We start from the raw sequence: 144,179 nt of genomic DNA on the forward strand, positions 1-144,179 counted from the left end.
TTAATGTTCCAAAAATATCCAAATACTAAATTACAAATTAAAAAGATCAGCAGCATAACGAAGTCCAATACTACTAGCATGATCATCATGCTTGTTGTGTGTCATGGGCTTCGTGAACGGGTCAGCCACATTATCATCTGTATGAACCTTAAGAATACTAATATCATTCCTCTCAACGACTTCTTGAATGTAGTCAAACTTTCGAAGAATGTGTCTGCTACCTTTACGTACACGTGATTCTTTCGCAAGTATAATAGCACTTGAATTATCACAGTACATTTCCATAGGGGATTCAATGCTGGGAACTACTCCGAGTTCAGCAATAAACTTCCTAATCCAGACAGCTTCTTGAGCAGCTTTTGAGGCAGCAATGTATTCTGCTTCCGTTGTAGACTGTGCAACTGTGGTCTGCTTTGAGCTTCTCCAATCAACTGCCCCGCCATTCATGACAAAGACATACCCTGACTGGGATCGGGAATCATCTCGATCAGTTTGGAAGCTAGCATCTGTATAACATCTAATACTCAACTCTTCTTCCAAACCACCGTAAACCAAGAACATATCTTTAGTTCTCCGCAAATACTTAAGAATGCTCTTAACAGCAATCCAATGTTCTTCACCTGGATTCTGTTGATAACGACTCGTCAAACTCAAAGCTAACGAGACATCAGGTCTAGTACATAACATAGCATACATAATGGATCCTATAGCCGAAGCATAAGGAACACATTTCATTCGTCTTATCTCATCAGGTGTGATAGGACTTTGAGACTTGCTCAAGGTTATGCCCTTTTGCATGGGCAATGCTCCGCGCTTGGAGTTTTGCATGTTAAATCTTCGTAAGATTTTGTCAATGTATGTACTTTGACTCAAACCAATAAGCCTTTTGGATCTATTTCTATAGATCCTGATTCCTAAAATATACTTAGCTTCTCCAAGATCTTTCATGGCAAAACATTTTCCAAGCCAAGATTTGACATCTTGCAAAGTTGGAATGCCATTTCCAATAAGTAGTATGTCATCAACATACAAGATCAAGAAGACAACTTTGCTCCCACTAGCTCTAATGTAAACACAGGGCTCATCTTGGTTTTGAGAAAAACCAAACTCTTTGATTTTCTAATCAAACTTAAGATTCCAGCTCCTGGATGCTTGCTTTAATCCATAAATGGATTTTAGAAGCTTGCATACTTTATTAGGATGCTTTGGATTTACAAACCCTTCCGGCTGAACCATATATACGTCCTCACTTAGGTCGCCATTTAGGAAAGCGGTTTTCACATCCATTTGCCATATTTCATAATTATGAAAAGCTGCTATGGCAATAAGTATCCTAATTGACTTAATGCTCGCGACTGGTGAATAAGTTTCCTCATAATCAATTCCTTGAGTTTGAGTATAACCTTTTGCCACCAATCGAGCCTTAAAAGTGTTTACATTACCATCCATGTCAGCTTTCTTCTTGTAGACCCATTTACACCCAACTGGTTTACAATTGGGTGGAAGATCAATCAAGTCCCATACTTGATTTTCTTTCATGGACTGCATCTCTGTATTCATAGCATCTCCCCATTTTTCAGATTCTAAACCTGATATGGCCTCACAGTAGCTAGAGGGTTCATCATAATCCCCTAGATGAGATTCATCTGAATTAATCAGAAGATTTAACTTCTCAGGTCGATGAGGAGTTCTACTAGATCTACGAATTATAGGTGCAACACGTTCTGGCTCATCAACAATGTGCTCAGCTTCAACATGTGGATAACTAGTGCCTTCAAAAGGTATGTTACCTTGTGATTCTTGAATTTCTTCAAGATCTACTTTACTCCCACTGACTTCTTGTAAGAGAAGATCTCTTTCAAAGAATTCAGCAAACCGAGCAGTAAACACTTTGTTTTCAGCTTGGTAGTAAAAGTAGTAATCCATTGTTTCCTTTGGGTATCCCACAAAGTGACATTTGATACCTCTGGGTTCTAACTTGTTTGAAGTGTCACGTTTCACATACGCTTCACAACCCCAGACTTTCAAATAAGACAACTTAGGACTCTTTCCATGCCATAACTCATATGGTGTCTTATCTACCTTCTTGGTTGGAACCATATTGAGTATGCGTGCAGCAGACTCTAATGCATAACCCCAAAAAGACATCGGTAGAGTAGTTAGACTCATCATAGATCGAACCATATCAAGTAAAGTTCGATTCCTCCGCTCCGACACACCATTGTGCTGTGGTGTATAAGGTGGAGTGAATTGTGAGACAATCTCACAATTCTTCAGGTGGTCCAAAAACTCTTGACTCATATATTCCCCTCCCCGATCAGAACGAAGGGCTTTAATGGTCTTTCCAAGTTGATTCTCTACTTCATTTTGGAAGATTTTGAACGTTTCAAAAACTTCATGTTTATGTTTCAGCAAGTAAACATAACCATATCTACTATAATCATCAGTAAATGTAACGAAGTATGTTTCACCATTTCTAGACATAGTTCTAAAAGGGCCACATACATCAGTATGTATTAGTCCTAAAAGATCTTTAGCTCTTTCACCTAAACCGGAGAAAGGAGCCTTTGTCATCTTTCCACATAAACATGACTCGCATACATCAAATGACTCAGAGCCAGTTGATTCCAAAATCCCATCAGATTGGAGTTTTGAAATGCGTTGTTTGTTTATATGACCAAGACGACAATGCCATAGATAGGTATTATTCAAGTCTTTCTTGACTCGTTTGGCAGTACATGTATATACAGAATTATTATTTAAAATTACACCATGCATATCAATTTCAAAAATACCATCACGTGGAATAGCATTAAAATAAAATACATTATTCTTAGAAACTGAAATACCAAAGTGCATAAATGTAAGTTCAAAACCAACATTTTTCAAAAGAGAAACTGAAATTACATTGCTCGTAATACTAGGAGCATAATGACATTGTTCCAACAAAACAATAAGACCACTAGGTAGAGTAAGCTCATAGGTGCCAATAGCTTCGACTGCAGCTCGAGCCCCATTGCCCACTCTTAAGTCTAGTGTGTTGTTCTTCAGTCTCTTACTTCTTCTCATTCCCTGCATATTGTTACAGATGTGAGTACCACAACCAGTATCAAAAATCCAGGAATCACTAGAAAAAGTATATAACTGTATATGAAATATACCTGATTTGCTAGTCTGGCCAGCTTTGCCTTTTCTCAACTCAGATAGGTAGGAAGGACAGTTCCTCCTCCAGTGGCCAACTTTTCCACAGTGGAAACATTCGGCGTCTTTCGCTGGGTTTTCTTTCTTGGGAGGTGGTGAAATCTTTTTCTTAGCAATTGACTTGCCTTTTCCTTTTCCCCAAGTTTTTGGCTTATTCTTTCTCACTCTACCTTCCCTAATCATAAGGACACCTGGATTGGAAACCTTATATGGAATATCCTGTTCAGCAGTTTTGAGCATCGAGTGCACCTCTGCCAGAGATTTCTCCCAACCTTGCATATTGTAATTCATCACAAATTGGTGATATGATTTTGGTAGTGAAACCAAAACCGTGTTCACGGCCAAGTTAGGCGGCAAGGTAGTTCCAAGTTTTTCCAATCGGTCAATGTAGCTTTTCATTTTTAAGACATGAGAACTCACTGATTGACCCTCCTCCATTTTGCATGTTTGAAGAAGCTTATAAGTTTCATATAACTCTTGACTAGCCTGTTTCTGAAACATATTTTTCAGCTCAGTCATCATATCATATGCTGTATGATCTTCCATTTCCTTTTGGAGGTCAGAAGTCATACTAGCAAGCATGATTAAAGCTATCTTCTCTTGCTCATCAAACAACTTCTGATAAGCATTCTTTTGAGCAGCAGTAGCTGTCTCAGGAGGAGCTTCGGGTAAGGGTTCTTCAATTTTGTTCAACTTCCCTTCAAATTTGAGAACAATTCTCAGGTTGCGGTGCCAATCGAGAAAGTTTGAACCATTAAGTTTCTCCTTCTCCAACAAAGAACGGAGGTTGATTTGGTTTACGTTTTGATTGTTTGACATCTACAAGAGAACAAGATTCAATTTTAGTATTTTCGATATTGTACTTTAATAAATTAATTACCCAAGTTTTAATATATTTAAAAACAATTAATTTACGAAAGCCTAAGATCCACATAGAGGTTCCATAACTACATCTGTTGATCAGCTAGCAGTTATAGAGTCTACTGGTAGGTAGCGAGTACCAATTGCATCACAGATGCAACTCTTAGATCTTTATGGGACCCTGAGATATGTGTAGTCTAACAAACCACTATTATCTAATGGCATGTTTGTCCCATCCTTGCCTCAATCTCAGGTCTCACCGTGAATACGATTAAGTCGTCCAATTTGGAAACAGTGGAAATTCAGCCTAGTCTCACTCGTAACTAAAAATTCACCTCGTGGCTATAATTCGATTAGGTCTCACCGTAATTAAAAAATAACGAGGAGTGTTTGCAAGCTCATTGGATGGCATGACTTAAATTTGACGGGTATTTTAAAAATGTTTGTGTTAACGAATAATGCATGCACACAAGATTCGCTACAATTTGTTAAAAAAACATTTTAACCAATTTTATATATGTCGATCGTGTTTATGCGTCAAGTTTGTTATTTTATTTTATATAAAAAAAAATAACAAATACACACTGTGTATCATTTTAAAACATTTTTAAAAGATGTTGCTCATATATATTATTTGAGTTTCAAAAAATATTTAACTTTAAACTCGTTAGAGTTTAACTTTTTAAAATCATCAATTTTAACCTTTGAAACTCGTTACTAGTTTTATTTGATGTTTTCATCAAAAAACATTTAGCATATATTATAATCAACAATTAAATATAAATGCGTAAAAATAAAACACAACCATACCATGCATCACACACACATAGCCTAGCCCAAAAATCCTATGCTTGATCCCATGAGCCGACATGGGATCAAGAGGTCAAACTAAGGGTAATATCGTAGCTCCCACTTGATTCAAGAATCAAGTGAAAACTTGACAAACGCCATTGTTGTCAACTTGACCTGTTCGCCATCTTCTAAGCCAAAAGCATGTTGTATTTTATCTTCAATCTTCATCTTGTTACATTTATTTAAATTTGAAAATACAACTAAACTAGTACTTTTACAAATTGAAATAAACTTAAATACAATACTATGAAAATGGAAAATAAATATAATACAATTTTGGCTTCAAAATGGCCTTATAATACAAATAATCAACATGACACAATATTGCTGTAATCAACAATCACAACAATCATACATAGGCCGGGGCATTATGGGCTATGTGTGCAATCACAATTCTAATAACTACATTATTAAAAACTACATATGGCTTGTCCATGGTTACAATGCATGTGTACAACCATGAAATGAAATAAACAACAATTATTCAAGCCATAATAAATAAATTCAAAATTTATAACAGTGATATTTTTCAGATCTTATTTGTGCGTCATGAGATTTAATTTAAAACAAACATGTTGAAATTGTAAAAAAAAAAAAAAAAAAAGTTTTTACTTTTTACCATCTCACAAAACTAGATCTGAGAAAATTACGTGACAATTAAAATGGTGTAAAAGCGGCTCGGATACCACAGATGGAAAACCGTGTGTACTTTCAAATCAAATTAACGCAGCGGAACGATAAAATAAACTTATTATTACAAAACATACACACGATTGACGGTTCCAACAAGATCCAATTACACCACTAATAATTGTCAAAATATATAAATTCACAAAGTGAGTAAACGATATACCTTTCCTGAAGAAACGGATTGTAGGAGAGAAACTTACGATCAAAAGTATGATCGTCACTTTGGATAGTCCACACTACACTTCAAACGACCGTCAATGGATGCTAGTCCAAACCCAAGTAACTTATTATAATAATCAAATTATTATAATAAAACAATAGACAATGATATGTATACGTTTCGTTTTGGTTTTCTTAGCTTGAGATTTCACCAAAATTTTCTGACTCTTATTCCTATCAACTGCTAAACTCTCAACCAAGTTTGGTTGTCTTATATAACTTAAAGAACCAAGTTAGCACTATGTAGTGGAAACAATATGTGGTGGAAATTTTATTTTATTTTTTAATCAAACTCACTTTTGTGTTCTGCTCTTTCGAGTTGTAAAACCACATACCAAAGATATAATAATATACTTGATAGGTGGGAATGATTTCCTCCACTAAACTAAATATAGTATACATATAACTTTTTAAAATCAGATTTCAAAATCCTCATTATTAATAATTAGTTAATTATTCAGTAAACTAATTAACTCAAACTAAGTGTATTAGTTTGTTCCATTACTTGATTAATATATATATATATATATATATATATATATATATATATATATATATATATATATATATATATTGCATTTGACGTCTAGGTGTATATGTGTGTGACCCCGAAGGCTCAAACGAATTTAGCCATATAATTATATGTTGTACCTTGCACATTAATCCTACAGTTTTCGTTTTGAAAACGACCTCGTTTTTTTTTTTAAAGGCAATTTATTTCATATAGACAAAAATACATTACAGTGGCCATGAAACTCAAAATAAAAAAGCCTAAAACATCAGACGCTACACATGGTCACCTAAACTCAATGAATTTGATCACATTAAATTCGATAACCTACTAGACAAATTATTGACAGTAGGAAACGCAACGTCTAATAACTAGCTTCAAACAATAAGGTTTTGAGGGTTATGTATCCAGTTGTGACAGTCGATAACTTTTCCTTTGCATCTTTTCGCGATCCAATCGAAGCTTGTAACTTGGATTTCATTTAAGGCGACCGGAGTGTTCCAACATTTATTAGAAAAAACCTTTTGGTTACGGTTTTTCCAAATTAAGTACGCACATGTCCACACCACCGCTTGCCAAATAACTTTCCCCACCATTGAAGCAGCTTGACCCGAGTCCATGAACAAGTCCCCCACATTGATAAAAGAAATCCCATCCCTTCCCCACCAATCGAAAATTTTGAACCAAACATCAAAAGCATGCTTACAATGGATTAGAGAGTGATTTACCGTTTCAATGTCGTCATCACATAAAGGGCAACGAACTGAATTAAGATCAATCCCTCTTTTATCGAGCTCCACAAGAACAGGAAGTCGTAGTTTCTTTGCTCTCTACACGAAAACCTCCACTTTTTTGGGGACAAGATTGTTGTGAAGCGTCTCACCATTCGTGTTGCTTGACGTGAGAAGTCGCGAGTTAATCAAAGTAGCAAGACCACTTGTTGTGAAGACCCCATTACTACTCGGTGTCCACCACACCACATCTTTGATCAATTCGGATAAACTTTGTAGCTCTCCCCCCGCACGTCCGAACGGCTCTCGAACCCAAGACCAATTACCCACCCAATTTGAACCGTTCCAAATGACACGATCTTTGACCAAAGCACTAGCATCCGTATCAAGTCTCCAAAGCCGTTTGAACTTGTCTTTTAAAACATCGTTCTCAATCCAAGGGTTATTCCAAAAGAAGTAGATCCACCATCACCTAGAACTTTAGCAAACAAATTTCAAAAAGGAATACTAATCTCACAAATGTTATTACCGTTTTTTAAAATATCAATCCATACCGACTTGTAAGAGTCGATATGGAAAGGGTCGTCAACAAGAAGCCCACCCGAAGGACCATAAATACTCGAAATGACCTGACCCACAAGGAGGTGGTTTCGGTTTTAAACCTCCACCACCACTTGCCAATCAAGGTCATGTTTTTACCTTTTAAAGTACCCAAGTTTAACCCACCCTCCCCATAAGGTAATTGGGTAACATCCCATTTTACCCATGGAATTTTTGGTTTATTTCCCCCCGACCCGCCCAAAAAAAAAAGAACGCCTTACATACTCAAAATTTTTAATCACACATGGCGGGGCACGGAAGAGCGAGAAGTAGTACAACGGAAGACTATTCAACACCGACTTAACAAGAGTCAAAAGCCCACCAAATGACACCTATCTAGCTCTCCAATCCGAAAGACGTTTCTCAAATTTATCGATAACCGGTTTCCAAGTTTCAATTCTTTTAATATTACCACCGACGGGGAGACCAAGGTAAATAAACGGAATTGAACCCACCTTACACCCAAATGAATTTGCCAAACCCTCAACAACACAATTCTCCACCTCAATACCGATAAGACTACTCTTGTGATAATTTACTTTAAGACCCGAAGTAAGCTCGAAACATTTAAGGAGTTTCAAAAGGTTTCGAAAATTTTCTACACTCCAAGACCCGAAGAAGATTGTGTCATCCGCATATTGTAGGTGTGAAATTGTGATTTTGTCAAACCCGACTTCCACCCCCAAGAAGGACTTATTTGCCACCGCATTCTTTGTAAGAACATTTAGACCTTCCGCCGCCAAGATGAAAAGAAAGGGGGAAAGCGGGTCACCTTGTCTAACCCCTCTTTCAAGCGAAAATTCACTAGTTGGGGAACCATTTACAAGAACCGAGATAGAAGCCGACTTGAGGCATGAAATAATCCACTTTCTCCATTTGATACCGAAGCCCATAATTTCCATTACTTCCGACAAAAAATCCCAATTCAAGCAATCAAATGCTTTCTCAAAATCTACTTTGAAGATAAGACTTTTAAGACGTTTTTGTTTTAAATACGAGAGAGTCTCATTTGCTACGAGTGCACCATCAATAATATTTCTTCCTTTAATAAACGCACTTTGTTCAAACCCGACCAAATTAGGGATTACCTTTTTAAGTCTATTGGCAAGAATTTTCGCAATAATCTTATAGTAGCTTCCAATCAAACTAATTGGGCGGAAGTCATATAAACCAATCGGGTCAACCTTTTTTGGAACAAGGGTGACGAATGACGCATTGCAACCCTTTGAAATTTCGCCATTTTTCCAAAATTTGTTGACAGCCTTCATAAGATCCAACTTAATAGTGCTCCAATATTTATTGTAGAAACCAAGGTTAAAACCATCCGGACCCGGAGTCTTTGAACTACCACAATTTTTAACCGCTTCCCATATTTCATTTTCACAAAAACTAACCTCAAGTTTACTTGCTTGGTATTCTAGTAACCTTGCCAACCCCCCTTGAGAAGAGGAGGACTGTTGCTGCCCAAAGTGTTCCTGGCCCAACGAAGGAGGCTGCTCAACAGTTGTTGGAGAAGCCCGGTGAACAGGCCCACTGTTACCAACAGACGTGTGGACTGTTGCTACTGAAGGCCCAATATCGGATCTGGGCTCAAGAGGATCGGACTGTTGAGGTATAACATATGCAGGCCCATTTGGATTGTTGGGCTGAAGTGACGACAGTGAAGGTCTAAAAGGGTTTGGTGGACCGAATCGAGCCCGGTAATGATCCAACACCTCCTTTTTTGTAACAATCGGGTCCTCGTTCCACGTCCCACTTATATATAAACTTCGAAGATTACTTTTGTTGTACCGCCTACGAATCGAGGAGTGGAAAAACTTGGAGTTCTCGTCTCCCTCAAGAATCCATCTAATACGCACCTTTTGCTTTAGCATATTCGATTTTGCTCTTTCTTTCTCCAACCAATTTTTGCGCACTATTAACCAACGCATACGATCCACCTCACTAATAGTTCCAGTTTCGGCAAGTAATTCGAGACTATTTGCTTCGCCTTTAAGTACCGTTATTTCTTCCTCGAGATTCCCGAATTCTTTTTTGCTCCAAAATTATAAGTCGTTCTTCACATTTTTAAGGCGATCTCTAAAACGACAATCCACACTAGAATTCACAACACTTTTTTCCCATGCACCTTGAACCACTTGATCCACCCCCTCTTTTTTGAGCCATTCATCGAAAATTTTAAAGGGCTTGGGACCAAAATAGATTTTTTTATCACGAAGCATTAAAGGGCTGTAACATCCCAACCCGTTAACCAACCAAAAACGCGGAATAAAAAAAAATTAAACTGGACAGAAGGGTGCGCGGCGCGCACCACTGCCTGTGCGCGGCGCGCACAAGGCCTGTGACAGTTCTGATCAAAATGTCCATTTTTCGCGAAAAGATCTTCGACTTCCCGACACTTTTAGACCAAACACTTTTCACAACAATTTATATTAGTTAAAACTAACACGTTCCAATAATAAAATGAGTTTTACGAGACCGGGCCCACATCGGCCGTTTTACGACTTTCGTACTAAATACAAGTTTCGACCACATGATTTTTAACACAAAATAAAGACCGAGCATGGCGATTGGGGATACGCTACCCAATCCTAATCAATCCAAAAGCAAGATCTTCTAAAGCAACTATGCGAGTCCACTAGTCCCCGTTTACCCGAGCCACCGCATCCATGCAATCTATAAAAATGTCAACAACGAGAGGGTAAGCTAATGCTTAGTGAATGATAATATACTACATACATATATATGCATAAAATGGACACGCCACGAAATAACAAATACCGCATACCGAAGCATCCATATATAAGGCACTACATTAAGCATACCATACGATCTCTAAGCAACGAGCTAAAGATACAACAACAATTATAAGTTCACCAACGACGATGTGAACCACGCCAAATAGCTACACCCGGAGGGTTAGCTACAACACAACAATACATTAATATATAACAATATAAACGAACAAGGTTAACACCTTAACCCAATACCGAGAACCAAATACCACAATGAAGATTGGCCGAACTACACGAGCCTTAGTAATCCGAAACCACACGAGATTACTATCTTCACAACATCGAGGTTGGCCGAACTACACGAGCCTTAGTAATCCGAAACCACACGAGATTACTACCTCAATAAGATGACCGAACTACACGAGTCACCATGAATCCGAACTACACGAGATTCATTTTGATAAGATGACCGAACTACACGCGTCATCGTGAATCCGAACTACACGCGATTCACTTCTCCAACTCAAACCCACGGTCACGGGATTATAAAATCCACCACATCGGGGTTATCCACAACCACATCACAATACATGTGATAACGTACACACAAGTGTACACCTCGCCAAAAGGAGGTCAACCAAAACGCACAACCGTGCCAATTGGATCTAAACGCAAGTCCATCAAATCCACCTATATGTGAAGTGAGCTCTATAACCGAGAACCACTTCACCCGACCCGCACCCATCCTACATATACATATGCACATAGGATATTAACACTCACCTTGTCGCCTTAATGAATGCTTCCAAGTAATCCGCACCTCGCCAATGGAAAGTACCTATTCCATTATCACAAATTCAACAACACACTTAGATTGGATTTACAAACCAACCCAATTTGACACTTAGTGCAAATTCGACCCAAATGCACTTCCAAGTACAAACCGGGCCCAAAATTAACCAATAATCACTAACACAAGTGAGAATGGTCCTAACACACCAATTAAACCCGAACACAAGTGTTAAACACTTACAAATCTCCAAATTGCCCATAAACTCTAATTTTGACCCAAAGTCAAAACTAGTCAACCAAATAACCCTAAATGGGTTTCAATACTTCCATAATCACTAACTTAAGTGATTAAACCCAATTTCAAGTCCTAATCATGGCCAATTAGTTCACCAACCCAAAATCCACCAACAATAACAACAAACCCGATTACTAGCATCACTAAACTCACTCCAAGAGTTTAAATGGGTTTCTCATCAATTTAAGTTCAAACCCTAACTTGATTATCAAAATCAAACAATGAAATTCGGAGTTAGAACTTACCACAACCACCAAAACGTAGCTAGGAACGAGGTGAACAACTTTAAAACCCGAGACTTTGATCAATTCAAGCTCCTTCTTCTCCAAAACCCCAAATCTCTCTCTAGAAATCTCCCTCTCTCTCTAGAATGATTTGAGAGTGTTAATGGATGTGAAATGTGATCCAAAATTGAATCTAACCAGCTGATATGGCTTCACATCCGGCCTCAAGTGAAAAGACCAAAAAGCCCCTCATTAAACCCAAAATAGAAAAAACAGAATTCTGTCGCTGGGCTCGTGCGCGGCGCGCACCCATGTCTGGGCAGAATCTGAGCTTTGTTTAATTACACAATGCTTCCTGCACTTTATGTAGCATAATTACCCTTCCGTATAATAAGTATTAGGGTCTTACAACTCTCCCCCACTTAGAATCGATCACGTCCTCGTGATCCTCGTCACTTAACCAAACGGACCACACTCCACGGTCCTCAAACATAAGTCCCAACCGACCTTCCTAGGCAATTCTTCCCAATGAATCGCCTAAAACTAAATCGTCACCCGCGATTTATCAAATCCACCAATCCGAGCACTAAAACCATGCTCATTCCCTAACATCGGGAAAAATCAACCAATCTCGTACCGAGATATCAATCCCTTAGCGTACCCTTACCGAGTACAACACTAAAAGCAACCAAGTCTCAACCTAAGGTCAACAAACCGAACGATGAAGACCGAACCAAACGAATCCTTACGGATAACACCAATCATTAGACATCCCTGGTGGTGCGCAATACGACCAAAACGCAACTACCGTAACATCATAAAGCAAACGGCTAAAACCGATAGCGCCCAAAACGACTATGGAAACGCAAATCCCAAGGTGTACCAAATCAACTATCGTCACACCCGTAGCAACATGTGAGCGAAACACGGCTATCGCCTCACTAATCTCACAACATGGTCCTCACGACCCCACCATCGGTGTATAAAACAACCGATAGTTCTCACAACACGGTCTTTACGACCCCACCATTGGTGCATAAAACACCAATATATCAAACCACACGGTCCTTACGACCCCACCATCGGTGTATAAACAACCGATGGATCACACCACACGAAGGCCGGCCGAAAACTACACGCGCCTTAGTGAATCCGAACTACACGCGACTCACTACCTTCACCACAACACAATCGGGAATGGCCGAACTACACGCGCCATAGTGAATCCGAACTACACGAGAGTCACTATCCCATAGGAATGACCGAACTACACGAGTCATTTGTGAATCCGAACTACACGAGACTCACTCCTCAATACAATGACCGAAACCACACGAGTCATTTGTGAATCCGAACTACACGAGATTCACTTCCACAACATCGAGGTTGGCCGAACTACACGAGCCTTAGTAATCCGAAACCACACGAGATTACTACCTCAATAAGATGACCGAACTACACGAGTCACCATGAATCCGAACTACACGAGATTCATTCCGATAAGATGACCGAACTACACGCATCATCGTGAATCCGAAAACACACGCGATCCACAACCATGATGAAGTCAGCGGACCCGAAGATCATGCTTCACCAATCTCAACACCGGATGAAGTCAGCGGACCCGAAGATCATGCTTCACCGATATAACACCACGCTCATGATGAAGTCAGCGGACCCCGAAAGTCATGCTCCACCAATCACGTACTCCCATGATGAAGTCAGCGGACCCTAAAGATCATGCTTCATCAATCAACCATACCATAATGAAGTCAGCGGACCCCGAAAGTCATGCTTCATTAATCACAATCCCATGATGAAGTCAGCGGACTCCGAAAGTCATGCTTCATCAATCAACAATCCCACGATGAAGTCAGCGGACCCCGAAGGTCATGCTTCATCTATCACATACGCACTTTCGAACTCAATCACCGAGTCGTGCAACATCGCGCTCTGCTACACTACAGTTAACCCTAGCGGACCACTAACCATCCATAAGCGAGCAAGAACCACCTATACCAAACATAGGTACCTAACAATAATTCTCCAAAAGAGAACCCGACACACACCTCCCTTAACCGAAGGATTTCACCTTGCTCGCCAAACACGTCCATTATCTCCCAACGAGATTCACCAACTTACCACCTCGGTGATAATTTACAAATCCAATATCATAAGTACAAGTTAACCGAAATTGCACTCTACTACAAATCGATCCAAACTAGGTCTCGACCAAATTTCCGGATCTACCAAAAACATCATCCGAAATCTCCCACCAAAGCCTCCTCGTGCCGGAGTGTAACTCCCCCACTTGGAATTACGTTCCAATGTCACAACTCGTACAACCGCACAATGCTACCAAAGGTAGACTTTACCAATAATTGGGCTCACACGACCCATCACTACATCTTGCTCCAACCTTGAGCACACGAAGGATTTTAACCAATCCTTAAACACTTTGAACGAAAAGTGTACCGCAACACAATCAGAGTCGAACACCACGCTAGTAGGTATAAAAGAGGCACCTAATGTCGCGTCATAAAGACTCCATTACCAACACACATCGAGATTTAAAACACTCGATCTCAAGGGTTCCAACCAACTGACGAACCTCATGATTCGTCACTTCAACATAAAAGCGAACACGCGCTTAACAACCAAACACCAAAACCATTTCCGTGGCTTGGTAGAAACGTTTCCCAAATACTAAGGAATGCTTGGTTGCACCAAGTCTTACGCCCTTCGCCCGTCAATTAAACATCAACATAGGGTACTTCCATTAGGAACGTCACCCATAGCATAACATGCACAACAAAGGCATACAACTCAAACTCAAATGGCATTTAATAAATAATCAAAAGACATATTTATTAAAATGAAACGTACCTTAACGTCTCCTTGCCGCACCCGTCCCCGCTAACTTGGGACATTCCGACTTGCGATGTCCTTCTTTTTGGCAATTGAAGCACACCATACCATCACCCTTTGGTACCGAACATTCCCAAGACTTGTGACCCTCACGCCACAATTGTAACATCTAGCCGCACTAGAATCCGACATACCCGTTCGCATACCACCCGTGCTCACACTCAGATCCTTAGCCCTCTTACTCAGAGCACCATAAGAAACGACCCTTCTCTCACTTGAAGGTTCACCCTTCTTCGATCGTGAATACGACTCGAAACCTCTAGCCAAGTCGAATAATTGCGAAAACGATTTCCCTTGACCCCGACTAATTTTACTCTTCAAGTCATCATTCAAGGTTCGATAGAAATCCCCCATCAACAAACGATCATTCCCCAAATACTCCGGACAAAAACGAGCCTTCGCCATAAAGGTCGTCTTGAGAGTACTCAAATCCATAGATCCTTGTCGCAAATTTCGCAACTCATTACGCAATTCCCACAAATCGACCGAAGTCCGGAACTCCTCGAAGAATTCCTCCTTAAAGTCGTCCCACGATAAAGCCATAAACGTCTCGCCACCGACAAGATCAATCTTACCATCCAACCAATCCCTTGCCCTACCCCGCAACAAACTCGTAGCGAGTCTCGTCTTTCTCTCGGGAGGGCAATCAATAGTACGGAAACACCCTTCGACGTCCGAAATCCAAGTTGTACTTACCAAAGGATCCGGCTTTCCATCGTACATCGGGGGTTTAGTCCTCATGAAGCTCTTAAGATAACGCTCCATTTCACTACTACCCCGAAATTCGGAATACTTCCTATCCATTCTTTCTTCCAACGCACCCATTTGCTCCGCAACGGCGGCCGCAACTCTGGTATTAAACTCCTCGTCATTCGTCTCGATCTCGTTTCACGTCGCCATTCTAAAGAATGCAAAACGATTAGTCCATGAACGTATAAAACCATACGCACCACACCGCCCCATCTTGCTAAACACTCGTCGTACATCACTTGTTAGACACGATTTGCACCCGTAATAAGGTTTGCAAGTCCTTATTACGCACACACGTCGTCTCAACTCGTTAGTACAATGACCGCCTCGCTCGATGATATAACCAACACAACCAAAATTCTACGCGGTACAAACACACGCGAGAATTATTACCACAACACAAATAATATATTAATAATATCCGCATTACCAATATAAACGTTAGTCAACCTATAAACAAGGTACTAACTAAACCCATTCTGACCCGTAATCCTATAAGTCCCGCAACAAAATAGCACACACAAAAGTCTAAGTCTAGGCACCTATCTCAAGTCACCTAAATCCCTTAGACCATGCTCTGATACCACTTGTAACATCCCAACCCGTTAACCAACCAAAAACGCGGAATAAAAAAAAAATTTAAACTGGACAGAAGGGTGCGCGGCGCGCACCACTGCTTGTGCGCGGCGCGCACAAGGCCTGTGACAGTTCTGATCAAAATGTCCATTTTTCGCGAAAAGATCTTCGACTTCCCGACACTTTTAGACCAAACGCTTTTCACAACAATTTATATTAGTTAAAACTAACACGTTCCAATAATAAAATGAGTTTTACGAGACCGGGCCCACATCGGCCGTTTTACGACTTTCGTACTAAATACAAGTTTCGACCACATGATTTTTAACACAAAATAAAGACCGAGCATGGCGATTGGGGATACGCTACCCAATCCTAATCAATCCAAAAGCAAGATCTTCTAAAGCAACTATGCGAGTCCACTAGTCCCCGTTTACCCGAGCCACCGCATCCATGCAATCTATAAAAATGTCAACAACGAGAGGGTAAGCTAATGCTTAGTGAATGATAATATACTACATACATATATATGCATAAAATGGACACGCCACGAAATAACAAATACTGCATACCGAAGCATCCATATATAAAGCACTACATTAAGCATACCGTACGATCTCTAAGCAACGAGCTAAAGATACAACAACAATTATAAGTTCACCAACGACGATGTGAACCACGCCAAATAGCTACACCCGGAGGGTTAGCTACAACACAACAATACATTAATATATAACAATATAAACGAACAAGGTTAACACCTTAACCCAATACCGAGAACCAAATACCACATTGAAGATTGGCCGAACTACACGAGCCTTAGTGATCCGAAACCACACGAGATTACTATCTTCACAACATCGAGGTTGGCTGAACTACACGAGCCTTAGTAATTCGAAACCACACGAGATTACTACCTCAATAAGATGACCGAGCTACACGAGTCACCATGAATCCGAACTACACGAGATTCATTTTGATAAAATGACCGAACTACACGCGTCATCGTGAATCCGAACTACACGCGATTCACTTCTCCAACTCAAACCCACGGTCACGGGATTATAAAATCCACCACATCGGGGTTATCCACAACCACATCACAATACATGTGATAACGTACACACAAGTGTACACCTCGCCAAAAGGAGGTCAACCAAAATGCACAACCGTGCCAATTGGATCTAAACGCAAGTCCATCAAATCCACCTATATGTGAAGTGAGCTCTATAACCGAGAACCACTTCACCCGACCCGCACCCATCCTACACATACATATGCACATAGGATATTAACACTCACCTTGTCGCCTTGATGAATGCTTCCAAGTAATCCGCACCTCGCCAATGGAAAGTACCTATTCCATTATCACAAATTCAACAACACACTTAGATTGGATTTACAAATCAACCCAATTTGACACTTAGTGCAAATTCGACCCAAATGCACTTCCAAGTACAAACCGGGCCCAAAATTAACCAATAATCACTAACACAAGTGAGAATGGTCCTAACACGCCAATTAAACCCGAACACAAGTGTTAAACACTTACAAATCTCCAAATTGCCCATAAACTCTAATTTTGACCCAAAGTCAAAACTAGTCAACCAAATAACCCTAAATGGGTTTCAATACTTCCATAATCACTAACTTAAGTGATTAAACCCAATTTCAAGTCCTAATCATGGCCAATTAGTTCACCAACCCAAAATCCACCAACAATAACAACAAACCCGATTACTAGCATCACTAAACTCACTCCAAGAGTTTAAATGGGTTTCTCATCAATTTAAGTTCAAACCCTAACTTGATTATCAAAATCAAACAATGAAATTCGGAGTTAGAACTTACCACAACCACCAAAACGTAGCTAGGAACGAGGTGAACAACTTTAAAACCCGAGACTTTGATCAATTCAAGCTCCTTCTTCTCCAAAACCCCAAATCTCTCTCTAGAAATCTCCCTCTCTCTCTAGAATGATTTGAGAGTGTTAATGGATGTGAAATGTGATCCAAAATTGAATCTAACCAGCTGATATTGCTTCACATCCGGCCTCAAGTGAAAAGACCAAAAAGCCCCTCATTAAACCCAAAATAGAAAAAACAGAATTCTGTCGCTGGGCTCGTGCGCGGCGCGCACCCATGGGTGTGCGCGGTGTGCACCCATGTCTGGGCAGAATCTGAGCTTTGTTTAATTACACAATGCTTCCTGCACTTTATGTAGCATAATTACCCTTCCGTATAATAAATATTAGGGTCTTACAAGGGCAATGCTCCGAATATCTCCTATCCGAGAGATCTTTCCAAAGGTTAAGGAATGTATTATTCACAAGGAACCTATCGAGCTTACTAAACTTAGTTCCATCATCACTAATCCGAGTGAACTTTTTCCCGTTTATAGGTATCTCAACCAAATTGTTTGAAGTAATAAAATCATTAAAACGTGTTGCACGCGATTGATGGAACACACAATTAAGCCTATCCGATTGATTTCTAACCCCATTAAAGTCTCCACATAATAACCAAGCCGTATCCACTCTCCTATTAATCTTATCTAAAGAATACCACATTTCCTTCTTTTTCGCATCGGTGTGCGGCCCATACACATTTACAATAATAGCATCTTGTCCGAAACCACACCATTTACCTCTAATTGCCAAAAAGTAATCGTTTTTAACCGCACTATCAACTACAAAACTATTACAATCCCAAATTAAGCACATGCCACCCGAGTTGCCAATGGCTTCTTTTTGGACAAACCCACAATTCCCGTTACCCCACAAACTTTGAAACCAACTATCACCAATAAACTACACGTAGTCTCTTGGATTGCAAGGATATCCGGTCTTTCTTTAACACACACACACACCTCTTTAACCCACCTGAATTTGCCTTTCACAACAAACCCACGCACATTTAAAGACACTATCTTCATAAAAAGGATAATGAGACGAAAGAAATTTTGAAACACTTACAAGGGGTGTGGCCGGACCACTTCAAACCAATATGCTCCCCAAACTCCTTTAAATCAACACTATTAAAAGAATGACCCATAGAACCGCTCAATGATTTCCCTTTCGTATTCACACTTTGTTTCGATTTTTTGCTACACCTCTTGCATTTGAGATGGTTATCCTTATTAAGATTAACACCACTCCTAGCCAAATTCTTAACCCGTAAAAGCCTCGTGGAAGCTTTCCAATTACCCATTGCATTCCAATAATAACCGTTAAGAAACACTACCCGATTTACCACTGCGACATGAAGATATATTATTTATGCTAATATTGTCACCCAAATTTTCGTGAACACCTTTTGCACCTCCTGTATTTCCAGCTACAGAATGTTTGAAATTATTAACATGCTCAAGCCCAGGAGACTTATTATGGTCCAGGTTAAAGGAGCAATTAGACCCATCCTTCTCAGGCCCATTCGAAACACCATCCTTCTCAGGCCCATTCGAAACACCATCCTTCTCAGGCCCATTCGAAACACCATAATTTAACATCAAGGGGCCCATTATTTACCATGCCCACGTTATCAATATTTTCCAGGCCCATCTTAGATTTAAATTGTTTAAACGCCTTTTTAGATCCATTAGTAAACACTCGGTCCCCTAGGGTTGACCTTAAACTGTCACATTCACCAAATTCAACAGAACACGCCTTGTCTTCTTTGTCCTCATTCTCAGAGTGCTCAGGTCCTACCGGTGTGCCCTTGTTTGTATTACCATCCGGATTAGGGATAAGGTTAGTGTTACTTTCTTGTACGATTTCTTCCTTTTCCCCAATTGGTTGCTCAGAACTCAGGCCGTTTGGATCGATTTTCGCATTACCGTTAACTGACTTCCGGCGATTAGTACCAATCGGACCTTCATCTTGATCATTAGAAGCATTTGTCGATGTTTCATCATGCTCATCTTTACTATCTAGATTTTGGAATTTGTAACAATTATTGCACCCAATTTCACCATCATCCGCCACTGAGTTGGCCCCATCTCCACCCTTTTCATCGGAAAGTTCATCGGAATCAACAAATTCCGAATGATAGTCAGAACTACAGTAACGACTTTCACTTTTATCATCACACCAATCTGGGCACTTTTCTATTTCTTCTTTAATGCTAATGAAGTTATACTTTGATTTATGTCTGAGTTTCAGGCAATCATTTACTGATTCAGGATTGTGAAGCTTAACCAATACCCTTGCACAAGTAAGTTTTTGGTTTCCAGCAATATTACAATTGTCTAACTCATAAGTTGTACCCCACCAATCCGCAGTAGAGATAAACGTATTCTCAGTCCAACAATGAACAACAACACCGATTACTTTCAACAAGGCCATTCGCCCTTCTAGCCAGTTTTCCTCGTCCCATCGAGCTACCTTATGAACCCATCTTCTGAGTATGTGGTCTTGTTGTTCAATTAGTGCAGTCGCAGCCTAAAGGTTGTTGAAAATTAGCAGCAACCCAAGTCCACCTAGCATTTTTACCACCATATCTTGGAAACATTCCTCTTTGACAATGAGCTCAAAGTTTTTTAGAACATTTAGATTGATATCATCACACACGATAGCGTTTTTCAGGACCTTGTCATTACACATTCTGTGATTTCTCACGACAATTTTTTCCTTCTTCAAGTCATCACCATTTCTTTTGTTTGAATTGAGTTTGTCTCTAAGGTCCTGTCTTGAGTTTCTAACCACTTCACTGAACCTTCTGCCATCATGAAACTGTTCCTTGTACGCTGAACCAGATGGATTTGGGTTACGAAAGACACCCCCTTGCTGCACATTTCCAGATGGTTTTCTTTCGGTTGCTTTGAAAACTTTGATCAAAAGGCCATCAAACCTGACTGTTTCCAGACTTTTTTGAAGGTTCGCCACATTCTTCACATCCGCAAATCGAACAAAAGCAAACCGAGCACCATTACGAAGCCTCCTACTAGCAATATACACGTCCCTTACTACACCATGAGGCTTAAAGGATTTTCATAGGTCGACCACCTTCCACTATTCCAGAATATTAAAGAACATAAACGATGTCAAGTGTTTTTGGTTTGACCATTCGTTGTCGCCGCGTTTGTAGTCACCGTTGTACCGTTCCCCGAACTCCGCCGTGCCTGCCCTCACTCTCTCTCTACTTTCTCTCTCACACATTTCTCTCTCTCAGTTTGAATATGTCTACGACCTCGTTTTTATATGAGTTTTTGTTATTTTTGCAATAAAAAAAATTTGGTTAAAGGTTCTTACTTTTTTGATTTTTTTGTCGAGTTATGATAAATTTAGGCTTGGTAAATGAGTATAGAATGAGTTGATAATGACAGATCTTGTTTCGTAATCTATATAGGTTTCTTGAAATGAATGGTAATGATTCAATTTATTTATATTTGGCCATTTATCAGGTTTTTTCTTGGTGTGTGTGATTGATTATACCTGTGGTGTCACGAAAAACTATTAGTTTGAAAATTTTTAGTAGAAAATATCCTTTAAAATATATAAGACACCACTAAATTTAATTGCAGGACCCCATATATTTTTTAAATTGTTTATGACACCAGTAAATTTAACTACTCGGACACCATATATTATTTGAGTTTGTGGTTTTTTGAAAGTAAACTATCACTAAAATATCATTCGAATATAATTAGTAGTGAAAATAATTTCGAATCACCATTACTTTTAATTCTGAAATCGTCACTGCGTACGTATATTACATGACATTACATATATAACCCTATCACATAGGATTATAAGATAGAGTTTTTTGTGGATGAAAATATTATATGAACATGCTATAAAAGTAGCAACAAGGCTTGTTTCTTAGTCTACATCAATTCAATTAGCTAATGGAAGAAAAAAGGTACTATCATTCTTCTTTTTCATTTATTAAAATATTACTTTTTTTAACCCTCTTAATTCATATTATTCAGTTGAAATATCAGATATGCAGTTGTTACAGGAGGAAACAAAGGGATTGGTTTCGAAATATGTCGTCAACTTGCTTTAAACGGAATTGAAGTCATATTAACAGCTAGAAACGAGACTCGAGGGCTTGAAGCTGTTCAAAAACTCAAAGTCGATGGTATCTTGAATGTTATTTTTCATCAGCTTGATATCCAAGATCCAACTAGTATAGCAACTTTGGCCACATATATTGAAACCAACTTCAAAAGACTTGATATCTTGGTAAGTAATATATCTCATATGTGTCTGATATTACCATTTACCTTTACCATTACCATTAAAATTAAACCATATAGGTCATATATACTCTGTTTCAAACAACAAATTAAACAAAAAAACAACCCCTATATATATATATATATATATATATATATATATATATATATATATATATTAACTTTCATACGATCAGCTTCTTATATTTACTAAAATTTGTTTTTAAAAAATTTACAAAAGCATTATGGACAAGCAACTATATGATTCAAAATCTTTATTCAGTTTATATATATATATATATATATATATATATATATATATATATATATATATATATATATATATATGTATATATATAGTCAAAGATCAAATGAGAACCATTTTAAGACTGAGAACGAACCACTAATTCGAGCAAAAATTTTTGACGGGCGAATATTTCTGGGCTAGGTCGAACAATTTTTCAGATACAAATGAAATCCCTTACAATAACCTAATTTCTTTTATCCCCAATTTCCTTTTCCCAATTCTCTCGGTTCTCTCGATTACACCTACAATTGCAATTAGAGGCACCTTTGAAATTAAAGCTTTTGTATTTGTTTATTTCACTTTGGCCCGCTGTTGGTCCCCATGAAAAAATGTATACGCCAATTCTCCCGATTACACCTACAATTGCAATTATTGAATTTGTTTATTTCTATTTGGCGAATTTGTTTATTTCAATTTGGCCCGCTGTTGGTCCCCCATGAAGATAATGTATACACATTTGAACAATTTGGCTCGCTGTTGCAATTATCGAATTTGTTTATTTTTGTTCAAAGTAGTCTGCATTTGAACAAAATTTCTAGGACAATGGATACTCTGTTTTTTGAAGATGAAGAACAGATGTATCTACTTGCATCTTTTTTTTGTAGAACTTGTTCTACATTTGTGTTCTACAATTATCTGTGTTCTACAATTACTTGCATCTCAATTTTTTTCTAATATCTTAAAATTGTTAGCCCTTGTTTTTTTTGTCATACTACATCCAATTTTGTTCTAATACATCCAATTTTGTTCTAATACCTCCAATTTTGTTCTAATACATCCAATGAATTTCACTAAAATTGTTCTAATTGGAGTTCTTAGGTTCTCACACATGCTGAGTTCTCACTGGATCCTCTATATATATATATATATATATATATATATATATATATATATATATATATATATATATATAGGGTCAAGATCAATGGGGAAGTAACCAATTGGGGGGAAGCGGGGGGAAGCAAATTTTTTTTTTTTCGTTTTTTTTGAATTTTTTTTTTCCGGCATCAAGATCACATGAAAATATGAATATTTAGAAGAGACACTTCGTGATGAATGTTATTATTTAGACGGGAAAACGATCGACAAAAATAACATTCAAGATAATATTGTTCGTGAAGAATATGAACGTTTTTTTTTTCTTCATGTTTTGTGAAGTAAAATTTAGCCCGATTTAGAGTTTAGGGTTTAGGGTTTAGGGTTTGGTGTTTTGGGTTTATTCCATAAACCCAAAACACCAAACCCTAAACCCTAAACACTAAACTCTAAACCGTTCGTGTTAAAAACTCAATCTAAATCCTAAATCTAAACCCTAAATCAAAACCCTAAACCCTAAATTTCTAAACCCTAATATCTAAACCCTAATATCTAAACCCCAATAGCTAAAACCTCAAAATACGCTCGAAAAATACGATAATTGTTATATATTACTTCTTTGAGCGTTTTCCCGTCAAAATAAAAACATTTATCACAAAGTGTCTCTACTAAATGTTCATATTTTCATCTCATCTATAATGTTCATGAACAAAATTTTTTCAAAAAACGAAAAAAAAAAGTTTTTGTTTCCCCCCGAATGGTTACTTTCCTCTTGATCCTACCACTATATATATATATATATATATATATATATATATATATATATATATATATATATATATATATATATATATATATATATATATATATATATATATATGTATATATACATATACATACATACATACATACTAGGTTTTTGAGCCCGTGCGTTGCATGGGTGTGTAAAAAATCGTGCAAAAATGTTATTTGCAGTTCATATTGGTATGTAAATAACGATACTAAAAAAAATAGGAAAAATATAAAAATTATTTAAGAGCCCGTGGTGTTGACAAATTTAAAAAAATCTTTTGAGTTTAAGAGCCCGTGTTGTTGACAAATTTTAAAAATTCCTTTTGAGTTTAAGAGCTCGTGGTGTTGACGAATTTTAAAAGTTCTTTTGAGTTTAAGAGTCCGTGATGTTGACAAATTTTAAAAGTGATTTTGAGTGTTGTTAGTAACTTAATGTCTATAATTTTTTCTCACCATTAATATCTTTTTAATATATAAATTATATACTATGTAATATTTAGAGTATATTGAAAGCATACGTTGTAAGCATATGTTTGATATGGGCAAAATGTTGTTGTAAGCAACTAAGCATACATGTTTACGATATAATGGAATTTCTTTTAGGAAAAAACTTAAACAATGTTGTTGTAAGCATATGTTCGATTTAAGTAAAATGTACAATGTAACTAATTGTCAATTTTTAAATACAAATATAGATAAAGTTTATGTTGGTTGTCATTTTTAACATTTCTATATTAAAGGCAATAATGGTAGACTAATACGGAGTAATAAAAATTAAATTGGATTTACGTAAAAAGTGTATATATATATATATATATATATATATATATATATATATATATATATATATATATATATATATATATATATATATATATATATATATATATATATATATATCGCCTTGTTTATATAAAGAAGATTATATATGTAAATCTATATCTATATGTATATATTAAATTATAATTGATAATTAATTCAATTTAATAAAAAAATGACACCGAATCAAAAACCTTTTTGATTTATATATATGCATATAATATATATATATATATATATATATATATATATATATATATATATATATATATATATATATATATATATATATATATATATATATATATATATATATATATATATAGTGGAGTGATACGAAGAAGTAAAAAAAAGGGATGAGGGGATCAGCGTGATAAATGATAATTATCATTCATCACGTTGATTCTCCCTCTTCCCCTTTTTTTGTTTTTCCCTGGATCGCGCCCTGTGTGTGTGTTATACAGTCGAAGATCCGGCACTAAGTATCATTTTGGAGATAAGCGGCTAAACAATTTCGAACCACACATTTTCAAATGCTTAATTACTTCCCCCGTCTCAAAATAACAGTCCACCTTACTATAAAACAACACACTTTGTTTCTAGAAATAAGAAAACAAAGTAAAATATTTTAGAGTTTTGTGTATTTCTGTATATTCTTCTTGAAATTATATTTAGAAATTTTAAGTGGGAAAATCAGTTATTTCTGGTTAGAAAAGGAAAGGGTGTGACCAAGTGATCTAGATGATCATGTGTATTTTATATATTGTGATCCTCTCTAACTAATCAAGATAATGAATTCAGGTCAATAATGCCGCAGAAATTGGACTAGTTTATGTTGATGATACAAAGTTTAAATATGGAGGAGGATTTGTAAGTATTTCTCTATCCATAGCTGTATAAGATAATGATCTTTATATACATGTATATCAAATATTCGTTAAGGAAAAAAAAAAATGTAATAACTAGAAATTGGTGAGATGTAAAGTTTTTTTTTTTTTTTTTTTTTTTTTTTTTTTTTTTTTCATGTTAGTTTCCATGATCTTAACACAATACTATCTAACAAAATCTAATTTATCAAATAGGGATATCATATATGAACAGTCCCATTAACAATTTTGAAGTGATCTGTTGCTACTATTAGGTGCAATTTGCTGATGAGAAGGAGAAGGCAGAAGTTTTTCACGACATTATTGAGCAACCTTACGAGCTCGGTGAAAAATGCTTGAAAATAAATTATTATGGAACTAAAAACCTTACAGAGGCACTTCTTCCTCTTCTTCATATCTCTAAATCACCGAAAATTGTTAACGTTAGCTCTGAGTATGGAAACTTAAATGTAAGTAACTAATATTCGCATACTATTTTCCTTTTAATTTCACTTAAAGTTATGGAATAATATATATTGTTGTTCTTTTAGCTGTTTCATGGTGAAAAATTGAAAGAAGAATTAAATGATATTGAGAAGTTAACTGAAGAAAGGATCGATGAGATTATCAAATGGTTTTTGAGGGATTTAAAGGCTAATAATTTGCGCGATAATGGATGGCCTCTTACAACTTCTGCTTATAAATTTTCGAAAGCTGCTCTTAATGCATACACAAGATTAATGGCTAGAAAGTTTCCACATATTCTCGTGAATTGCGTGACTCCTGGATATTGTGTAACGGATATGACATCTGGTACGGGATTTCATACAGCAGAAGAAGGTGCTAAAGGACCAGTAATGGCTGCTTTGTTGCCAGATGATGGACCATCCGGTGTCTTCTTCATGAACATGGAAATAGCACCTTTTATGGGGGAAATACTTATATCATGATGATAAATAGCTTATATCTTAAACAAAATGGTTGATTCTGGAAAACACTGATGCAATATGTTGTAATTTGTTTGTTATATTTAATGAAGTCGTATTGTATTTATATAAGTAGCCTAATAAATCTTAAAAACTTTTATTTTTCCCCAGTGTAGGCTATATACCTCAAAAAATACCAATGTAGGCTATATATTTTCAAAAAGTGTTCTAATGTAGGGATATCGGTGACCGGTTACCTGAACCGGTAAACTTAATTATTTAACATTTTTTTGCATTCTATATGGCTACAAATACCGATGTAGGCTATATCAAAAAATGATTTGTTCCTATTTATCACCAACGTCATTCTCCACAAAGATGCCACGTCATCGTTGAGTTTTTTATCAGGTTAATAAGTTTTGTCCGTTTATATTAGTACACTTTTTGAAAGTATATAGCATACACCTCGTATTTTTTTGGGTATATAGCCTACATGAGACAAAAGTGAAACTATATAGCCCACACTCATATTTTTTGGGGTATACAGCCTACATTGAGACAAAAGTGAAAGTATATAGTCTATTTATAATTTTAACCCTAAACAAAATGACTAATAAACTCGAAGTCAACCAAGAGTCTTGTAGCAACTGCTCATTTGGGTCAGAAGTACCACCTACACATTCATCATTCTCAATCCAACAATACCCAATCTCGCACATGCCAGGTATGGGGAGGTGAGATGTAGACAATCTTTTCTCTACCCTAGAATAGAAGAGAAGTCGTTTCTCTAACCACAAGTCGAGAAAGAATTCTTCACACACAGGAAGAGAGAGTCATCCCTCTCTCTACTCCATAATAGAGAGATTGCTTCCGTCAGAACCTCCGACAAAAAAAAAGTGTATATATAAGGTAATAAAAAATAAATAGATAAACAAAAATAAAGGATAAAGAAAATGAAAATGAAAAAATACACATACTACTACATTGCTAACTTGTTCTGCACACGGACTCCACTAATTAAATTGACTAAACTCACTCTCTCATTACCTTTGGAATAGGTCAACAGGACAACAGAGAATACCAATTCCAACTCAAACACTTACCAATTATTATACTGAAAAATATCCTCCTAACATATAATATACGGAGTATTAAACATGGAAGTGTTGTTGGTGTATTGACGGTGACATAACTTCCTATAATCGACACTCACAGGCCTCGGAAGTCTCGGATGTCATACATAGGTTTTGTTCGACTCAACTTCTTCCATATGCCCTTTTGGTTTGGACTTTCATTTGGGCGTTGGATTCGTAAAACATTGGGCTTCAAGATTACCCAACACGTTTTTAGAATAATAATAATAATAATAATAATAATAATAATAATAATAATAAATAAATAAATATTAATAATAATAACTAGAAAAAAATTCGACCGCGCGTTGCTGCGGTTGTATTTAACGCGCGGTCTAATTTTGATATACGATGTTTGGTACCTAATATATCTAATAGGTTGGGTTGTTTGTTGTACGTGTATGTATATGTATGAAATATAGCCCGAAATATTTAGTGTTTTTTAACGATGTCCGTTTCGCGTATAGCTAGTCGCGTTGTGTTCGTAAAAATATTTTGAGTTGAACGGTGGTCTCGGAAAAATTTAACTCGCACCGAGCGAGAAGATAGGGCATGTTAAGAATTCGGGTGGAATTAGTTTCTTTTATTTTAATAAAATTATATATTTACACTTTCTACCCCTGAGAAATGTAAATTTGAGGGATCGTTGTGTAAAATGAGCCAAAGTTGAGGGACCGATTGCAGTTTAAGCGCAAATTCAAAACGACAATACGAAACAACTGAAACGACGAAATCCGGCGTGACTATTAGTATGAAGTATAATATAATATAATATAATATAATAATAATATAATATAATAATATAATATAATATAATATACTCCAACAACAACATGGCATAATTATTAATTAAAATTAATAATAATAAAATATGTATATGTATGTTTGCTACTTTTTGGCTGTCTTCAATATTTCATAAAGTCATTCAACTGATAATATACATATATAAAAATATTTTATAGTGTAACACAGCCTAAGAAACATTGAAAATGGCATCAAAAAGGTGCTTGTGATAATTCAATCCTGTTACAATTTAATATCACTAATTTGTAAGCTTTAAATCTAAAATTGTAACGTTTTTTGAACTACTTGTACTTAAACTGATGTAGGATTGCAGTTGTTACTGGTGGAAATAAAGGTGTTGGTATAGAAATATGCAGGCAGTTAGCTGATCATCAAGTTATTGTGGTTTTGACTGCCAGAGACCAAAAGAGGGGAGTCAACGCAGTCGACAAACTGCAGTCCTCCGGTTTATCGGACATCGTTTTTCATCAGCTCGATGTCACAGATCCTGCCAGTATTGCTTCCTTGGCGAATTTCATCAATGATCGGTTTGGGAAACTTGATATATTGGTAACTATCTGACTTTTAAGCCCTGTTTTTTCTTTTTGTTGACTGTGTGATTAAAATTTGTTGAATCAAATGATGATGTCATCAAAATATATTTTGATGAAATTGATAGTTTCCTTTTTTAACATACGTTTTTCGATCTGCATATGTTATAAATGGAACAGGTGAACAATGCTGGAATCTCTAGTACTATCGTCGATGAGGAGTTGTTTTTGAGTTTAGACCTTTCGTTTCCAAGTGAGGTAAACCCTTTTTCCACCTTCAAGGTGTAGTAGAGATTCAGTTATTTGCTTTTTATGAAATAGTTGTTGATAAGGATACGGTACATACATTTTCACCCTTTGGAATTAGCAACATTATTAAAAGGACAATATATTTTCGTGACACGACTGCTGATACAAAAGTTCCCTTGTGATGCATATTAGTTATTGGATGGGAGGTTTAAGCGGTCCACGAAAGTTGTAACACAAACTTTTGAAGGAGCTCAAAAGTGCTTAGATACCAATTATTACGGAGTTAAACACGTCACTCAAGCTTTGCTACCGATTCTTCTTAAGTCAACCTCTCCAAGAATAGTCAACGTCTCATCCAAATTAGGCCAACTAAAGGTACGATAACCTTAATGTCCTCGTTAGTATGGTCAGGGTGGACCTATGGAGGGTAAGCCGGAGTCGGCAGACCCAAATTTATGCAGTGTATTTATGTGTTAGAGTTCGACATAGTTTATTTATATGTTATAAGTAAGACATTTTTCCCCAGGTTTCTTGTTTTTTCAATTTTCTAACATTTTGCACCATGAAAAAAAAAAGGATCTGGATCCGCTATACATATGCTAAGTTGGCATAAGTATTGTACTATTAGTAAATGGTATCATATAACTAGACCATGTTCATAATTAGTTCTCTAAATTCTCTTTGTTTTCTAGCAATTTGACGATTAATTTGTGTGCGGTTATGTTTATTTTTCATAAGAATGTGGAAGACGAAAGTGCAAAGAGAATTTTGAGTGAGTTTGATGGACTAACGGAGGAGCTCGTGGATGAGGTTATTATCGAGTATCTTAAAGATGCTAAAGATGAAGAATTGTTAAAAAAGAAAGGGTGGTCAAGTAATCTTTCTGGATATATTGTCTCCAAGGCAGCTCTTAATGCCTACACAAGGCTAATAGCAAGAAAATATCCATCTGTTTGTGCAAATGCGGTTACACCTGGTCTTGTTGCGACTGACATGACATTTTTTAAGGGACCCGTGACGGCTGAAGAAGGTGCTAAAGGGCCTGTGAAACTAGCTTTGATCCCTGATGGCGGGCCATCAGGCCAATACTTTCGAATGATGGATCAATTGCCATTGTCGTTCTAATAGGCAGGGGCGGAGCCAGGATTTGACGATAGGGGAGGCTTACTCGACAATTAAAAGAGACAAACCTAATAAAACTAAAAGAAACAACTTCATCTGTATAATCTTTTTAATTGTTTAAAGCATAGATGGATAACTACTTTACGGAACTTTAGTAACTACGAAAAAAAAAAAAATGTTATAATAAAATTTACATACGAAAACTAATATGGCTCATGTAAATATAATTGGTAGGTAAAATTGTACGATATATTTCAGTTAATATTACTCCGTATTGAGGTTTGAAAGATTTGTAACTCAAACAATTGGTTTATATGAATCACTGAGGGAGACTTAGCTAAAATAGTTAAATATGAACTATTTATATTTCATCGAAATTGGGCCTATTGAGGGAGGCTGAGCACCCCTCTGTCCCCTCCTTGTCTCCGCTACTGCTAATAGGAAAGAAATTCTGATTGTAACATATGATTCTTGAAACCACATGTGTGTTTGAAAAGATTTTAATGGACAGTAGCACCAAAAAAAAAATGTGTACAAGATGTATACCAAAAAATAATAATGTAATATCAGAGCGAGTTATCTACAATAAGCTTTCAAGTTACCGAATAAGCTGCAGGTATAAATTCTTAGCCTGCTTATTCAGTACTTCACTTCACAGCACCAAAATAAACATTAGATAACATCATGCTTAGGGTGCGTTTGATAGACTAAATGATTCATAATAAGAATGATTCAAAAGTTCTGAATGAATTTAGTTCTGAATAACACAATGTTGTTTGATAATCATTTTGCATAAACAATATGAATGAATTAAATCAACTTATTATCGTTTAACATTAATTAATATCAATATATACTTATTTGATAAAGTATTCTGGGTACGAATTAAGAAGAATATCACATAAAATTTCAGCTCTTAATGGTAAAGAGAGTGTTTCAACTCTGAATGGTTCAACACTAAATGCTGAATTATTCAACACCATATGTCATTCAAAAAAGTTCAGAAACAAACGCACTGAATGCTAAATGATTCAGCATTCAGTGCTGAACCATTCTATTAAGATGTAAACAAACGCACCCTTAGTATTACATTTATAACTATAATTTATTTAATACAATATCTTTTACTGTTCACTTTGTATATAGTCAAATACATTATGCATACACACATACAAATTCTGGATCTATTCAAAGCAAACATGGACTTAGTACTAGCTTTATAATCAAAATGAGACTACTTGCATTTCATCAAAGCAGACCCCAGAAGGACCATCATCAGGCAACAAAGCACCCATTACGGGGGCTTTTGCACCTTCCGTTGCGGTCAAGATTCCCGTATGAGACGTGATATCAGTTATTACATAACCCGGATGAACACTATTGATAAGCATGTTAGGAAACTTTCTTGCTAAAAGCCTTGTATAGCCATTAACCGCGGCTTTAGAAATCTTATAAGCCGTGCACGTCAAGGGCCAACCGTTTTCTGACAACTTATTGGCCTTGAAGTCGGTCAAAAACTTTTGTATGATTTCATCAATCTTTTCTTCCGTTAGGTTTTCGATACCCATAAATTCTGCTTTCACCTTCTCATTGCGGATCCACTAATGAACAACAAAGTTGTAGATATAAAAAGAACGTGTTTAATTACATAAAAGTTTATTCTATTTTGTGTTTGAGTGAGTGAGCGTGAATTATTACTTGTAGCTTTCCAAAGTTTGCCGAAACATTAACGATTCTCGGTGAGTTAGAAAGTTGGAGAAGGGGAAGAAACGCTTCGGTTACTGCTTTAGTTCCATAATAATTCGTCTTCAAACATTCTTCTCCCAAATCATAAGGTTGTTCCATAAGCTCAGTAAACATATGTGCATTTTCATCATGAACGTGCAACTATAAACCATACACAATAACGAATCGCATAGTTTTATTCCAGATTTTTGTTAAGATTGTGAAAGTTTATGTACTTACATATCCTTTTCCATCCTTGAAGCCTCTAAATTCATCATGACGTACGACAATTCCACTTTCTGCTGCATTATTCACCTGAACCACTACACTTTTATATTTCAAAATCTACCAAGGGTTTATTTGACTGACAGAACATTTAAGATTAACTAACTTTTTTTTTTTTTTTGAATGGCGATTACAGTAGATCATTTATTTCAACGACCCTTATCATTTGCACGTATCTCACACACACATTCAGAAACCCTTAGGATTAACTAAATTATAAAAGATAAACTTGAATATGAAGAGATTTTGTTTTTTATAAAAAAAATCACTAAAGTCTCTATAAATAAGGAGTTTTTAGGAGAAATTATTACCAATCTCATAACTGATCTTCAAAGGGTATACTTACCAATATATCAAGTTTCTGGAATTGAGATTCAACGAATTTGGCCAAATTAGCAATACTCGTCGAATCTTTAACATCGAGTTGATGAAAAACGACATCGACGGCGCCTGAAGCACGGAGGTTTTGGATAGCTTCAGCACCGCGACTCTCATTTCTGGCGGCCAGTACGACTACGACGTCGTTTGAGGCCAATTGACGACATATTTCAAGTCCGATACCTTTGTTTCCTCCTGTCACAACTGCAACTCTGAAATCAAATTCAAATCGAATAATGATAATGATAATAATTATAGTTAATAAGTAAATTAGTAAAATGGAGTTAATGAGATGATTTGAGTTATATGATATACCTTTTATTTGTAACACTTCCCATTTCGATCTGCAATTTGAAAGACTGATTAAATTAATGAGGTTTAGTCCCAAAGATTTTTTATTTTTTATTTTTATTTTTTTTGCAAAAAAACGAAATAGTGTATACTTATGGATGTACAAGTATTAATTACGGTACATTTAATGTTTAATTATTATACAATACTTAATTATTCAAAATGGGGATGTAGCTCAGATGGTAGAGCGCTCGCTTAGCATGCGAGAGGTACGGGGATCGATACCCCGCATCTCCAAATTTTATTAATTTTGATTTCAAAAAAATATATTCAACTTTTCATGCTATTTTTTAGTTAAGTTCATATAAACTTGAGTTTATTTTTGTAATAAATTTAGATTATATGTTAGATAGTAATATTTGTTGACTTTTTAGAGTTCAATAAATAAATAAGTTATAAACGTACCCTAGCTGTGTTTTATCGTCTATAAGTCGATCTTAAACGTACCCAACCGAATAACAACTCCAGATTTCGATCTAATTTCTTGCAGGCTCAATTCAGATCCCGCACGTTTATTTGATTAAACTAGTTATAGTGTTTTCCTCCTCTAAATCGAGTCTACGTTTGTTCTAAGATCCGTTTCGGTGTCAACATAACCATAACCATATACTTATATTTATAAGAGCACTCCAAGCGTATATGTTAAACCATCGCCAATCACTCATGTCCAATAATAGCACCATTGGCGGCACTTAGCCAATGTTTAACCAATCTTTCCTCGCCAACCATTTCGTCAAAATTAAACATAATTCATCACGGATGTCTAGGTTTTAAATACTTGTACATTTTGCTTTTAAAATTGTCCTATTTAATTAGTTAATTTATAGTCACTGAGAAAGAGTGTGATGGTTGTGAGTGAATAGTGAAATATTGAATGGTAATGGGTGGCTTCGGGATTTCTTATGGGCACATGCATCCCATGTATTAATGGGTGGCTTCGTGATTTCTTCCGCACTCTTACGTTTTCTTCTCTTGCTCAACTCTCAATTTTTATGGAATACAATATGCTCACTGAATGATAAAAAAACAAATCTTCACTGCTACAATTGTATAGATTCAAGGTTCTAGTCATGCTAATCTGACAATTTCCGCTGTCTTTCTCATCCCTTGTAGGAGTTACCCGAATTCGCGCAAGTGTGTTCACACCCAACAAATTGACTTGAAGGATCCATTCTCACGGATAAACACAGCCCCTACACACCTACGAGCAATCATTCCTGCATATTATCTATACAAAGCCCATGAAAGTTCTTTTGGTTATATTAAAGTTTCTTTTTTTTGAAGAAAAAATTTGAACAGGTGGAGTATGACATAACAAAACAAAACAAAACATGATTGACTTGGACATGAAATTACTAATCAATAACTTTTTCAAAATTAAGTCACGTTTGATGTATATCATTTCTTCTTTACTCCCACAAAATACTTTACTCTCAAAACAATATACAAAATTTGATGGATTTAACAGAAGTTGTTACTTGTTTCATGTTTATTTAGCAACTCAAAAAGTTATCATTCAACCTTCAAAGTTCAAACACACAAATTGAAGATCAAACAACTACATTACAAGTACTCATGAATTGCAAACCCATATTCCTGAATTCGGCATGTCAAAACGTTGAATCGTGCGTCATCCAAAAATGTTGACCGGAGGGCCCCCCATCAGACATTAAAGCGAGTCTCACGGGCCCTCTGGCACCTTCTTCGGGGGTGAAGGTTCCTTTAAAGAAAGTCATATCCGTGGCAACAAAACCGGGACTGACAGCATTTGCAGAAATAGACGGAAAATTCTTGGCTACAATCCTTGTGTAGGCATTAAGAGCCGCTTTTGAGACAATATAGCCAGAAACATTACTAGACCAACCTTTATGTTCCAACAATTCTTGATCCTTAGCGTCGTTTAGATACTCGCTCACAACCTCATCGACGACCTCCTCTGTTAGTCCGTCTAAATCACTCAAAATTCTCTTTGCTCTTTCGTCTTGAACGTTCTATAAAAAAATAATTACATATTACATACAAAAGTTATAAAAGACAAACAAGCTGCCCAAATTTGGTCTGATATAGTGTATAGTTTCATGAAGGAAGGCTATCAGTTACTTGCCTCTAGTTTACCCAATTTGGAAGAGATGTTGACTAATCTTGGAGATGAAGATTTAAGTAGAAGTGGAAGCAAAGATTGAGTGACATGTTTAGCTCCATAATAATTGGTGAACAAGCACTTTTGAGCTCCTTCAAATGTTTGTATTACAACCTTCTTGTTCTGTTTAGCCTTTCCTTCTTTTATCTATATCAGAGTGAAAACAATTATAATAAAGAAATATTTATCTCAGAAGAATAGATAAATTTTCGCACGTAACATCCCGATTTATATGAGGTATTGTTATGTTATATTCTAACCATCTAATGTCTTGTGTCTCAATAAAGACTTATGATTGAGCGCGGTTTACCTCACTTGGAAGATCTATACTCCAAAACGACTCTTCGTCAACGATAGTACTAGAGACTCCAGCATTGTTCACCTGTTACAAAATATAAATTAATATAGTGTTGGACAGTATGACAAGATTTGATTGAGCAAACACAAGAACAAACACAATAGAAGTTAATTAATGCAATTAAAGAACACGCGTAATTAACGTGGTTGTATCCAGTCGATGTGACTGTATTAATCCACGCCTCCAAGGGCAAGAAATGTATGATCATCTTTATTGACAAAGGCACCAAGAAAACTTTCGGCTTTTGGTTACAAACTTACAATTGAGTAGAGGTTAACTATATATAAGATATAAGATACAATTAGAAATTGGAATCATAACTAACTTATAACATCATGAGTTAGATAAACTTTTTGCATACATGGTATGCAGTTCACAAAAATATAAACGATGGAATAAAGTCAACTATTTTTATTTCTATTCAATGTCATGATTAATATATTACAAGTAAATATAAATGGTTATAGCTTATATGTGTGATCACACACAGACACATAAAGGAGCAGAGCTTCAAGTCAACAATTACCAATATATCGAGTTTTCCAAATCGATCATCAATGAAAGTAGCAAAGGATGCAATACTGGCAGGATCTGTGACATCAAGCTGATGAAAAATGACGTCTAGTAAGCCGAAAGAGTTCAATTTGGCAACCGCGTTGACTCCCCTGTTGTGGTCTCTTGCAGTCAAGACCACAATAACTTGATGATCAGCCAACTGTTTGCATATTTCAAAACCAATACCTTTGTTTCCACCAGTAACAACTGCAATCCTAAACAGTTGTTGAAGATCAGTAAAATATTATTAATTCAATAACAAGACTGTTTGATAGATTTCATAAAGATTTTTATGTAGCAGAATTTTTCTGAGATTAGTACCTTTTTGATGACATTTTCTTCTCTTTTTTTGATGGCTATGCTTTGACTGGCTTCTGAGTTCTGATTGTGGGGTTATTAAGATTTGTAAATGTAGGTAATTTACAAATTTGGTCCTTGAACTTTACTTTCAAGTTCACATGAATCAACGAACTCCTAAATTTCCAACCCAAACAATTACCATGGTCATTAACTAGTACGTTGTTCGCAATATGCAGCTATGCACATGTCTACTACGAATTGGTTAATGCATCAATCCATCAGTTTGTTCATGTTATAGTTTAACAATATCAAAACTAGTCCAATTAGTTGACTAATTAACCGATAAAGTCAACCATAAACCATACTAAATTGGATCAGTTTAGCAAAACATGATTCGACTTTAGATACAAAAGAGAGATTCGTAGACTATTTTTTCTTTTCTTTCTTAAATAACGTAAAAACATTGAAACGGAGCAGAAAATCAAATAAATACGGCCGATACAATGAAACCAAAACAAACTCTATCCAAACTAAACAAACCTAATAATATTCATAGACTTTTAATAGATAAGCTTTTTTAAAATTTAGTCACGTCTAATGTAATTTTTACTCCCTCGAAATACTTTATTCTCAAAGCAATATATAAATTTAATGGATCCAATGCCAGTCATTTAGTTCATTTCATTTATTATTTGTTTACATGTCTATTATTATATGTCTATTAGCAACTCAAAATAGTACTCATTCAACTTTTAAATACACAAATTGAAGATCAAACAAGTACAAGTACGTATGAACTACAAACCCATATTCTTGAATTCTGCATATCAAAACATCATTATAGATAAACTTTTTGCATACATGGTATGCAGTTCACAAAAATATAGACGGTGGAAGAATGTCAACTAGTTTTGTTTGTATATTATTACTATAATAAAAAGAATGCAAACAAATATAAATGGTTATAACTGATAAGTGTGATCACACACCGACACAAAAAAGGAGCAGAGTATCAAGTCTAGTAATTACCAATATATCGAGTTTTCCAAATCGATCATCAACGAAATTCACCAAAGATGCAATACTGGCAGGATCCATGACTTTGAGCTGATGAAAAATGACGTCTAGTAATCCGAAAGAGTTCAATTTGGCGACCGCGTTCACTCCCATGTTGTTGTCTCTTGCAGTCAACACCACAATAACTTGATGATCAGCCAACTGCCTGCATATTTCAAAACAAATACCTTTGTTTCCACCAGTAACAACTGCAATCCTAAACAGACGTTGAAGATCAAAAGCATTAGATTAGTTCAATAACAAGACTGCTTTGACTGGCTTCTGAATTCTGACTAAATGAATGTGTGGTTATATTAAGATTTGTATATGTCTCTATTTACAAATTTGGTCCTGGAACTTATAAATTATTAACCCAAACAATTACCATGGTCAGTAACTAGTACGTTGTTCGCAATATGAACAACTCTTTTTTTGAAAGGGCAATATGAACAACTCTACTACAATTTGATAATGCATTGTCGACCAGTTTGTTAAAGTTATAGCTCAACACTACTAAAACTAGTCAATTAGTTGACTAATTATCATACAAAGTCAAACATAAACTATTGTAACATTGGACCACTGTATCTTTTAATGTACACAAAAGTTTCCAATGTATGTAACCGGATTATCCTTAATCGTTTTCGACCATTTTTTCAATTAAAAAAGAAAAATTTCATGCCAAAGCACGAAATGATACAAAAGAATAACAAAAAGAGGAAATATATGAAATAAGACAAGATGAAAACACGGGATGGGCATGCAATCAGCAAAAAAAAAAAAAAAAAAAACCATAAATAACAAAGTCTGAAAGAAGGACTGAGAATGTAAAATTGAACAAAATGATCTAAACATTCACGAATCACAAACCCTAAAACCCTAACGTGCGCACTCCTTCACTGCCAAAAATGTACAATTAATTAAATCAATAATCTTTTTTAAAAAAATGTAGTAGAATCTATCACCGGCTCACCTTCCTACGCCGGCCACGTACGTTATCCGGCGTCATGAAAAAATTGCAATGGAAACGCCTTCAGGAAAACTAAGCTAGACATAATGGACTCATAAATTCACCACCTTTACCCAAAATCATGCTTAAGGTAAAGGTATAAAAGGAAAAAGAGAGAGGTGCTGTTGAAGGAGGTATGGGGTCTAGGTCAAAAGCACAGAAAAAAACACAAGGAATTGATGAATATCATTCCAATTGTACCCCCTAACATACTCCCTAGCAGTAGTACTTTTGGGCAAGCAGCTAGTAGTACTTTTGTTTTTTCAACCCCTCCAACATATGTCTCTCGTCAAAATACCCCCATGTATTAAGGGCAAGCAGCTCCAAAAGTAATGTTAATGGGCCGGCCAGCAATCCTTTGGGCCCATATGTCGTTACTGGTCAGGAACAAGCGCATAAAGGCAATCTATCAATATTTGTATGGTTTTGAAGACCATGAGTGTACCGATCCTCGGGATTATCACCTAAATGCCTATTTTTTCTAACTTTTTTGACTAAGAACTCATAAAAAAATGTTGACAAGATTGCGACTTTGCTCCCCGGTGGGCGCAAGGTGCCTCTTGCGACCTTGCTCCCCGGAGACGCAAAGACGCAAGGTGCCTTTTGCTCCCGCTTACATGTCATAATTAATGTTTTCTTTTAGGAATTTCATCAAAACACCGTACGTGCACTTTACATATTATATTTTCTTCTTAATCGTCTTTCAAAGAGGGGTCAAAAATTCAAAAATTTTAACACTGAAAAATTTAAAGCCACTAGAGCCTATGACTATTTCTGATGATCACTATATATTTACATTCGAAAAGCTTATAATTCTTTTCATCGACTTTTGAATAAAAAAAAAAAGCACATAAGATTACATAAAATTTTCAAAGTTTGACTTATTAGTTACGGAGTATTATATATGCTTTGGAACAAACCTTCTTGCAGATTCGGTTATGATTTCATATCACACCTTTAGTTGCCTACACATGGATTGGAATGAATGCACTATAAGGTTCTCACAGGATTTTGATTCTGGCCATCCATGTATGTATATGAATTCATCACGAAAGACGATCAAGAAAAAAAATATAATATGTAAGGCGAACGTAAGGTGTTTGATGAAATGCCTGAAATAAAACATTTATTATGACATGCAGGCGGGAGCAAGAGGCACCTTGCGTCCTCGGGGAGCAAGGTCACAAGAGGCACCTTGCGTCCTTGTCCACCGGGGAGCAAGGTCGCAAAGAGGCATCTTGCGCCTTGCGCGGGCAAATTATCAACTTTTTTTTATGGGTTCTGAGTAAAAAGGTTAGAAAAAATAGGCATTTAGGTGATAATCCCCCGATCCTGAATGTAGACCTTGTGCAGTGCTTTATTCAAAACAAACTTACAGAAAGGAAAGAGCAAAAATAAGAGGGATTCTTTCTGCGAAAATGCATTTGGCCATAGAAGTCCTTCGAAAATAACAAGAGACAGAAACACATAATAAAGGAAATTCAAGAAGAAGTGTCTATCTAGAAAGAAGTTCGGGCGAGCTGTTATCAAGATGGCAATTCAGATGCTGATGATGCGCATTCACGAACCCCATAAACCCATCAAATGTAAAGGTAAAGTTCTAAACCTAAAGAATAAAATTACAAGTGAAGTTGATATCTTTGGTGATTTTGTGAAGGGTATGTATAGTAGTGGGGAACTTTCGCAATAGAAATAAATATGCGAATCAAGCCTCAAATGTCTTGTTGACATTAGCTCGGCTTGTATATCCGAAACGGTTATAGAACTTTCGAACACGTCCAGGAAAAACGTGGAGGTTGTGATTTATAAGACAAGCTAAGTCAATAAACTCATACATTCGGTACTTTCGACAATGTACAGTACGATTTGGAAATGAAATTCGATAACTTGTGGTGCCCTCAAATTAGCATCACGATAAGACATTTCAAATTAACAAGTTACAAATGAGTAAAAGATATGATATGTGTATATGTGAATAAATAGAAATCGGTGGTAGTCTATATATATGCATATTCATTAGGGTTTCAAAAAATTAAGGTTTCTTGAAAACCTACCTTCTCTAAACCAGTTTCAGATTATTGTCAGAAAAGTACCTAAACCCGGTCTTACCAAGGCCGGGTTTAGTACATAGTCAGAATTTGCTGGTACAACCGACCTTCTCAAAGCCAGTTTCAGATTATTGTCAATGTGCAACTGTTTGATACGTGTCTGAATACCTTAAAAACAGCCCTTAGAACTCTCATTAGAAAATTTCATAATTTAAACATCAGTTTCATCCACTTGTTCACTTTGTTTTATCTTTTATTTTGTAGGACATTTTGTGCAAATTATATAATCAAATGAATTTCAAATACTAAGAAAACACTTTATTTACTCTTTTAAGATATCATAAAGCAAAACATATATAATCAAATCAAATGCAGTTACAAATACATGATAAAATACACTCACAAATTCAGGATTTATTCAAAGCAAACATAGACTCGTAACTCCACATGCATGTGTAATATGTAGACCAACTTCATTTCCAATCAAATTGAGGCTACCTTCATTTCATCGAAGTGGAACCCAGAAGGACCACCATCAGGCAACAAAGCAAGCATCAGGGGGGCTTTTGCACCTTCTTCAGTGGTCATGAATCCTGTGTGAGACGTCATATCGGTTATTACATAACCTGGATGAACACTATTGATAAGAATGTTACGAAACTTTCTTGCCAAAAGCCTTGTATAGCCATTAACCGCCGCTTTTGAAATCTTATAAGCAATGCACGTCAAGGGCCAACCGTTCTCCGATAACTTGTTACTCTTGAAGTCCCTCAAAAACCGTTGTATGATCTCATCAATCTTTTCTTCTGTTAGGTTTTCCGTATCTTGAAGTTCCGCTTTCACCTTCTCATTGGGGATCCACTAATATACAACAAGTTGTAGTTCAAAGGAGTTGGTTTAGTTACATAAAAGTTTATCATATTGTATATCAAAACTAATGAGTGTGCATTTTATTATTCTATAATACTCCGTACTACTCTTTCAAAAATATCGTCTATTTCAGCTATCCAATTGGTTATGTTTGGTGGTTAGTTGTTCGATTTGTTTTGGGCCTTGTGTGCTGGTATGGGTTATTGGTCTTCATTTGTTTGATGAAATCGTTTTTGTTTATATAAAGTTATTATCTTTTCGCAAAAAAGAAAAAATAAAACATTTATTTTATAAGAGATAGAAATGATTAATAATTTATCTTTAATTAGCTTGTGTACTGTGGCACTTAACGCTTTTCTTACGCTTTGATTAACGGTGGCGTGCTCACCCAATTTAAACTCAACACGCCTCTTCGCCTCCCACATTTGTATAAGAGTGGCGTGCTCACCCACATTTATCCGGCATGTGTGCTTGGAGCACGGGGAAGAAAAATGGTGTGCTGAATTTTGATTGATAGAATTTGTTTTTATTTTTTAAATTTTATTAATTATTTCACTCAACTTAAAATCATATTTTAACACATTAACCAACACGCTATTTAATATGTCACCCAATTATTTCTCAATTTACCAGCACACCCGTCAAAAACTATTTAATATGTCACCCAATTATTTCTCAATTTACCAGCACACCCGTCAAAGACCCCACCTTCAACACGCCACTTTTCCCTATTATGGTTAAAAATGGTCTTAGCACATCTATGTGTGTCACACATTCTCATACTTCTGTTAGTGGGGATTTTAAACTTTTGAGGCAGTTTTTTAACCTTTTTGTGGCAATTTTTATGATGAAATATTCTAATTAATTTTTGAGTGATCAGTGAGCGTGAATTACTTACGTGTGCTTGTCCATAGTTCGATGAAACGTTCACAATTCTCGGTGACTGAGAAAGCTGGAGAAGCGGAAGAAATGCTTCGGTTACGGCTTTTGTTCCGTAATAATTAGTCTTAATGCATTCTTCACCCAAATCATAAGGATGTTTCATAATCTCAGTGAAAAGATGGGCATCTTGGTCATTGACGTGCAGCTATAAACAAAAAACGTACAAAACCGAGTTTAATCGAATAACAAATGTCACTAAATCGATATCATATACAATATGTTTTAGAAAAATTAAGAATATTCATTGTGGTACATGTCATATTGAACCGGTGCCATTGAACGTTTTTTTTTTTTTTTTTTTTTTTTTTTTTTTTTTTTTTTTTGCATGTGGAATTGATATAACGGTCTTCCAAAATAGAAAATAACTGTGTATTTAGTGAAGTTTATAGTAACCGTCAAAAAGTTTAGTGACATTAATGGCAAATCCATGATGAAATTCAACGTGCTCCTAAATAATTATTTCAATGTTAATTAAATTTGAAAAGTAATTTAATGGTTGTTTATACCTCCAATAAATCGTAATTAAATTGTAAAAATATATGAAATGTCATAATTAATTTAGTAGCCTTTTATAAAATTTAAAGAGTAAATTATTTAAACGAAATTTCAAAGAAGTGGGGTCATTTTTGAACCCCACACAAATACAAAAAATTCTCCGGTGAGTGACACCCATGCATGGTATATGGTGCATAAACATATGTGTTATTTTCATAGGTTTTATTAAAATTTGTGGTAATGGTAATATATGTGCTTACATATCCATTTCCATCCTTGAAGGCTCTAAATTCATCATGTTGTATGATCATTCCGGTTTCTCCTGCATTATTTACCTGGACAAGTACAGCACCGCATTCATTTCAATTTGATTGTCTCGTATAGTTAGTGGGGTCTTTTGACCCCACTTGACTCTATTTACAATCGTCACTAAATGTAAGTGTATGTTTTTTAACGGCGACGATAAATTCAAATGGAACAAGTTATAATTTATCATATTTTGTCTTGTGTTTTATACTGATTTGAGTGCATGTTTATTAACGAAATAAACAAATTTATGTAGTGGTGTTTCTAAGATCGAAACTCAATTGTATCTTATACAATTTGAGTGGTATTTTTGTAAAAAAAAAATTCAATGTAGTGGCTATTTTACCTACAAATTAAAATACCATGAATTCTATAAACATATGGAGTCTATCATTAAGTTTAGTGGTCACGGGACCCGTAGCCCGTAGGGTAGCAAGTAGAATCGCCCTTGATCATATGCGGTTAAAGTTGTATTCTAAATTGACCCTCTGATGGCCTTTCACCGATTTAATGAACAACATGAGAGTGATAATCATGGGCGGATTTACTATAGCCTGAGTGATTGTACGGGACACCACTGAAATACGCAATGTAGTGGAACTTTTTTTAGGTTTTTAATTAGTGACACTACTGGATAGTATATACTTTTTTGAGTGACACCATTGAAATAAGACAACTAGTAGAATTTTTTTTTGAGATTTTAACCAGTGACACCAGCGACAATCAATCCTAGATCCGCCACTGGTGATAATTCGTGTAAACCGTGGATGAATAAACATATATATTGTCATCTGTACATATATATGACTAGCTAAAACAATTGCATTGTATATTTGTATAATAATATATATACCAAGATATCAAGTTTCTGGAATTGAGATTCAACGAATTTGGCCAATTTTGCAATACTCGTCGGGTCTTTAACATCGAGCTGATGAAAAACGACATTGACAACGCCTGAAGCATGCAGATTTTCGATAGCTGCAATACCGCGACTCTCATTTCTTGCCGTCAGTATGATTACAATGTCGTTTGAGGCCAATTGACGACATATTTCAAGTCCGATTCCTTTGTTTCCTCCTGTGACTACCGCAACTCTGAAATCAAATTAATATTACTACGTAATTACTGTAATATTATTAAGTAAAATGAAGCTAATTAATGAATGTGGTGATCATATATTTTTATTATCAAGGATATCATGCATGTGATATACCTTCTTGCCATGATGTATATACTTGGGCATGCAATTTTAAAGAACATGAGACTCTCTGAGTTTGAAGAACAAGAGAGGAGCCTCTTAAATATAGTGGATTCTACAGGTTGTCCCTTTTTTATTTTCTTAATGATTATCATGATAATAGTAATAGTAATATTAAAATATTTAAAATATGTACGTCGTCAGGTTAAAATTATGAGTGATGTTCAATAAATTAAGAGTAGACTTTTGTATATATTTCATATATAAAATACTAAGTTTCAATGATACTAAAAACGGTAATAAGTACTAACGACATTATCGTGATCAAGACTAGCGTCGAAGTCAGAAATTTGTCACTGGATGCACAAGATAAATATCAAAAATTCAAAATTAAACTATACAATGATAATAGATTAATGACTAATACTACAACAATATACTGATACTATTACTATACTATTTGGTAAAAAGCATTAAAGTCATAAATTATGCTCTAAATAAAATGGTCATTACTATACGATTAGAAAATTAAGAATTTTTTTTTTAAATAGAAAAAGTAATAACACTATCATGGTAAAAGTTAATTATCAAATAATAATTTGGCCCATTCAGTAAAAAAGCGAAAAAGGAGGGAGAAAATAAGTAACTAATTTGAGGTAATTATCAAATAATAATGTGGCCCATTAAGTAAATAGGGATAAAGTATAGAGAATTAAGGAAAATAAGTGATAATTGTTATAATTCAGTAGGCTTATAAGTACCTTTAGTGGTTCTTGACTGTAGAAGGTATATAGAGATAGAGATACTGTAAAACGGAGAAAACAAAGGTTGAACAAAAGGTATGAGTAATTGGTTTTTTATTTATAGAAAAATGTACAATGAGAGTTTGGTGGCATTTGGAATCTAGAGAGAGAGAGTGTTTTTGTTAACCAAAAAATACATACAATAAACTCTAACTCAACACACCTATTTATACTCAAAAAAATATACTATGCAATATCTATAATAATAATAAAATTATCATCCAATTATTACTTTTATAACACTCCCCCTTGGATGATAATTTTATTAGTGAATAACTAGTACTGCCTCGTTAAAAACCTTGCTAAAGAAAACCCTTTGGGATAAAACTTTAGCTAAGGGAAAAAGAGTGCAGCATAGAGTTGACTCCCCCTCAAGTAGGCAACGCCTGAGTTGTTACATCTTCTGAACATGCCTCATGCCAATATTATGAACGTGTGTTCTGAAAATAGCAGTTGGAAGTGCTTTGGTGAAAAGGTCAGCAGAGTTTTTGCTGGACTGAACATATCTCATTTCAATCTGGTTGTCCTTAATGAGATTTTGAGTGTATGAGAAGAATCTAGGGGGTATGTGTTTTGTTCGGTCACTTTTGATATACCCTTCTTTCATCTGTGTTATGCAAGCTACATTATCTTCATAGATAGTTGTTGAACTTTTATTGCGTTCTAGTCCACAAGAATCAGTAATGAGTTGTGTCATTGATCTCAACCAAAAACATTCCCGACTGGCTTCATGTAATGCAATTACTTCGGCATGATTTGATGATGTTGCAACAAGTGTTTGTTTTTGAGAACGCCATGATATTGCGGTACCTCCATTTAGGAATACATATCCATTTTGAGATTTAGCTTTATGTGGATCAGATAAATAACCTGCATCTGCATAACCAACCAAATCTTGTTTTGATTCGTTAGAATAAAATAATTATAAATCAGTAGTTCCCCGAAGGTATCAAACTATTTGTTTGATCCCATTCCAATGTCTTTTGGTAGGGGCTGAGCTGAACCTTGTTAACAAATTAACTGCAAAAGAAATGTCAGATCTTGTATAATTTGTAAGATATATAAGAGCCCCAATTGCACTAAAATATGGAACTTCTGAACCAAGAAGATCTTCATGATCTTCTAGAGGATGAAATGGATTAGTATCAATATTAAGATCTAACAACTATATGAGTACTTAATGGTTTTTGTCTTGTCCATATTAAAATATTTTAAAATCTTTTTGGTATAAGTTGTTTGATGTATAAGTAAGTCATTAGTTATATGCTCAATATGTAAATCAACGTAATACTTAATTTTTTTTTATTTTAAAATTTTTCTTTAGAAGTTGAATGGCTTCATAGATTTCTTTATTTAAGATAATTGATATAAACAGCTATGATCACATATCCGAACATTGTTTTTATAAAACACACATGCAAATAAGTTTATATGTATACCCTTTTCTTATCAAGTAGTAATTTAATCGATTATACCATATACGTCCCGATTGTATAAACCCATTTAGAAAACTTTGTGATTTAATGAAATATATTCCCTTGAGTTTTGCATTAGATGCTTATGATACCTTAACCCTTCAGGTATATTCATATATATATATATATCACTATTAAGTGATCCATACAGATAAGTAGTAACAACATCCATGAGATGCATTTAAATAACTACCAGGTTGATTAAGTATCTAATAAGTAATTATATTCATTATAGGAGGATAAGTTTTTCTCCTAATTCATTTCTGGTCTTTGTGGGAAATCTTGAGTTACAAGTCTAGTTTTGCCTTGTAACTTCATTTGCACATTTCTTTTCGGATAAAAATTCATTTGTATCCCATTGATTCACATCTTTAAAAGTGATAACGATTGATCCAAAAACTTTTCTTTTATTGAGCGATTCTAATTCAGCTCGTATTGCTCCTTTCCGTTGAGTTCAATCACGTCTATTTTGATATTCAATGACAGATTTTGGTTCCAGATCATCATCTTTATTCATGATGTCATTGTAACATTATATGAAAATATCTCATCAAGATTTTTCATTTCATTTCAGTTTCATAATATTGCATAATTTATTGCAATTTATGTATTTACATTTATCAATATCCTCTGCAGAAGGAGTATTGATTTGTGGTTCTTGTTGAACACTTTCTTTTACCTCATTATCAGCTGATTTTCTTTTTCGAGGATTTTTATCTTTGGAACCAATTGGTCTCCCACGTTTCTGCCGTAGCAAAGACTCATGAGTGACATTATTGCCAGCTTTTGTAATTTCAATTCTAGCTGAAGCATTTACTGCTGGTATATATGATTTAGTCACTTATTTTTTGTATCTTTAAATGCATAAAGTAATTAATTTGCAAGTTCTTGCATATGCATTATATTTGAACTTTCTTTTCGCATTCTTTTGTGCGATGATCAATATTCCTTAATTGATGTTCACACCATGAAACATCATTTTATTTATATTTCATTTCTACCCCTAATATAGGGAACAATGTTTAATTAAAGTGACAATCGACAAAACTTGCTGTAAAAACATCACCCGTCATGGGTTCAATATATCTTATGATTGAAGATGTTTCATATCTAACATATATTTCAATCCTTCTTTGAGGAACCATTTGTTGTGGTTGTTCAATTAAAAATACACTGCACAACCAAATGTTCTAAGATGGAAAATATTTGGTCTCCACCAAAATTAAGTTGGTAATGGAGAATATTTATAACTTGCACTTGATTTAATGCGAATTAATGTCACATCATGTAAATTTACATGTCCCCATATAAATATTGAGAGTTTTGTACTCATTTCTAATTGTCTAGTTATTAGCTGTAAGCGTTTATCTATTGATTCAGCTAAACCAATTTTGTGTATGCACATGAGCAACTGGATGTTCAACAACAATCCTTGTAGACATATAATAATCATTAAAAGCTTGAGATGTTAACTCACCAGCATTATCAAGTCTCATCCTTTTAATGGTGTAATCAGAATAATGTGTTCTTAATTTAATAATTTGTGCAAGAAACTTTGCAAATGCCATATTATGGCTTGATAACACACAAACATGAGACCATGCGTTAGATGCGTCTATTAGAAAAATCTTCGACTTCCCGACACTTTTAGACCAAACACTTTTCACAACAATTTATATTAGTTAAAACTAACACGTTCCAATAATAAAATGAGTTTTACGAGACCGGGCCCACATCGGCCGTTTTACGACTTTCGTACTAAATACAAGTTTCGACCACATGATTTTTAACACAAAATAAAGACCGAGCATGGCGATTGGGGATACGCTACCCAATCCTAATCAATCCAAAAGCAAGATCTTCTAAAGCAACTATGCGAGTCCACTAGTCCCCGTTTACCCGAGCCACCGCATCCATGCAATCTATAAAAATGTCAACAACGAGAGGGTAAGCTAATGCTTAGTGAATGATAATATACTACATACATATATATGCATAAAATGGACACGCCACGAAATAACAAATACCGCATACCGAAGCATCCATATATAAGGCACTACATTAAGCATACCATACGATCTCTAAGCAACGAGCTAAAGATACAACAACAATTATAAGTTCACCAACGACGATGTGAACCACGCCAAATAGCTACACCCGGAGGGTTAGCTACAACACAACAATACATTAATATATAACAATATAAACGAACAAGGTTAACACCTTAACCCAATACCGAGAACCAAATACCACAATGAAGATTGGCCGAACTACACGAGCCTTAGTAATCCGAAACCACACGAGATTACTATCTTCACAACATCGAGGTTGGCCGAACTACACGAGCCTTAGTAATCCGAAACCACACGAGATTACTACCTCAATAAGATGACCGAACTACACGAGTCACCATGAATCCGAACTACACGAGATTCATTTTGATAAGATGACCGAACTACACGCGTCATCGTGAATCCGAACTACACGCGATTCACTTCTCCAACTCAAACCCACGGTCACGGGATTATAAAATCCACCACATCGGGGTTATCCACAACCACATCACAATACATGTGATAACGTACACACAAGTGTACACCTCGCCAAAAGGAGGTCAACCAAAACGCACAACCGTGCCAATTGGATCTAAACGCAAGTCCATCAAATCCACCTATATGTGAAGTGAGCTCTATAACCGAGAACCACTTCACCCGACCCGCACCCATCCTACATATACATATGCACATAGGATATTAACACTCACCTTGTCGCCTTAATGAATGCTTCCAAGTAATCCGCACCTCGCCAATGGAAAGTACCTATTCCATTATCACAAATTCAACAACACACTTAGATTGGATTTACAAACCAACCCAATTTGACACTTAGTGCAAATTCGACCCAAATGCACTTCCAAGTACAAACCGGGCCCAAAATTAACCAATAATCACTAACACAAGTGAGAATGGTCCTAACACACCAATTAAACCCGAACACAAGTGTTAAACACTTACAAATCTCCAAATTGCCCATAAACTCTAATTTTGACCCAAAGTCAAAACTAGTCAACCAAATAACCCTAAATGGGTTTCAATACTTCCATAATCACTAACTTAAGTGATTAAACCCAATTTCAAGTCCTAATCATGGCCAATTAGTTCACCAACCCAAAATCCACCAACAATAACAACAAACCCGATTACTAGCATCACTAAACTCACTCCAAGAGTTTAAATGGGTTTCTCATCAATTTAAGTTCAAACCCTAACTTGATTATCAAAATCAAACAATGAAATTCGGAGTTAGAACTTACCACAACCACCAAAACGTAGCTAGGAACGAGGTGAACAACTTTAAAACCCGAGACTTTGATCAATTCAAGCTCCTTCTTCTCCAAAACCCCAAATCTCTCTCTAGAAATCTCCCTCTCTCTCTAGAATGATTTGAGAGTGTTAATGGATGTGAAATGTGATCCAAAATTGAATCTAACCAGCTGATATGGCTTCACATCCGGCCTCAAGTGAAAAGACCAAAAAGCCCCTCATTAAACCCAAAATAGAAAAAACAGAATTCTGTCGCTGGGCTCGTGCGCGGCGCGCACCCATGTCTGGGCAGAATCTGAGCTTTGTTTAATTACACAATGCTTCCTGCACTTTATGTAGCATAATTACCCTTCCGTATAATAAGTATTAGGGTCTTACAACTCTCCCCCACTTAGAATCGATCACGTCCTCGTGATCCTCGTCACTTAACCAAACGGACCACACTCCACGGTCCTCAAACATAAGTCCCAACCGACCTTCCTAGGCAATTCTTCCCAATGAATCGCCTAAAACTAAATCGTCACCCGCGATTTATCAAATCCACCAATCCGAGCACTAAAACCATGCTCATTCCCTAACATCGGGAAAAATCAACCAATCTCGTACCGAGATATCAATCCCTTAGCGTACCCTTACCGAGTACAACACTAAAAGCAACCAAGTCTCAACCTAAGGTCAACAAACCGAACGATGAAGACCGAACCAAACGAATCCTTACGGATAACACCAATCATTAGACATCCCTGGTGGTGCGCAATACGACCAAAACGCAACTACCGTAACATCATAAAGCAAACGGCTAAAACCGATAGCGCCCAAAACGACTATGGAAACGCAAATCCCAAGGTGTACCAAATCAACTATCGTCACACCCGTAGCAACATGTGAGCGAAACACGGCTATCGCCTCACTAATCTCACAACATGGTCCTCACGACCCCACCATCGGTGTATAAAACAACCGATAGTTCTCACAACACGGTCTTTACGACCCCACCATTGGTGCATAAAACACCAATATATCAAACCACACGGTCCTTACGACCCCACCATCGGTGTATAAACAACCGATGGATCACACCACACGAAGGCCGGCCGAAAACTACACGCGCCTTAGTGAATCCGAACTACACGCGACTCACTACCTTCACCACAACACAATCGGGAATGGCCGAACTACACGCGCCATAGTGAATCCGAACTACACGAGAGTCACTATCCCATAGGAATGACCGAACTACACGAGTCATTTGTGAATCCGAACTACACGAGACTCACTCCTCAATACAATGACCGAAACCACACGAGTCATTTGTGAATCCGAACTACACGAGATTCACTTCCACAACATCGAGGTTGGCCGAACTACACGAGCCTTAGTAATCCGAAACCACACGAGATTACTACCTCAATAAGATGACCGAACTACACGAGTCACCATGAATCCGAACTACACGAGATTCATTCCGATAAGATGACCGAACTACACGCATCATCGTGAATCCGAAAACACACGCGATCCACAACCATGATGAAGTCAGCGGACCCGAAGATCATGCTTCACCAATCTCAACACCGGATGAAGTCAGCGGACCCGAAGATCATGCTTCACCGATATAACACCACGCTCATGATGAAGTCAGCGGACCCCGAAAGTCATGCTCCACCAATCACGTACTCCCATGATGAAGTCAGCGGACCCTAAAGATCATGCTTCATCAATCAACCATACCATAATGAAGTCAGCGGACCCCGAAAGTCATGCTTCATTAATCACAATCCCATGATGAAGTCAGCGGACTCCGAAAGTCATGCTTCATCAATCAACAATCCCACGATGAAGTCAGCGGACCCCGAAGGTCATGCTTCATCTATCACATACGCACTTTCGAACTCAATCACCGAGTCGTGCAACATCGCGCTCTGCTACACTACAGTTAACCCTAGCGGACCACTAACCATCCATAAGCGAGCAAGAACCACCTATACCAAACATAGGTACCTAACAATAATTCTCCAAAAGAGAACCCGACACACACCTCCCTTAACCGAAGGATTTCACCTTGCTCGCCAAACACGTCCATTATCTCCCAACGAGATTCACCAACTTACCACCTCGGTGATAATTTACAAATCCAATATCATAAGTACAAGTTAACCGAAATTGCACTCTACTACAAATCGATCCAAACTAGGTCTCGACCAAATTTCCGGATCTACCAAAAACATCATCCGAAATCTCCCACCAAAGCCTCCTCGTGCCGGAGTGTAACTCCCCCACTTGGAATTACGTTCCAATGTCACAACTCGTACAACCGCACAATGCTACCAAAGGTAGACTTTACCAATAATTGGGCTCACACGACCCATCACTACATCTTGCTCCAACCTTGAGCACACGAAGGATTTTAACCAATCCTTAAACACTTTGAACGAAAAGTGTACCGCAACACAATCAGAGTCGAACACCACGCTAGTAGGTATAAAAGAGGCACCTAATGTCGCGTCATAAAGACTCCATTACCAACACACATCGAGATTTAAAACACTCGATCTCAAGGGTTCCAACCAACTGACGAACCTCATGATTCGTCACTTCAACATAAAAGCGAACACGCGCTTAACAACCAAACACCAAAACCATTTCCGTGGCTTGGTAGAAACGTTTCCCAAATACTAAGGAATGCTTGGTTGCACCAAGTCTTACGCCCTTCGCCCGTCAATTAAACATCAACATAGGGTACTTCCATTAGGAACGTCACCCATAGCATAACATGCACAACAAAGGCATACAACTCAAACTCAAATGGCATTTAATAAATAATCAAAAGACATATTTATTAAAATGAAACGTACCTTAACGTCTCCTTGCCGCACCCGTCCCCGCTAACTTGGGACATTCCGACTTGCGATGTCCTTCTTTTTGGCAATTGAAGCACACCATACCATCACCCTTTGGTACCGAACATTCCCAAGACTTGTGACCCTCACGCCACAATTGTAACATCTAGCCGCACTAGAATCCGACATACCCGTTCGCATACCACCCGTGCTCACACTCAGATCCTTAGCCCTCTTACTCAGAGCACCATAAGAAACGACCCTTCTCTCACTTGAAGGTTCACCCTTCTTCGATCGTGAATACGACTCGAAACCTCTAGCCAAGTCGAATAATTGCGAAAACGATTTCCCTTGACCCCGACTAATTTTACTCTTCAAGTCATCATTCAAGGTTCGATAGAAATCCCCCATCAACAAACGATCATTCCCCAAATACTCCGGACAAAAACGAGCCTTCGCCATAAAGGTCGTCTTGAGAGTACTCAAATCCATAGATCCTTGTCGCAAATTTCGCAACTCATTACGCAATTCCCACAAATCGACCGAAGTCCGGAACTCCTCGAAGAATTCCTCCTTAAAGTCGTCCCACGATAAAGCCATAAACGTCTCGCCACCGACAAGATCAATCTTACCATCCAACCAATCCCTTGCCCTACCCCGCAACAAACTCGTAGCGAGTCTCGTCTTTCTCTCGGGAGGGCAATCAATAGTACGGAAACACCCTTCGACGTCCGAAATCCAAGTTGTACTTACCAAAGGATCCGGCTTTCCATCGTACATCGGGGGTTTAGTCCTCATGAAGCTCTTAAGATAACGCTCCATTTCACTACTACCCCGAAATTCGGAATACTTCCTATCCATTCTTTCTTCCAACGCACCCATTTGCTCCGCAACGGCGGCCGCAACTCTGGTATTAAACTCCTCGTCATTCGTCTCGATCTCGTTTCACGTCGCCATTCTAAAGAATGCAAAACGATTAGTCCATGAACGTATAAAACCATACGCACCACACCGCCCCATCTTGCTAAACACTCGTCGTACATCACTTGTTAGACACGATTTGCACCCGTAATAAGGTTTGCAAGTCCTTATTACGCACACACGTCGTCTCAACTCGTTAGTACAATGACCGCCTCGCTCGATGATATAACCAACACAACCAAAATTCTACGCGGTACAAACACACGCGAGAATTATTACCACAACACAAATAATATATTAATAATATCCGCATTACCAATATAAACGTTAGTCAACCTATAAACAAGGTACTAACTAAACCCATTCTGACCCGTAATCCTATAAGTCCCGCAACAAAATAGCACACACAAAAGTCTAAGTCTAGGCACCTATCTCAAGTCACCTAAATCCCTTAGACCATGCTCTGATACCACTTGTAACATCCCAACCCGTTAACCAACCAAAAACGCGGAATAAAAAAAAAATTTAAACTGGACAGAAGGGTGCGCGGCGCGCACCACTGCTTGTGCGCGGCGCGCACAAGGCCTGTGACAGTTCTGATCAAAATGTCCATTTTTCGCGAAAAGATCTTCGACTTCCCGACACTTTTAGACCAAACGCTTTTCACAACAATTTATATTAGTTAAAACTAACACGTTCCAATAATAAAATGAGTTTTACGAGACCGGGCCCACATCGGCCGTTTTACGACTTTCGTACTAAATACAAGTTTCGACCACATGATTTTTAACACAAAATAAAGACCGAGCATGGCGATTGGGGATACGCTACCCAATCCTAATCAATCCAAAAGCAAGATCTTCTAAAGCAACTATGCGAGTCCACTAGTCCCCGTTTACCCGAGCCACCGCATCCATGCAATCTATAAAAATGTCAACAACGAGAGGGTAAGCTAATGCTTAGTGAATGATAATATACTACATACATATATATGCATAAAATGGACACGCCACGAAATAACAAATACTGCATACCGAAGCATCCATATATAAAGCACTACATTAAGCATACCGTACGATCTCTAAGCAACGAGCTAAAGATACAACAACAATTATAAGTTCACCAATGACGATGTGAACCACGCCAAATAGCTACACCCGGAGGGTTAGCTACAACACAACAATACATTAATATATAACAATATAAACGAACAAGGTTAACACCTTAACCCAATACCGAGAACCAAATACCACATTGAAGATTGGCCGAACTACACGAGCCTTAGTGATCCGAAACCACACGAGATTACTATCTTCACAACATCGAGGTTGGCTGAACTACACGAGCCTTAGTAATTCGAAACCACACGAGATTACTACCTCAATAAGATGACCGAGCTACACGAGTCACCATGAATCCGAACTACACGAGATTCATTTTGATAAAATGACCGAACTACACGCGTCATCGTGAATCCGAACTACACGCGATTCACTTCTCCAACTCAAACCCACGGTCACGGGATTATAAAATCCACCACATCGGGGTTATCCACAACCACATCACAATACATGTGATAACGTACACACAAGTGTACACCTCGCCAAAAGGAGGTCAACCAAAACGCACAACCGTGCCAATTGGATCTAAACGCAAGTCCATCAAATCCACCTATATGTGAAGTGAGCTCTATAACCGAGAACCACTTCACCCGACCCGCACCCATCCTACACATACATATGCACATAGGATATTAACACTCACCTTGTCGCCTTGATGAATGCTTCCAAGTAATCCGCACCTCGCCAATGGAAAGTACCTATTCCATTATCACAAATTCAACAACACACTTAGATTGGATTTACAAATCAACCCAATTTGACACTTAGTGCAAATTCGACCCAAATGCACTTCCAAGTACAAACCGGGCCCAAAATTAACCAATAATCACTAACACAAGTGAGAATGGTCCTAACACGCCAATTAAACCCGAACACAAGTGTTAAACACTTACAAATCTCCAAATTGCCCATAAACTCTAATTTTGACCCAAAGTCAAAACTAGTCAACCAAATAACCCTAAATGGGTTTCAATACTTCCATAATCACTAACTTAAGTGATTAAACCCAATTTCAAGTCCTAATCATGGCCAATTAGTTCACCAACCCAAAATCCACCAACAATAACAACAAACCCGATTACTAGCATCACTAAACTCACTCCAAGAGTTTAAATGGGTTTCTCATCAATTTAAGTTCAAACCCTAACTTGATTATCAAAATCAAACAATGAAATTCGGAGTTAGAACTTACCACAACCACCAAAACGTAGCTAGGAACGAGGTGAACAACTTTAAAACCCGAGACTTTGATCAATTCAAGCTCCTTCTTCTCCAAAACCCCAAATCTCTCTCTAGAAATCTCCCTCTCTCTCTAGAATGATTTGAGAGTGTTAATGGATGTGAAATGTGATCCAAAATTGAATCTAACCAGCTGATATTGCTTCACATCCGGCCTCAAGTGAAAAGACCAAAAAGCCCCTCATTAAACCCAAAATAGAAAAAACAGAATTCTGTCGCTGGGCTCGTGCGCGGCGCGCACCCATGGGTGTGCGCGGTGTGCACCCATGTCTGGGCAGAATCTGAGCTTTGTTTAATTACACAATGCTTCCTGCACTTTATGTAGCATAATTACCCTTCCGTATAATAAATATTAGGGTCTTACAAGGGCAATGCTCCGAATATCTCCTATCCGAGAGATCTTTCCAAAGGTTAAGGAATGTATTATTCACAAGGAACCTATCGAGCTTACTAAACTTAGTTCCATCATCACTAATCCGAGTGAACTTTTTCCCGTTTATAGGTATCTCAACCAAATTGTTTGAAGTAATAAAATCATTAAAACGTGTTGCACGCGATTGATGGAACACACAATTAAGCCTATCCGATTGATTTCTAACCCCATTAAAGTCTCCACATAATAACCAAGCCGTATCCACTCTCCTATTAATCTTATCTAAAGAATACCACATTTCCTTCTTTTTCGCATCGGTGTGCGGCCCATACACATTTACAATAATAGCATCTTGTCCGAAACCACACCATTTACCTCTAATTGCCAAAAAGTAATCGTTTTTAACCGCACTATCAACTACAAAACTATTACAATCCCAAATTAAGCACATGCCACCCGAGTTGCCAATGGCTTCTTTTTGGACAAACCCACAATTCCCGTTACCCCACAAACTTTGAAACCAACTATCACCAATAAACTACACGTAGTCTCTTGGATTGCAAGGATATTCGGTCTTTCTTTAACACACACACACACCTCTTTAACCCACCTGAATTTGCCTTTCACAACAAACCCACGCACATTTAAAGACACTATCTTCATAAAAAGGATAATGAGACGAAAGAAATTTTGAAACACTTACAAGGGGTGTGGCCGGACCACTTCAAACCAATATGCTCCCCAAACTCCTTTAAATCAACACTATTAAAAGAATGACCCATAGAACCGCTCAATGATTTCCCTTTCGTATTCACACTTTGTTTCGATTTTTTGCTACACCTCTTGCATTTGAGATGGTTATCCTTATTAAGATTAACACCACTCCTAGCCAAATTCTTAACCCGTAAAAGCCTCGTGGAAGCTTTCCAATTACCCATTGCATTCCAATAATAACCGTTAAGAAACACTACCCGATTTACCACTGCGACATGAAGATATATTATTTATGCTAATATTGTCACCCAAATTTTCGTGAACACCTTTTGCACCTCCTGTATTTCCAGCTACAGAATGTTTGAAATTATTAACATGCTCAAGCCCAGGAGACTTATTATGGTCCAGGTTAAAGGAGCAATTAGACCCATCCTTCTCAGGCCCATTCGAAACACCATCCTTCTCAGGCCCATTCGAAACACCATCCTTCTCAGGCCCATTCGAAACACCATAATTTAACATCAAGGGGCCCATTATTTACCATGCCCACGTTATCAATATTTTCCAGGCCCATCTTAGATTTAAATTGTTTAAACGCCTTTTTAGATCCATTAGTAAACACTCGGTCCCCTAGGGTTGACCTTAAACTGTCACATTCACCAAATTCAACAGAACACGCCTTGTCTTCTTTGTCCTCATTCTCAGAGTGCTCAGGTCCTACCGGTGTGCCCTTGTTTGTATTACCATCCGGATTAGGGATAAGGTTAGTGTTACTTTCTTGTACGATTTCTTCCTTTTCCCCAATTGGTTGCTCAGAACTCAGGCCGTTTGGATCGATTTTCGCATTACCGTTAACTGACTTCCGGCGATTAGTACCAATCGGACCTTCATCTTGATCATTAGAAGCATTTGTCGATGTTTCATCATGCTCATCTTTACTATCTAGATTTTGGAATTTGTAACAATTATTGCACCCAATTTCACCATCATCCGCCACTGAGTTGGCCCCATCTCCACCCTTTTCATCGGAAAGTTCATCGGAATCAACAAATTCCGAATGATAGTCAGAACTACAGTAACGACTTTCACTTTTATCATCACACCAATCTGGGCACTTTTCTATTTCTTCTTTAATGCTAATGAAGTTATACTTTGATTTATGTCTAAGTTTCAGGCAATCATTTACTGATTCAGGATTGTGAAGCTTAACCAATACCCTTGCACAAGTAAGTTTTTGGTTTCCAGCAATATTACAATTGTCTAACTCATAAGTTGTACCCCACCAATCCGCAGTAGAGATAAACGTATTCTCAGTCCAACAATGAACAACAACACCGATTACTTTCAACAAGGCCATTCGCCCTTCTAGCCAGTTTTCCTCGTCCCATCGAGCTACCTTATGAACCCATCTTCTGAGTATGTGGTCTTGTTGTTCAATTAGTGCAGTCGCAGCCTAAAGGTTGTTGAAAATTAGCAGCAACCCAAGTCCACCTAGCATTTTTACCACCATATCTTGGAAACATTCCTCTTTGACAATGAGCTCAAAGTTTTTTAGAACATTTAGATTGATATCATCACACACGATAGCGTTTTTCAGGACCTTGTCATTACACATTCTGTGATTTCTCACGACAATTTTTTCCTTCTTCAAGTCATCACCATTTCTTTTGTTTGAATTGAGTTTGTCTCTAAGGTCCTGTCTTGAGTTTCTAACCACTTCACTGAACCTTCTGCCATCATGAAACTGTTCCTTGTACGCTGAACCAGATGGATTTGGGTTACGAAAGACACCCCCTTGCTGCACATTTCCAGATGGTTTTCTTTCGGTTGCTTTGAAAACTTTGATCAAAAGGCCATCAAACCTGACTGTTTCCAGACTTTTTTGAAGGTTCGCCACATTCTTCACATCCGCAAATCGAACAAAAGCAAACCGAGCACCATTACGAAGCCTCCTACTAGCAATATACACGTCCCTTACTACACCATGAGGCTTAAAGGATTTTCATAGGTCGACCACCTTCCACTATTCCAGAATATTAAAGAACATAAACGATGTCAAGTGTTTTTGGTTTGACCATTCGTTGTCGCCGCGTTTGTAGTCACCGTTGTACCGTTCCCCGAACTCCGCCGTGCCTGCCCTCACTCTCTCTCTACTTTCTCTCTCACACATTTCTCTCTCTCAGTTTGAATATGTCTACGACCTCGTTTTTATATGAGTTTTTGTTATTTTTGCAATAAAAAAAATTTGGTTAAAGGTTCTTACTTTTTTGATTTTTTTGTCGAGTTATGATAAATTTAGGCTTGGTAAATGAGTATAGAATGAGTTGATAATGACAGATCTTGTTTCGTAATCTATATAGGTTTCTTGAAATGAATGGTAATGATTCAATTTATTTATATTTGGCCATTTATCAGGTTTTTTCTTGGTGTGTGTGATTGATTATACCTGTGGTGTCACGAAAAACTATTAGTTTGAAAATTTTTAGTAGAAAATATCCTTTAAAATATATAAGACACCACTAAATTTAATTGCAGGACCCCATATATTTTTTAAATTGTTTATGACACCAGTAAATTTAACTACTCGGACACCATATATTATTTGAGTTTGTGGTTTTTTGAAAGTAAACTATCACTAAAATATCATTCGAATATAATTAGTAGTGAAAATAATTTCGAATCACCATTACTTTTAATTCTGAAATCGTCACTGCGTACGTATATTACATGACATTACATATATAACCCTATCACATAGGATTATAAGATAGAGTTTTTTGTGGATGAAAATATTATATGAACATGCTATAAAAGTAGCAACAAGGCTTGTTTCTTAGTCTACATCAATTCAATTAGCTAATGGAAGAAAAAAGGTACTATCATTCTTCTTTTTCATTTATTAAAATATTACTTTTTTTAACCCTCTTAATTCATATTATTCAGTTGAAATATCAGATATGCAGTTGTTACAGGAGGAAACAAAGGGATTGGTTTCGAAATATGTCGTCAACTTGCTTTAAACGGAATTGAAGTCATATTAACAGCTAGAAACGAGACTCGAGGGCTTGAAGCTGTTCAAAAACTCAAAGTCGATGGTATCTTGAATGTTATTTTTCATCAGCTTGATATCCAAGATCCAACTAGTATAGCAACTTTGGCCACATATATTGAAACCAACTTCAAAAGACTTGATATCTTGGTAAGTAATATATCTCATATGTGTCTGATATTACCATTTACCTTTACCATTACCATTAAAATTAAACCATATAGGTCATATATACTCTGTTTCAAACAACAAATTAAACAAAAAAACAACCCCTATATATATATATATATATATATATATATATATATATATATATATATATATATATATATATATATATATATATATATATATATTAACTTTCATACGATCAGCTTCTTATATTTACTAAAATTTGTTTTTAAAAAATTTACAAAAGCATTATGGACAAGCAACTATATGATTCAAAATCTTTATTCAGTTTATATATATATATATATATATATATATATATATATATATATATATATATATATGTATATATATAGTCAAAGATCAAATGAGAACCATTTTAAGACTGAGAACGAACCACTAATTCGAGCAAAAATTTTTGACGGGCGAATATTTCTGGGCTAGGTCGAACAATTTTTCAGATACAAATGAAATCCCTTACAATAACCTAATTTCTTTTATCCCCAATTTCCTTTTCCCAATTCTCTCGGTTCTCTCGATTACACCTACAATTGCAATTAGAGGCACCTTTGAAATTAAAGCTTTTGTATTTGTTTATTTCACTTTGGCCCGCTGTTGGTCCCCATGAAAAAATGTATACGCCAATTCTCCCGATTACACCTACAATTGCAATTATTGAATTTGTTTATTTCTATTTGGCGAATTTGTTTATTTCAATTTGGCCCGCTGTTGGTCCCCCATGAAGATAATGTATACACATTTGAACAATTTGGCTCGCTGTTGCAATTATCGAATTTGTTTATTTTTGTTCAAAGTAGTCTGCATTTGAACAAAATTTCTAGGACAATGGATACTCTGTTTTTTGAAGATGAAGAACAGATGTATCTACTTGCATCTTTTTTTTGTAGAACTTGTTCTACATTTGTGTTCTACAATTATCTGTGTTCTACAATTACTTGCATCTCAATTTTTTTCTAATATCTTAAAATTGTTAGCCCTTGTTTTTTTTGTCATACTACATCCAATTTTGTTCTAATACCTCCAATTTTGTTCTAATACATCCAATTTTGTTCTAATACCTCCAATTTTGTTCTAATACATCCAATGAATTTCACTAAAATTGTTCTAATTGGAGTTCTTAGGTTCTCACACATGCTGAGTTCTCACTGGATCCTCTATATATATATATATATATATATATATATATATATATATATATATATATATATATATAGGGTCAAGATCAATGGGGAAGTAACCAATCGGGGGGAAGCGGGGGGAAGCAAATTTTTTTTTTTTCGTTTTTTTTGAATTTTTTTTTTCCGGCATCAAGATCACATGAAAATATGAATATTTAGAAGAGACACTTCGTGATGAATGTTATTATTTAGGCGGGAAAACGATCGACAAAAATAACATTCAAGATAATATTGTTCGTGAAGAATATGAACGTTTTTTTTTTCTTCATGTTTTGTGAAGTAAAATTTAGCCCGATTTAGAGTTTAGGGTTTAGGGTTTAGGGTTTGGTGTTTTGGGTTTATTCCATAAACCCAAAACACCAAACCCTAAACCCTAAACACTAAACTCTAAACCGTTCGTGTTAAAAACTCAATCTAAATCCTAAATCTAAACCCTAAATCAAAACCCTAAACCCTAAATTTCTAAACCCTAATATCTAAACCCTAATATCTAAACCCCAATAGCTAAAACCTCAAAATACGCTCGAAAAATACGATAATTGTTATATATTACTTCTTTGAGCGTTTTCCCGTCAAAATAAAAACATTTATCACAAAGTGTCTCTACTAAATGTTCATATTTTCATCTCATCTATAATGTTCATGAACAAAATTTTTTCAAAAAACGAAAAAAAAAAGTTTTTGTTTCCCCCCGAATGGTTACTTTCCTCTTGATCCTACCACTATATATATATATATATATATATATATATATATATATATATATATATATATATATATATATGTATATATACATATACATACATACTAGGTTTTTGAGCCCGTGCGTTGCATGGGTGTGTAAAAAATCGTGCAAAAATGTTATTTGCAGTTCATATTGGTATGTAAATAACGATACTAAAAAAAATAGGAAAAATATAAAAATTATTTAAGAGCCCGTGGTGTTGACAAATTTAAAAAAATCTTTTGAGTTTAAGAGCCCGTGTTGTTGACAAATTTTAAAAATTCCTTTTGAGTTTAAGAGCTCGTGGTGTTGACGAATTTTAAAAGTTCTTTTGAGTTTAAGAGTCCGTGATGTTGACAAATTTTAAAAGTGATTTTGAGTGTTGTTAGTAACTTAATGTCTATAATTTTTTCTCACCATTAATATCTTTTTAATATATAAATTATATACTATGTAATATTTAGAGTATATTGAAAGCATACGTTGTAAGCATATGTTTGATATGGGCAAAATGTTGTTGTAAGCAACTAAGCATACATGTTTACGATATAATGGAATTTCTTTTAGGAAAAAACTTAAACAATGTTGTTGTAAGCATATGTTCGATTTAAGTAAAATGTACAATGTAACTAATTGTCAATTTTTAAATACAAATATAGATAAAGTTTATGTTGGTTGTCATTTTTAACATTTCTATATTAAAGGCAATAATGGTAGACTAATACGGAGTAATAAAAATTAAATTGGATTTACGTAAAAAGTGTATATATATATATATATATATATATATATATATATATATATCGCCTTGTTTATATAAAGAAGATTATATATGTAAATCTATATCTATATGTATATATTAAATTATAATTGATAATTAATTCAATTTAATAAAAAAATGACACCGAATCAAAAACCTTTTTGATTTATATATATGCATATAATATATATATATATATATATATATATATATATATATAGTGGAGTGATACGAAGAAGTAAAAAAAAGGGATGAGGGGATCAGCGTGATAAATGATAATTATCATTCATCACGTTGATTCTCCCTCTTCCCCTTTTTTTGTTTTTCCCTGGATCGCGCCCTGTGTGTGTGTTATACAGTCGAAGATCCGGCACTAAGTATCATTTTGGAGATAAGCGGCTAAACAATTTCGAACCACACATTTTCAAATGCTTAATTACTTCCCCCGTCTCAAAATAACAGTCCACCTTACTATAAAACAACACACTTTGTTTCTAGAAATAAGAAAACAAAGTAAAATATTTTAGAGTTTTGTGTATTTCTGTATATTCTTCTTGAAATTATATTTAGAAATTTTAAGTGGGAAAATCAGTTATTTCTGGTTAGAAAAGGAAAGGGTGTGACCAAGTGATCTAGATGATCATGTGTATTTTATATATTGTGATCCTCTCTAACTAATCAAGATAATGAATTCAGGTCAATAATGCCGCAGAAATTGGACTAGTTTATGTTGATGATACAAAGTTTAAATATGGAGGAGGATTTGTAAGTATTTCTCTATCCATAGCTGTATAAGATAATGATCTTTATATACATGTATATCAAATATTCGTTAAGGAAAAAAAAAAATGTAATAACTAGAAATTGGTGAGATGTAAAGTTTTTTTTTTTTTTTTTTTTTTTTTTTTTTTTTTTTTCATGTTAGTTTCCATGATCTTAACACAATACTATCTAACAAAATCTAATTTATCAAATAGGGATATCATATATGAACAGTCCCATTAACAATTTTGAAGTGATCTGTTGCTACTATTAGGTGCAATTTGCTGATGAGAAGGAGAAGGCAGAAGTTTTTCACGACATTATTGAGCAACCTTACGAGCTCGGTGAAAAATGCTTGAAAATAAATTATTATGGAACTAAAAACCTTACAGAGGCACTTCTTCCTCTTCTTCATATCTCTAAATCACCGAAAATTGTTAACGTTAGCTCTGAGTATGGAAACTTAAATGTAAGTAACTAATATTCGCATACTATTTTCCTTTTAATTTCACTTAAAGTTATGGAATAATATATATTGTTGTTCTTTTAGCTGTTTCATGGTGAAAAATTGAAAGAAGAATTAAATGATATTGAGAAGTTAACTGAAGAAAGGATCGATGAGATTATCAAATGGTTTTTGAGGGATTTAAAGGCTAATAATTTGCGCGATAATGGATGGCCTCTTACAACTTCTGCTTATAAATTTTCGAAAGCTGCTCTTAATGCATACACAAGATTAATGGCTAGAAAGTTTCCACATATTCTCGTGAATTGCGTGACTCCTGGATATTGTGTAACGGATATGACATCTGGTACGGGATTTCATACAGCAGAAGAAGGTGCTAAAGGACCAGTAATGGCTGCTTTGTTGCCAGATGATGGACCATCCGGTGTCTTCTTCATGAACATGGAAATAGCACCTTTTATGGGGGAAATACTTATATCATGATGATAAATAGCTTATATCTTAAACAAAATGGTTGATTCTGGAAAACACTGATGCAATATGTTGTAATTTGTTTGTTATATTTAATGAAGTCGTATTGTATTTATATAAGTAGCCTAATAAATCTTAAAAACTTTTATTTTTCCCCAGTGTAGGCTATATACCTCAAAAAATACCAATGTAGGCTATATATTTTCAAAAAGTGTTCTAATGTAGGGATATCGGTGACCGGTTACCTGAACCGGTAAACTTAATTATTTAACATTTTTTTGCATTCTATATGGCTACAAATACCGATGTAGGCTATATCAAAAAATGATTTGTTCCTATTTATCACCAACGTCATTCTCCACAAAGATGCCACGTCATCGTTGAGTTTTTTATCAGGTTAATAAGTTTTGTCCGTTTATATTAGTACACTTTTTGAAAGTATATAGCATACACCTCGTATTTTTTTGGGTATATAGCCTACATGAGACAAAAGTGAAACTATATAGCCCACACTCATATTTTTTGGGGTATATAGCCTACATTGAGACAAAAGTGAAAGTATATAGTCTATTTATAATTTTAACCCTAAACAAAATGACTAATAAACTCGAAGTCAACCAAGAGTCTTGTAGCAACTGCTCATTTGGGTCAGAAGTACCACCTACACATTCATCATTCTCAATCCAACAATACCCAATCTCGCACATGCCAGGTATGGGGAGGTGAGATGTAGACAATCTTTTCTCTACCCTAGAATAGAAGAGAAGTCGTTTCTCTAACCACAAGTCGAGAAAGAATTCTTCACACACAGGAAGAGAGAGTCATCCCTCTCTCTACTCCATAATAGAGAGATTGCTTCCGTCAGAACCTCCGACAAAAAAAAAGTGTATATATAAGGTAATAAAAAATAAATAGATAAACAAAAATAAAGGATAAAGAAAATGAAAATGAAAAAATACACATACTACTACATTGCTAACTTGTTCTGCACACGGACTCCACTAATTAAATTGACTAAACTCACTCTCTCATTACCTTTGGAATAGGTCAACAGGACAACAGAGAATACCAATTCCAACTCAAACACTTACCAATTATTATACTGAAAAATATCCTCCTAACATATAATATACGGAGTATTAAACATGGAAGTGTTGTTGGTGTATTGACGGTGACATAACTTCCTATAATCGACACTCACAGGCCTCGGAAGTCTCGGATGTCATACATAGGTTTTGTTCGACTCAACTTCTTCCATATGCCCTTTTGGTTTGGACTTTCATTTGGGCGTTGGATTCGTAAAACATTGGGCTTCAAGATTACCCAACACGTTTTTAGAATAATAATAATAATAATAATAATAATAAATAAATAAATATTAATAATAATAACTAGAAAAAAATTCGACCGCGCGTTGCTGCGGTTGTATTTAACGCGCGGTCTAATTTTGATATACGATGTTTGGTACCTAATATATCTAATAGGTTGGGTTGTTTGTTGTACGTGTATGTATATGTATGAAATATAGCCCGAAATATTTAGTGTTTTTTAACGATGTCCGTTTCGCGTATAGCTAGTCGCGTTGTGTTCGTAAAAATATTTTGAGTTGAACGGTGGTCTCGGAAAAATTTAACTCGCACCGAGCGAGAAGATAGGGCATGTTAAGAATTCGGGTGGAATTAGTTTCTTTTATTTTAATAAAATTATATATTTACACTTTCTACCCCTGAGAAATGTAAATTTGAGGGATCGTTGTGTAAAATGAGCCAAAGTTGAGGGACCGATTGCAGTTTAAGCGCAAATTCAAAACGACAATACGAAACAACTGAAACGACGAAATCCGGCGTGACTATTAGTATGAAGTATAATAATATAATATAATATAATATAATAATAATATAATATAATAATATAATATAATATAATATACTCCAACAACAACATGGCATAATTATTAATTAAAATTAATAATAATAAAATATGTATATGTATGTTTGCTACTTTTTGGCTGTCTTCAATATTTCATAAAGTCATTCAACTGATAATATACATATATAAAAATATTTTATAGTGTAACACAGCCTAAGAAACATTGAAAATGGCATCAAAAAGGTGCTTGTGATAATTCAATCCTGTTACAATTTAATATCACTAATTTGTAAGCTTTAAATCTAAAATTGTAACGTTTTTTGAACTACTTGTACTTAAACTGATGTAGGATTGCAGTTGTTACTGGTGGAAATAAAGGTGTTGGTATAGAAATATGCAGGCAGTTAGCTGATCATCAAGTTATTGTGGTTTTGACTGCCAGAGACCAAAAGAGGGGAGTCAACGCAGTCGACAAACTGCAGTCCTCCGGTTTATCGGACATCGTTTTTCATCAGCTCGATGTCACAGATCCTGCCAGTATTGCTTCCTTGGCGAATTTCATCAATGATCGGTTTGGGAAACTTGATATATTGGTAACTATCTGACTTTTAAGCCCTGTTTTTTCTTTTTGTTGACTGTGTGATTAAAATTTGTTGAATCAAATGATGATGTCATCAAAATATATTTTGATGAAATTGATAGTTTCCTTTTTTAACATACGTTTTTCGATCTGCATATGTTATAAATGGAACAGGTGAACAATGCTGGAATCTCTAGTACTATCGTCGATGAGGAGTTGTTTTTGAGTTTAGACCTTTCGTTTCCAAGTGAGGTAAACCATTTTTCCACCTTCAAGGTGTAGTAGAGATTCAGTTATTTGCTTTTTATGAAATAGTTGTTGATAAGGATACGGTACATACATTTTCGCCCTTTGGAATTAGCAACATTATTAAAAGGACAATATATTTTCGTGACACGACTGCTGATACAAAAGTTCCCTTGTGATGCATATTAGTTATTGGATGGGAGGTTTAAGCGGTCCACGAAAGTTGTAACACAAACTTTTGAAGGAGCTCAAAAGTGCTTAGATACCAATTACTATGGAGTTAAACACCTCACTCAAGCTTTGCTACCGCTTCTTCTTAAGTCAACCTCTTCAAAAATAGTCAACGTCTCATCCAAATTAGGCCAACTAAAGGTACGATAACCTTAATGTCCTCGTTAGTATGGTCAGGGTGGACCTATGGAGGGTAAACCGGATTCGGCAGACCCAAATTTATGCAGTGTATTTATGTGTTAGAGTTCGACATAGTTTATTTATACGTTATAAGTAAGACATTTTTCCCCAGGTTTCTTGTTTTTTCAATTTTCTAACATTTTGCACCATGAAAAAAAAAGATCTGGATCCGCTATACATATGCTAAGTTGGCATAAATATTGTACTATTAGTAAATGGTATCATATAACTAGACCATGTTCATAATTAGTTCTCTAAATTCTCTTTGTTTTCTAGCAATTTGACGATTAATTTGTGTGCGGTTATGTTTATTTTTCATAAGAATGTGGAAGACGAAAGTGCAAAGAGAATTTTGAGTGAGTTTGATGGACTAACGGAGGAGCTCGTGGATGAGGTTGTTATCGAGTATCTTAAAGATGCTAAAGATGAAGAATTGTTAAAAAAGAAAGGGTGGTCAAGTAATCTTTCTGGATATATTGTCTCCAAGGCAGCTCTTAATGCCTACACAAGGCTAATAGCAAGAAAATATCCATCTGTTTGTGCAAATGCGGTTACACCTGGTCTTGTTGCGACTGACATGACATTTTTTAAGGGACCCGTGACGGCTGAAGAAGGTGCTAAAGGGCCTGTGAAACTAGCTTTGATCCCTGATGGCGGGCCATCGGGCCAATACTTTCGAATGATGGATCAATTGCCATTGTCGTTCTAATAGGCAGGGGCGGAGCCAGGATTTGACGATAGGGGAGGCTTACTCGACAATTAAAAGAGACAAACCTAATAAAACTAAAAGAAACAACTTCATCTGTATAATCTTTTTAATTGTTTAAAGCATAGATGTATAACTACTTTACGGAACTTTAGTAACTACGAAACAAAAAAAAATGTTATAATAAAATTTGCATACGAAAACTAATATGGCTCATGTAAATATAATTGGTAGGTAAAATTGTACGATATATTTCAGTTAATATTACTCCGTATTGAGGTTTGAAAGATTTGTAACTCAAACAATTGGTTTATATGAATCGCTGAGGGAGACTTAGCTAAAATAGTTAAATATGAACTATTTATATTTCATCGAAATTGGGCCTATTGAGGGAGGCTGAGCACCCTCTGTCCCGTCCTTGTCTCCGCTACTGCTAATAGGAAAGAAATTCTGATTGTAACATATGATTCTTGAAACCACATGTGTTTGAAAAGATTTTAATGGACAGTAGCACCAAAAAAAAAAAAATGTGTACAAGATGTATACCAAAAAATAATAATGTAATTTCAGAGCCAGTTATCTACAATAAGCTTTCAAGTTACCGAATAAGCTGCAGGTACAAATTCTTAGCCTGCTTATTCAGTACTTCACTTCACAGCACCAAAATAAACATTAGATAACATCATGCTTAGGGTGCGTTTGATAGACTAAATGATTCATAATAAGAATGATTCAAAAGTTCTGAATGAATTTAGTTCTGAATAACACAATGTTGTTTGATAATCATTTTACATAAACAATATGAATGAATTAAATCAACTTATTATCGTTTAACATTAATTAATATCAATATATACTTATTTGATAAAGTATTCTGGGTACGAATTAAGAAGAATATCACATAAAATTTCAGCTTCTTAATGGTAAAGAGAGTGTTTCAACTCTGAATGGTTCAACACTAAATGCTGAATTATTCAACACCATATGTCATTCAAAAAAGTTCAGAAACAAACGTACTGAATGCTAAATGATTCAGCATTCAGTGCTGAACCATTCTATTAAGAGGTAAACAAACGCAACCATTAGTATATTACATTACATTACATTTATAACTATAATTTATTTAATACAATATCTTTTACTGTTCACTTTGTATATAGTCAAATACATTATGCATACACACATACAAATTCTGGATCTATTCAAAGCAAACATGGACTTAGTACTAGCTTTATAATCAAAATGAGACTACTTGCATTTCATCAAAGCAGACCCCAGAAGGATGTAACGACCCAACCCGTTAACCATCCGAAAACGTGTCACAATTTTTTTTTTCTGAAACAGTTGATCTGGACGGCGTCCAAAAGCTTGGACGGCGTCCAGCTCTTAAGACTGGGACGGCGTCCAGACATCTGGGACGGCGTCCAGATGTACTAAAACATTCTGATCAGTTTCTCGAACTCACGCGGGCGAAAACCCGCTTCCCGACACTTTTAAACCAAAACACTTTCACAATATATTACAATAGTTTAAACTAAGAGTTTTTCACAATAAAAACCGAGTTTTACGACACCGGGCCCACATCGACCCAAAATACCATAAGTGACTATTTCGACCCATTAGTTTATACAAAAACATAGACCGAGCATGGGATTGGGGACACGCTACCCAATCCTAATCAAATCCAAAAGCAAGTCTTCTAAAGCAACTACGCAAGTCCACTAGTCCCCGCGCTTACCCGAGCCACCGCATCCATGCAATCTATAAAAATGTAAACAACGAGAGGGTAAGCTAACGCTTAGTGAGTGAAAATATACTACATACATATATATGTATAAAATGGACACGCCACAATAATAATCAAATAGCGCATACCGAAGCATCCAAGTATAAGGCAAGCTAAACCTAGCATACCGTACGTTCACTAAGCACAAGCTAACAACACCAACAATATAGTAAGTTCGCAAACAACGTTGCGAACAATGCCAATAAGCTACAACCAGAAGGTTAGCTACATCACGTCAATACGACATTATACGTATACAATATATATATAACAACGCGTAAAACTCCCAAGGTTAACCATAACGCTATGGTGCTACCGTCTCGTGGTTCACACCATACGCAATTGAGTCATACTCTTTTATAGTGCTACCGGCTCGTGGTTCACACTCGATGCTACCGGCTCGTGGTTCACATCAATTATTTTATAGTGCTACCGGCTCGTGGTTCACACTCGATGCTACCGGCTCGTGGTTCACATCAATTATTTTATAGTGCTACCGGCTCGTGGTTCACACTCGATGCTACCGGCTCGTGGTTCACATCAATTATTTTATAGTGCTACCGGCTCGTGGTTCACACTCGATCACACACACACATTATGGCACTACCGGCTCGATGGTTCATACCATAACATTCACAAATAAATACGCCATATACACATACGTATAATTATTCCACTCACAATACTACCCTTCGCCATTGGGGTTATATCTAAGTCCGCATCACAATATTAACCCTTCGTCATCGGGGTTATATAATCCACATCATACCGCGTGTGATAATGTACACACAAATTGTGTACCCCGCCAAAGGTGGCCAACCAAAACGCACAACCGTGCTAATTGGACCTATACACAAGTCCATCAAATCCACCTATATGTGAAGTGAGCTCTATAACCAAGAAACACTTCACCCCGACCCGCACCCATCCTACACATACATATGCACATAGGATATTAACACTCACCTCGTCGTCTTGATGAATGCTTCCGAATAATCCGCAACGCGCCAATGGAAAGTACCTATTCCATTATCACAAATACAATAACACGATTAGGGTTGACTTACAAACCAACCCATATGACACTTAGTGCAATTTCGACCCAAATGCACTTCCAAGTACAAACCGCGTCCAAAACTAACCAATAATCACTAACACGAGTGAAAATGGTCCTAACACACCAATTAAACCCGAACACAAGTGTTAAACACGTGTCATACCCATTTTGACACCAAAACCCTAGTTTTGACCCATTTCAAAATTAGTTAACCAAACACACCCAAAAGTGTTCCAACACTTCCAAAATCACTAAGCCTAGTGATTAAACTCATTATCAAACCCTAAACAAGGCCAAATCATCAACCGACCCAAAACCCGCCAAGTGACAAGAACAACAAGTCACCATAAACCCATTTCATCATCTAAAAGGGTTTCATAACAAACTAACTCAAAACCCTAACTTGAATATCAAATTTAACAAATGAAATTCGGAGTTTGAGCTTACCAATACCACCACAACGTAGCTAGGAGCGAGATGAACAACTTTAGAACCCGAGCTTTTGCGAGAATCCGACTCCTTCTTCTCCAAATCAACCTCTCTCTCTCTAAAACCCTTGCTCTCTCACTAAAAATGGTTGAGAGTGTTTTGTTGGTGAAGATAGGGTTGAATGAGCTCAACATTTGCCCATTTGTGGCTTAAAACCGGCCACCATGTGAAAAGACCAACATACCCCTCTAAAAATCTTGAAATCCCACAGCTGGCCCGACAGACACATGGGACGGCGTCCCAAATTCTTGGACGGCGTCCCGTCCTTCTTTGCTGGACGGCGTCCCGAAGTTTTGGACGGCGTCCCGAATAACTAAAATGTCAGAAACAGAAATAGGGTCTTACAAAGGACCATCATCAGGCAACAAAGCAACCATTACGGGGGCTTTTGCACCTTCCGTTGTGGTCAAGATTCCCGTATGAGACGTGATATCAGTTATTACATAACCCGGATGAACACTATTGATAAGCATGTTAGGAAACTTTCTTGCTAAAAGCCTTGTATAGCCATTAACCGCGGCTTTAGAAATCTTATAAGCCGTGCACGTCAAGGGCCAACCGTTTTCTGGCAACTTATTGGCCTTGAAGTCGGTGAAAAACTTTTGTATGATTTCATCAATCTTTTCTTCCGTTAGGTTTTCGATACCCATAAATTCTGCTTTCACCTTCTCATTGCGGATCCACTAATGAACAACAAAGTTGTAGATATAAAAAGAACGTGTTTAATTACATAAAAGTTTATTCTATTTTGTGTTTGAGTGAGTGAGCGTGAATTATTACTTGTAGCTTTCCAAAGTTTGCCGAAACATTAACGATTCTCGGTGAGTTAGAAAGTTGGAGAAGGGGAAGAAACGCTTCGGTTACTGCTTTAGTTCCATAATAATTCGTCTTCAAACATTCTTCTCCCAAATCATAAGGTTGTTCCATAAGCTCAGTAAACATATGTGCATTTTCATCATGAACGTGCAACTATAAACCATACACAATAACGAATCGCATAGTTTTATTCCAGATTTTTGTTAAGATTGTGAAAGTTTATGTACTTACATATCCTTTTCCATCCTTGAAGCCTCTAAATTCATCATGACGTACGACAATTCCACTTTCTGCTGCATTATTCACCTGAACCACTACACTTTTAGGATTAACTAAATTATAGTACAAGATAAACTTGAATATGAAGAGAGTTTGTTTTTTTATAAAAAATCCTAAAGTGTCTATAAATAGAGAGTTTTTAGGAGAATTACAAATTTCATAATTAAGATGAAATTGGAGGTATACTTACCAATATATCAAGTGTCTGGAATTGAGATTCAACGAATTTGGACAAATTAGCAATACTCGTCGAATCTTTAACATCGAGTTGATGAAAAACGACATCGACGGCGCCTGAAGCACGGAGGTTTTGGATAGCTTCAGCACCGCGACTCTCATTTCTGGCGGCCAGTACGACTACGACGTCGTTTGAGACCAATTGACGACATATTTCAAGTCCGATACCTTTGTTTCCTCCTGTCACAACTGCAACTCTGAAATCAAATTCAAATAGAATAATAATAATGATAATAATTATAGTTAATAAGTAAATTAGTAAAATGGAGTTAATGAGATGATTTGAGTTATATGATATACCTTTTATTTGTAACACTTCCCATTTCGATCTGCAATTTGAAAGACTGATTAAATTAATGAGGTTTAGTCCCAAAGATTTTTTATTTTTATTTTTATTTTTTTTTGCAAAAAAACGAAAGAGTGTATACTTATATGTACACGTATTAATTACGGTACATTTAATGTTTAATTATTATACAATACATAATTATTCAAAATGCGGATGTAGCTCAGATGGTAGAGCGCTCGCTTAGCATGCGAGAGGTACGGGGATCGATACCCCGCATCTCCAAAATTTTATTAATTTTGATTTTAAAAAAATATATTCAACTTTTCATGCTATTTTTTAGTTAAGTTCATATAAACTTGAGTTTATTTTTGTAATAAATTTAGATTATATGTTAGATAGTAATATTTGTTGACTTTTTAGAGTTCAATAAATAAATAAGTTATAAACGTACCCTAGCTGTGTGTTTTATCGTCTATAAGTCGATCTTAAACGTACCCAACCGAATAACAACTCCAGATTTCGATCTAATTTCTTGCAGGCTCAATTCAGATCCCGCACGTTTATTTGATTAAACTAGTTATAGTGTTTTCCTCCTCTAAATCGAGTCTACGTTTGTTCTAAGATCCGTTTCGGTGTCAACATAACCATAACCAGATACTTATATTTATAAGAGCACTACAAGCGTATATGTTAAACCATCGCCAATCACTCATGTCCAATAATAGCACCATTGGCGGCACTTAGCCAATGTTTAACCAATCTTTCCTCGCCAACCATTTCGTCAAAATTAAACATAATTCATCACGGATGTCTAGGTTTTAAATACTTGTACATTTTGCTTTTAAATTTGTCCTATTTAATTAGTTAATTTATAGTCATTGAGTAAGAGTGTGATGGTTGTGAGTGAATAGTGAAATATTGAATGGTAATGGGTGGCTTCGGGATTTCTTATGGGCACATGCATCCCATGTATTAATGGGTGGCTTCGTGATTTCTTCCGCACTCTTACGTTTTCTTCTCTTGCTCAGCTCTCAATTTTTATGGAATACAATATGCTCACTGAATGATAAAAAAACAAATCTTCACTGCTACAATTGTATAGATTCAAGGTTCTAGTCATGCTAATCTGGCAATTTCCGCTGTCTTTCTCATCCCTTGTAGCAGTTACCCGAATTCGCGCAAGTGTGTTCACACCCAACAAATTGACTTGACGAAGGATCCATTCTCACGGATAAACACAGCCCCTACACACACCTACGAGCAGTCATTCCTGCATATTATCTATACAAAACCCATGAAAGTTCTTTTGGTTATATTAAAGTTTCTTTTTTTTTGAAGAAAATAATTGAACAGGTGGAGTATGACATAACAAAACAAAACATGATTGACTTGGACATGAAATTACTAATCAATAACTTTTTCAAAATTAAGTCACGTTTGATGTATATCATTTCTTCTTTACTCCCACAAAATACTTTACTCTCAAAACAATATACAAAATTTGATGGATTTAACACAAGTTGTTATTTGTTTCATGTTTATTTAGCAACTCAAAAGGTAATCATTCAACCTTCAAAGTTCAAACACACAAATTGAAGATCAAACAACTACATTACAAGTACTTATGAATTGCAAACCCATATTCCTGAATTCGGCATGTCAAAACGTTGAATCGTGCGTCATCCAAAAATATTGACCGGAGGGCCCCCCATCAGACATTAAAGCGAGTCTCACGGGTCCTCTGGCACCTTCTTCGGGGGTGAAGGTTCCTTTAAAGAAAGTCATATCCGTGGCAACAAAACCGGGACTGACAGCATTTGCAGAAATAGACGGAAAATTCTTGGCTACAATCCTTGTGTAGGCATTAAGAGCCGCTTTTGAGACAATATAGCCAGAAACATTACTAGACCAACCTTTATGTTCCAACAATTCTTGATCCTTAGCGTCGTTTAGATACTCGCTCACAACCTCATCGACGACCTCCTCTGTTAGTCCGTCTAAATCACTCAAAATTCTCTTTGCTCTTTCGTCTTGAACGTTCTATAAAAAAATAATTACATATTACATACAAAAGTTATAAAAGACAAACAAGCTGCCCAAATTTGGTCTGATATAGTGTATAGTTTCATGAAGGAAGGCTATCAGTTACTTGCCTCTAGTTGACCCAATTTGGAAGAGATGTTGACTAATCTTGGAGATGAAGATTTAAGTAGAAGTGGAAGCAAAGATTGAGTGACATGTTTAGCTCCATAATAATTGGTGAACAAGCACTTTTGAGCTCCTTCAAATGTTTGTATTACAACCTTCTTGTTCTGTTTAGCCTTTCCTTCTTTTATCTATATCAGAGTGAAAACAATTATAATAAAGAAATATTTATCTCAGAAGAATAGATAAATTTTCGCACGTAACATCCCGATTTATATGAGGTATTGTTATGTTATATTCTAACCATCTAATGTCTTGTGTCTCAATAAAAACTTATGATTGAGCGCGGTTTACCTCACTTGGAAGATCTATACTCCAAAACGACTCTTCGTCAACGATAGTACTAGAGACTCCAGCATTGTTCACCTGTTACAAAATATAAATTAATATAGTGTTGGACAGTATGACAAGATTTGATTGAGCAAACACAAGAACAAACACAATAGAAGTTAATTAATGCAATTAAAGAACACGCGTAATTAACGTGGTTGTATCCAGTCGATGTGACTGTATTAATCCACGATTCCACGGGCAAGAAATGTATGATCATCTTTATTGACAAAGGCACCTAAGAAAACTTTCGGCTTTTGGTTACAAACTTACAATTGAGTAGAGGTTAACTATATATAAGATATAAGATACAATTAGAAATTGGAATCATAACTAACTTATAACATCATGAGTTAGATAAACTTTTTGCATACATGGTATGCAGTTCACAAAAATATAAACGATGGAATAAAGTCAACTATTTTTATTTCTATTCAATGTCATGATTAATATATTACAAGTAAATATAAATGGTTATAGCTTATATGTGTGATCACACACAGACACATAAAGGAGCAGAGCTTCAAGTCAACAATTACCAATATATCGAGTTTTCCAAATCGATCATCAATGAAAGTAGCAAAGGATGCAATACTGGCAGGATCTGTGACATCAAGCTGATGAAAAATGACGTCTAGTAAGCCGAAAGAGTTCAATTTGGCAACCGCGTTGACTCCCCTGTTGTGGTCTCTTGCAGTCAAGACCACAATAACTTGATGATCAGCCAACTGTTTGCATATTTCAAAACCAATACCTTTGTTTCCACCGGTAACAACTGCAATCCTAAACAGTTGTTGAAGATCAGTAAAATATTATTAATTCAATAACAAGACTGTTTGATAGATTTCATAAAGATTTTTATGTAGTAGAATTTTTCTGAGATTAGTACCTTTTTGATGACATTTTCTTTTCTTTTTTTGATGGCTATGCTTTGACTGGCCTCTGAGTTCTGATTGTGGGGTTATTAAGATTTGTAAATGTAGGTAATTTACAAATTTGGTCCTTGAACTTTACTTTCAAGTTCACATGAATCAACGAACTCCTAAATTTCCAACCCAAACAATTACCATGGTCATTAACTAGCACGTTGTTCGCAATATGCAGCTATGCACATGTCTACTACGAATTGGTTAATGCATCAATCCATCAGTTTGTTCATGTTATAGTTTAACAATATCAAAACTAGTCCAATTAGTTGACTAATTAACCGATAAAGTCAACCATAAACCATACTAAATTGGATCAGTTTAGCAAAACATGATTCGACTTTAGATACAAAAGAGAGATTCGTAGAGTATTTTTTCTTTTCTTTCTTAAATAACGTAAAAACATTGAAACGGAGCAGAAAATCAAATAAATACGGCCGATACAATGAAACCAAAACAAACTCTATCCAAACTAAACAAACCTAATAATATTCATAGACTTTTAATAGATAAGCTTTTTTAAAATTTAGTCACGTCTAATGTAATTTTTACTCCCTCGAAATACTTTATTCTCAAAGCAATATATAAATTTAATGGATCCAATGCCAGTCATTTAGTTCATTTCATTTATTATTTGTTTACATGTCTATTATTATATGTCTATTAGCAACTCAAAATAGTACTCATTCAACTTTTAAATACACAAATTGAAGATCAAACAAGTACAAGTACGTATGAACTACAAACCCATATTCTTGAATTCTGCATATCAAAACATCATTATAGATAAACTTTTTGCATACATGGTATGCAGTTCACAAAAATATAGACGGTGGAAGAATGTCAACTAGTTTTGTTTGTATATTATTACTATAATAAAAAGAATGCAAACAAATATAAATGGTTATAACTGATAAGTGTGATCACACACAGACACAAAAAAGGAGCAGAGTATCAAGTCTAGTAATTACCAATATATCGAGTTTTCCAAATCGATCATCAACGAAATTCACCAAAGATGCAATACTGGCAGGATCCATGACTTTGAGCTGATGAAAAATGACGTCTAGTAATCCGAAAGAGTTCAATTTGGCGACCGCGTTCACTCCCATGTTGTTGTCTCTTGCAGTCAACACCACAATAACTTGATGATCAGCCAACTGCCTGCATATTTCAAAACCAATACCTTTGTTTCCACCAGTAACAACTGCAATCCTAAACAGACGTTGAAGATCAAAAGCATTAGATTAGTTCAATAACAAGACTGCTTTGACTGGCTTCTGAATTCTGACTAAATGAATGTGTGGTTATATTAAGATTTGTATATGTCTCTATTTACAAATTTGGTCCTGGAACTTATAAATTATTAACCCAAACAATTACCATGGTCAGTAACTAGTACGTTGTTCGCAATATGAACAACTCTACTACAATTTGATAATGCATTGTCGACCAGTTTGTTAAAGTTATAGCTCAACACTACTAAAACTAGTCAATTAGTTGACTAATTATCATACAAAGTCAAACATAAACTATTGTAACATTGGACCATTGTATCTTTTAATGTACACAAAAGTTTCCAATGTATGTAACCGGATTATCCTTAATCGTTTTCGACCATTTTTTCAATTAAAAAAGAAAAATTTCATGCCAAAGCACGAAATGATACAAAAGAATAACAAAAAGAGGAAATATATGAAATAAGACAAGATGAAAACACGGGATGGGCATGCAATCAGCAACAAAAAAAAAAAAAAAAAAAAAACATAAATAACAAAGTCTGAAAGAAGGACTGAGAATGTAAAATTGAACAAAATGATCTAAACCTTCACGAATCACAAACCCTAAAACCCTAACGTGCGCACTCCTTCACTGCCAAAAATGTACAATTAATTAAATCAATAATCTTTTTTAAAAAAATGTAGTAGAATCTATCACCGGCTCACCTTCCTACGCCGGCCACGTACGTTATCCGGCGTCATGAAAAAATTGCAATGGAAACGCCTTCAGGAAAACTAAGCTAGACATAATGGACTCATAAATTCACCACCTTTACCCAAAATCATGCTTAAGGTAAAGGTATAAAAGGAAAAAGAGAGAGGTGCTGTTGAAGGAGGTATGGGGTCTAGGTCAAAAGCACAGAAAAAAACACAAGGAATTGATGAATATCATTCCAATTGTACCCCCTAACATACTCCCTAGCAGTAGTACTTTTGGGCAAGCAGCTAGTAGTACTTTTGTTTTTTCAACCCCTCCAACATATGTCTCTCGTCAAAATACCCCCATGTATTAAGGGCAAGCAGCTCCAAAAGTAATGTTAATGGGCCGGCCAGCAATCCTTTGGGCCCATATGTCGTTACTGGTCAGGAACAAGCGCATAAAGGCAATCTATCAATATTTGTATGGTTTTGAAGACCATGAGTGTACAGATTCTCGGGATTATCACCTAAATGCCTATTTTTTCTAACTTATTTGACTCAGAACTCATAAAAAAATGTTGACAAGATTGCGACTTTGCACCCCGGTGGGCGCAAGGTGCCTCTTGCGACCTTGCTCTCCGGAGACGCAAAGACGCAAGGTGCCTTTTACTCCCGCCTACATGTCATAATTAATGTTTTCTTTTAGGAATTTCATCAAAACACCGTACGTGCACTTTACATATTATATTTTCTTCTTAATCGTCTTTCGAAGAGGGGTCAAAAATTCAAAAATTTTAACACTGAAAAATTTAAAGCCACTAGAGCCTATGACTATTTCTGATGATCACTATTTATTTACATTCGAAAAGCTTATAATTCTTTTCATCGACTTTTGAATTTAAAAAAAAAAAGCACATAAGATTACATAAAATTTTCAAAGTTTGACCTATTAGTTACGGAGTATTATATATGCTTTGGAACAAACCTTCTTGCAGATTCGGTTATGATTTCATATCACACCTTTAGTTGCCTACACATGGATTGGAATGAATGCACTATAAGGTTCTCACAGGATTTTGATTCTGGCCATCCATGTATGTATATGAATTCATCACGAAAGACGATCAAGAAAAAAAATATAATATGTAAGGCGAACGTAAGGTGTTTGATGAAATGCCTGAAATAAAACATTTATTATGACATGCAGGCAGGAGCAAGAGGCACCTTGCGTCCTCGGGGAGCAAGGTCACAAGAGGCACCTTGCGTCCTTGTCCACCGGGGAGCAAGGTCGCAAAGAGGCATCTTGCGCCTTGCGCGGGCAAATTATCAACTTTTTTTTATGGGTTCTGAGTAAAAAGGTTAGAAAAAATAGGCATTTAGGTGATAATCCCCCGATCCTGAATGTAGACCTTGTGCAGTGCTTTATTCAAAACAAACTTACAGAAAGGAAAGAGCAAAAATAAGAGGGATTCTTTCTGCGAAAATGCATTTGGCCATAGAAGTCCTTCGAAAATAACAAGAGACAGAAACACATAATAAAGGAAATTCAAGAAGAAGTGTCTATCTAGAAAGAAGTTCGGGCGAGCTGTTATCAAGATGGCAATTCAGATGCTGATGATGCGCATTCACGAACCCCATAAACCCATCAAATGTAAAGGTAAAGTTCTAAACCCAAAGAATAAAATTATAAGTGAAGTTGATATCTTTGGTGATTTTGTGAAGGGTATGTATAGTAGTGGGGAACTTTCGCAATAGAAATAAATATGCGAATCAAGCCTCAAATGTCTTGTTGACATTAGCTCGGCTTGTATATCCGAAACGGTTATAGAACTTTCGAACACGTCCAGGAAAAACGTGGAGGTTGTGATTTATAAGACAAGCTAAGCCAATAAACTCATACATTCGGTACTTTCGACAATGTACAGTACGATTTGGAAATGAAATTCGATAACTTGTGGTGCCCTCAAATTAGCATCACGATAAGACATTTCAAATTAACAAGTTACAAATGAGTAAAAGATATGATATGTGTATAAATAGAAATCGGTGGTAGTCTATATATATGCATATTCATTAGGGTTTCAAAAAATTAAGGTTTCTTGAAAACCTACCTTCTCTAAACCAGTTTCAGATTATTGTCAGAAAAGTACCTAAACCCGGTCTTACCAAGGCCGGGTTTAGTACATAGTCAGAATTTGCTGGTACAACCGACCTTCTCAAAGCCAGTTTCAGATTATTGTCAATGTGCAACTGTTTGATACGTGTCTGAATACCTTAAAAACAGCCCTTAGAACTCTCATTAGAAAATTTCATAATTTAAACATCAGTTTCATCCACTTGTTCACTTTGTTTTATCTTTTATTTTGTAGGACATTTTGTGCAAATTATATAATCAAATGAATTTCAAATACTAAGAAAACACTTTATTTACTCTTTTAAGATTATCATAAAGCAAAACATATATAATCAAATCAAATGCAGTTACAAATACATGATAAAATACACTCACAAATTCAGGATTTATTAAAAGCAAACATAGACTCGTAACTCCACATGCATGTGTAATATGTAGACCAACTTCATTTCCAATCAAATTGAGGCTACCTTCATTTCATCGAAGTGGAACCCAGAAGGACCACCATCAGGCAACAAAGCAAGCATCAGGGGGGCTTTTGCACCTTCTTCAGTGGTCATGAATCCTGTGCGAGACGTCATATCGGTTATTACATAACCTGGATGAACACTATTGATAAGAATGTTACGAAACTTTCTTGCCAAAAGCCTTGTATAGCCATTAACCGCCGCTTTTGAAATCTTATAAGCAATGCACGTCAAGGGCCAACCGTTCTCCGATAACTTGTTACTCTTGAAGTCCCTCAAAAACCGTTGTATGATCTCATCAATCTTTTCTTCTGTTAGGTTTTCCGTATCTTGAAGTTCCGCTTTCACCTTCTCATTGGGGATCCACTAATATGCAACAAGTTGTAGTTCAAAGGAGTTGGTTTAGTTACATAAAAGTTTATCATATTGTATATTAAAACTAATGAGTGTGCATTTTATTATTCTATAATACTCCGTACTACTCTTTCAAAAATATCGTCTATTTCAGCTATCCAATTGGTTATGTTTGGTGGTTAGTTGTTCGATTTGTTTTGGGCCTTGTGTGCTGGTATGGGTTATTGGTCTTCATTTGTTTGATGAAATCGTTTTTGTTTATATAAAGTTATTATCTTTTCGCAAAAAAGAAAAAATAAAACATTTATTTTATAAGAGATAGAAATGATTAATAATTTATCTTTAATTAGCTTGCGTACTGTGGCACTTAACGCTTTTCTTAAGCCTTGATTAACGGTGGCGTGCTCACCCAATTTAAACTCAACACGCCTCTTCGCCTCCCACATTTGTATAAGAGTGGTGTGCTCACCCACATTTATCCTGCATGTGTGCTTGGAGAACGGGGAAGAAAAATGGTGTGCTGAATTTTGATTGATAGAATTTGTTTTTATTTTTTAAATTTTATTAATTATTTCACTCAACTTAAAATCATATTTTAACACATTAACCAACACGCCATTCAATATGTCACCCAATTATTTCTCAATTTACCAGCACACCCGTCAAAGACCCCACCTTCAACACGCCACTTTTCCCTATTATGGTTAAAAATGGTCTTAGCACATCTATGTGTGTCACACATTCTCATACTTCTGTTAGTTGGGATTTTAAACTTTTTGAGGCAGTTTTTTTAACCTTTTGTGGCAATTTTTATGATGAAATATTCTAATTAATTTTTGAGTGATCAGTAAGCGTACGTGGATAACTTACGTGTACTTGTCCATAGTTCGATGAAACGTTCACAATTCTCGGCGACTTAGAAAGCTGGAGAAGCGGAAGAAATGCTTCAGTTACTGCTTTTGTTCCATAGTAATTAGTCTTTATGCATTCTTCACCCAAATCATAAGGATGTTTCATAATCTCAGTGAAAAGATGGGCATCTTGGTCATTGACGTGCAGCTATAAACAAAAAACGTACAAAACCGAGTTTAATCGAATAACAAATGTCACTAAATCGATATCATATACAATATGTTTTAGAAAAATTAAGAATATTCATTGTGGTACATGTCATATTGAACCGGTGCCATTGAATGTTTTTTTTTTTTTTTTTTTTTTTTTTTTTTTTTTTGCATGTGGAATTGATATAACGGTCTTCCAAAATAGAAAATAACTGTGTATTTAGTGAAGTTTATAGTAACCGTCAAAAAGTTTAGTGACATTAATGGCAAATCCATGATGAAATTCAACGTGCTCCTAAATAATTATTTCAATGTTAATTAAATTTGAAAAGTAATTTAATGGTTGTTTATACCTCCAATAAATCATAAATTGTAATAAAAATATATGAAATGTCATAATTAATTTAGTAGCCTTTTATAAAATTTAAAGAGTAAATTATTTAAACGAAATTTCAAAGAAGTGGAGTCATTTTTGAACCCCACACAAATACAAAAAATTCTCCGGTGAGTGACACCCATGCATGGTATATGGTGCATAAACATATGTGTTATTTTCATAGGTTTTATTAAAATTTGTGGTAATGGTAATATATGTGCTTACATATCCATTTCCATCCTTGAAGGCTCTAAATTCATCATGTTGTATGATCATTCCGGTTTCTCCTGCATTATTTACCTGGACAAGTACAGCACCGCATTCATTTCAATTTGATTGTCTCGTATAGTTAGTGGGGTCTTTTGACCCCACTTGACTCTATTTACAATCGTCACTAAATGTAAGTGTATGTTTTTTAACGGCGACGATAAATTCAAATGGAACAAGTTATAATTTATCATATTTTGTCTTGTGTTTTATACTGATTTGAGTGCATGTTTATTAACGAAATAAACAAATTTATGTAGTGGTATTTCTAAGATCGAAACTCAATTGTATCTTATACAATTTGAGTGGTATTTTTGTAAAAAAAAAAATTCAATGTAGTGGCTATTTTACCTACAAATTAAAATACCATGAATTCTATAAACATATGGAGTCTATCATTAAGTTTAGTGGTCACGGGACCCGTAGCCCGTAGGGTAGCAAGTAGAATCGCCCTTGATCATATGCGGTTAAAGTTGTATTCTAAATTGACCCTCTGATGGCCTTTCACCGATTTAATGAACAACATGAGAGTGATAATCATGGGCGGATTTACTATAGCCTGAGTGATTGTACGGGATACCACTGAAATACGCAATGTAGTGGAACTTTTTTTAGATTTTTAATTAGTGACACTACTGGATAGTGTATACTTTTTTGAGTGACACCATTGAAATAAGACAACTAGTAGAATTTTTTTTTGAGATTTTAACCAGTGACACCAGCGACAATCAATCCTAGATCCGCCACTGGTGATAATTCGTGTAAACCGCGGATGAATAAACATATATATTGTCATCTGTACATATATATGACTAGCTAAAACAATTGCATTGTATATTTGTATAATAATATATATACCAAGATATCAAGTTTCTGGAATTGAGATTCAACGAATTTGGCCAATTTTGCAATACTCGTCGGGTCTTTAACATCGAGCTGATGAAAAACGACATTGACAACGCCTGAAGCATGCAGATTTTCGATAGCTGCAATACCGCGACTCTCATTTCTTGCCGTCAGTATGACTACAATGTCGTTTGAGGCCAATTGACGACATATTTCAAGTCCGATTCCTTTGTTTCCTCCTGTGACTACTGCAACTCTGAAATCAAATTAATATTACTACGTAATTACTGTAATATTATTAAGTAAAATGAAGCTAATTAATGAATGTGGTGATCATATATTTTTATTATCAAGGATATCATGCATGTGATATACCTTCTTGCCATGATGTATATACTTGGGCATGCAATTTTAAAGAACATGAGACTCTCTGAGTTTGAAGAACAAGAGAGGAGCCTCTTAAATATAGTGGATTCTACAGGTTGTCCCTTTTTTATTTTCTTAATGATTATCATGATAATAGTAATAGTAATATTAAAATATTTAAAATATGTACGTCGTCAGGTTAAAATTATGAGTGATGTTCAATAAATTAAGAGTAGACTTTTGTATATATTTCATATATAAAATACTAAGTTTCAATGATACTAAAAACGGTAATAAGTACTAACGACATTATCGTGATCAAGACTAGCGTCGAAGTCAGAAATTTGTCACTGGATGCACAAGATAAATATCAAAAATTCAAAATTAAACTATACAATGATAATAGATTAATGACTAATACTACAACAATATACTGATACTATTACTATACTATTTGGTAAAAAGCATTAAAGTCATAAATTATGCTCTAAATAAAATGGTCATTACTATACGATTAGAAAATTAAGAATTTTTTTTTAAATAGAAAAAGTAATAACACTATCATGGTAAAAGTTAATTATCAAATAATAATTTGGCCCATTCAGTAAAAAAGCGAAAAAGGAGGGAGAAAATAAGTAACTAATTTGAGGTAATTATCAAATAATAATGTGGCCCATTAAGTAAATAGGGATAAAGTATAGAGAATTAAGGAAAATAAGTGATAATAATGAAAATAGAATTAGGATTTGAACAGTTTGGCCTTGAGGTTGATAAGCACGCCCATAATCCACTTAGACCCATAGATAATGGGGCTGCATAGCCCCAAATGCTCATGAGGTGTACAAGACAAACGCCTCACAAAAGTTCGGAATTGAGCGTTTGTGGGCGTTTGTCTAAGGGCGTATGTCGGCAAATCACGGAGAGGAGAGAGAGCGTGACAATGAGGTGGCAGTCCATGATTGGTTCCAGATATTTTATCTCTCCAACTTTAATTTATTTACACCTCAAATACCAATCAAATTTTATCACATCACCCACAAACGCCCTTACAAAAGCCCTCCATTACAACTCTCCTTTCTCTGCCATGGTCCAGTCACTGACTTGCCCCAAAAAGTGCACTTATTTCACTCCACGTAGGTGTCACCATTATCCGTGTTCTTAATACCAGGAAGTATTACATTTGGTTATACTACCTAAGACTAGATTGATAAAATCACTAGTGACACGTGCCTCATTGCTTTAAACATAGCTTCGTCTCTGATCAACACTGGCATAATTTATATTAGCGTTCTTAAAGTTATCACTACCAACATTATTATCTCCACTAGATCGATCCTTGGAGGCTTGGAGCTATATATTTTCTCTTGAAACATTACTATTTTACTATGTTAACTTTATTGATGAAGTTTAATGTAAATAAATTTAACAAACATATTTATTGTTCATATAATATTTGAGCATCAACAACCGGCGACTTGTCACTACCTGGTTACAAGTAAATTATGGTTGAACTATAAAACAATTAAGATTGCCGGCAATTTCAATGTTTTACAAATTCCTAATCGAAAAAAACATTAAAAGATTGGAATATTCGATGTTACGTAATCGTTGACTTTCGTATTTTATCTTCTGAGTATCAAGTATATATTCAAGTTGCTTCAATCTATTACATTACACAATCTCCAATATAGTTTGATGTCATGGATTAATTAAATGGTTCCTTAAGCAAAAGTAAACGTCAACCATTGTTTCATGTTACTAGTTAGTTTTGATAAAACATAATCGTAATAATTAAGCGATTTATGATTTATGTGATATGAACGATTTATAATCTAAATAATTCAAAGATATTGATTGAACCTCGATCGTGAATGATAATAATTTATTTAATAATTATTTTGAATAAGCAATATGATTGATGTAAAATTACTATCTTCACAATTTATTTAAACAAATTAAAGAATGTATTTGTCTGATAATTATTTTTGTATATATATTGAGAAATGTATTAAAAGAAACTAAAGGTGATTAATTGTTAATTGACAATTTTAACTTTGAATTGTTTAATATAAATTTTTTGCTTCATTCACGATCACTAACAAACGCAATTATTTGAAAAATGATTCAATTATTCAATTAAAAGTCAATCGAACACAACCGTGTTCTTTATTATATTAAAGTTCGAATGACTTCTAACCTTTAGTTTTATAAATGAAATTTGATTAAAAAATCAAAATTAAATTTTTGACATTTTCAAATCAGATATATATACACATGACTTCTTAAATACTAATTCTAAATTTAGATCATAATTGATATAAATTCTTTTATTATTAAATTAATCCACACGTATGGGATAAAAAATTCTAATCTTAATACCGTTAAAATATACAAAAATAAGATATAATATATCCTCAACTAATATTTTATTCTATATTCAATATGTTATTTAAAAGTACATTATATCCTTAACCAATATTTTACTAATCAAATGACCAGTGATTTCACGGTTTAGTTGAACAACAACAATCTAAACTCATCATTATCACTACAATAGTATATATTCATCATGAATGTTGTATTGTTGTAAACTACATTCTAAAAAAAGATGTCACCACAATGATAAAATATATACCACAAATTCAGAGTTGAATTATTATCATAAAAATTGTATCCATGTACTGCAAATGGATACTCCCTTAACCGATAGCCTATATGCCATCAATTGCAGAATAATAAACAAAGATGCATAGATAGATATCATATTGCTACACTCAAAGGTTAAGAACATACTAAACCTTATATTAATACACTCAAAGTTTCTTCATAAAACTAAGCTATAAATTTAGAATATTCAACTCCCACGTGATAACACCTCTAAGAGAAACATCAATAAAACTTGAGCGTATTAAATGTGGTTTCATCAATCAAACAAACACGTGGTTCCATCAAATAAAAATTGATAATATATAATCAAACAAAATTGAATGTAAAAGTTAACGACAAACCTGGTTAAATCGAATAATCGTAATTAAGTTGAGTGTATTAAGAATATTCAACTCCCACATGATAACACAACTAAGAGAAACATCAATAAAACTTTGAGTGTATTAAGTGTGGCTTTCTGGGCATATCTTCTATGGTTGCTCGTGATTGACACAATAACGACTGACTTTATACTCCATAAACAGCATGTTGCACAATTGTATGTGCCAAGTAAATTGTTATTATACGCCTTAAATGTAGGCTGCTTATATCCTGTTTTCTAGCCAAGCAAAGCCTAGTATTCTAGACAATGCTCGAGTCGCAAATGAATAACGCTAAATCAGCGTTAATAATGTTTTTAAGCCAAACCAGGGGTGTTATTCCAGGCCATGCTCGAAACATAATTACACAGCATATAGGTGGTTGCAAATTAGTCATTTACACTGAACAAAAGCTGCAAAAAATCAGTCATAGATCGTGGTATAGTTACGCCAATGCTGTTGTAAGTCTTGAAAGCTGCACAAACGCTTTCAACGTGTAGAGATGGTAAGAGAAGCACAATGTGTGACGAGCCAAAACACCTTTCAATGAAATAAAGAAGGCATTAAAAACATCAAATAAATAAGATTGCAATTCGATGAAAAGTAGAACAAATTGAATTCAACAATATACACAAATGCATGCAATTAATAAACATTTATTTGTAATAAAAATGAGGGCTTACAACGGTGTTAACAACCTACCGCCAAAGAAAAATGATGGTACAAATTGCAATTGTTCAAGTGGTCGTTATGTTATTGGCGTACTATCATAGATTTTGTTTTTTTCGAAATTCTCATTTGGTATATCAAGAAAGATAAAAAAAAAGCCAGCTCTATCAAACCGTAATCTTGATATCCAATGCCTCAAAATTGTTGATTTATAACCAAAATTTAAAGAGTAAACAACATACCAGATATGTGTCATCTACGATCCAAACATTTATTCGAGGGAGTATGACATCTACGATTCAGAAAAATCGTACATCGATTTGAATAACCTACAATCAAAACGATATTCAGGAGGATTGATGAACGTACATCGATTACGAAATTCATACTTTCACTTTGAATGATTCATTAACAGGTACACTAGACCTTAATAATAAAGAAGCTAACTTTAATTGGATTTCAAAATGTAAAAGGAATAAGACGAGTTCAGTGTTAAATCAAACCTTTTTACCTGATTACGCTAAAAATCACCCGTCAAGAGCTATGGCGGCTGTTTGTGATGAATCGTACGAAATAAGAATCAATCGATGAAAAGAAATTAACCAATTTACAGAAAGCATCGATTATAATTTGGGTAACATGAAAAAACTAAGAAATCTGATTTTGAGTACCCAATATAAAACCTAATTTTTTTTCGAGGAGTAAACATTAACTGATTTAATCAATACTTGTGTTAAAAACTAAAATTTAAGTATAACATGAATAAGTGTTAACTAAATCTTAAGTAACAAACCTGGTTAAAGAAAAGAGTTGATAGAATGTTGTAATCAAGGATATATGATGAAATATTGCTACAGCGTTCCTTTAATTTTATATTTTGGAATTTTTTGGCGGAACCGTATGTATGCCAATTGTCTTTATCGTACCCGTATGTTCAATACGTTTTTTTGTGAAGCAAGTAATTTCGCATGTGGCAACAGCGGAATGGTTAAAAAATGAGGGGTGCCGCATGTGGGAACAGTGGGACGATGAGTGAACCTGCAAAAAGCTTCACTGCGTCAGGAAAGAGAATGGTGTTTGGGGGTTCCGCATGTCCCAATTGCGGGATGGTCCCATCCAACCCTAATAAATTTGTACGTGTCATATTAATTAGGGTACCATCAAAATTTCCCAATTGACATTATGTTTGTTTACCTAATGGTTAAATTTTTTTTTCTTTCACCGATACGAACTTTGGTCATGCTAAGGTCACGTTTCCAATCAATACCCGGTGCATTTAATGCCAATTTGGTGCCCATTGATAGAATTAAGAAGAAGGGATTTTCTTTTTCTAAGCATTTTGTTGAGGTACTTGTATTTTTCTATCCTAAGAGAGAAATGACATTCTTATTCTCCACACAAATAGGTTAAACCTAATAATAGAACAGAAGCTGCAAAATTCCCTTAGTTGTGGAATGAAGTTATATGTAGTTTTCGTGAAGAAGTGATGTGTGAAATCTAGTATATAATTTATCTTGGAAAATGCCGGTTTAAAGATTACTACACACTAACGGGCAGTGTACCCGATCGTGCAATAGTATAAAGTTGGTAATTCCGAAATCGTTCCAAGGACAGTTTAACGTGAGAATTAAGATTGCAACTAATAAAAATAAACTAAATTAATCTACGAAAATGGAAATTACGAGATAATAGTCTTGGTGGCTATTTAACGATTAGCCAAATCAAAGATAACTTTAATTGATAACAAGAAAGAACAATATTTTTGGTATTTTAAGATTTAAGCTTTAAAGCAAACAATCAAGTAAAAATAAGATAGTTGTAAACAAATAGGAGAACGAATGCTTGTCTAGACCTTTTACACCTAGTATTGGATGCATTTAGATTAAGCCCAAGCTATTATCTAACTTATGTGAATTATCTAGTCGTTTTACCTGGAATTCCCCAGCGCACACACTTCAATTAAGATTACACGGCATGGAATTCCCCGTAGCCTAAGACCTCCTAAGTGTGACCGAATATTTCGACTAAGATGAAGACTCGAATCACAATCACACCAACTCTCGTTGCGTATAATTCACCCCTATTTCGTCTAGCCTTTTGAATTCAATTTACTCTCGTCTCCGAGTAAGCAAACAATCAATTAAGACAAACCAATTGTAAATTTATGTACTAAATTAATGAACTCTCGTCCTATCAAACAAGTACACAACCAATTGAATCGAAAAGTCTAGCTTTAATAAGAATCGTTCTTTAATTCAAACATCAAAACATCATAAATTAAACGAATAACTGATAAGTAGCATCCAACACATAGGTTTATAAGTCTAGACAAACATTAAATAACTTAGCCAATAACCATGGCAACAATAGAAATCAAAAACAAACAATTAAGATAATTCATTATGGTTGATAAGAATTAAACCTAGTTGAAATCTTGATCTTGAACAATTGACGAATCAAAACGTGTTTCTGGAATGATTGAGTTGATTAGATGATGTTGGGATTCCCCAAAAATCACTAAAAATCGCCCCAAAGTTGCTGGAATTCGTCAGGATAAAAAGTGATAAAAAGTTAGGGTTTAATTCCTTATTTATAGCTCCCAAAATCGACAACAGTAATGACCCGCGCCGCGGGCCTTCGGGCTGCGCTGCGGCTTAACACTAGCCAGCACTCCATAATCTATCAATATGCTCGAACTCCAAAATTAGCTTTGACCCGCGCCGTGGGCCCTCCAGCCGTGCCGCGGCTTAAAACGTAGCCAGAATCCAACCTTTTTCACAATGCTCGACCCTCAAAATTAGGCATAACCCATGCCGCGGGCCTTCTGGCCGCGCCGCGGCTTAGTACTTGCACAGATTCATCATCATTTTACACCATAAAAATGCCTAAAACCTCATTGCTTCATCATATTAAGGCACCGCTGATAAAATAACATGGAACATACCTCAAAATGATCAAAAAGGCGTATAAAAGATCTTCCCGGCTCTCGAATCATAATCTTCTCAATTATCGCGAATAAAGACCAAAACCGTATCCAAATGGACTAAAAATGAAGGATATTGCCATGATAAATATATGAGAAATGTGCAATATCAAATCACCCCACACTAGAGTCTTGCTTGTCCTCAAGAAAATCCGACTCGAAAATAATCATCTACTAAATGATAACGTCTTCATAAGTGATAGTAGAATCAACGAACAATAACCAAATGAGCAACTAGCGTGGGTACGGTTTAAAGAGAACAAACCAACAATGTGACTTCCACTTGTAATCCCCAAATTCTCCAACATCCCCAAATAAAGTATCGGCACAATAATGGCAATTTAAACAAGTGTACCAAATATGTAATTCAAATAAATGTAGAAGATCTCGAACCTGATAATGTCATCAAATATATGAAACAAGGGATACAAGTGGAAGCCATGAGCCGAGAAGGTGAAACACTCGAACCAAAGAACCGTACGGGCTACCCCGCGATTGGTCAAGCCAATGCCTCCCACAGTACCTAACATCGTGAGATGTCGGTAAGAAAATAATGTGCTTAGGAGGATACACATTACGTCCGAATATCATCGATAATCATGAGGTAATCATCTAATCCGTTAAGTCAACCATAAAGATTGAGGTTCATCAGGCTTAAAAGCTGATATATTACCTTTCCAGAGGTTATCCACTGGGAATCTGATCAATCACTAACATTTTGCGTATCATGGTGCGCTTCCCATTTGGCTAGCAAATCTCCCTCATTAAAATAAGCTTTGACTACCAGTTTTCCTGTTTGATGTTGAGGCCTGGTGGATTTCCAGTCGATTTTAGCAATGACTTTTCAAGATTTTTCGTCACCCTACAACTGGTCTGGACTATAACTTCTGAAATAAATCAGTAAGTGTGTCGTTCAGGAGACTTGAATCCCTTAAGGATGGAATAGATACATCCTGTGTGGTTAAATAAAGTGGTCGGGTGCAACATTATCCTTGTTAGGAGAAACAATGAGGATCGCCCTATTAAAGTTTTCGATCTAGCGCATGGCCCAGTTTCGACCACACGACCAATCACCGTTCATACGGTTGACACCCGCCTTGGTGCAGATGACCTACGTATGAATTTTTATGTTCATGTAGGATTTCACATTCAAAATAATGAACATGTTTTGAAAGTTCAAGACTTTCACCTCTAACAGTACCTCATCGTGAAATGATGGGTAATGAAATGGTACAGCTTAAGAGGTATAGTACCAAGTGAAACGGTCGAAAGACTTTACTTCCTTAATGAGTGGATCTGACTCACTCGAGAGTGCCAATCTATTTTAATTGACACTCGGTTTAAATCCCAAAAACCTTTGGTTGCCATATCTTTTGGCTATGGGTTGTGTTGTCTAAGCAAACACAAGCACGTAGCTATTGTTCCTAAAAAGGACAACACTGATGAAGCTTAAGGCTCCTCTTCCCACAGTATCACACCATTAAATGATGTAATAATAAAATGGTATAGTTTCGAAAGTCTTCTATACCAAGTAACCAAAAGTTTTTGATCTGGCATGTGATTCGGTCACAATCATGCTATGCAATCACCGCTCTCTCACGGTTTACACCCGTTAGGGTACAGGTGACCTACTATTGAGTTCCCCGAACTCGTAGGATTTCATGTCCAATGGTAATGAACATGTGAAACAATTTTGGCTTCTTTGAAATTACGAAATATACCATACATTACCAAGCCATATCATAAACAAGGGTTTTGGCCGAATTTTCAATTGGTTTTCCATTTTTTTCTTTCTTTTTCTCTAACTTTTCTCATTTTTTTATTTTCCCCTAAATTTTTCAATTTTTTTTACGAACAAAACCAGTGAAATGTCAAGTCTTTTAATATCAAAACTAATATGATGATGATTTCATTAACAACCAACCCGAGAGATTTTACATCCCCACCCCACACTTGAGATCGAGTAATGTCCCCATTACTTGAGATCAAAAATAGATTAAAATCGAAAGGGTAAAAAACTTATCGAGTTAACCACTGATCGTGGAATGACAGTAACAGATGGTGCTGAACTGACTGCCAGCATAAGAACATCGTCCATTCCCGATCCTTACACCAATATCATCACTCATGCGGTTTTGCTGAACTTAATGCCAGACTTGAAAATCGTTTCACCAACAAACCTAACAAACATAAAAGAAACTACATAAAACGGGACAAGGTGGCACCACCCGGTACCGAAACGCCTTGTCCTCGAATAAGTCTACAGTACATAATTAAAGTAAATAATTATCCAAGTACAGAACCAAATAAAATGTTTGCAAACAAAATACAACATGATCATCGAGCTCGCAGGCCCTCCTCACTGAAAACCATCATAAGGCCAATTGTCGTACGGATACTGCTGCTGAAACCTCTGATACGCATCTTCCAACCTTTCCTGCTCACTATAAATCGGGGCCTGCACTCGTGGCCGAACTGGACTACAATAATACACGGGTGTCTGAGCAGTAGTACCATAATAATGATCCGGGTTGAAGTAGAAAAGACGAGCATTGTGCCTTTTCCAATCGTTCCCATAAGCAATCCATTGCTGGTCATGTAAGGACTCGGCCGACCTCTCATCGACCCACTGCTGACTTTCCCACATACGGTCATTATGCGACCTTTGTTCTTCCCGAAAATCATTAAATCTATCTGACACACCGATTTGAACATTATCAACCCTCGAAACCAAATCATTCCAAACTGTCTCTGAAACACCCCAAGGCTGACCACTACCCGAACCATAAGGCTCCTCTGACTCGGAACCAAAACACTCGTGGATGCGAGCTGCGACATTCTCATCATCATCATGTCGCGCACCACTACCACTCGCTCCCCCTCGTTGAGACGATTCAACATATTCAACTAACATAGACCGATTCGAGTTCCACATCAAAATTTGTGCATTAATATAAAATTGAACTCCAAATGGTTTCATTGAATCATGAGCCGGTGTACAACGCGTGAGGTTAATATTGAAAAACCGAGCAATTTTAGTAACATAATGACCACCCAAAAGTGGTTTTGCCTTTTGTTTCTCCATCGCATGCTTACGCAAATATTCACCTACCAAATTTGCCAAATCAGCAAACTGTCCATGCTTAATCATATAAATGGATCACAAATCATGATTCGTCACCTTGTCATACCCATTCACTAGTGCACAAAATGTGCAACCCAACAACCTCTGAATCAATCTTGCATCTTTGTCAAGAATTTCCGACCCCTTTGATTCACTAGACACAAACGGATTCTTCCCACTCAGTTGATACCAATTTTGCCGTGCATTAAAGAACTCGGCACCATATGTGATGACCCGAAAATTTTTGACTTATTTAAACCAATTCTCTATACGATTTATTATTTTAACACGTTAAACAAAGTCTGTTAGATTGAGTCTCAAAATTTTAGAACTGTTTCATATATACAATTACCTTTGACTACTCTCGACTATTCATGAACAATTATATGTATGTATATATATATGTACAAGTAAAAACGACTTTCCTACAGTAAAACCCTATTTGCTACAGTAAAAATTACTTTGCTACAGTAAAACACTATTTGCTACAGTAAAACACTATTTGCTACATTGAAACCGTATTTTGCTACAGTGCTACAGTGAAACGACTTTGCTGCAATGATTTGCTACAGTAAAACACTATTTGCTACAGTAAAAAATTACTTTGCTATAGTAAAACACTATTTGCTACAGTACACTATTTGATGTCGACAAACTAGCAAACAAAAGGGGTTCAGGCGGCCATGCGATCGCATGGCAAAAGCACTGAAAACCCATGCGATCGCATGGGGACCAAAATCAGGAAACATGCCTATAAAAGGCCAGTTTACTCAACGTAATATTTACATATTTTTTCTTTAATCAATATTTATATTTATATTTATATTATAATTATAATTTTAAATTTAAGTTTAATAATAATAAGGTATATACAAGGGTGTTTTTAATTCGGGTTTCAAACCGCTTTAAGCTAAGGAAGTATTGGGTATTGTTCGGGGTATTGTTCTTGAATCCAAGGCCAACCATACAGTCGTCTACCATCATTACGTCTACGCAATTTGCCTACAATATTGAGTCTCAATATTGAACAGTGAGTTATAGTCTCCATTTTTAAATACTTTAAATATTTTTGGGCTGAGAATACATGCAATTTATTTTAAACGCAATAAGACACAAGTACATACAAAATTCTACACTGAGTTAAACCGAAAATCCCTTAGCTTTGGTAACTAGTAGCTGCCCGATCCCCATATAGACTTGCACCTTCAGAAATGCAAGAATTACAAGACCAGTTGCAAGAATTATCGGATCGTGGATTTATTCATCCCAGTTTTTCACCTTGGGGTGCTCCTATTCTGTTCGTCAAGAAGAAGGATGGATCTATGAGAATGTGCATAGATTACCGAGAATTAAACAAATTAACGATCAAGAATCGGTACCCATTACCGAGGATTAATGATTTGTTTGATCAATTGCAAGGATCAAGTGTTTATTCTAAGATTGATCTACACTCCGGATATCATCAGCTGAGAGTGAAGGAAGAATATGTTCCTAAAACCGCGTTCAGAACCCGTTACGGTCACTATGAGTTTCTAGTCATGCCTTTTGGATTAACTAATGCTCCAGCAGTATTCTTGGATCTAATGAATCGCATCTGTAGACCGTATTTAGACAAATTTGTCATTGTTTTTATCGACGACATATTGATTTACTCGAAGAACAAGGAAGAACATGAGCAACACTTAAGACTGGTACTGGAGATACTCAAGAAAGAAGAATTGTACGCAAAATTTTCGAAGTGTGATTTCTGGTTACAAGAAGTACAATTTTTGGGCCATGTTGTCAGTAAACATGGAATTAAAGTTGACCCCGCCAAGATCGAAGCCATTAGTAAATGGGAAACCCCGAAGACTCCAACACAAATTCGCCAATTCTTAGGTCATGCTGGTTACTACCGAAGATTCATTCAAGATTTCTCTAGAATCGCCAAACCCTTAACTGCATTGACTCAAAAGGGAAAGAAGTATGATTGGTCCACGGAACAGGAATCCTCATTCCAGTTATTAAAGAAGAAGTTAACGTCTGCACCCATTTTGTCATTACCGGAAGGAAATGATGATTTCGTGATCTATTGTGACGCTTCGCGCCAAGGTTTAGGATGTGTATTAATGTAACGCACAAAAGTTATCGCATATGCCTCACGACAACTAAAAATTCATGAAAAGAACTATACGACGCACGATTTGGAACTTGGAGCAGTAGTTTTTGCACTCAAAATATGGAGACACTACCTACATGGCACCAAGTGTACAGTGTACACTGACCATAAGAGTCTTTAGCATATTTTTGATCAAAAACAACTCAATATGAGGCAACGTCGCTGGGTAGAGTTGTTAAACGATTACGATTGTGAAATCCGTTACCACCCCGGAAAGGCTAATGTTGTAGCTGATGCCCTAAGTCGAAAAGAAAGAGTAAAACCTCTTAGGGTCCGAGCTTTGAATATTACAATTCGTACTGATCTCACAAAGCAAATTCAAGCAACACAGTTAGAGGCTTTAAAAGAAGAAAATGAAAAAGGCAAAATGAGCAGAGGGTTAGAAAAACAGCTTGAAGTAAAAGCCGATGGAACCCTGTATTTTGCTGATAGGATATGGGTACCAAAACATGGTAATCTAAGGCAACTAGTACTGGATGAAGCACACAAAACGAGGTACTCAATTCACCCAGAAAATGGGAAAATGTACCACGATCTCAAGAAGTTTTATTGGTGGCCTAATATGAAGACAGAAATTGCTACTTATGTAAGCAAATGTTTGACGTGTGCAAAGGTTAAAGCTGAGCACCAAAAGCCGTCAGGATTACTGCAACAACCAGAAATTCCGCAGTGGAAATGGGAAAGAATAACCATGGATTTCATTACGAAATTGCCAAGGACTGCAAGTAGTCATGATACTATTTGGGTGATAGTTGATCGTCTAACTAAATCAGCTCACTTCCTACCAATAAAGGAGACAGACAGTATGGAGAAATTAGCACGCCTATATTTAAAGGAAGTAGTTTCCAGGCATGGTGTACCCATCTCCATCATATCTGATCGCGACACCCGATTCACATCACGTTTTTGGCAATCATTACAAAAAGCATTGGGAACTCGATTAGATATGAGCACCGCTTATCACCCACAGACAGATGGTCAAAGTGAAAGAACAATACAAACATTGGAAGACATGTTACGGGCATGCGTGATTGACTTTGGAACTAGTTGGGATCGACACTTACCGTTGGCAGAATTTTCATACAATAACAGCTATCATACGAGCATCAACACAGCGCCATTTGAAGCACTTTACGGTAGAAAGTGCAGATCTCCTATCTGTTGGAGTGAAGTAGGAGAAAGACAACTTACTGGACCAGAAATTATTCATGAAACCACCGAAAAGATCATTCAAATATAACAGCGATTGAAAACGGCCATGAGTCGCCAAAAGAGTTATGCTGATGTAAGAAGAAAACCGCTAGAATTTCAAGTGGGCGACAAAGTCATGTTGAAAGTGTCACCCTGGAAAGGCGTAGTACGATTCGGTAAACGAGGAAAGTTAAGTCCTAGGTACGTAGGACCCTTTGAAATCACCGAAAGAATTGGAGCAGTTGCTTATCGATTAAAGCTACCGCAAGAACTTAGTAGTGTTCACGACACATTTCACGTGTCAAATTTGAAGAAATGTTTAGCTGAAGAGGATGTCGTAATTCCTCTTGACGAAATACGAATTAATGATAAACTCCATTTTGTCGAAGAACCTGTTGAAATCATGGACCGTGAGGTCAAACAATTAAAACAAAGCAAAATACCGATAGTTAGGGTTCGTTGGAACGCAAGACGAGGACCCGAGTTTACTTGGGAACGTGAAGATCAAATGAAGCAAAAGTATCCACATTTGTTCACTGATATCGCTCATGAAACAGGTACTACTCAAAATTTCGAGACAAAATTTTCTTTAACGGGGAGGTAGTGTGATGACCCGAAAATTTTTGACTTATTTAAACCAATTCTCTATACGATTTATTATTTTAACACGTTAAACAAAGTCTGTTAGATTGAGTCTCAAAATTTTAGAACTGTTTCATATATACAATTACCTTTGACTACTCTCGACGATTCATGAACAATTATATGTATGTATATATATATGTACAAGTAAAAACGACTTTCCTACAGTAAAACCCTATTTGCTACAGTAAAAATTACTTTGCTACAGTAAAACACTATTTGCTACAGTAAAACACTATTTGCTACAATGAAACAGTATTTTTGCTACAGTGCTACAGTGAAAACGACTTTGCTGCAGTGATTTGCTACAGTAAACACTATTTGCTACAGTAACACTATTTGCTACAGTACACTATTTGATGTCGACAAACTAGCAAACAAAAGGGGTTCAGGCGACCATGCGATCGCATGGCAAAAGCACTGAAAACCCATGCGATCGCATGGGGACCAAAATCAGGAAACATGCCTATAAAAGGCCAGTTTACTCAACGTAATATTTACATATTTTTTCTTTAATCAATATTTATATTTATATTATAATTATAATTTTAAATTTAAGTTTAATAATAATAAGGTATATACAAGGGTGTTTTTAATTCGGGTTTCAAACCGCTTTAAGCTAAGGAAGTATTGGGTATTGTTCGGGGTATTGTTCTTGAATCCAAGGCCAACCATTCAGTCGTCTACCATCATTACGTCTACGCAATTTGCCTACAATATTGAGTCTCAATATTGAACAGTGAGTTATAGTCTCCCTTTTTAAATACTTTAAATATTTTTGGGCTGAGAATACATGCAATTTATTTTAAACGCAATAAGACACAAGTACATACAAAATTCTACACTGAGTTAAACCGAAAATCCCTTAGCTTTGGTAACTAGTAGCTGCCAGTACATAGGATATGGACTGGTGGGCGCGAATAATTGTATATGGATCCATAGGGCTTGACATCCCCGTCCGAGCTAGAGCGCTAGCCTTTTAACGGACGTATGTTATTTGAGTTTAAGACACGTTGGTTTGCGTGTATTAAAACGAATGGGGTAATTATCACTATAGCGTTAAGTTTAGTTACCAGGGTGCTCTGTTACGTAGAATCTATTGATAAACTTTTGATGAAATCTTGTGGTCTATCTTTATGTATGTTTATGACTCGAGCAATTAAACCTATAACTCACCAACATTCGTGTTGACTTTTTAGCATGTTTTATTCTCAGGTCCTTAGAATGCTTCCGCTGTGATGTGCTTGTTGTCTGCATGGAGTCTCTCATGCTTTGTACAAAGTTTATTGCATTCAAAATAAAACTGCGTTGTGTAATAAATAATTGGACTGTGAAGTCAACATGTAAATTAAAGACTTATGTATTTTGGGGTTTTGCTTATACCTAAGCACTCGCCCACATGTTTATAACTTTCTATGTTTAGAAAGTCACTTATTTTAATGAATACAATATTTTATCAAAACGTATCATATAGAGGTCAAAACCTCACTGTGGAATCAATGATTAACGTGCTGCGTCAATAGCGATTTTGACGGGTCGTTACACCATAAAATTTAGTTTCTCTCAAATACTGTCCTAAAATGAAATCATCCATTTCGGGGTACAAATTTAATGCCCGACAAAGATCAAACCTACTCATTTCCCGATCCATTCCTCCTAAACGAAACTGTAAGAAACTCACATCCGAAACCGCACGATGAGGATTAAAATTTAACGTGGAAAAGAATTCCCACACCAACTCGTCATAAATAACATCCGTACACAAAAACGCCTGCTCCTATGCGTGAATGAAATGGTTCCCCGGTTGTTTTACGCATGTAAGCACCTCTTGGAGATGAGTTCTCAAATGTCTTCCCGCTTGTTCTAGCAGGGCCCAGTCTAAATACCAATTACTGGTGATGAGACGCCTTCTAATATATCCAAACCTTCTGGCATACTCTTCATCATCCCTTAACGCTTGTAACCAATTTTCAGGATTGGTTTGAATTTCCAAAAATCTTTCTTCCTCCCTTTGAGCATTTGAGATTCTTTGTTTCTGTATTAACAAACACCAAACAAACAAAACACAAAAGCAAACATTGCCATTAGCATTAAAGATTAGTCTCTACTCATATTCAAAACAATCCACATTTCAAGCATAAGTCAACCTTGGTCAACAAACTTCCACAAACATTAATCAATTATGACCAACATCAAGATCACAAAGTATCACCCATAACAAATCATCTTTTCCAAGTACTTGAACAATTATCCATAATTAGTAACAACTCAACACACACTTAAGATGTTTGATGCAATTCACATTAAGTGGAAAGATAATTTTAACTCCAAATTTAGCAGTTCAATCCAAAATTCAACAAACAAGCTAGCACAAAGTCATCATAACATCAATATCATGGCATCTATATCATATAAAAGCAAATTAATTCTAAGAAAACCATTCAATTAAGACTAGAACCCTAATGACTCGGCCAAATTGACACACCCCACACTTTTCATTCAAGTCAAACCATAATTAACAAGACCCATAACTAATTTTCCCCAATTACTTATCTCTAATTCGAAATCAAATAAACCATGAACCCTAGAATCAAAGATATGCATCAAAAACAAAAAAACGATTATGAATTTCATACATACTAATCACATTCAACAAAGACTCATGATAAATTTAAGCATTCAAGACCAAAATCAACAACCCCACACTAATTCTCAACCTAATCCGAATTTAATCATCAAATAAGCATGTAATTAGGCAAGAACAAGATAAAGAAAGTTAAAATCGGACCTTAGGTGCCATGGATTAGAGATTTGATAAAGGAATTTAAGAAAAAATTGAAGATTAAAGATTTGGGTTTGAGAGATTTGAAATTCGTGCTTGAGTATGAGAGGAGAAGTGTGTTTTTCAAACAGCAAATAACCCTAAATAACCTAAATTCCCGTCGGGTATAACCCTTGGGTCGGGTTTGACCCATTTCCTTTTATAAAAAAAAATGAATTTGGAATTCCCAACAGATGCGGACCGCGCCGCGGTCCCTATATCCGCGCCGCGGCTTAAAACACCAAAAACCCCTGAATTTTTGAAAACCCTCGACCTGCAATTATAGTGTTAACCCGCGCCGCGGGCTCTGCAGCCGCGCCGCGGCTTAAAACAGGCGATTTTTCCTTTTTAAATTTTAAGTTTCTCAAACAAAAACTCAATTTCCTGCAACTCCGCATTTGGGCAATGATCATATTGCACCTATTCAAGCACGAAATATACAAAACTACAAAAAGAAAATATTATACAAACTTTACAACAAAGATTATCACCAAGATTATCACGCGTCGTTAGAGGTAAAGATGAGTTTAACCTCATCCTCCACCTCTTGCGGTCCATCGACATAATGTTTGATCCGATGACCGTTCACTTTAAACTCTTCCCCATTTGAGTTAAACAAATCAACCGCCCCATGGGGATAAACCTTACGAACAATAAATGGTCCCGACCACTTAGACTTTAACTTTCCGGGAAACAAACGAAACAGTGAATTGAAAAGAAGCACACGATCCCCTTCCTTAAATTCTTTAGGATCTTTTAAACGACTATCGTGCCACTTATTTGTCCTCTCCTTACTAATCAACGAGTTTTCATAAGCATCGAGCCTTAACTCTTCTAACTCATTTAATTAGCTCAAACGAAGGCGACCCGCCTCCTTAAGATCAAGATTACTCGTTTTGAGAGCCCAAAAAGCTTTGTGTTCAATCTCCACCGGGAGATGACACGCTTTACCATAAAGTAACCGAAAAGGAGTGGTTCCATTTGGCGTTTTATATGCCGTTCTAAATGCCCATAAGGCATCATCAAGCTTAAACGACCACTCCTTAGGATTAGAACCAATTATCTTTTCAAGAATCCTCTTTAAAGCTTAGTTGGTGTTTTCGACTTACCCATTGGTTTGAGGATGGTAAGATGTAGAAACTTTATGGGTCACCCCATATCGTTTCAACACTTTTTCAAGTTGGGCATTACAAAAGTGAGTTCCCCGATCGCTAATTAAAGCTTTTGGGGCACCAAAACGAGAAAAGAGTTGTTTAAGGAACGAAACTACAACCCGTGCATCATTAGTGGGCAAAGCTTGCGATTCGACCCATTTCGAAACATAATCGATGGCAACAAGAATGTAGAGCTTATTATTGGATTTCGGGAATGGGCCCATCAAGTCAATCCCCCAAATATTGAAAACCTCACAAACTTGGATGACATTTTGAGGCATCTCATCTCGTTGGGTGATTTGGCCTGCCCGTTGACAAGCATCGAATGATTGACATATTCGGTGGGCATCCTTGAAGATAGTAGGCCAATAAAAACTGGCCTCAAATACTTTTCGCCCCGTAACTTGGGGATTATAATGCCCACCCGTCGGTCCATGATGACATTGGACAAGAATACACTCGCATTCGTCTCCGGAAACACATCGACGGATCATTCCATCGGAACACCGCCTAAAGAGATAAGGGTCCTCCCAAAAATAATACTTAAGGTCACTAAAGAATTTCTTACATTTATGATGTGACTAACCTTTTTCTAAGAACCCCTCAACCAAGTAATTAGCAAAATCAACGAACCAAGGATCTTCACACTCCTCCACCTTCATGAGATATTCATCGAGAAAATCATCATGAATAGTAGTCTCAACGAGAACCTCACGGGAGGGATTCTCAAGACATGAAAGGTGATCGGCCGCTAAGTTCTCGACACCCTTTTTATCCCGGATCTCAATATCAAATTCTTGCAAAAGCAAGATCCATCTAAGCAGTCGAGGTTTAGCATCCGATTTGGCGAAAAGGTACTTTAGAGCAGAATGGTCCGTAAAGACTATAGTCTTAGATAAGACTAAGTAGGACCGAAACTTATCAAACGAAAAGACCACCGCAAGGAGCTCCTTTTCAGTGGTAGTATAATTCAATTGCGCTCCTTGCAAGGTCTTGCTTGCATAATAAATGGGTTGAAAATGTTTCTCAACCCTTTGGCCCAAAACAGAGCCAACAGCAAAGTCGGATGCATCACACATAAGCTCGAATGGAATGGACCAATTCGAAGCAATTATGATGGGTGCATTGATCAGTTTCTCCTTAAGAAGTTCTAATGCCTTTTGGCACTCTTCGGAGAAATTCCACGGTGTGTCTTTTTCGAGGAGTTTATTCATCGGGTTAGCAATTTTGAAAAAAATCCTTGACGAACCGCCGGTAAAAACCGGCGTGCCCGAGAAAACTCCGAACACCCTTAACTTCGGTGGAAGGTGGAAGGTGGAAGGTTCTTAATAGTCGTTACCTTTGCGGGATCTGAAATGTCCCGTTCATATTGATTATAAACATTCCATATTAATTGATTTCGTTGCGAGGTTTTGACCTCTATATGAGACATTTTTCAAAGACTGCATTCATTTTTAAAACAACCATAACCTTTATTTTATCAATAAAGGTTTTAAAAACATTACGTAGATTATCAAATAATGATAATCTAAAATATACTGTTTACACACGACCATTACATAATGGTTTACAATAGAAATATATTACATCGACATATGTTTCTTGAATGCAGTTTTTACACAATATCATACAAACATGGACTCCAAATCTTGTCCTTATTTTAGTATGCAACAGCGGAAGCTCTTAGTATTCACCTGAGAATAAACATGCTTTAAATGTCAACAAAAATGTTGGTGAGTTATAGGTTTAACATATATATATCAAATCGTAACAATAGACCACAAGATTTCATATTTCAATACACATCCCATACATAGAGATAAAAATCATTCATATGGTGAACATCTGGTAACCGACATTAACAAGATGCATATATAAGAATATCCCCATCATTCCGGGACACCCTTCGGATATGATATAAATTTCGAAGTACTAAAGCATCCGGTACTTTGGATGGGGTTTGTTAGGCCCAATAGATCTATCTTTAGGATTCGCGTCAATTAGGGTGTCTGTTCCCTAATTCTTCGATTACCAGACTTAATAAAAAGGGGCATATTCGATTTCGATAATTCAACCATAGAATATAGTTTCACGTACTTGTGTCTATTTTGTAAATCATTTATAAAACCTACATGTATTCTCATCCCAAAAATATTAGATTTTAAAAGTGGGACTATAACTCACTTTCACAGATATTTCCTTCCTCGAAAATAAGACTTGGCCACGGATCGATTCACGAACCTATACAAATATGTACATATATATCAAAGTATGATCAAAATATAATTACAACCATTTTTATTATGTTTTAAAGATTTGAGTGTATTAAGTCAGCTGTCCTCGTTAGTAACCTACAACTAGTTGTTCACAGTTAGATGTACAGAAATAAATCGATATATATTATCTTGAATCAATCCACGACCCAGTGTATACACGTCTCAGGCTAGATCACAACTCAAAGTATATATATTTTTGGAATCAACCTCAACCCTGTATAGCTAACTCCAACATTACTGCATATAGAGTGTCTATGGTTGTTCCAAATAATATATATACATGGGTCGATATGATATGTCAAAACATTTGCATACGTGTCTATGGTATCCTAAGATTACATAATATATTAGAATACATTTATAATACAATATAAGTTAGCTAGGATATGATTTGTATAGATTTGTTAAACATTTCCCGTAGCTAAAAAGATCAAAAATATCCAATCTTGTTTTACCCATAACTTCTTCATTTTAAATCCGTTTTGAGTGAATCAAATTGCTATGGTTTCATATTGAACTTTAATTTAAGAATACAAACAGAAAAGTATAGGTTTATAGTCGGAAATTTAAGTTACATGTCAATTACTAAAGAGGTAGTCATTTCCGTCGAAAGAACGACATCTTGATGACCATTTTGAAAAACATACTTTCACTTTGAGTTTAACCAAGATTTTTGGATATAGTTTCATGTTCATATGAAAAATCATTTTTCCAGAAGAACAACTTTTAAATCAAAGTTTATAATAGTTTTTAATTATCCAAACCAAAACAGCCCCCGATTTCACTACGACGGCGTATATCCGATTTTATGGTGTTCATCATGTTTCCAGGTTTTAAATCATTAAATTAGCATATCATATAGATATAGAACATGTGTTTAGTTTATTTTAAAAGTCAAGTTAGAAGGATTAACTTTTGTTTGCGAACAAGTTTAGAATTAACTAAACTATGTTCTAGTGATTACAAGTTTAAACCTTCGAATAAGATAGCTTTATATGTATGAATCGAATGATGTTATGAACATTATTACTACCTCAAGTTTTCTAGATAAAACTACTGGAAATGAGAAAAATGGATCTAGCTTCAAAGGATCCTTGGATGGCTTGAAAGTTCTTGAAGCGGAATCATGACACGAAAACAGTTCAAGTAAGATTTTCACTCGAAATAAGATTGTTATAGTTGTAGAAATTGAATCAAAGTTTGAATATGAATATTACCTTGAATTATAAAGATAACCTACTGTAAATTACAAAGGTTCCTTGATCTTAGATGATTACTTGGAATGGATTAGAAAGCTTGGAAGTAGACTTGCAAACTTGAAAGTATTCTTGTTTTTTATGAAACTATACTTATGGAATTTATGAAAAACACTTAGAACTTGAAGATGGAACTTGAGAGAGATCAATTAAATGAAGAAAATTGAAGAATGAAAGTGTTTGTAAGTGTTTTTGGTCGTTGGTATATGAATTAGATATAAAGGATATGTAATTTTGTTTTCATGTAAATAAGTCATGAATGATTACTAATATTTTTGTAATTTTATGAGATATTTCATGCTAGTTGCCAAATGATGGTTCCCACATGTGTTACGTGACTCACATGGGCTGCTAAGAGCTAATCATTGGAGTGTATATACCAATAGTACATACATCTAAAAGCTGTGTATTGTACGAATATGAATACGGGTGCATACGAGTAGAATTATTGATGAAACTGAACGAGGATGTAATTGTAAGCATTTTTGTTAAGTAGAAGTACTTTGATATGTATCTTGAAGTCTTTCAAAAGTGTAAGAATACATATCAAAACACAACATGTATATACATTCTAATGGAGTCGTTAAGTCTTCGTTAGTCGTTACATGTAAGTGTTGTTTTGAAACCTTTAAGTTAACGATCTCAATTAATGTTGTTAACCCAAATTAATTATATTAGCACTTAAAGAAAAAGATGAATCCATTGTAGACTGTTGCTCTTGGCTTAACGCTCTGAATAACTCTATTTCGGGTTCGTAAAACGATTGAAGAATCGGAGAATTAGAAGAACGCGTATGTGGCATGCACTACATGTTATCTGAGAAATCACAACTAACAACTGATTAAACGCACCAATTCAACTGAGAATAAATGAAAAGAAATAATAAACTATAACTAAACTAAACTAAGAACAATTAGATAACAATCTTAATTTTCGACACAACTGTCCCCGGCAGCGGCGCCAAAAACTTGATGTGTGAAATCTAGTATATAATTTATCTTGAAAAATGCCGGTTTAAAGATTACTACACACTAACGGGCAGTGTACCCGATCGTGCAATAGTATAAAGTTGGTAATTCTGAAATCGTTCCAAGGACAGTTTAACGTGAGAATTAAGATTGCAACTAATAAAAATAAACTAAATTAATCTACGAAAATGGAAATTACGAGATAATAGTCTTGGTGGCTATTTAACGATTAGCCAAATCAAAGATAGCTTTAATTGATAACAAGAAAGAACAATATTTTTGGTATTTTAAGATTTAAGCTTTAAAACAAACAAACAAGTAAAAATAAGATAGTTGTAAACAAATAGGAGAATGAATGCTTGTCTAGACCTTTTACACCTAGTATTGGATGCATTTAGATTAAGCCCCAGCTGTTATCTAACTTATGTGAATTATCTAATCGTTTCACCTAGAATTCCCCAGCACAAATACTTCAATTAAGATTACACGACATGGAATTCCCCGTAGCCTAAGACCTCCTAATTGTGACCAATATTTCTACTGAGATGAAGACTCGAATCACAATCACACCAACTCTCGTTGCGTATAATTCACCCCTATTTCGTCTAGCCTTTTGAATTCAATTTACTCTCGTCTCTGAGTAAGCAAACAATCAATTAAGACAAACCAATTGTAAATTTATGTACTAAATTAATGAACTCTCATCCTATCAAACAAGTACACAACCAATTGAATCGAAAAGTCTAGCTTTAATAAGAATCGTTCTTTAATTCAAACATCATAAATTAAACGAATAACTGATAAGTAGCATCCAACACATAGGGTTATAAGTCTAGACAAACATTAAATAACTTAGCCAATAACCATGGCAACAATAGAAATCAAAAACAAACAATTAAGATAATTCATTATGGTTGATAAGAATTAAACCTAGTTGAAATCTTGATCTTGAACGATTAACGAATAAAAACGTGTTTCCGGAATGATTGAGTTGATTAGATGATGTTGGGATTCCCCAAAAATCACTAAAATCACCCCAAAGTTGCTGGAATTCGTCAGGATAAAAAGTGATAAAAAGTTAGGGTTTAATTCCTTATTTATAGCTCCTAAAACCGACAACAGTAACGACCTGCGCCGCGGGCCTTCGGGCCGCGCCGCGGCTTAACACTAGCCAGCACTCCATAATCTATCAATATGCTCGAACTCCAAAATTAGCTTTGACCAGCAACGCGGGCCTTCCATCCGCACCGCGGCTTAAAACGTAGCCAGAATCCAACCTTTTTCACAATGCTCGACCCTCAAAATTAGGCATAACCCGCGCCGCGGGCCTTCTGGCCGCGCCGCGGCTTAGTACTTGCACAGATTCTTCATCATTTTACACCATAAAAATGCCTAAAACCTCATTGCTTCATCATATTAAGGCACCGATGATAAAATAACATGGAACATACCTCAAAATGATCAAAAAGGCGTATAAAAGTTCTTCTCGGCTCTCGAATCATAATCTTCCCAATTATCGCCAATAAAGACCAAAACCGTATCCAAATGGACTAAAAATGAAGGATATTGCCATGATAAATATATGAGAAATGTGCAATATCAAGAAGATTTCATTAGTGAGAGGAAAGGCTATTTTACTAACAACTTATTGATTATTAATTACTCTTCTTTCACTCTACAGCTTCAATCAAACAAGAATCTGAACTTAAATGTACAATTTAGTATTACACGGAGCTGGACCTAATGCTACTTCCATATTTACACGTACATATTTATTAGGGTTGAGTGGGACCATCCCGCAATTGGGACATGTGGAACCCCAAATACCATTCTCTTTCCTGACGCAATGCAGGGCAATGCAGCTTTCTGTAGGTTGACTCATAGTCCCACTGTTCCCACATGCGATACCCCTCCTTTTTTAACCATTCCGCTGTTCTCACATGCGGATTTACTTGTTTTACAAAAAAAAAACGCATTGACCATACGGGTACGATAAAGACAATTGGGATACATACGGTTCCGCCAAAAATTCGATTTTTTGGCCCAAATTCTCAATTCTGGAATCATCAATTTTGGTTGGTATGTGACGGATTGGATTTTTTAACGAATGAATCAATTCAGTTTTAGGTTGTGTTTAGTTTTTTTTCCGCGATTGAATGTATTGAGATTTAGGGTTTTTATTGGATGGATGCAGAAACGGCAAAGGAGAAGAGAGATAAAGTACGGTGTATTTTTTACAGCGTGGCATGATTATGTGCTAATTGTAATTGTAATTAACAGAGGGATTAACATGTCAGCATATAGGATTAGAAGTTGCTAATGGAGTGACATGTCAGATTATCCTTCATGATTTATAATATGTTATTATAGATATAGATTTAAACTAGTTTATGTCAAAAGTAACTATTATTATCAATACACTAAAGTAAGGTGCATATTAAAATACAAGGCTCCATCCAAAGATTATATTTCAAATTTATGACGAATACAAATCGCCGACGACATCACGTCATTGACCAATAACAAATATTTTGTTAAGTTTGTTTGAGTTTGTAGTAATTGATATTTTTATAATTAGTTTATTGTAAGAACTCGTCCCACATCGGTGGGGAGGAGAACGAAACACTCCACGAGTGAAAAATTGTTACAATCACATTATTCACTAATTTTTCTCTCAATTTCCTCACTTTTTTTTTCACTTTTTACACAACATCTTTTCGAACCTCTAAAACTAGCATAATCGTTACTCCCGTCACACATCAACTTGGCCACCAAGTCAAGCTTGGCCCCCAAGTCAAACTTGTCCACCAATTTCAAGTTGATCCCCAAGTTCTACAAGAATCTTCCACAATTTTGGAGTTAAATTAACATCTAAAATTCTCTCTTATTTTAAGTTCCACGAATCTTAGTATCACCGATGCAAACATTTCCTCAACGACAACTTCAATATCCTCATCTTTATGTCGCTGACATTATCTCTTACTCAATACAAGAGATGAAAATGTATCTACATTTTGACTAAACAGTCAATGTTTTAGAACTTCAAGACTAACCTATATTTTAGGTTCCCTAATGCTTTACCTAAGTTTTTAGAAGTAGTTAAGCATATATTATAATATTGGGGCTATTCTTAACTGGTGCACTACTAGACTATCTAATTTGGATAGTGTGAAATTTAGGCATGTTTTTGGAGCTTTTGCTTCATTTATAAATGGTTTTAAACATTATAATTAGCATTGATGCAACATATTTATATGGAAAGTATAAGGGTGAGATCATGATTGTCACGGGAGCTGATGACAATAATCAAATATTGCCACTTGCTTTTGCTATTGTTGAAACTGAATCTTACTGATATCGCTAAAAAGTAACGTTTTTACCCCCGATATTAGCCCCATTTATGACGACCCGACAAAATTGCCATTGATGGCGCCGTCAACTTAGGTCTCGTTACGTGGTCATAGTCCCTAAATGAGACGCGTTTGACTAAGATTATGTCGCAATCATTTAAAATGTGTATGACTTGCAAAGTTTTAAGTAAACCAAACGGTTCGACAACAAATATAAGTTTATAAAAGTTACAATGTGTAAATGAAATAACTTGCGACATAATATAAGTTGAAAATCACTAATGCTATCAATAACGTAAGCATGTAAACATTAAGTTTAAATCCAAAGGTGCTATCACTAGCGTATGTATGTATGCTTGACCCCAAGCAAGTAATCAAAGTGTGCGGAAACATGTATCAAGTAGCCAAGTATGAACCTGAGAAACATATAGAAAACTGTCAACGAAAAATGTTGGTGAAATCATAGGTGTATTTGTAAACGTTGTTTTTGAACCACAAGATTTAGTATAAGTTGATTATCCAAATCTTTTGCATTCCAAAGTTGTTGTACATTTGCGATACCCAATTATCAAGACTTAACTGTTTTACGAACCCCGTTATCATAGTGTTAGAACCTACACTATACCCGAAAATATATTTCATCCGCTAACGGTAGCGAACCGTCCGAATGAGGGCGCGTCAAGCCCGTATGGATCCACATAACATAAGTTCACGTTTACACTCCACAAGTGTAACTAATGATAATTGAATTGAGGCTTTTTGTTCTAACTCGCCGTGGAATGTTTGTTTTTGTACTTGTGTTCAAAGCATAAAAGTATGATACATATATGTTTCTCATTCCATGATTTAAAGTATAAAAGTTATTGAAAAGATGAGACTATGATCTCATCGTAGTTGCATGTTAAAGTACTTGTAATTAAACGTTGTGCAATGAAATTTGCTTAGCCTTAACCTAAACAAATAAGTTGTATCAATTACCGGTTACGACACAAGGTCGGGCGAAATGTGTTCAATTAGTCCTATGACTCGTTACGACTTGAATATATAGCATGTGGGTCACATTGTCAAGTTTCATGCAAGAATCAAGTATAAAAGAAGATTAGAACGATTGCATAAGTTTTTGGTTAAGTTTGACTAAAAGTCAACTTTGGTCAAGTCAAAGTCAACAAAAAAGTCAACACGTTCGGGTCGGGTCTCGGACAATTTTTCTGAGTTATATATTCATATATGAGCATGTTAAGACAAGCTATATGTTAATCGAAGGTGCGTAGCATAGTTAGAATTAAACGTGAAAACGCAAAGTTGGACAGCCCCCAATCCCGGCATATGCCGCGCCGCGCCAAGGATTGGCCGTGCCGCGGCACTTCGGCTTACCTGATGCCTCACACCTTGGTTTAAGGAATATTTCAAAACACTCTTTGAGTCACACCGCGCCAAGGTTGGCCGCACCGTGGCAATACACTTGGACAGATTTCTGGGCAGTTTCAAATGTTCAAGTCTCGAACCAAAATTCCCCAAATCACAAATAATGAACCGCAAACATCCAAAACATGTATATTATATAATTGGAAAGACATTTTGACAAGGATTACAACTAAACACATATCATCAATCAAATCTATCATTTACAATAACCAAATCCTCGTCGAATGATCGTTAAAAGTTCATCATTAAAGTTTCAAGTTCATAAAATGCATTTCGTGATTCGAGAATCCAATTTACACATACGATATGCCGCTTCAAAGGTAATTAAACATGTATTGCAACTAAACACTTACTAACAACGTTTCATAGCATTCAATACATCAAAAGTTCGTATTTACGTCTATCAAACCCTAACCAAAAATCACAAATTCATTAATCATGTTAATGAAGTTTTTCAAAGTCAACCTACATACCAAAATATAGCTAATGATACTAGTAACACTTTTAACACATGAACTTTAACATAACAACAACATTTAATCAACCAAAACTTAAGATTAAACACACTCATTTTCAAGTTCATGCTAGTTTATGCAAAATAACAAGATCGAGCAAATAAATCACATATTCATGTTAGACTCGAGCCATAGACACTAACTAACACACTTTTAAGTTTAAAGGTCTAATTTATGAAAATTAGAGATTTTGAAAAGCTTACCCCAAGCTATGAAATTGGTACCAAATTGAAGAGGATGATGCAAGGATCACAAATCTGTAGTTTGTTTTGATGTTAACTTGCTAGATTGAATTTAGATGATGATTGAATGATTTTGGTGGAAATGGGGTTTCTTGAACTAGAGAGAAAAGGGATGTGGGAGGTGGGAGATGAATGAATGGTGGGGGAGAGTGGGTTGACTAGTTGACCTAGTCACTAGTTTGCCCACTTGACAACATTAGTCCCTCGAGTTTAAAAGTGGGTGCGTGAATTAACCAAATGAATTATTTTAAATACGCGAGAGTAAACGGAGATGTTATAATTAAATAACGAAAATATTGAAAACGCTAATTAACGAAAGATACGAATTTAGATAATGAAAGATATTATTTAAAAAAACGGCGTTAAAATAATTTAACGAAAAAGGCGGGTTATTACATTACCTACACCTTAAAAGAAATTTCGTCCCGAAATTTAGTTGGAAGTGGTAGTTGTTGATTCTTCCTCGAAACCTTGCGTTGTCAATCCTACGAATAAGTGAGGGTACCTCCTTTTCATTTGATCTTGCCATGCTTACGTAAACTCGGGTCCTCTTTTGACATTCTAACGAACTTTGACAATTGGGATTTTACTTTGTTTTTAAAGTTTGGTTTCATGATTTATAATTTCAACCGGTTCTCCTATGAAGTGGAGTTTGTCATCGATAGTAAGCTCATCGAAAGGAATAACAAGTTCTTGTTCGACAAGACACTTTTTCCCGTTCGATACATGGAATGTAGGATGAATGGAACTCAATTGAGTCAGAAGATCGAAACGGTAAGCAACGGGTATAATACGCTCCAAGATTTCAAAAGGATCAAAATGTTGCGGATTTAGCGTTCTACGTTTTCCGAAATGGATTACACTTTTCCAAGGTGCGCTTTTTAATGTTACACGGTCACCCACTAGGAATTCGAGAGGCTTACGTCTAACATCGGCATAGCGGCGATTACGGGCCGTCTTGAGCCTTTTTTGGATTTGAACAATATTAACGGTTATTTCATGAATGAGTTCGAGTTTGGTGGTTTGCTTGTCACCTACTTCGGCCCAACGAATAGGAGAACGACATTTGCGGCCATATAAAGCTTCGAAAGGTGCGGCGTTAATACCCGAATGATAACTATCATTGTATTAGGAATCGGCTAAAAGCAACAATACAAGTTCGTAATACGTCTTTCAAGGTTTGAATCGTACATTTGTTTAGTCTGTTGGTTTGTAGATGATACACGGTACTCATGTATAAACATGTTTCCAAGGCTTTTTGTAAGTCTAGAAGTGAAACGAGCATCTCGATCCGAAACGAGGTATATTTCTTTAAGATATATTTGAACAAGTTTGTTAGGACTTGAAAACGTTTGTTAGAACAAGTTTCTTATCGGTTTCTGAAAAACATTTGTTAGGACTATTCACCCTCGTGACGAATACTAGTATAACGTGAAGAGTCTCTCTTTCCATTGAGAATTTAGATAAAAGATTTCCTTAAACGAAAGTACTAGTGTAATGCGAGAGAAGTTTCCGCCTCGATGTGAGCATATCAAGCGTTTTGTAGTTCGTCGATAAAACTGTGCGAAGACGAGATAGTGTACACGTGTAACATATGTGTTGAAGTTGAAAGAATTGGTTGTTTATTCAAAAGTATCAATATGGTTTGGCAATAGCCAAAGGTGTGTCCTTGGTATGGTTGTTATCAATATTCTCGAAGTTTTTGGATGTTCAAAACAAAAATAAAGTCATGTACATGGCACATGGTGGTGACTAGGTTGATCTAGTCCAATCACCATCACGTGTCATTAGAACTTTGGTATGACTTACTATAATATAACCACGTTGATCGAGTGTCGTTATATTACACTAACTCATACCTCCATTCCCACATCACTCCATAAAATCAAGTTCGTGTAATCGTGAAGATTTAAAATGAACAAAGTGTAACGACATTTTTAACGTGATTCGTATTTAATCGAAAGAATTAGTGGTTTCCCAAGGGAAGTGTATAACTGGTTGTTCACGTCAATGCAGTTCAAGTCAAACAATAATGTCTTTAGGTACGAAAAGAGTAACGAATTATGATAACGAGTAGTACGTAACCGTAGTGATAAGTAGTGATGATGATACTCATCTAGAGTAGTGGTGGTAGTAACAAGAAGTGGTAGATAGTGAAGATCACCGGTGTAACATCGGTAGTGGCTAGTGATTGCCATAGTGGTGGAAACTTTACAGCACTCGTGGATAGTAGGCTGGGACGGTGGTGAATAACAACCTAGGAGATAAAGTTTCCGAACTAGTATAACTAATGAAGTCGTCATCCTCCTTACGCATATGAATCTTAAGTTTACGTGTCCTACCCGAAAGTGGCAGAGTGCGAATTCGTATGATGAAAATTTGGTACAATTAAGAATTTCACTTAAGAAAGATTCAAGTATAAATGCACAAGTAGTCAAGTAAGTGCTATCTATAGCAAATGCAAGTCAGAATGTAATGATTAACTATCCGGTTGTAGTCTAGATTCACTAATGCGTCCTAACGACTCTATCAGACACACTAATGCACATCCTAGATCCCTACAACCAATGCTCTGATACCAACTGTGACGACCCGACAAAATCACCATTGACAGCGCCGTCAACTTAGGTCCCGTTACGTGGTCATAGTCCCTAAATGAGACGCGTTTGACCAAGATTATGTCGCAATCATTTGAAATGTGTATTACTTGCAAAGTTTTAAGTAAACCAAATGGTTCGACAACAAATATAAGTTTATAAAAGTTACAAGGTGTAAATGAAATTACTTGCGACATAATATAAGTTGAAAATCACGAATGCTATCAATAGCGTAAGCATGTAAACATTAAGTTTAAATCCAAAGGTGCTATCACTAGCGTATGTATGTATGCTTGACCCCAAGCGAGTAATCAAAGTATGCAGAAGCATGTATCAAGTAGCCAAGTATGAACCTGAGAAACATATAGAAAACTGTCAACAAAAAATGTTGGTGAAATCATAGGTGTATTTGTAAACGTTGTTTTTGAACCACAAGATTTAGTATAAGTTGATTATCCAAATTGTTTGCATTCCAAAGTTGTTGTACGTTCGCGAGCACCCACGTATCAAGACTTAACTGTTTTACGAACCTCGTTTTCATAGTGTTAGAACCTACACTATACCCGAAAATATATTTCATCTGATAACTGTAGCGAACCGTCCGAATGAGGCGCGTCAAGCCCGTATGGATCCACACAACATAAGTTCACGTTTACACCCTACAAGTGTAACTAATGATAATTGAATTGAGGCATTTTGTTCTAACTCGTTGTGGAATGTTTGTTTTCGTACTTGTGTTCAAAGCATAAAAGTATGATACGTATATGTTTCTCATCCCATGATTTAAAGTATAAAAGTTGTTGAAAAGATGGGACTATGATCTCACCGTAGTTGCATGCCAAAGTACTTGTAATTAAACGTTGTGCAATGAAAGTTGTTTAGCCTTGACCTAAACAAATAAGTTGTATCAATTACCGGTTACGACACAAGGTCGGGCAAAATGTGTTCAATTAGTCCTATGGCTCGTTACGACTCGAATATATTGCATGTGGGGCACGTTGTCAAGTTTCATACAAGAATCAAGTATAAAAGAAGATTAGAACGATTGCATAAGTTTTTGGTTAAGTTTGACTAAAAGTCAACTTTGGTCAAGTCAAAGTCAATGAAAAATTTAACACGTTCGGGTCGGGTCTCGGACAATTTTTCTGAGTTATATATTCATATATGAGCATGTTAGGACAAGCAACATGTTAATCAAAGGTGCGTAGCATAGTTAGAATTAAACGTGAAAATGCAAAGTTGGACAGCCCCCAATCCAGGCATATTCCGCGCCGCGCCAAGCATTGGCCGCGCCGAGGCACTTCGGCTTACCTTATGCCTCACACCTTGGTTTAAGGAAAATTTCAAAACACTCTTTGAGCTGCGCTGCGCCAAGGTTGGCCGCGCCGTGGCAATACACTTGGACAGATTTCTGGGCAGTTTCAAATGTTTAAGTCTTGAACCAAAATTCCCCAAATCACAAATAATGAACCGCAAACACCCAAAACATGTATCTTATATCATTGGAAAGGCATTTTGACAAGGAATACAACTAAACACATATCATAAATCAAATCTATCATTTACAATAACCAAATCCTCGTCGAATGATTGTTAAAAGTTCATCATTAAAGTTTCAAGTTCATAAAATGCATTTCATGATCCGGGAATCCAATTTACACATACGATATGCCTTTTTAAAAGGTAATTAAACATGTATTGCAACTAAACACTTACTAACAACGTTTCATATCATTCAATGCATCAAAAGTTCGTATTTACGTCTATCAAACCCTAACCAAAAATCACAAATTCATTAATCATGTTAATGAAGTTTTTTCAAGTCAACCTACATACCAAAATGTAGCTAATGATACTAGTAACACTTTTAACACATGAACTTTAACATAACAACAACATTTAATCAATCAAAACTCAAGATTAAACACACCCATTTTCAAGTTCATGCTAGTTTATGCAAAATAACAAGATCGAGCAAATAAATCACATATTCATGTTAGACTCGAGCCATTGACACTAACTAACACACTTTTAAGTTTAAAAATCTAATTTATGAAAATTAGAGATTTTGAAAAGCTTACCCCAAGCTATGAAATTGGTACCAAATTGAAGAGGATGATGCAAGGATCACAAATATGTAGTTTGTTTTGATGTTAACTTGCTAGATTGAATTTAGATGATGATTGAATGATTTTGGTGGAAATAGGGTTTCTTGAACTAGAGAGAAAAGGGAGATAGGAGGTGGGAGATGAATGAATGGTGGGGGAGAGTGGGTTGACTAGTTGAAACCCTCGAGTTTAAAAGCGGGTGCGTGAATTATCCAAATGAATTATTATTTTAAATACGCGAGAGTAAACGGGAGATGTTATAATCAAATAACGGTAATATTGAAAACGCTAATTAACGAAAGATACGAATTTAGATAACGAATGATATTATTTAAAAAAACGGCGTTAAAATAATTTAACGGAAAAAGGCGGGTTATTACACCATTTATGATAAAGTAATTGACTTTTTCATCTAAATAAGCATTTATTTGCTTCATTTGGTATATTATGTCATTACGAAGGCTATGTTTTAAGAATCACTAAAAACGGATGAAAAACGAGCAAAACCGGCTAAGACGATTAACTCGCATTTAGATAACTTATTTTATAATTTTTGGAAAAGTTTATTTACTTAATCGCATGTGGTAGGATATTTAATTACGAACACGTGGGCGCAAGAATCGTCAGAAACGGAGCTAAGACGAAGATTCTAGAGCGAAAATGGTGAAAGACAAGTTACGATCTAGTGAATTCAGCAAACCAGGGCAGGCCAAACGGTCTGCCACTATGGCAAATGTCCTGACACACGGCCAAGGCAAACGGGCCACCTGGTTAAACGGGCTCTGCAAACAGCTTGCTAAACGGTCTGCCAGCCGTTTGCAAGCAAAATTCAAGTCCATGTTGATTAACTAACATGCAGTCATCACAATATACTAACTAACCACAACAGTAAGTTTATCTAACAAGCATGACAATCATAATATAACATGCTACTCTATACTATATACTCCCGTTAGTCCCATTCACCAAATACCAGCAACCAGCAACCAGCAACCAGCTCAGATAATCTACTATTGAGCGGTTTCCTTATCCTTATCACCTGAACATAAGGCAAATCAAGTTAGTTGTTGTCCGTTAACACCAAACAACACAATACAGAAATTTTTGTATCAAAAAGCGTCCGCTAAAAATTTCTTCTTAACACTTGTGCATTTTCAAAATTTACATCCTGATCATCAATATACAAACGGGCAGCATAACGGCTAAAAACCAACACTTAGTAAAATATTTAACTGTCAAAGACACTCGGTCGACTGTCAGAGACAGTCGGCCGACTGTCTTCACTCACTCGGCCGAGTGTCTAGTCACTCGGTTGATGTTCTCTCACAAACACACTCAGCCGTGGGTCAAACACACTCGGTCAATGGTCGAGTCGGTCGGTCGAGTGTCAAGAGACACTCGGCCGACTGTGTTTATCTGCAGAAGCTGAAGAACAAAATTACGGGTTTCACCCAAAATCGACCAATTCTTGCTCTAGAACTCGATTATGACCTCAAAACTGACGAAATCGAAGACACTAAACATGTAGAAACATAAACCCACAAGATTTGAACTCAAAAAACATCAAATCTAACCATTTTGACCCAAATTACTCATTTTGTAAAAACTTACACAAAAACTCAAATTTCTCAAAGATTAAAGCATGAAATCTTGTGATTCTTACCTTGATAGAATCAGTAAATCACAAGGAACAAGATAATGTAAAATATTTGAGCTCAAGAACAAGGATTAAAGATTAGGGTTTGAAGTGGGTGAAGGTGATGAAGAACGAGTGTGTTTTGGGAAGAATCTGGAAAATGCAAGAAATGGTAACACTAGGCATCATATTTGGGTTAAATTCCCACACTGTGCAACACACAGGTATTTATCAGTTATCTAATATCTTTCGTACATCATTTGGCAACCCAAACGAAGTCCAAATTCAATAAACAAACCTGTTCTGTGACCCTTGTCATAAACTGGTCCTAACTACATCATTAAATAATAATAAATATTAAATAAAAATAAAAGCATGTAATAACACAACACCAACTTAAGGCAATTTAGTAATCTTACAGCTAGGCCCGATTGAGGATGTTACACACCGTCTCGAGAGCTCTGATCAGATTTTGACCTTCCACAAAAGTTTGAATCAGAACAAAAGTCTACTCTTGATGCTGTTTCTCAAGGTAACTTCATGAACTTCACTGCTGACGAGGCCTGGAGATTGATCGAGGAGATGAGTATGCACTATCATGATTGGAACATGGAAGAGCATATTTCATTAGCAACATCGCTTTCCGCCTCCGATCCTATCGAAAATAAAACCATCAAATTTCTCTTGGAACAAATAGAAACCCTCACAAGAAGTCGGAGAGCTAAAGAAACTCCTGTAACATGTGTATGAAGTGCAATTATGTCAGAATTTTACTGATCCACATCCGGCCAAGGTATACGAGGCTGAATGTGAGGACTCTGTTGTCTACTCTGATAAGATCCTAGCTTATGCGTACAACCAACCTACCAAACCTACTACCCCACCAGAGATAAGTCCAGAAGATGTTCTACTGCGAATCATCCAAATGATCACAGCAAGACAAGATGCAGCTGACTTAGTCATGACTAATCACTTGAGTAGTCTTGAAAATCAAATAAGCTAGTTAAATCAACGTCTCGATTCACTAGGTTGTCCTAAATTTGACTCAAAGGTGGCGCAAAGCTAACCTTCAGTTTCTTCTAAGGAGAAGAAGCTAACTAATACCCGTTCGGTAGTAGTCATTGAGTCATCACCTAAACCTACTAGGAAAACACCCATTCCATTCATGGGCCACCTCAAGCAAAGACATAACAAGATGAAATCTTTTAAGCTTGATGGTAAATTTTTGGACACTGTGTCTAAAAATCCTTATAGTAAGAAGTATTTTAGGAAACTCCTATCAACCAAGGATAAGGTACCCGAAGTACCCAATGTCCCGCTAAACGCAGATTGTTCAGCCATTCTCTTAAATACTCTTCCTGAAAAACTAGGGGACATAGGATGATTTACCCTTCCTTGTTCTATCTACCAATCTGGTACTATCTATTCTCTCGCTGACCTTGGTTCCAGCATCAATCTCATACCCTACTCACTGTTTCAGAGACTCGAAATTGAAAACCTTAACCCTACCAAAATGAGCATCCAGCTAGCTGATCAATCCACTAGATATCCTAAGGAAATAGCTGAGAACATCATGGTTAAGGTCGACAAATTCTTCTTTCCAACTGACTTTGTGGTTATGGACTATAAAGAAGACATGAAAACCCCTATCATCTTATGAAGGCCTTTCATGAATACAGCCAAAGCGATCGTTGACGTTTATTCACGGACTATCACCTTGAGAGCCCGTGGAGAAGAGGTCACTTTCACGATCGACGAGTCTGTATGTCCTTCTGATGGGAACGGCGAAATAAATACCATCTCTACTAGGAAATTCACCTTTTATTCCGAGAATGAGGAGAAAAAGATAAAAGTAGAAGACAAGATGAATAACCGCTCCACACCTACCCAATCTTCACTCCCACCTTATATTGATCTTTTAATGACTGGAGAGGATTTCGTTCCAGAAGAACTCTCTGAACTAATTATACTTGAAGCTCCCGACTAGAGTGACGAGGAGGTGGATGAAGAAATAGAAATGTAAAGCCCAGATAAGAAGAAAGAGATGAAGGATTCTAGCACCGAAGTAGTTGTTAATGTTGCTACCATATTGGAGACGTCAATGGACATCGTCCCACCTCCATCGTTAGAGTACAACATTACAACCAACCTGAAGTCACAAAGAAGAAAGACGGGTTTTGCGTCAGGGCTACTCTATAAACCATCACTCAAATACATAATGACATACACATCATGAAGTGATGAGGAATTCTTTGACCACCCCGCACCAATCAAGGAGGTAAAAGAAGTTGAGAGCTTTGTTATACCTCAAGTTAAACAAAGCAATCACTTCAAACCACCTTCTCCTCTCATTGGACATACCTTATTCTATGTCCGCTTCAATCTCATCGGTATGTTCTAATATTACCTTTTGCGTCTACTGATGGATGCAAGGGAGCCGCCTAGATTTCCTGAGAAATAAGGCTAGAGTCAGGCTCGTGACTCGAACAAAAACAAGCGCTTCTCGGGAGGCAACCCGTGTGTGTTTATTTTTCTATAGCTTTAGTAGTAGTTAGATTAGGATAATTAGGTTAATTGAATAAGTGGAAAGTGAAACTTAAAATGAGATTTTCAAAGTTTGTTACTTGTCATGAACTTAATTGTAATATTTACATTATTTTCAAAGTCTTAAAATTAAAGGCAGTAACACTTTAAATGTGGGATTAAGCTTTTAAGTCATACACTGATTTGTTAAATTTTCAAAAACCTAATTTTGAAACCCACAAGTTTTCAAATAACTTTTTCATCAAAACGCAAATCAGTAAGCCTATGGCCTAAAGCTTAATCACCTGTCTAGGTTTGATCTTTTCTATTTTTACAAGTAATAGACAGTTATTGATGCCTGTGGTGGAGACTCTTTGAATAATGATGAAACGACAAGGAAACCCGTTGATTATTTCATTGCAAGTTATTGGTGGATGTTGTGTGGAGGATGAGAACGCCCTAATGAGCTCGAGTACACTTCAAGAAGACTGATTCGAATCTAGCAGAAGATGGTTCCGACTCAGTCTACTTTCAGATCCTCAGCTCACAACCACACCCAAGGGGAGTAATTCGTTTCTTTCTCTCCATTTATTTTGCTTCGTTATATCCTTAAACTATACCCTATCTTAAGTTTATCACTAAGTGTGGGATTCCAACCCAATATTGAGCTTAGATACATTTTTCGACATGTTCAAACTCTAAGTGTGGGATTTTAGCTCCCTAAAATCTAAGAATGAACATTAGGGACAATGTTCCTCTAAGTGTGGGATGTCGGTATAGTACACCGTAATTAGCTATGGGATGCTCGGAAAATGTTCTTAACATAAAATTTTACTAAGCTTTTCGAGTATACCTACTATTTAGATTTTTTGTCTTCAACTTAAATTTTTCAAAAATTTTGGCTAAATGATACTTTCTGAAGAAGTACTTTCGAAAATCAAGCGCGTTTTTTCTAAAATTAAGACAAATGAGGACAGAAATCTTCTTAAGGATGAATTGATTCTCTAAAAGAGCATTGCATGACTAGGCATTATCGACCCAATATAATTGTTGTGAGGCACCCCAAAAATGGCCCAATAAGCATTCATTTTTAATGCTTCACTATCTTTTCCGTTGAGAGTGCCGATGTTAGCATTTAGAGTTAGAACTTGACCTTGACATACATTTTGAGGCCAATGGTTAGTAAGCACCATACGTGGTGTAGGTACGATACTTCTTCCGAAATCATTCTGAATAGAGAAGACAAACCCTGTCCGCTTCCGTTTCCACTCCACGAATTTAAACCGACCAACTCGCCCTAAAGAGTTGATGAATCAGAAAATACTCACCCCCAAATTCACTATCAAATACGTTACCCTTTTCACCCTCTTTTCTTTCTCATTTCCAAAATCTAGAAATTCAAAGAGATAGATCGACCAAGTTTACTTCAAACACTTGTCGAAAAATTCCAAAATTCCAGACTGTTTTTGATAGGTCAAAAAGACCTATTTCTGGTGAAATACCTTTCTCTCTGGGCACAAGAAGAAGTAGACAAAGTTATGAAGACATGATATGCAAAAAAAAAATAAAAAATGTTGAGCAAAGTCTCAAAAATAAAGAAGAGAAAATTCTTCAAAGAAAAGCATATATCCCCCAAGAAAATGAAGATTGTGACCCAGGAGGATTGCAGAAAAGAAGTAAAGTCTTCACTGAAAATCAGCACCCTCTAAAGGAACTCTTCAACAAAAATAGAGTACCATCTTTCCTAGAAAAAGTATATCCTCATGAAACCGATATCTATCGAATCTCACTAAATTTTAATGATTCAAAAATCACCCTTTTCGCCATATCAAAACCTTCGCTTTTCTTCGCAAACCAACCTTTAAACCCGCTCTTCCTCTTGAAAGAATGATTAGAGAGAAGATCAGTGTCGTCCTTATCTAACCGGTGGAGATTTGATTCTTGGTCAAGCCTATGACAATACTTGCAACATGACTGGCTATGAGCGAATTCATTTCATAGATTGATCGGGAACCCCAAACACTTGAGTGATTTGAGTGACCCGTATAAGGAAGCCAAGTCATGTAACCTCCCCCATTGTAGTGACCCGAACTTTTCCATGTATATATATATTAATTGAGATTGATATTTACATGATTAAATGTTTCCAACATGTTAAGCAATCAAACTTGTTAAGACTTGATTAATTGAAATATGTTTCATATAGACAATTGACCACCCAAGTTGACCGGTGATTCACGAACGTTAAAACTTGTAAAAACTATATGATGACATATATATGGATATATATATAGTTAACATGATACTATGATAAGTAAACATATCATTAAGTATATTAACAATGAACTATATATGTAAAAACAAGACTACTAACTTAATGATTTTTAAGCGAGACATATATGTAACGATTATCGTTGTAAAGACATTTAATGTATATATATCATATTAAGAGATATTCATACATGATAATATCATGATAATATAATAATTTAAAATCTCATTTGATATTATAAACATTGGGTTAACAACATTTAACAAGATCGTTAACCTAAAGGTTTCAAAACAACACTTACATGTAACGACTAACGATGACTTAACGACTCAGTTAAAATGTATATACATGTAGTGTTTTAATATGTATTTATACACTTTTGAAAGACTTCAATACACTTATCAAAATACTTCTACTTAACAAAAATGCTTACAATTACATCCTCGTTCAGTTTCATCAACAATTCTACTCGTATGCACCCGTATTCGTACTCGTACAATACACAGCTTTTAGATGTATGTACTATTGGTATATACACTCCAATGATCAGCTCATAGCAGCCCATGTGAGTCTCCTAACACATGTGGGAACCATCATTTGGCAACTAGCATGAAATATCTCATAAAATAACAAAAATATGAGTAATCATTCATGACTTATTTACATGAAAACAAAATTACATATCCTTTATATCTAATCCATACACCAACGACCAAAAACACCTACAAACACTTTCATTCTTCAATTTTCTTCATCTAATTGATCTCTCTCAAGTTCTATCTTCAAGTTCTAAGTGTTCTTCATAAATTCTACAAGTTCTAGTTACATAAAATCAAGAATACTTTCAAGTTTGCTAGCTCACTTCTAATCTTGTAAGGTGATCATCCAACCTCAAGAAATCTTTGTTTCTTACAGTAGGTTATCATTCTAATACAATTTAATAATCATATTCAAACTTTGGTTCAATTTCTATAACTATAACAATCTTATTTCAAGTGATGATCTTACTTGAACTTGTTTTCGTGTCATGATTCTGCTTCAAGAACTTCGAGCCATCCAAGGATCCGTTGAAGCTAGATCCATTTTTCTATTTTCCAGTAGGTTTATCCAAGGAACTTAAGGTAGTAATGATGTTCATAACATCATTCGATTCATACATATAAAGCTATCTTATTCGAAGGTTTAAACTTGTAATCACTAGAACATAGTTTAGTTAATTCTAAACTTGTTCGCAAACAAAAGTTAATCCTTATAACTTTACTTTTAAAATCAACTAAACACATGTTCTATATCTATATGATATGCTAACTTAATGATTTAAAACCTGGAAACACGAAAAACATCGTAAAACCGGATTTACGCCGTCGTAGTAACACCGCGGGCTGTTTTGGGTTAGTTAATTAAAAACTATGATAAACTTTGATTTAAAAGTTGTTATTCTGAGAAAATGATTTTTATTATGAACATGAAACTATATCCAAAAATTATGGTTAAACTCAAAGTGGAAGTATGTTTTCTAAAATGGTCATCTAGACGTCGTTCTTTCGACTGAAATGACTACCTTTACAAAAACAACTTGTAACTTATTTTTCCGACTATAAACCTATACTTTTTCTGTTTAGATTCATAAAATAGAGTTCAATATGAAACTATAGCAATTTGATTCACTCAAAACGGATTAAAAATGAAGAAGTTATGGGTAAAACAAGATTGGATAATTTTTCTCATTTTAGATACGTGAAAATTGGTAACAAATCTATTCCAACCATAACTTAATCAACTTGTATTGTATATTATGTAATCTTGAGATACCATAGACACGTATACAATGTTTCGACCTATCATGTCGACACATCTATATATATTTCGGAACAACCATAGACACTCTATATGTGAATGTTGGAGTTAGCTATACAGGGTTGAGGTTGATTCCAAAATATATATAGTTTGAGTTGTGATCAATACTGAGATACGTATACACTGGGTCGTGGATTGATTCAGGATAATATTTATCGATTTATTTCTATACATCTAACTGTGGACAACTAGTTGTAGGTTACTAACGAGGACAGCTGACTTAATAAACTTAAAACATCAAAATATATTAAAAGTGTTGTAAATATATTTTGAACATACTTTGATATATATGTATATATTGTTATAGGTTCGTGAATCAACCAATGGCCAGGTCTTACTTCCCGACGAAGTAAAAATCTGTGAAAGTGAGTTATAGTCCCACTTTTAAAATCTAATATTTTTGGGATGAGAATACATGCAGGTTTTATAAATGATTTACAAAATAGACACAAGTACGTGAAACTACATTCTATGGTTGAATTATCGAAATCGAATATGCCCCTTTTTATTAAGTCTGGTAATCTAAGAATTAGGGAACAGACACCCTAATTGACGCGAATCCTAAAGATAGATCTATTGGGCCTAACAAACCCCATCCAAAGTACTGGATGCTTTAGTACTTCGAAATTTATATCATATCCGAAGGGTGTCCCGGAATGATGGGGATATTCTTATATATGCATCTTGTTAATGTTGGTTACCAGGTGTTCACCATATGAATGATTTTTATCTCTATGTATGGGATGTGTATTGAAATATGAAATCTTGTGGTCTATTATTATGATTTGATATATATAGGTTAAACCTATAACTCACCAACATTTTTGTTGACGTTTTAAGCATGTTTATTCTCAGGTGATTATTAAGAGCTTCCGCTATCGCATACTTAAATAAGGACGAGATTTGGAGTCCATGCTTGTATGATATTGTGTAAAAACTGCATTCAAGAAACTTATTTTGTTGTAACATATTTGTATTGTAAACCATTATGTAATGGTCGTGTGTAAACAGGATATTTTAGATTATCATTATTTGATAATCAACATAAAGCTTTTTAAACCTTTATTGATGAAATAAAGGTTATGGTTTGTTTTAAAATGAATGCAGTCTTTGAAAAACGTCTCATATAGAGGTCAAAACCTCGCAACGAAATCAATTAATATGGAACGTTTTTAATCAATAAGAACAGGACATTTCAGTTGGTATCAGAGCGTTGGTCTTAGAGAACTAGAATTTTGCATTAGTGTGTCTTATCGAGTTTGTTAGGATGCATTAGTGAGTCTGGACTTTGACCGTGTTTACTTGAAAAATGATTGCTTATAAATTTTGTTGGAAACTATATATTTTTAACTTGTGAATATTATGTGATATATTAATCTCTTAACGCATTTGATATTATGTGATAGATGTCTACCTCTAGAACAAGTCTCATTGACTCACCTAATAATAATGAAGAGTCAAATGTAAATTGGAATGATTCGTGGACTGATTCACAAGTTCCCGAAGAGGAACCGGAAGAAGAGTCGGAACCGGAAGAAGAATCGGAACCGGAAGAAGAATCAGAACCGGATGAAGAAATAGAACCGGTGGGGGAAATAATAAAATGGTTAAGTAAAAGAAAATGCTCAACCAATCGACCAAGGTTAATTATGGTCAATGGTGTTTCCGCAAGGGAAGCAAAATATTGGGAGGATTACCAATTCTCCGATGAATCGGATTCCGACGAGAATTCCGATGATGTTATAGAAATTACCCCAACTGAATTTAAAAAGGCAAAAGAAAATAATAAGGGAAAGGGCATAAAAATAGAGAAATCTAATTCCAACCCCGATGAACTTTATATGTATCGTCAACCCCCGAAGTCCTTAAGTTGTAACAATGACCCGGGAACCTCTAAACCACCAGGTTTTTCTAAACCAATGTGGAAAACTATGGCTCGTATTAGGGGAACATCATATATCCCTAGAAACTTGGCAAAACGAACCAAAACCAAAGAAGAAGAAACAAGCGAGTCGGAATAAGATAGTTGTATTCGTGTGGTGTAATATATGTAATATAGTGTGCTTATACTTTATGATATATGTAAAAATTGCTTGTATTAATAAGTATTTTTTTTATGAATCTAACTCTTGTCTATTTTACAGTATAAAAACACAAAATGGATAGACAACCCAATATTTTAAGAGACCTACGCGGAGACATGATTGATGAAATCTTGTCTAGAGTCGGTCAGAATTCTTCGGCACAACTATTTAAGGCGAGATCAGTTTGTAAGACATTTGAAGAACGTTCCAAGAATGCCTTGGTTTATAAAAGGCTTTCGTTCGAAAGATGGGGGATATCACATTGGGAAATCCATAAGTTACGATGTGTTTACTTTGACGCATATATTGCGGGGAACCCAAATGCTATTTTACGCAATGGGTTAAGAAATTATTTTGACTCAATATATCCGAATATTGGACTTCGTGATTTAGAAAAAGCGGCTAACATGCAACATAAAGAAGCATGTTATGCTTACGGATTAGTAATATTCGCTTCTCACCAAAGTGAGAACAAGAACATCGGGCTACAACTATTAAACAAAACGTTCCCACAAGTGACGGAGTCGGTAATTGGGGTAAGAAATGAGGTTTTTAGATTGTTACGGGACTATTGGACATTACGTAACCCTCGTCCCTTTGACGACGTTACAACACGCTGTCTTATCAACGGCCATAACGGTTATGTTCCACAAGACCAAGGATGGGAAGTAATCCTAGTAAAACCAGAATGCATGACTTGTTTCTGGACGTATGAATTACGTGTCTTTATTGCCTTTGCTGAACGACTTGTGTACTAGCTAGAATTATCTTCACAACCATCTTGTATCAAATTTATTGTGTGCTATATTTCATGCTATATGTAAAATAAGCGGTATTGTAAGTTTGTAAAATATTGTGTAAAAGTTTGAACGCAAAATATTATTATAATCAGTTTTTCATATAGAATTGTAGTAGTTGAATTGTATATTAGCTGCTAAGTATGAACTTAACAGGTAGGTACTACCCGAATTTAAACTTATAAAACGCTAATATGAAGAAAAAGCTTTTTTAAATGAGTTCATATTATGCTACGAAATACTATTAACTACTCTTAATATTCTGTATGATTAACTTGTTCCATTTGACTATTTTGAAGGAAATGGCACCGACTACTCGACACACCGTGAATATGAATGAAGAGGAATTCTGTACTTTTCTAGCTTCAAACATAGCCGCAATACAGGCTGCGCTACATACCAACAATAACCTTGGATCTAGCAGTACAGGAAATCGTGTAGGATGCACCTACAAAGAATTCACTGCCTGCAAACCTTTGAAATTTGATGGAACCGAAGGACCGATCGGATTGAAACGGTGGACAGAGAAGGTCGAATCGGTGTTTGCCATAAGTAAGTGTACTGAAGAGGACAAAGTGAAGTACGCTACGCATACCTTCACAGGTTCTGCGTTAACATGGTGGAATACCTATCTAGAGCAAGTGGGACAAGACGATGCGTACGCACTACCATGGTCAGCATTCAAGCACTTGATGAACGAGAAGTACCGTCCCAGAACCGAGGTCAATAAGCTCAAGACAGAACTTAGAGGGTTACGAACCCAGGGATTTGATATTACCACGTACGAAAGACGATTCACAGAATTGTGCCTATTGTGTCCGGGAGCATTCGAAGATGAGGAAGAGAAGATCGACGCGTTTGTGAAAGGATTATCGGAAAGAATCCAAGAAGATATAAGTTCACACGAGCCCGCCTCCATACAACAGGCATGTAGAATGGCTCACAAACTAGTGAACCAGATTGAAGAAAGAATTAAAGAACAGACTGCTGAAGAGGCCAATGTGAAGCAAGTCAAAAGAAAGTGGGAGGAAAACGGTGATAAGAATCACCAATACAACAACAACAGCAATTACAACAATAATCGCAACAATTATCCCAACAATCGCAACATCAATCGTAACTACAACAAACGGCCCAACAACAACAACAACAACAACAACAACAACTACAACAATCATCCCAACAACAATAATAACCACAACAACAACAACAATCAGAAGCAGCTATGCCAAAGGTGTGAAAAGTATCACTCGGGATTCTGCACCAAATTTTGCAACAAGTGTAAAAGAAATGGTCATAGCGCGGTGAATTGTGAGGTCTACGGACCAGGGGTTAATAGAATGAAAGGAACAAATGGTGTCGGAACGAGTAATAGTGGAGCAAGTAGTGTCGGAGCAAGTTATGCCAATGTAGTTTGTTATAAATGTGGAAAACCGGGCCACATTATTAGAAATTGCCCGAACCAGGAGAACACTAATGGACAAGGCCGCGGAAGAGTTTTCAATATTAATGCGGCAGAGGCACAGGAAGACCCGGAGCTTGTTACGGGTACGTTTCTTATTGCTAATAAATCTGCTTACGTTTTATTTGATTCGGGTGCGGATAGAAGCTATATGAGTAGAGATTTTTGTGCTAAATTAAGTTGTCCATTAACGCCTTTGGATAGTAAATTTTTACTCGAATTAGCAAATGGTAAATTAATTTCAGCAGATAATATATGTCGGAATCGAGAAATTAAACTGGTTAGCGAAACATTTAAGATTGATTTGATACCAGTAGAGTTAGGGAGTTTTGATGTGATAATCGGTATGGACTGATTGAAAGAAGTGAAAGCAGAGATCGTTTGTTACAAAAATGAAATTCGCATTATACGAGAAAAAGGAAAACCCTTAATGGTGTACGGAGAAAAGGGCAACAAGAAGCTACAGCTTATTAGTAATTTGAAGGCATAAAAACTAATAAGAAAAGGTTGCTATGCTGTTCTAGCACACGTCGAGAAAGTACAAACTGAAGAAAAGAGCATCAATGATGTTCCCATTGCAAAAGAATTTCCCGATGTATTTCCGAAAGAATTACCGGGATTACCCCCACATCGATCCGTTGAATTTCAAATAGATCTTGTACCAGGAGCTGCACCAATAGCTCGTGCTCCTTACAGACTCGCACCCAGCGAGATGAAAGAACTGCAAAGCCAATTACAAGAACTTTTAGAGCGTGGTTTCATTCGACCAAGCACATCATCGTGGGGAGCTCCTGTTTTGTTTGTCAAGAAGAAAGATGGTACATTCAGGTTATGTATCGACTACCGAGAGTTGAATAAACTTACCATCAAGAACCGCTACCCACTACCGAGAATCGACGACTTATTTGATCAACTACAAGGCTCGACTGTTTATTCAAAGATTGACTTACGTTCCGGGTATCATCAAATGCGGGTGAAAGAAGATGATATTCCAAAGACTGCTTTCAGAACACGTTACGGTCATTACGAGTTTATGGTCATGCCATTTGGTTTAACTAATGCACCAGCTGTGTTCATGGACCTTATGAACCGAGTGTGTGGACCATACCTTGACAAGTTTGTCATTGTTTTCATTGATGACATACTTATTTACTCAAAGAATGACCAAGAACACGGTGAACATTTGAGAAAGGTGTTAGAAGTATTGAGGAAGGAAGAATTGTACGCTAAGTTTTCAAAGTGTGCATTTTGGTTGGAAGAAGTTCAATTCCTCGGTCATATAGTGAACAAATAAGGTATTAAGGTGGATCCGGCAAAGATAGAAACTGTTGAAAAGTGAGAAACCCCGAAAACTCCGAAACACATACGCCAGTTTTTAGGACTAGCTGGTTACTACAGAAGGTTCATCCAAGACTTTTCCAGAATAGCAAAACCCTTGACTGCATTAACGCATAAAGGGAAGAAATTTGAATGGAATGATGAACAAGAGAAAGCGTTTCAGTTATTGAAGAAAAAGCTAACTACGGCACCTATATTGTCATTGCCTGAAGGGAATGATGATTTTGTGATTTATTGTGATGCATCAAAGCAAGGTCTCTGTTGTGTATTAATGCAACGAACGAAGGTGATTGCTTATGCGTCTAGATAATTGAAGATTCACGAACAAAATTATACGACGCATGATTTGGAATTAGGCGCGGTTGTTTTTGCATTAAAGACTTGGAGGCACTACTTATATGGGGTCAAAAGTATTATATATACCGACCACAAAAGTCTTCAACACATATTTAATCAGAAACAACTGAATATGAGGTAGCGTAGGTGGATTGAATTATTGAATGATTATGACTTTGAGATTCGTTACCACCCGGGGAAGGCAAATGTGGTAGCCGATGCCTTGAGCAGGAAGGACAGAGAACCCATTCGAGTAAAATCTATGAATATAATGATTCATAATAACCTTACTACTCAAATAAAGGAGGCGCAACAAGGAGTTTTAAAAAAGGGAAATTTAAAGAATGAAATACCCAAAGGATCAGAGAAGCATCTTAATATTCGGGAAGACGGAACCCGGTATAGGGCTGAAAGGATTTGGGTACCAAAATTTGGAGATATGAGAGAAATGGTACTTAGAGAAGCTCATAAAACCAGATACTCAATACATCCTGGAACGGGGAAGATGTACAAGGATCTCAAGAAACATTTTTAGTGGCCGGGTATGAAATCCGATGTTGCTAAATACGTAGGAGAATGTTTGACGTGTTCTAAGGTCAAAACTGAGCATCAGAAACCATCAGGTCTACTTCAACAACCCAAAATCCCGGAATGGAAATGGGAAAACATTACCATGGATTTCATCACTAAATTTCCAAGGACTGCAAGTGGTTTTGATACTATTTGGGTAATAGTTGATCGTCTCACCAAATTAGCACACTTCCTGCCAATAAGAGAAGATGACAAGATGGAGAAGTTAGCACGACTGTATTTGAAGAAAGTCATCTCCAGACATGGAATACCAATCTCTATTATCTCTGATAGGGATGGCAGATTTATTTCAAGATTCTGGCAGACATTACAGCAAGCATTAGGAACTCGTCTAGACATGAGTACTGCCTATCATCCACAAACTGATGGGCAGAGCGAAAGGACGATACAAACGCTTGAAGACATGCTACGAGCATGTGTTATTGATTTCGGAAACAGTTGGGATTGACATCTACCATTAGCAGAATTTTCCTACAACAACAGCTACCATTCAAGCATTGAGATGGCGCCGTTTGAAGCACTTTATGGTAGAAAGTGCAGGTCTCCGATTTGTTAGAGTGAAGTGGGGGATATACAGATTACGGGTCCGGAGATTATACAAGAAACTACCGAGAAGATCATCCAAATTCAACAACGGTTGAAAACCGCCCAAAGTCGACAAAAGAGCTACGCTGACATTAAAAGAAAAGATATAGAATTTGAAATTGGATAGATGGTCATGCTTAAAGGTGCATCTTGGAAAGGCGTTGTTCGATTTGGTAAACGAGGGAAATTAAATCCAAGGTATATTGGACCATTCAAGATTATTGATCGTGTCGGACCAGTAGCTTACCGACTTGAGTTACCTCAACAACTCGCGGCTGTACATAACACTTTCCGCGTCTCGAATTTGAAGAAATGTTTTGCTAAAGAAGATCTCACTATTCCGTTAGATGAAATCCAAATCAACGAAAAACTTCAATTCATCGAAGAACCTGTCGAAATAATGGATCGTGAGGTTAAAAGACTTAAGCAAAACAAGATACCAATTGTTAAGGTTCGATGGAATGCTCGTAGAGGACCCGAGTTCACCTGGGAGCGTAAAGATCAGATGAAGAAGAAATACCCGCATCTATTTCCAGAAGATTCGTTAACACCTTCAACAGGTTAAAATTTCGAGACGAAATTTATTTAACGGGTAGGTACTGTAGTGACCCAAACTTTTCCATGTATATATATATTAATTGAGATTGATATTTACATGATTAAATGTTTCCAACATGTTAAGCAATCAAACTTGTTAAGACTTGATTAATTGAAATATGTTTCATATAGACAATTGACCACCCAAGTTGACCGGTGATTCACGAACGTTAAAACTTGTAAAAACTATATGATGACATATATAAGGATATATATATAGTTAACATGATACTATGACAAGTAAACATATCATTAAGTATATTAACAATGAACTACATATGTAAAAACAAGACTACTAACTTAATGATTTTTAAATGAGACATATATGTAACGATTATCGTTGTAAAGACATTTAATGTATTTATATCATATTAAGAGATATTCATACATGATAATATCATGATAATATAATAATTTAAAATCTCATTTGATATTATAAACATTGGGTTAACAACATTTAACAAGATCGTTAACCTAAAGGTTTCAAAACAACACTTACATGTAACGACTACCGATGACTTAACGACTCAGTTAAAATGTATATACATGTAGTGTTTTAATATGTATTTATACACTTTTGAAAGACTTCAATACACTTATCAAAATACTTCTACTTAATAAAAATACTTACAATTTCATCCTCGTTCAGTTTCATCAACAATTCTACTCGTATGCACCCGTATTCGTACTCGTACAATACACAGCTTTTAGATGTATGTACTATTGGTATATACACTCCAATGATCAGCTCATAGCAGCCCATGTGAGTCTCCTAACACATGTGGGAACCATCATTTGGCAACTAGCATGAAATATCTCATAAAATAACAAAAATATGAGTAATCATTCATGACTTATTTACATGAAAACAAAATTACATATCCTTTATATCTAATCCATACACCAACGACCAAAAACACCTACAAACACTTTCATTCTTCAATTTTCTTCATCTAATTGATCTCTCTCAAGTTCTATCTTCAAGTTATAAGTGTTCTTCATAAATTCTACAAGTTCTAGTTACATAAAATCAAGAATACTTTCAAGTTTGCTAGCTCACTTCCAATCTTGTAAGGTGATCATCCAACCTCAAGAAATCTTTGTTTCTTACAGTAGGTTATCATTCTAATACAAGGTAATAATCATATTCAAACTTTGGTTCAATTTCTATAACTATAACAATCTTATTTCAAGTGATGATCTTACTTGAACTTGTTTTCGTGTCATGATTCTGCTTCAAGAACTTCGAGCCATCCAAGGATTCGTTGAAGCTAGATCCATTTTTCTATTTTCCAGTAGGTTTATCCAAGGAACTTAAGGTAGTAATGATGTTCATAACATCATTCGATTCATACATATAAAGCTATCTTATTCGAAGGTTTAAACTTGTAATCACTAGAACATAGTTTAGTTAATTCTAAACTTGTTCGCAAACAAAAGTTAATCCTTCTAACTTGACTTTTAAAATCAACTAAACACATGTTCTATATCTATATGATATGCTAACTTAATGATTTAAAACCTGAAAACACGAAAAATATCGTAAAACCGGATTTACGCCGTCGTAGTAACACCGCGGGCTGTTTTGGGTTAGTTAATTAAAAACTATGATAAACTTTGATTTAAAAGTTGTTATTCTGAGAAAATGATTTTTATTATGAACATGAAACTATATCCAAAAATTATGGTTAAACTCAAAGTGGAAGTATGTTTTCTAAAATGGTCATCTAGACGTCGTTCTTTCGACTGAAATGACTACCTTTACAAAAATGACTTGTAACTTATATTTCCGACTATAAACCTATACTTTTTATGTTTAGATTCATAAAATAGAGTTCAATATGAAACCATAGCAATTTGATTCACTCAAAACGGATTTAAAATGAAGAAGTTATGGGTAAAACAAGATTGGATAATTTTTCTCATTTTAGCTACGTGAAAATTGGTAACAAATCTATTCCAACCATAACTTAATCAACTTGTATTGTATATTATGTAATCTTGAGATACCATAGACACGTATACAATGTTTCGACCTATCATGTCGACACATCTATATATATTTCGGAACAACCATAGACACTCTATATGTGAATGTTGGAGTTAGCTATACAGGGTTGAGGTTGATTCCAAAATATGTATAGTTTGAGTTGTGATCAATACTGAGATACGTATACACTGGGTCGTGGATTGATTCAAGATAATATTTATCGATTTATTTCTGTACATCTAACTGTGGACAACTAGTTGTAGGTTACTAACGAGGACAGCTGACTTAATAAACTTAAAACATCAAAATATATTAAAAGTGTTGTAAATATATTTTGAACATACTTTGATATATATGTATATATTGTTATAGGTTCATGAATCAACCAGTGGCCAAGTCTTACTTCCCGGCGAAGTAAAAATCTGTGAAAGTGAGTTATAGTCCCACTTTTAAAATCTAATATTTTTGGAATGAGAATACATGCAGGTTTTATAAATGATTTACAAAATAGACACAAGTACGTGAAACTACATTCTATGGTTGAATTATCGAAATCGAATATGCCCCTTTTTATTAAGTCTGGTAATCTAAGAATTAGAGAACAGACACCCTAATTGACGCGAATCCTAAAGATAGATCTATTGGGCCTAACAAACCCCATCCAAAGTACCGGATGCTTTAGTACTTCGAAATTTATATCATATCCGAAGGGTGTCCCGGAATGATGGGGATATTCTTATATATGCATCTTGTTAATGTCGGTTACCAGGTGTTCACCATATGAATTATTTTTATCTCTATGTATGGGATGTGTATTGAAATATGAAATCTTGTGGTCTATTATTATGATTTGATATATATAGGTTAAACCTATAACTCACCAACATTTTTGTTGACGTTTTAAGCATGTTTATTCTCAGGTGATTATTAAGAGCTTCCGCTGTCGCATACTTAAATAAGGACGAGATTTGGAGTCCATGATTGTATGATATTGTGTAAAAACTGCATTCAAGAAACTTATTTTGTTGTAACATATTTGTATTATAAACCATTATGTAATGGTCGTGTGTAAACATGATATTTTAGATTATCATTATTTGATAATCTACATAAAGCTTTTTAAACCTTTATTGATGAAATAAAGGTTATGGTTTGTTTTAAAATGAATGCAGTCTTTGAAAAACGTCTCATATAGAGGTCAAAACCTCGCAACGAAATCAATTAATATGGAACGTTTTTAATCAATAAGAACAACGTTCCATATTAATTGATTTCGTTGCGAGGTTTTGACCTCTATATGAGACGTTTTTCAAAGACTGCATTCATTTTAAAACAAACCATAACCTTTATTTCATAAATAAAGGTTTAAAAAGCTTTACGTAGATTATCAAATAATGATAATCTAAAATATCATGTTTACACACGACCATTACATAATGGTTTATAATACAAATATGTTACATCGAAATCAGTTTCTTGAATGCAGTTTTTACACAATATCATACAAGCATGGACTCCAAATCTCGTCCTTATTTAAGTATGCGACAGCGGAAGCTCTTAATAATCACCTGAGAATAAACATGCTTAAAACGTCAACAAAAATGTTGGTGAGTTATAGGTTTAACCTATATATATCAAATCATAATAATAGACCACAAGATTTCATATTTCAATACACATCCCATACATAGAGATAAAAATCATTCATATGGTGAACACCTGGTAACCGACATTAACAAGATGCATATATAAGAATATCCCCATCATTCCGGGACACCCTTCGGATATGATATAAATTTCGAAGTACTAAAGCATCCGGTACTTTGGATGGGGTTTGTTAGGCCCAATAGATCTATCTTTAGGATTCACGTCAATTAGGGTGTCTGTTCTCTAATTATTAGATTACCAGACTTAATAAAAAGGGGCATATTCGATTTCGATAATTCAACCATAGAATGTAGTTTCACGTACTTGTGTCTATTTTGTAAATCATTTATAAAACCTACATGTATTCTCATTCCAAAAATATTAGATTTTAAAAGTGGGACTATAACTCACTTTCACAGATTTTTACTTCGTCGGGAAGTAAGACTTGGCCACTGGTTGATTCACGAACCTATAACAATATATACATATATATCAAAGTATGTTCAAAATATATTTACAACACTTTTAATATATTTTGATGTTTTAAGTTTATTAAGTCAGCTGTCCTCGTTAGTAACCTACAACTAGTTGTCCACAGTTAGATGTACAGAAATAAATCGATAAATATTATCTTGAATCAATCCACGACCCAGTGTATACGTATCTCAGTATTGATCACAACTCAAACTATACATATTTTGGAATCAACCTCAACCCTGTATAGCTAACTCCAACATTCACATATAGAGTGTCTATGGTTGTTCCGAAATATATATAGATGTGTCGACATGATAGGTCGAAACATTGTATACGTGTCTATGGTATCTCAAGATTACATAATATACAATACAAGTTGATTAAGTTATGGTTGGAATAGATTTGTTACCAATTTTCACGTAGCTAAAATGAGAAAAATTATCCAATCTTGTTTTACCCATAACTTCTTCATTTTAAATCCGTTTTGAGTGAATCAAATTGCTATGGTTTCATATTGAACTCTATTTTATGAATCTAAACATAAAAAGTATAGGTTTATAGTCGGAAAAATAAGTTACAAGTCATTTTTGTAAAGGTAGTCATTTCAGTCGAAAGAACGACGTCTAGATGACCATTTTAGAAAACATACTTCCACTTTGAGTTTAACCATAATTTTTGGATATAGTTTCATGTTCATAATAAAAATTATTTTCTCAGAATAACAACTTTTAAATCAAAGTTTATCATAGTTTTTAATTAACTAACCCAAAACAGCCCGCGGTGTTACTACGTCGGCGTAAATCCGGTTTTACGGTGTTTTTCGTGTTTCCAGGTTTTAAATCATTAAGTTAGCATATCATATAGATATAGAACATGTGTTTAGTTAATTTTAAAAGTCAAGTTAGAAGGATTAACTTTTGTTTGCGAACAAGTTTAGAATTAACTAAACTATGTTCTAGTGATTACGAGTTTAAACCTTCGAATAAGATAGTTTTATATATATGAATTGAATGATGTTATGAACATCATTACTACCTCAAGTTTAGTAGGTAAACCTACTAGAAGTGACAAGAAATGATCTAGCTTCAAAGGATCTTGGATGGCTTGAAAGTTCTTGAAGTAGGATCATGACACAAAAACAAGTTCAAGTAAGATTTTTACTCGAATTAAGATAGTTTATAGTTATAGAAATTGAATCAAAGTTTGAATATGAATATTACCTTGAATAAGAAAGATAACCTACTGTATATAACAAAGGTTTCTTGATCTTAGATGATTACTTGGAATGGATTAGAAAGCTTGGAAGTAAATTAGTAAACTTGAAGGGATTTTTGAAGTGTTCTTGAAGTGTTCTTCCTATGATGATTATAGCTTGATTCTTGAAGTGATTTTTGATGAAGATGATGATTAACTACTGGAAAAATACGTTCATAATAGTGTGTGTGTGTGTGTGTGTTGAGAGAGAATTAGAAAGAGAATTGGAAGTGAAATGGAGTGAATGATGAGTGGTAATTGGTGAGTGGTGAGTGGGGTTAAAAGGAGTTCTAGTTAGTTGACTAGCTCATGGTAGAAGTTAAAATTGATTAGTCATACATGACATAATCAAGAGTGGAATCCCATGCTAGTTCCTATTGGTATATACCCATAGTAAGTACGTTTTGAAGCTGTGTATAATACGGGTAAGAATACGACTAGAATTCTTGATGAAAGAAAAGAATGGGAAAGTAACTGTAACCATTTTCGTTAAGTATGAGTGTTTTGATATATGTCTTGAAGTCTTCCAAAAGTATTTTAATACATCTAAATACACTACATGTATATACATTTTAACTGAGTCGTTAAGTCATCGTTAGTCGTTACATGTAAGTGTTGTTTTGAAACCTTTAAGTTAACGATCTCAATTAATGTTGTTAACCCATTGTTTATTATATCTAATGAGATGTTAAATTATTATATTATCATGATATTATGATATATTAATATATCTTAATATGATATATATACATTTAAATGTCGTTACAACGATAATCGTTACATATATGTCTCGTTTCGAAATCCTTAAGTTAGTAGTCTTGTTTATATGTATATAACTCATTGTTAATATACTTATGGAGATACTTATTTATCATAATCTCATGTTAACCATATGTATATCCATATATATATCGTCATGTCATTTTTACAAGTTTTAACATTCGTGAATCGCCGGTCAACTTGGGTGGTCAATTGTCTATATGAAACATATTTCAATTAATCAAGTCTTAACAAGTTTGATTGCTTAACATGTTGGAAACATTTAATCATGTAAATATCAATCACAATTAATATATATAAACATGGAAAAGTTCGGGTCACTACAGTACCTACCCGTTAAATAAATTTCGTCCCGAAATTTTAAGCTGTTGAAGGTGTTGACGAATCTTCTGGAAATAGATGCAGGTATTTCTTCTTCATCTGATCTTCACGCTCCCAGGTGAACTCGAGTCCTCTACGAGCATTCCATCGAACCTTAACAATTGGTATCTTGTTTTGCTTAAGTCTTTTAACCTCACGATCCATTATTTCGACGGGTTCTTCGATGAATTGAAGTTTTTCGTTGATTTGGATTTCATCTAACGGAATAGTGAGATCTTCTTTAGCAAAACATTTCTTCAAATTCGAGACGTGGAAAGTGTTATGTACAGCCGCGAGTTGTTGAGGTAACTCAAGTCGGTAAGTTACTGGTCCGACACGATCAATAATCTTGAATGGTCCAATATACCTTGGATTTAATTTCCCTTGTTTACCAAATCGAACAACGCCTTTCCAAGGTGCAACTTTAAGCATGACCATCTCTCCAATTTCAAATTCTATATCTTTTCTTTTAATGTCAGCGTAGCTCTTTTGTCGACTTTGGGCAGTTTTCAACCGTTGTTGAATTTGGATGATCTTCTCGGTAGTTTCTTGTATAATCTCCGGACCCGTAATTTGTATATCCCCCACTTCACTCCAACAAATCGGAGACCTGCACTTTCTACCATAAAGTGCTTCAAACGGCGCCATCTCAATGCTTGAATGGTAGCTGTTGTTGTAGGAAAATTCTGCTAACGGTAGATGTCGATCCCAACTGTTTCCGAAATCAATAACACATGCTTGTATAATGTCTTCAAGCATTTGTATCGTCCTTTCGCTCTGCCCATCAGTTTGTGGATGATAGGCAGTACTCATATCTAGACGAGTTCCTAATGCTTGCTGTAATGTCTGCCAGAATCTTGAAATAAATCTACCATCCCTATCAGAGATAATAGAGATTGGTATTCCATGTCTGGAGACGACTTCCTTCAAATACAGTCGTGCTAACTTCTCCATCTTGTCATCTTCTCTTATTGGCAGGAAGTGTGCTGATTTGGTGAGACGATCAACTATTACCCAAATAGTATCAAAACCACTTGCAGTCCTTGGCAATTTAGTGATGAAATCCATGGTAATGTTTTCCCATTTCCATTCTGGGATTTCGGGTTGTTGAAGTAGACCTGATGGTTTCTGATGCTCAGCTTTGACCTTAGAACACGTCAAACATTCTCCTACATATTTAGCAACATCGGCTTTCATACCCGGCCACCAAAAATGTTTCTTGAGATCCTTGTACATCTTCCCCGTTCCAGGATGTATTGAGTATCTGGTTTTATGAGCTTCTCTAAGTACCATTTCTCTCATATCTCCAAATTTTGGTACCCAAATCCTTTCAGCCCTATACCGGGTTCCGTCTTCCCGAATATTAAGATGCTTCTCCGATCCCTTGGGTATTTCATCCTTTAAATTTCTCTCTTTTAAAACTCCTTGTTGCGCCTCCTTTATTTGAGTAGTAAGGTTATTATGAATCATTATATTCATAGATTTTACTCGAATGGGTTCTCTGTCCTTCCTGCTCAAGGCATCGGCTACCACATTTGCCTTTCCCGGGTGGTAACGAATCTCAAAGTCGTAATCATTCAACAATTCAATCCACCTACGCTGCCTCATATTCAGTTGTTTCTGATTAAATATGTGTTGAAGACTTTTGTGGTCGGTATATATAATACTTTTGACCCCATATAAGTAGTGTCTCCAAGTCTTTAATGCAAAAACAACCGCGCCTAATTCCAAATCATGCGTCGTATAATTTTGTTCGTGAATCTTCAATTGTCTAGACGCATAAGCAATCATCTTCGTTCGTTGCATTAATACACAACCGAGACCTTGCTTTGATGCGTCACAATAAATCACAAAATCATCATTCCCTTCAGGCAATGACAATATAGGTGCCGTAGTTAGCTTTTTCTTCAATAACTGAAACGCTTTCTCTTGTTCATCATTCCATTCAAATTTCTTACCTTTATGCGTTAATGCAGTCAAGGGTTTTGCTATTCTGGAAAACTCTTGGATGAACCTTCTGTAGTAACCAGCTAGTCCTAAAAACTGGCGTATGTGTTTCGGAGTTTTCGGGGTTTCCCACTTTTCAACAGTTTCTATCTTTGCCGGATCCACCTTAATACCTTCTTTGTTCACTATGTGACCGAGGAATTGAACTTCTTCCAACCAAAATGCACACTTTGAAAACTTAGCGTACAATTCTTCCTTCCTCAATACTTCTAACACCTTTCTCAAATGTTCACCGTGTTCTTGGTCATTCTTTGAGTAAATAAGTATGTCATCAATGAAAACAATGACAAACTTGTCAAGGTATGGTCCACACACTCGGTTCATAAGGTCCATGAACACAACTGGTGCATTAGTTAAACCAAACGGCATGACCATAAACTCGTAATGACCGTAACGTGTTCTGAAAGCAGTCTTTGGAATATCATCTTCTTTCACCCTCATTTGATGATACCCGGAACGTAAGTCAATCTTTGAATAAATAGACGAGCCTTGTAGTTGATCAAATAAGTCATCGATTCTCGGTAGTGGGTAGCGGTTCTTGATGGTAAGTTTGTTCAACTCTCGGTAGTCGATACACAACCTGAATGTACCAACTTTCTTCTTGACAAACAAAACAGGAGCTCCCCACGGTGATGTGCTTGGTCGAATGAAACCACGCTCTAAAAGTTCTTGTAATTGGCTTTATAGTTCTTTCATCTCGCTGGGTGCGAGTCTGTAAGGAGCACGAGCTATTGGTGCAGCTCCTGGTACAAGATCTATTTGAAATTCAATGGATCGATGTGGGGGTAATCCCGGTAATTCTTTCGGAAATACGTCGGGAAATTCTTTTGCAATGGAAACATCATTGATGCTCTTTTCTTCAATTTGTACTTTCTCGACATGTGCTAGAACAGCATAGCAACCTTTTCTTATTAGTTTTTGTGCCTTCAAATTACTAATAAGATGTAGCTTCGTGTTGCCCTTTTCTCCGTACACCATTAAGGGTTTTCCTTTTTCTCGTATAATGCGAATTGCATTTTTGTAACAAACGATATCTGCTTTCACTTCTTTCAACCAGTCCATACCGATTATCACATCAAAACTCCCTAACTCTACTGGTATCAAATCAATCTTAAATGTTTCGCTAACCAGTTTAATTTCTCGATTCCGACATATATTATCTGCTGAAATTAATTTATCATTTGCTAATTCGAGTAAAAATTTACTATCCAAAGGCATCAATGGACAACTTAATTTAGCACAAAAATCTCTACTCATATAGCTTCTATCCGCACCCGAATCAAATAAAACGTAAGCAGATTTATTGTCAATAAGAAACATACCCGTAACAAGCTCCGGATCTTCCTGTGCCTCTGCCGCATTAATATTGAAAACTCTTCCGCGACCTTGTCCATTCATGTTCTCCTGGTTCGGGCAATTTCTAATAATGTGGCCCGGTTTTCCACATTTATAACAAACTACATTGGCATAACTTGCTCCGACACTACTTGCTCCGCCATTACTCGTTCCGACACCATTTTTTCCTTTCGTTCTATTAACCCCTGGTCCGTAGACCTCACACTTCGCCGCGCTATAACCATTTCTTTTACACTTGTTGCAAAATTTGGTGCAGAACCCCGAGTGATACTTTTCACACCTTTGGCATAGCTGCTTCTGATTGTGGTTGTTGTTGCGGTTATTATTGTTGTTGGGATGATTGTTGTAGTTGCTGTTGTTGTTGTTCTTGTTGTTGTTGTTGTTGTTGGGCAGTTTGTTGTAGTTGCGATTGATGTTGCGATTGTTGGGATAATTGTTGCGATTATTGTTGTAATTGCTGTTGTTGTTGTATTGGTGATTCTTATCACCGTTTTCCTCCCACTTTCTTTTGACTTGCTTCACATTGGCCTCTTCAGCAGTCTGTTCTTTAATTCTTTCTTCAATCTGGTTCACTAGTTTGTGAGCCATTCTACATGCCTGTTGTATGGAGGCGGGCTCGTGTGAACTTATATCTTCTTGGATTCTTTCCGGTAATCCTTTCACAAACGCGTCGATCTTCTCTTCCTCATCTTCGAATGCTCCCGGACACAATAGGCACAATTCTGTGAATCGTCTTTCGTAAGTGGTAATATCAAATCCCTGGGTTCGTAACC

The 144,179-nt window shown here is 35.7% G+C and overlaps 11 protein-coding genes and 2 non-coding genes across 15 annotated transcripts; 6 read left to right on the forward strand and 7 right to left on the reverse strand.

Moving 5' to 3' along the window:
* Positions 1-2,858: 2,858 nt before the first annotated feature.
* On the reverse strand, positions 2,859-5,867 carry LOC139847149 (uncharacterized). The gene is made up of 3 exons (XM_071836767.1): positions 5,768-5,867; positions 3,162-4,020; positions 2,859-3,072 (listed from the first exon to the last, which is right to left on the reverse strand). Exons 2-3 carry the CDS (start codon positions 4,018-4,020, stop codon positions 3,056-3,058), a joined length of 876 nt encoding a protein of 291 aa, XP_071692868.1. The 5' UTR covers positions 5,768-5,867; the 3' UTR covers positions 2,859-3,055.
* Positions 5,868-21,686: 15,819 nt separating this feature from the next.
* On the forward strand, positions 21,687-26,868 carry LOC139847147 (salutaridine reductase-like). The gene is made up of 5 exons (XM_071836765.1): positions 21,687-21,823; positions 21,906-22,149; positions 25,678-25,746; positions 26,018-26,212; positions 26,294-26,868. The coding sequence occupies exons 1-5, from the start codon at positions 21,810-21,812 to the stop codon at positions 26,690-26,692; spliced, it is 921 nt and encodes a 306-aa protein (XP_071692866.1). The 5' UTR covers positions 21,687-21,809; the 3' UTR covers positions 26,693-26,868.
* A 1,812-nt stretch (positions 26,869-28,680) lies between these two features.
* Positions 28,681-30,734, forward strand: LOC139847598 (salutaridine reductase-like). Of its 2 annotated transcripts, XM_071837301.1 has the most exons (5): positions 28,681-28,804; positions 28,911-29,154; positions 29,316-29,393; positions 29,577-29,759; positions 30,123-30,734. In XM_071837301.1, exons 1-5 carry the CDS (start codon positions 28,791-28,793, stop codon positions 30,507-30,509), a joined length of 906 nt encoding a protein of 301 aa, XP_071693402.1. In that variant the 5' UTR covers positions 28,681-28,790; the 3' UTR covers positions 30,510-30,734. The 2 variants fall into 2 exon arrangements, with proteins under 2 accessions (XP_071693402.1, XP_071693403.1); XM_071837302.1 differs by lacking the exon at positions 29,577-29,759.
* Positions 30,735-31,625: 891 nt separating this feature from the next.
* On the reverse strand, positions 31,626-33,237 carry LOC139846533 ((+)-neomenthol dehydrogenase-like). 2 transcript variants are annotated; one of them, XM_071836016.1, is made up of 5 exons: positions 33,210-33,237; positions 32,863-33,106; positions 32,472-32,546; positions 32,205-32,354; positions 31,626-32,107 (listed from the first exon to the last, which is right to left on the reverse strand). In XM_071836016.1, the coding sequence occupies exons 1-5, from the start codon at positions 33,230-33,232 to the stop codon at positions 31,730-31,732; spliced, it is 870 nt and encodes a 289-aa protein (XP_071692117.1). In that variant the 5' UTR covers positions 33,233-33,237; the 3' UTR covers positions 31,626-31,729. The 2 variants fall into 2 exon arrangements, with proteins under 2 accessions (XP_071692117.1, XP_071692116.1); XM_071836015.1 differs by having other exon boundaries at positions 32,205-32,393.
* A 172-nt stretch (positions 33,238-33,409) lies between these two features.
* Positions 33,410-33,482, forward strand: TRNAA-AGC (transfer RNA alanine (anticodon AGC)). The gene has a single exon. It is a non-coding gene; the product is annotated as a tRNA-Ala (tRNA).
* Positions 33,483-34,663: 1,181 nt separating this feature from the next.
* On the reverse strand, positions 34,664-37,769 carry LOC139846535 (salutaridine reductase-like). The gene is made up of 6 exons (XM_071836017.1): positions 37,628-37,769; positions 36,620-36,772; positions 36,270-36,513; positions 35,696-35,767; positions 35,350-35,532; positions 34,664-35,236 (listed from the first exon to the last, which is right to left on the reverse strand). The coding sequence occupies exons 2-6, from the start codon at positions 36,631-36,633 to the stop codon at positions 34,856-34,858; spliced, it is 894 nt and encodes a 297-aa protein (XP_071692118.1). The 5' UTR covers positions 36,634-36,772; positions 37,628-37,769; the 3' UTR covers positions 34,664-34,855.
* Positions 37,770-41,194: 3,425 nt separating this feature from the next.
* On the reverse strand, positions 41,195-57,558 carry LOC139850197 ((+)-neomenthol dehydrogenase-like). The gene is made up of 7 exons (XM_071839784.1): positions 57,324-57,558; positions 57,231-57,240; positions 56,686-57,144; positions 44,178-44,421; positions 43,279-43,353; positions 42,480-42,668; positions 41,195-41,572 (listed from the first exon to the last, which is right to left on the reverse strand). The coding sequence occupies exons 1-7, from the start codon at positions 57,556-57,558 to the stop codon at positions 41,195-41,197; spliced, it is 1,590 nt and encodes a 529-aa protein (XP_071695885.1).
* A 2,512-nt stretch (positions 57,559-60,070) lies between these two features.
* On the forward strand, positions 60,071-65,126 carry LOC139850704 (salutaridine reductase-like). Its single transcript, XM_071840261.1, has 5 exons — positions 60,071-60,207; positions 60,290-60,533; positions 63,934-64,002; positions 64,274-64,468; positions 64,550-65,126. Exons 1-5 carry the CDS (start codon positions 60,194-60,196, stop codon positions 64,946-64,948), a joined length of 921 nt encoding a protein of 306 aa, XP_071696362.1. The 5' UTR covers positions 60,071-60,193; the 3' UTR covers positions 64,949-65,126.
* Positions 65,127-66,924: 1,798 nt separating this feature from the next.
* On the forward strand, positions 66,925-69,016 carry LOC139847152 (salutaridine reductase-like). The gene is made up of 5 exons (XM_071836771.1): positions 66,925-67,048; positions 67,155-67,398; positions 67,560-67,637; positions 67,821-68,003; positions 68,365-69,016. Exons 1-5 carry the CDS (start codon positions 67,035-67,037, stop codon positions 68,749-68,751), a joined length of 906 nt encoding a protein of 301 aa, XP_071692872.1. The 5' UTR covers positions 66,925-67,034; the 3' UTR covers positions 68,752-69,016.
* Positions 69,017-72,421: 3,405 nt separating this feature from the next.
* Positions 72,422-73,735, reverse strand: LOC139850199 (salutaridine reductase-like). The gene is made up of 5 exons (XM_071839785.1): positions 73,713-73,735; positions 73,366-73,609; positions 73,128-73,202; positions 72,861-73,049; positions 72,422-72,763 (listed from the first exon to the last, which is right to left on the reverse strand). The coding sequence occupies exons 1-5, from the start codon at positions 73,733-73,735 to the stop codon at positions 72,422-72,424; spliced, it is 873 nt and encodes a 290-aa protein (XP_071695886.1).
* Positions 73,736-73,910: 175 nt separating this feature from the next.
* TRNAA-AGC (transfer RNA alanine (anticodon AGC)) lies at positions 73,911-73,983 on the forward strand. Its single transcript has one exon. It is a non-coding gene; the product is annotated as a tRNA-Ala (tRNA).
* A 1,140-nt stretch (positions 73,984-75,123) lies between these two features.
* On the reverse strand, positions 75,124-77,169 carry LOC139847153 ((+)-neomenthol dehydrogenase-like). The gene is made up of 5 exons (XM_071836772.1): positions 77,126-77,169; positions 76,776-77,019; positions 76,201-76,272; positions 75,855-76,037; positions 75,124-75,741 (listed from the first exon to the last, which is right to left on the reverse strand). Exons 1-5 carry the CDS (start codon positions 77,137-77,139, stop codon positions 75,361-75,363), a joined length of 894 nt encoding a protein of 297 aa, XP_071692873.1. The 5' UTR covers positions 77,140-77,169; the 3' UTR covers positions 75,124-75,360.
* Positions 77,170-81,670: 4,501 nt separating this feature from the next.
* LOC139850200 ((+)-neomenthol dehydrogenase-like) lies at positions 81,671-91,801 on the reverse strand. Its single transcript, XM_071839786.1, has 5 exons — positions 91,756-91,801; positions 84,599-84,834; positions 83,699-83,773; positions 82,907-83,095; positions 81,671-82,048 (listed from the first exon to the last, which is right to left on the reverse strand). Exons 1-5 carry the CDS (start codon positions 91,799-91,801, stop codon positions 81,671-81,673), a joined length of 924 nt encoding a protein of 307 aa, XP_071695887.1.
* Between the last annotated feature and the right edge of the window lie 52,378 nt (positions 91,802-144,179).

The sequence above is a fragment of the Rutidosis leptorrhynchoides genome, chromosome 5, assembly GCF_046630445.1.
Source record: "Rutidosis leptorrhynchoides isolate AG116_Rl617_1_P2 chromosome 5, CSIRO_AGI_Rlap_v1, whole genome shotgun sequence".
Classification (NCBI taxonomy): domain Eukaryota; kingdom Viridiplantae; phylum Streptophyta; class Magnoliopsida; order Asterales; family Asteraceae; genus Rutidosis; species Rutidosis leptorrhynchoides.

Excerpts from the sequence above, each read along its gene's own strand:
- LOC139847149 (XM_071836767.1), bottom strand. The coding sequence starts at position 4,020 with ATGTCAAACAATCAAAACGTAAACCAAATCAACCTCCGTTCTTTGTTG.
- LOC139847147 (XM_071836765.1), top strand. Across the intron at positions 25,747-26,017 it reads TTAAATATGGAGGAGGATTT|GTGCAATTTGCTGATGAGAA; the intron begins GTAAGTATTTCT and ends TGCTACTATTAG. Across the intron at positions 26,213-26,293 it reads CTGAGTATGGAAACTTAAAT|CTGTTTCATGGTGAAAAATT; the intron begins GTAAGTAACTAA and ends TTGTTCTTTTAG.
- LOC139847598 (XM_071837301.1), top strand. Across the intron at positions 29,155-29,315 it reads TTGGGAAACTTGATATATTG|GTGAACAATGCTGGAATCTC; the intron begins GTAACTATCTGA and ends TAAATGGAACAG. Across the intron at positions 29,394-29,576 it reads ACCTTTCGTTTCCAAGTGAG|TTATTGGATGGGAGGTTTAA; the intron begins GTAAACCCTTTT and ends GATGCATATTAG.
- LOC139846533 (XM_071836015.1), bottom strand. The coding sequence starts at position 33,232 with ATGGGAAGTGTTACAAATAAAAG. Across the intron at positions 33,107-33,209 it reads GGAAGTGTTACAAATAAAAG|AGTTGCAGTTGTGACAGGAG; the intron begins GTATATCATATA and ends ATTTGATTTCAG. Across the intron at positions 32,394-32,471 it reads TCAAGGATGGAAAAGGATAT|TTGCACGTTCATGATGAAAA; the intron begins GTAAGTACATAA and ends TATGGTTTATAG.
- LOC139846535 (XM_071836017.1), bottom strand. Across the intron at positions 35,768-36,269 it reads TTGGAAAACTCGATATATTG|GTGAACAATGCTGGAGTCTC; the intron begins GTAATTGTTGAC and ends ATTTTGTAACAG. Across the intron at positions 35,533-35,695 it reads GTATAGATCTTCCAAGTGAG|ATAAAAGAAGGAAAGGCTAA; the intron begins GTAAACCGCGCT and ends ACTCTGATATAG.
- LOC139850197 (XM_071839784.1), bottom strand. The coding sequence starts at position 57,558 with ATGGGTAATTGGAAAGCTTCCACGAGGCTTTTACGGGTTAAGAATTTG. Across the intron at positions 43,354-44,177 it reads TCCAGAAACTTGATATCTTG|GTAAATAATGCAGGAGAAAC; the intron begins GTATATATATTA and ends GTACTTGTCCAG. Across the intron at positions 42,669-43,278 it reads TCAAGGATGGAAATGGATAT|CTGCACGTCAATGACCAAGA; the intron begins GTAAGCACATAT and ends TTTTGTTTATAG.
- LOC139850704 (XM_071840261.1), top strand. Across the intron at positions 60,534-63,933 it reads TCAAAAGACTTGATATCTTG|GTCAATAATGCCGCAGAAAT; the intron begins GTAAGTAATATA and ends TAATGAATTCAG. Across the intron at positions 64,003-64,273 it reads TTAAATATGGAGGAGGATTT|GTGCAATTTGCTGATGAGAA; the intron begins GTAAGTATTTCT and ends TGCTACTATTAG.
- LOC139847152 (XM_071836771.1), top strand. Across the intron at positions 67,638-67,820 it reads ACCTTTCGTTTCCAAGTGAG|TTATTGGATGGGAGGTTTAA; the intron begins GTAAACCATTTT and ends GATGCATATTAG. Across the intron at positions 68,004-68,364 it reads CCAAATTAGGCCAACTAAAG|AATGTGGAAGACGAAAGTGC; the intron begins GTACGATAACCT and ends ATTTTTCATAAG.
- LOC139850199 (XM_071839785.1), bottom strand. The coding sequence starts at position 73,735 with ATGGGAAGTGTTACAAATAAAAG. Across the intron at positions 73,610-73,712 it reads GGAAGTGTTACAAATAAAAG|AGTTGCAGTTGTGACAGGAG; the intron begins GTATATCATATA and ends ATTTGATTTCAG. Across the intron at positions 73,203-73,365 it reads TCCAGACACTTGATATATTG|GTGAATAATGCAGCAGAAAG; the intron begins GTAAGTATACCT and ends GTAGTGGTTCAG.
- LOC139847153 (XM_071836772.1), bottom strand. Across the intron at positions 76,038-76,200 it reads GTATAGATCTTCCAAGTGAG|ATAAAAGAAGGAAAGGCTAA; the intron begins GTAAACCGCGCT and ends ACTCTGATATAG. Across the intron at positions 75,742-75,854 it reads CCAAATTGGGTCAACTAGAG|AACGTTCAAGACGAAAGAGC; the intron begins GCAAGTAACTGA and ends ATTTTTTTATAG.
- LOC139850200 (XM_071839786.1), bottom strand. The coding sequence starts at position 91,801 with ATGATTATTTTCGAGTCGGATTTTCTTGAGGACAAGCAAGACTCTA. Across the intron at positions 84,835-91,755 it reads TGAGGACAAGCAAGACTCTA|TAGTCACAGGAGGAAACAAA; the intron begins GTGTGGGGTGAT and ends TCAGAGTTGCAG. Across the intron at positions 82,049-82,906 it reads CGAACTATGGACAAGTACAC|TGGATCCCCAATGAGAAGGT; the intron begins GTAAGTTATCCA and ends GTTGCATATTAG.